The 144179-nt window shown below is 35.1% G+C and overlaps 7 protein-coding genes across 7 annotated transcripts; 3 read left to right on the forward strand and 4 right to left on the reverse strand.

Annotated features, from left to right (window-relative positions):
* Window positions 1-2255: 2255 nt before the first annotated feature.
* Window positions 2256-11337, reverse strand: LOC129256446 (tRNA-dihydrouridine(20a/20b) synthase [NAD(P)+]-like). The gene is made up of 9 exons (XM_054894647.2): window positions 10907-11337; window positions 10234-10260; window positions 9680-9774; window positions 8146-8221; window positions 7799-7840; window positions 6034-6174; window positions 5458-5666; window positions 3169-3254; window positions 2256-2702 (listed from the first exon to the last, which is right to left on the reverse strand). The coding sequence occupies exons 1-9, from the start codon at window positions 11002-11004 to the stop codon at window positions 2418-2420; spliced, it is 1059 nt and encodes a 352-aa protein (XP_054750622.1). The 5' UTR covers window positions 11005-11337; the 3' UTR covers window positions 2256-2417.
* Window positions 10812-21064, forward strand: LOC129257576 (pre-mRNA-splicing factor 18-like). The gene is made up of 10 exons (XM_054895938.2): window positions 10812-11236; window positions 13342-13416; window positions 14416-14523; window positions 14957-15070; window positions 15512-15727; window positions 15903-16043; window positions 16516-16587; window positions 17024-17141; window positions 18308-18345; window positions 19041-21064. Exons 1-10 carry the CDS (start codon window positions 11168-11170, stop codon window positions 19128-19130), a joined length of 1041 nt encoding a protein of 346 aa, XP_054751913.1. The 5' UTR covers window positions 10812-11167; the 3' UTR covers window positions 19131-21064.
* LOC129257575 (E3 ubiquitin-protein ligase RAD18-like) lies at window positions 20665-53563 on the reverse strand. The gene is made up of 13 exons (XM_054895936.2): window positions 53284-53563; window positions 44456-44537; window positions 39168-39300; window positions 38685-38949; window positions 36379-36715; window positions 35847-35946; window positions 35210-35318; window positions 34104-34250; window positions 33571-33631; window positions 31865-32527; window positions 31471-31595; window positions 30162-30229; window positions 20665-24058 (listed from the first exon to the last, which is right to left on the reverse strand). The coding sequence occupies exons 1-13, from the start codon at window positions 53341-53343 to the stop codon at window positions 23914-23916; spliced, it is 2295 nt and encodes a 764-aa protein (XP_054751911.2). The 5' UTR covers window positions 53344-53563; the 3' UTR covers window positions 20665-23913.
* A 6785-nt stretch (window positions 53564-60348) lies between these two features.
* LOC129256445 (uncharacterized) lies at window positions 60349-66811 on the reverse strand. Its single transcript, XM_064096678.1, has 5 exons — window positions 66571-66811; window positions 64608-65220; window positions 63915-64150; window positions 63571-63666; window positions 60349-63231 (listed from the first exon to the last, which is right to left on the reverse strand). Exons 2-5 carry the CDS (start codon window positions 65173-65175, stop codon window positions 62836-62838), a joined length of 1296 nt encoding a protein of 431 aa, XP_063952748.1. The 5' UTR covers window positions 65176-65220; window positions 66571-66811; the 3' UTR covers window positions 60349-62835.
* Window positions 66812-73041: 6230 nt separating this feature from the next.
* Window positions 73042-89581, forward strand: LOC129257574 (coatomer subunit gamma-2-like). Its single transcript, XM_054895935.2, has 21 exons — window positions 73042-73472; window positions 74597-74643; window positions 76460-76540; window positions 77121-77192; window positions 77896-78051; window positions 78657-78749; window positions 79113-79316; window positions 80000-80040; window positions 80358-80412; window positions 80981-81127; window positions 81661-81945; window positions 82269-82512; window positions 83089-83164; window positions 83803-83906; window positions 84293-84421; window positions 84948-85013; window positions 85334-85476; window positions 86086-86254; window positions 86685-86782; window positions 87069-87204; window positions 87945-89581. The coding sequence occupies exons 1-21, from the start codon at window positions 73436-73438 to the stop codon at window positions 88172-88174; spliced, it is 2613 nt and encodes an 870-aa protein (XP_054751910.2). The 5' UTR covers window positions 73042-73435; the 3' UTR covers window positions 88175-89581.
* Window positions 89582-89699: 118 nt separating this feature from the next.
* On the reverse strand, window positions 89700-100262 carry LOC129257572 (uncharacterized). The gene is made up of 13 exons (XM_054895933.2): window positions 100171-100262; window positions 99559-99676; window positions 98941-99033; window positions 98160-98240; window positions 97692-97760; window positions 96957-97082; window positions 96147-96206; window positions 94716-94791; window positions 93802-93871; window positions 93383-93473; window positions 92740-92834; window positions 91920-92155; window positions 89700-91199 (listed from the first exon to the last, which is right to left on the reverse strand). The coding sequence occupies exons 2-13, from the start codon at window positions 99640-99642 to the stop codon at window positions 91045-91047; spliced, it is 1236 nt and encodes a 411-aa protein (XP_054751908.1). The 5' UTR covers window positions 99643-99676; window positions 100171-100262; the 3' UTR covers window positions 89700-91044.
* A 15841-nt stretch (window positions 100263-116103) lies between these two features.
* Window positions 116104-141422, forward strand: LOC129257571 (ubiquitin carboxyl-terminal hydrolase 8-like). Its single transcript, XM_054895932.2, has 18 exons — window positions 116104-116342; window positions 116687-116831; window positions 117190-117275; window positions 118896-119053; window positions 122195-122354; window positions 122849-123002; window positions 123392-123533; window positions 125007-125647; window positions 125952-126615; window positions 127584-127785; window positions 128398-128467; window positions 133411-133541; window positions 134002-134218; window positions 135039-135275; window positions 135564-135706; window positions 136973-137130; window positions 139447-139535; window positions 140309-141422. Exons 1-18 carry the CDS (start codon window positions 116242-116244, stop codon window positions 140360-140362), a joined length of 3552 nt encoding a protein of 1183 aa, XP_054751907.2. The 5' UTR covers window positions 116104-116241; the 3' UTR covers window positions 140363-141422.
* The last annotated feature ends 2757 nt before the right edge of the window (window positions 141423-144179 follow it).

Genomic DNA, 144179 nt, shown 5'->3' on the forward strand with positions numbered 1-144179 from the left:
GAGTGAGGATGAGAGAAGAATGAACAGTTTAAAGAGGATAAGGAAGAGAAATCTCTATCCTGCCACATACAATGAATTGTGCTATGAAGTATTCACATTCCAATTTAGATTTCATTTTTGAAGGAGACCTGCACATAACTTATCTACATTCTGGTATCTGCAAACGAAATCAGTTTCTGGATTCATATCTTTTGCATGACAATAGAAAATATATGTCTGAATTTGATGATACCCCTTGTTATTTATGGCCTATGCCAAGACTTCACCAACCTGAAATAAGAGAGATATTTTTCATAAACAATTTTTTTACAGTCTGGAAACTTCTGGACCAAGTTTTAAAGTGCCGGTGATGGATGGCTTCTAAATCTCATAGAGGATGCTGTCTAGACATGCTTTAATCTTGAGATTTGGGTCAAAGTACATGGATAATCATATAAACTCCGTCATTGAGTGCATCATCTAGGAAATTGCTCGAAGAAAGAAGGGGAAGGATGCTTCATTTAATCATTTTTGGGTACCAGATTTTGTAGGGAAATGTCTGGAAACGTCAAGACGTCCATTTCATCATTAAATGTGGAACATCACGACATATACGTAGGAAATATATGCTTTAGCCTTTAAGTATGAGAAGGTTTAGAACCCATTTTGGTCACTTGTACTCCAGATTAGCCTAATATCCTCCAGAAGTCTGAAGACAGTAAAAGGAGGTTTCATAACAAGGCATTTCATTCATAATGGTTGACAAAGTCATGACAAAATACATTTGAACATCAAATTCTGAAAAAATATGTTTTCTACTGTTGTGCAATCAGATGAGTAAAAAAAAACAGCATTTTACTTGTGATACCTTAAGATATGCAAGTAACTCAAATTCCAATCTCGTTTAAATGAAAATTGCCCAAAACCTTATAACATTAAATACCTATAATAGCAGGGCCCGCTGGGAGAACAGTTTTCGGAACTGAAGTGGCTACCCTGGGTAAATATGCCATTATTATTATTACCTATAAGATCGACTGTATGTACAATCAAATCTTAAAATCAATCACGTTGTCTTTCCACTCTACCATTGCATTTTGATCGACAATAAGATTGATTTTACCTTTTGATTCAACATGTCCCAGAAATCATTCTGATTTCTACTTTCGTAAGAGGAAAAAGGGGTATTCAAGATTTCATTCACAGCTCAATGAAATTAGATTTTTTTTCTTTTCAATATTCATGGGCAGAGCAATGTCATTCTTCCTTTCTTGCTTCATAGTCTTGATCTCTTCCCTTCTCAGCCTTATCAATGATTCTCTCTCCATTTTCTCTTTATCTAAAATCTTTCTATAGTATTTGGTTACTGTTCCTGCAAGTTACATCCAAGTAAATTTGGAAAGTGAATCCAATTTTTTTTTAACCTCCCTCTCCCTCAAAAAGAGGGATAGTGATAGATTAGGGTCATTTTGTTTATTTTTTATCCCATTTCATTTACTCCAAGGGGCAGTATTCTGAAAACGTTCTTATCTCAAATATGTTATCTACATCACAGTAAAAACATTATCTTTTCTGGCTTTACAACCTATATGCTGAGCGCGTAAATTTATAACTTGCGCATAATAGCGCTAAAACCAATTATGCTTGAATGAGAGAAGTGCATAGTATTCTGAAAACTTCTTATCTTTTGTCTTTCACGATATTTATGATAACATTTATAATCACATCTCATGATGGCCGCGTTCTTTCTTGCTCAAAATCGACGGCCACTGGTAAACAAGGAGGTGTAGTAATGTGTATTCCGTCCACCCTTTCATTCACCCATTTTATCCGTCTCTTAACCCTTTTTTTTTATCTTTTTCTATTTTCTTCGTTTCTTTCCTTCCCTGTTCCTTTCTGTCTGTTTTTCTTTCATTTTTCTTTTATATCTTTTTAATTTTCTTTCTATCTCTTGTTCTTTAGACTTTTCTTTCCCTTTTCTCTTACTTTTTTTTTACCCTTTTCTTTCTTCTTTCACTTGATCTTTTTTAAATCTTCACTTTCTTTCATTTTTCTTTTATATCTTTTTATTTCTTCCCTATTTTATCTTTAGCTTTCTTCCCTTTTTATTTTCCCTTTTCGATCTTTTTTCTTTTTGTTTCTATCAATCTTCCTTACCTTAGACTTCCTTCCTTCTTTCAATCATTCTTTATTCTTGCCCTTTTGTTTATCTTTCTCTTTCTCTCTTCTTTCCTTCTTTTTCATTTTTAACACTTCAAAACAAATGTACCTCATACTACACATTGATATATGAAATATACTTTTATTGAGTGACATAAATAGCATAGTACAGCAGATTGATCAGTCACACCATTCTTTACTCTTCACCCTGATTCACTAAGCCACAGAAAGCTACCAAAGAACTTGTCCACCAATAGCAACTTTCATTACCCAATGGGTCACCTTCCCTCTGTACACCCATCAGTTAACTTTTCAAAGTCTGCTGTCCTTGATATTCCGTTAAGAGCATGATAACCTAGATTCCCTTTATTCCTGGTGTAAAAGTTTGTGTTTGGATTCCAAGCAATGCCAAAGTTAGTTTCCAGGTAATCTAGAATGGCCGTCGTGCTGGTTAGAGAGTTGAAATTCACCTTCTCCGCCCCAGGCAGGTACTGATCTAACATTTGCATGAGATGATGGTGAAAGTAAGTCAGGTTGGTCCCTAGACTAAGACCAATGTCCACCTGCAAAGTAAAAGAACAACATACAAAGATACAAAAAAAAGTTTCTATAGCTTTTCTAAATTCTGGGAGAAATTTTCCTTCAAAAGTCCAAATCAGTTTTTCTGTTACTACTGATTCTTCCAGATGCGAGTTATAAATCAAATATTTTCCTCCCCATCCTAGCCCCTGCTTTAGCACAACCCCCAAATGAAGCCTGATTAGGTTAAGCAACTTAAGTTTCATTCAGGAAAATCATCTTTCAACGGGCCTTAAATTCAAATAATTTTAGGACAAGGCCACTTTCCAAAAGGGCACATTTCTATATTACAGTTCGAACAGGAAAAATAAGGAAGGGCACAACAAATCTCCAAGGTCGATTATCAGGGCATCCATGGCCATAGCCTTCTTTGGCCTTGGATCAATTTAAGCCATTTTTAAACACTTCAAATTACACATAAAGAGAGAGAGGGGGATTCCAAAGCCTTACCCAGTCTTGAATACACTGATATGGTGTGTCATCATACCCTGCATACATAGCTGGGTTACGCAATATACCTCTTGCTGCCATAACACCTAAAGAAAAATAATAAGTTCATGTTAAAGAACTTTTGAACAATGTTTTCAGCAATGTTATTGCATTTTCTATTCACTAGAATGAAATAAATGTACCTGCTATCAATAACAAAATAAATAACTGGTAGTTGTCATGACAAAGAGTAATTTATTGAGGCATCAAAAACGTATGATTGCTTCAATTCAACCAAGAATTTATCAGTGAAATTTGAATCAATGACTTATTAGCAATCAAATCTCTTTTGCCTTGTATTAAAAAAGAAAATATGATTTCTATAAACTGAAAAAAGAAAGTCCACTTAGTCTAGAAAAGTTAAGCAAATAAATCAATCACTTAACAGTCAAGACAGAATTCTCTCAAGAAAGAATTGTCTTGAGGTAAATATAACTTTCTCCTCAGGTGAAAAATTATGGCTGTTTCTTGGCAGATTATTGCTTTTTTTAGTCAAAACATAGATAAAGCATTTATTGAATTGTCCATTGCTAAATTTGTGTCCTGACAAATATTTCTTCAATAAGAAAATGGTGTAAATTCTTGCAAATGCCATACCCTCCTTGCTAAAGACTGTCATTCAAATAGTGTTTGATTCTCTATGGAAATCCAGCAATGACATAATATATAATCGAGAATATGTATGTTTGAGTAACATGAAGCTTTCAAAACATGACAGATGCTTGTACAACTTCACTGATTTGACCAATCAGGGGCATTTCTTAAAGCTGTTTGTAACTTAACACGAATGACTTTACACACAACTGATCACAAAGGTTGTATAACTTCACTGATTTGACCAATCAGGGGCATTTCTTAAAGCTGTTTGTAACTTAACACGAATGACTTTACACACAACTGATCACAAAGGTTGTGTAACTTCACTGATTTGACCAATCAGGGGCATTTCTTAAAGCTGTTTGTAACTTAACACGAATGACTTTACACACAACTGATCACAAAGGTTGTGCAACTTCACTGATTTGACCAATCAGGGGCATTTCTTAAAGCTGTTTGTAACTTAACACGAATGACTTTACACACAACTGATCACAAAGGTTGTGTAACTTCACTGATTTGACCAATCAGGGCATTTCTTAAAGCTTAACACAAATGACTTTACACACAACTGTTCACAAATTAAAGGTTTTGCAACTTCGCTGATTTGACCAATCAGGGTTGTTTCTTAAAGCTGTTTGTAACTTAACACGAATGACTTTACACACAACTGATCACAAAGGTTGTGTAACTTCACTGATTTGACCAATCAGGGTAGTTTCTTAAAGCTGTTTGTAACTTAACACGAATGACTTTACACACAGCTGATCACAAAGGTTGTGCAACTTCACTGATTTGACCAATCAGGGTCGTTTCTTAAAGCTGTTTGTAACTTAACACGAATGACTTTACACACAACTGATCACAAAGGTTGTGCAACTTCACTGATTTGACCAATCAGGGTCATTTCGAAATGACCCTGATTGGTCAAATCAGTGAAGTTGCACAACGACCAATCAGGGTCGTTTCTTAAAGCTGTTTGTAACTTAACACGAATGACTTTACACACAACTGATCACAAAGGTTGTGTAACTTCACTGATTTGACCAATCAAGGTCATTTCTTAAAGCTGTTTGTAACTTAACACGAATGACTTTACACACAACTGATCACAAAGGTTGTGCAACTTCACTGATTTGACCAATCAGGGTCATTTCTTAAAGCTGTTTGTAACTTAACACGAATGACTTTGCACACAACTGATCACAAAGGTTGTGCAACTTCACTGATTTGACCAATCAGGGTCGTTTCTTAAAGCTGTTTGTAACTTAACACGAATGACTTTACACACAACTGATCACAAAGGTTGTGTAACTTCACTGATTTGACCAATCAGGGTCGTTTCTTAAAGCTGTTTGTAACTTAACACGAATGACTTTACACAACTGATAACAAAGGTTGTGCAACTTCAGTGATTCGACCAATCAGGGTCATTTCTTAAAGCTGTTTGTAACTTAACATGAATGACTTTACACACAACTGGTCACAAAGGGTCACTTTGCAAACAGCTTTATGAAACCAGGGAATTGTTAGTGGAAACACAATCCAGCATTCTTTTGTTCACAAAGAGACAGAGTGTATGAGCTACATTCATATTAATGTGCCACTGGCTTAGCGGCCTTCCATCATTGAGAATTACATGAATAGTCTCACCGTGTACACCGGTTTGCTCCGACACCCTCCTCACATCCTCCATGGACTTGATGTCTCCATTAGCAACCACCGGTACCCTAACACCCTCTTTGATGATGCGGATGGCTTCGTGATTGGCCGGTTCACCACGCTGGTCTTTGGTGCGACCATGGACTGTTATCCACGACACGCCTGCATGCTCAGCTCTTCTGCATAGTTCTACAGTCTCCCTGTGAGGAAAGAAGACAGCTATGATAACACAGCCACAGACAATTCTCTCGTGCTAGTTGTTCCTTCCACCTAACTTTTTACCAATAAACAAATGGTACCATTGAATGACTTATCTGCCAAAAGGAAATGGCATGACTAAATAAAAGCCATATGAAATGGGACTTTCCATCTGAGATTTAACACCGCACAAAACCTTATATTCAATCATTCAATACAAAAAAAAAAACTGATTTCAAAGATTATGATCATTAATCGTTTGTGCTTGTAATTTCTTTGTTTTCTTAGTCACCCCTGTATTAAACCTATGGAAATTTGAAGATTCATTTGTTAATGGGTTAAGGAATATTTATTGCACTACACACTCACTTGATGTCTTCATGAAGCCTTATCTTGATGGATGTTGTGAAGTCTGAACGGTCCACCCTGTTTCTAGTTTGTCTCACCATGTCTTGGATCAGTTCTGGATGCTTAATGAGACAAGCACCATACCCTTCAGCCATTGCCCATCTGTAAAATTAAAGTGTGTGATGGGAAAAAACAAAAATATAAATCATAACAGAGGTTATCGTCATTTGACCCTAAAAGGTAACTAGAACTATCACTGAAGGTGGGGAATATAACATGTTGTTACCGTGGCAACTTGATTTCCGACACACACAAAATATTTGTCTCAGACATCTTTACCTCGAAACCAAGGAGTGAGCCAAATTTCATGAGAATAGGTTGAAAACTGATGAAGTAGTACTAACCGCAAGATTTTTGTCTCGCCTGCATAGCAGAGCGAGACTATAGGCGCCGCTTTTCCGACGGCGGCGGCGGCGTCAACATCAAATCTTAACCTAAGGTTAAGTTTTTGAAATGACATCATAACTTAGAAAGTATATGGACCTAGTTCATGAAACTTGGACATAAGGTTAATCAAGTATTACTGAACATCCTGCCTGAGTTTCAGGTCACATGACTAAGGTCAAAGGTCATTTAGGGTCAATGAACTTAGACCATGTTGGGAGAATTATTTTCAAAATCTTAACCAAAGGTTAAGTTTTTGAAATGACATCATAACTTAGAAAGTATATGGACCTAGTTCATGAAACTTGGGCATAAGGTTAATCAAGTATTAGTGAACATCCTGCTCTAGTTTCAGGTCACATGACCAAGGTCAAAGGTCATTCAGGGTCAATGAAATTTGGTCAAGTTGGGGGTATTTGTTGAATTACTATCATAACTTTGAAAATTTATGGATCTAGTTCATGAAACTTGGACATAAGGTTAATCAAGTATTAGTGGACATCCTTCCTGAGTTTCAGGTCACATGACCAAGGTCAAAGGTCATTTAGAGTCAATGAACTTTGGCCAAGTTGGGGGTATTTGTTGAATTACCTTCATAACTTTGAAAATTTATGGATCTAGTTCATGAAACTTGGACATTAGGTTAATCAAGTACCACTGAATATCCTGTGCGAGTTTCAGGTCACATGACCATGGTCAATGGTCATTTAAGGTCAATGAACTTTGGCCGTGTTGGGGGTCTTTGTTAAATTACCATCCTAACTCTGAAGGTTTATGGATCTACATGTAGTTCATAAAACTTGGATATAAGAGTAATCAAGTATCACTGAACATCCCCTGTGAGTTTCAGGTCACAAAACCAAGGTCAAAGGTCAGTTAAGGTCAATAAACTTAGGCCATGTTGGGGTAATTGTTGAATTGCCATCATAACTTTGAAAGTTTATGGATAGAGTGAATGAAATGTGGAGATGGGTGTAGTTGACAAGTCTTAAGTCACCGTTCAAATGTCATCTATGGTCAATGAACGTGGTATTATGTCATTATACATGTATGAATGGTGTTTTTGTGAATGATTATTTTATAGTAGTTTTCAAAGTTAGCACTGCTGCTATATTAAATTGCGTAATGCAGGCGAGACTGCCAGAGGCGTTCCACTTGTTACCTAATTTGTGGCATATTATATGTTGTTACTATGGCAACTTGATTTCCAACATACACAAAATATCAGTCTCAGACACCTTTACCTCAAAACTAATGAGTGAGTCGAATTTTGCACCAGAATTATTGATTTCTCTAAAATTTCGATAAAATCTGTAGGCTTAATATCATCAGTCCTTCTTACCGTTGAGGGCACCCACAGTTCAGATCCACACCATCTGAGTATCTGGAAAAAAAAACACAATACAAAATATGAAAAATATTCCATCTGGTCACAATTCTAATTCTTTCTGTAATTAAAAATTCAAGTCACTCTAATATTATAGCTGAAAAATATTTTCTTCAAGATCTTATCATTTGGTATCTTCTTTTTTCACCCCTCGCTCACTCATTTTTCATTCTTGTCAAGATGTTTTCTCAATCATAGTCAATTTCAATAGAAATTTGCATCATGGGAACGGTCCAAATTTATATTTGATTCAGCAAAGAATCTCCTGAAACAATTTTTGAAAGATAAATAATGTGACTTACGGGGCAACTAATTGAGCAGCATCAGCAAGGTCCTTGGCATTACTAGCAGCAAACTGAACGATCAAAGGTCTGTCTCCTAAAAAGAAAAGAAAATAATAATAGAGCTAAAAGACACTTATTCCTCCTGAGACCAATTGATTTCTATTGTGTTATAAGTTGTAAGTTTTTAAGACATGTATCCACAGGAAGCCAACATTCAACATCACCATTCAAAAGACATAACCCAGGGCTAGAGCCCCGAAGGCTTGAATCTATGAATCAATCTTCCCCCAGGTATATCTGATTGCAAGTGCATCTCAAAATGCCTAGATTTCCATGCCAATAACGGTGCGACTGGTTTTACCTCATTTGCTATTTTGTACTGAATCGATTCACCAAGTAGAGTAGAATTAAGTGTAGTCATACTTCTTTTTAACTATATTTTATTCTAATGTTTTGTGAAAGAAGTTTTTTTTAATGTATGATTTTGTATTTGAATTTGTTCAAAATTACAACAGAAAGATTCAGTGACCATATTCTTTTGTTCAATACACTGATCATATGATATGAGTTGTCAGATATTGGGGACTTCAATTAGTCCAGCTGACCCATTAAATAGCCTATTTATTGGATGCAATTGAAACCAATGGGGACAACTGGTTTAAATTGGAACAATTGACCCTTGAAATACCAATTGGCCCCCTATTGAAAGCAATTTGTTTTTAATTGGTCAATTAAATGGACACCCTTAATTCAGATCAATAGCACATTGGTATTCAATAGACATCTAAGTTCCAAAAGGGATTCATTTTTTTTCTGAAGCTTGTCCTTGAATAAATAGCAGCAGTTTCATTATCAATATAAATCTACAAGATTTAAAATTGATTTTGTAACATTCTGTATTACCTACGCTCATACATTTGTGATAAGAACAAGGAGCAATTCTAAAAAAACACAAGAACTTGCTTGGAAGTAAACACAGACATGCACATATTATCTTATTAAAGAGTTTTTAATAAAAAGAATGAAAATCTATTCCAACATATGTGAAGTGAGAAATGTGTAGGCCTACATGTATGGTAGTGGATCGTATTACCGAACACTTATCATGAATTCAATCATATCAAACACATTATTCTCATAAAATTCACCAAACTTTGAACATAAATACACAATTACCTACAAAATATGAATATGTAAAAATTTTGCCGAAATCGTTTTTCCTTTTTACGATATTAGCTTCTAATCGGACCCCTCTTCGCACGTGAAATATTTTGGTCACTTGAAAAAGGTATCGTATTACCGAACGTGTGTTTTCTATGGGAAAAGTTGAGGAAACAACAAAAACACTTATGAGCTATTTTGACCATATTTTATTATTGATAGAATATTAAGACTTTGAAAATGTATTTTTGATCATTTTTCATCAATTTCTATTCAAGTTCTCTTTGGAAGGATGTTGCAAAATTTTGAGCATATGAATTTATTTTCTGATGCGTATGATGCGTGCGTTCGGTAATACAAGGCCGGTCGGTAATACAATCACTCACTATACCTTTATTTGTTGTAAATTCACTGTCTCTTGCTTTAGCAGATTTGACAAAGGAGTCAGATACAATCATTGGTGTGAACACCAAATCACAATCATAACTGTAATGGAGAAAATATAGAGCAATTACCAACACTTTCCACTTCAATTCATTCCCATGCAATTGAATTAAAATGAAATATATTTCAGATCAGAAAGCTTTAGGTTGTAGGTATGTCACCTGGCTTAACTTTTGATCCAATGCTAAGTTGGAGATGTGGTTTTATACTAATGTCTAAATAATATATATTTTTCATATCTTTATCTGGGGATCCAATTTTTTTTAATAAACATTTTCAATTTTATCTGTAGAGGGTTTTAATACCAAGTTGCAGACTATATCTTCATCTTTTCTAAAATGTAAATGAACTCTTATTGACATTATATTCAAATTATGAAATGGCTAATCTTTATACATTTAGCAAAACTAACCTTGTTCATTGAATGAGTGACATAGGTTTTGAATATGTCTCTTATTTATATTAATAACTTAAGTTAGCATTCTTTCAGTTATGGCTTACCTTCGAACGAGAGTCCTGAATGCCAGCCTATATAACAATATGCATACAGTGAAAATGAAAGGAAAAAGAAAAGAAAAAAGATAATCAGCTACTATTAGCTTCCCACAATGTACAAGTAGTACAAGTATGAATTGGCTGCAATATCCGGGGCCCACTCCCTCCCCCTTTTGATTTTCAAATTTCGTATACAACAGCCTTAATAATTGGGAGATCTGAGGTTCATCTCGTCCAGCATCCCCCACCTGCCCCCCCCCATAAAAAAAAATCTGAAAAAAAGGGAGACCCATGTAAAAAATGAATGTATTTATTATAAATTGTAAAACATGATAAACATGATAAAATCATCGCAGAGTTCGATCAAGTCAGTTTCAAAACTACATTCAATTTTTGCAAATTTTGTTCTAACGTAACACTATTACAGGCACAAGATTTGACAAAATCTTTAGGCCTAAAATGTAAAATTCTAGGCCTACAAATAAATAACATGTCATTAATATTATAATAAAATAATTTAAGATAGGCCTAACTTACTTAATTCTGACTTTGCGAGATGATAAGCTAAATAGCCCAATAAAATTATATTTACATTTTTTAGAAAGAGAATATTTTCACATAAAATCTCAGCTCGATTGATCGGCTCAGTGATTCTTAGTATAGTTGCACTACAACTTACTTTGAATATCTAACCATTGGAGCACATATCTTCACTGGTTCCTTGGAGTGGAAGAGCTCAAGTGGCCGTGTGAAAACGGGTATCGTCCCCTCTTCCATGGCCTGGCGTACCGCCGTCAGTTAGCTCAGCTCAGCTCAGATACTATAACGCAACTTGCTTAGCTTACATAGATCTCTATATATGGGACTGACGCTTAAAGTTCAATTGTGAAACCAGCACGCCACCACTGCACTTTCTTCTGCCAACTTATGGGATAAAATCATGGATTTTTTGAAAGCCGAAATTGCAAGAAAGAAAAAGCAACTGGAGAAAACGAATCTCGTCGACAGCGTAAGTGGAAAATTCATAAAAACCTGTCGTCTAAAATAAATTGATGTGCATTGCAGTCACCATTCGTCAGGCGCTTGCGAGGATGAGCCGAACTTGTTAGTGCATTCCCACCTATTGATTATTTTGCACTGCTGTTAGTATTAATAATAACCCAGCCATGTTGATTGCCAGAACCAGAACAGAAGAGAAGAGTGTGAAAAATTGACTGTATGTGCACTTTAACTTTAGATTGCATCATTAGAGTGATGATCAAACACAAATTCTATTTAACAAGCATTCCACACACTGACACAGTCTTCATGAATTTGTCCATATCCAGACAAGATATTATTATTTGTCCATATTCAGACTAATTTTTAAACATATATATATTAATAAAATTAATGTTAGATCTAGATCGATAGATCTAGAGTCTATTTTTGCCAAATTTAAAAGTATTAAAACAGCCTTTTTACTAACCCAGGGAACTCCCGCCCGCTGCGCGGGCGGGAGCCCAGGAGCTTACCGTGTATTTTACCATACTCACGGGACTAGGGTGATTTATGGTCTAAATATTTCTCCAAATGAATTGTGAAAATAGAAATTATGCACTTACCACGATTATATTATGGATGAAGGTCTAATGAGTGGCAGTTTCCTGACATCTGGGCACAAACTGGAACCTCAAAAAAAAAAAAAAAAAGGTAACCCAGGGAGCTCCGGCCCGCACAGCGGGCCGGAGCCCAGGGGCTTACCGTGTATTTTACCATACTCACGGGACTAGGGTGAATTATGGTCTAAATATTTCTCCAAATGAATTGTGAAAACAGAAATTATGCACTTACCACGATTATATGGATGAAGGTATAACGAGTGGCAGTTTCCTGACATCTGGGCACAGACTGGAACCTCAAAAAACGAAAAGTTCTCTCCTTCTACCCCAGTCTCGATCGGCCATTTTGTTACAATTCATAACAAAAATGGCCGATCGAGACGGGGGTAGAAGGAGAGAACTTTTCGTTTTTTGAGGTTCCAGTCTGTGCCCAGATGTCAGGAAACTGCCACTCGTTATACCTTCATCCATATAATCGTGGTAAGTGCATAATTTCTGTTTTCACAATTCATTTGGAGAAATATTTAGACCATAATTCACCCTAGTCCCGTGAGTATGGTAAAATACACGGTAAGCCCCTGGGCTCCGGCCCGCTGCGCGGGCCGGAGCTCCCTGGGTTACCTTTTTACATTATCTAGAGATAGATTTCAACTGTAGCCGGTAAAAAGGATCCACTATAAATTATACCATCACCCGGGAATCGATCTATTCTATTCATGCAATAAGTTAGATCTACACTAATTAAGTTTATGACTTTTGTCGTGATCATCATGCGTTAATAACAGATAGATCTAGTTCTAGTAGCAAAAGTTCATTACCATCCTGCCTGTGGGGAATCTACAGATAGGACTATGCCACTCATTCAATGGTCTATGCCAATGCTGTACACAGCACACAATTTAAAAAATCATTAAAAATTTTTAAATATCACTTTTGTAACCAAAAATACTAATTTCCATACAGTTGCAATTTATTTTTCATTAGTAACTTGGGAGTAATTTTTGTATTCACCAGAGCGTTCAAAAACTTGAATTTAGGGCATATTTTTGTGTACGCCCTCTATCGATGGAAAGTAATATGGCAAGACAATTGTCATTTTTTATTAAGAAAAAATAATTTAAAGAATGAAATTTGCTTAAGAGCCAATATGATGAATAGCTGTAATGGAAACTGACAGTGTAAAAAAATCAAGCATTTGTCCTTAAGAAAAAGAGAAAATAAGTCAAACATTGCTAACCTTATTTCACCACACAGGGAGTAGTAACAGAGAACAAGGTTATATCATAACCTTGTTCATAGAATGAGTGGTTCTGGTAGAGGATGTTTGTGTGATCATCACCTAGATCTAATTTTGTAACATTGCATGTGAGCCAAACAGCTGTTTTATTCTTTTTGGAAGAATATGTTTTCAAACTGACATCAAACTCCTAGCTACACTGTAGCATTATATATGAATATGACTTTATTTGAAGTAAATTCTTACTGAGCTCTCTTTGCTTTTTAACCTTTCCAGGGGAGTGGAAAAAAGACATTCAAGAGAGCTGACTTGAAAGCAAAGCAGGAGGAAGAATATTGGAAGAAACATAAAGTGAGTAAAAATAAATTATATAAAACTGTAAGGTCCGTATTCTGAACTCTGGTTTAAATTAAACCCTGGTTTAAAATTGTGGTTTAACTATGGAGAGCCAATTTGAGTACAAATCCTAACAGTACACATTCCATTTATTAACTCGTATGACACCCAGATTGTTCATAACTGTCTGGGAATGATGGGAATGGTAACTTAAGAATTTTTCTTCATTATGAAAGCAAAAGGAAACAAAATACTAAACATAAGAAATATACAATACAAACAGAATTTTTAAATCTTGGCTCCCCATAATTTTAGCACAGAGTTTAGACCGAGGTCTAAGATAAACCTAACTTCAGAATACGGGCCTTAGAATTTTGATGGTGATTAATACTAGGCCTACATATCGCACTTTTGAGCATGAGACTTAATCAATTTCAAAGAAAAAAAAATGTGTGAGCAATGAAGTTGAAAATCAATTAATCAATAAAAAGAAGAATGAATAAATGATATATTGTAGGCACAAACATTTAATTTAGTATTACATGTTTTTATATTCTTGTACAGTCTAAATTCTGGATATACATGTAGCCTTCAGAGATGTACATGTACGTGTATGCAATCTAAACTGTAATCTAAAGTGTGTGGACTTTGAAGCACAAGGTCCAGGGTTCAAATCCCACCACAGCACTCGCGTCCTTTGGCAATCAATATATCTACATGTGATGTGCCACTCTCCACCCAGGTGTAGTAAATTGGTACCCGGTAGGAAGAAATTCCTTGAATGCTTGAGCGCCCGATCAGGGTAGCCATGCTAAAGCCGGGTTAATAGTATGCAGCGCTTAAAAACATTTATATTAAGCGCTATAAAAGTTGCATATTATTATTAAAATTCACATTTAATTCTTCATATACTGTATGTACGTTGCATGTTTTCACTAGTCCTTGTTCATCTCTTTTTTAAATCAACAATATGGAAGATTTTCTTATACTATCTCTCATTTTCTTCATGTACAGCCTGAGAATGATGAAGGAGAGAGTAGCAAAAAGAAAGCAAGAAGTGAAAGGCTTGCCAGTGATTCTCTTTCAGACGATCCCAATCTTGTAACTCTCTCCAGACAAGAGGTAAGGGGAGAAAAGGATAGATGATTATCTGTAATTTTATTTTTTTCATTATTACATCATCCTTTAAGGTTATAATTTATCAATTATGCAAATGTTCTTAAGCTACTTTTTATTTTACAAAAAAGACAAGAAGATACATGTTAACAACAATTTAATGAGCACTTGCCTATTAGGTTTTACAAATTAAATTTTGAATCGTGAACACGATGATTTTAGTATGTTTCCATACATAATACAGAAGCTAATTTAAAAAACCCTTCTTTAATGCTAGAGTTAATATTGGAACAACCAATGCATTGCTATTATGGGAAATGTCAAATGATCAGCGATATATAAAGAGAAGGAAAATACTGTACAGTGTACAATGAGCATAATCATTTACTGCAATGGGTTCATTTCAAGTTTTAGGAATGCTTTTTTTGTGTGTCTGCAGGTTGTCAGAAGATTGCGAGAAAGAACAGAGCCTATCAGGTTATTTGCAGAGACAGACACAGAAGCTTTCTTCAGACTCAGGAAAATAGAGATGCTTGCCCCAGAAATTAACAAGGTAAGATAGGCGCATTAGCATTTAGATAAAGTATATTTTTTATTTTCAACTGAATCTATTAATTCATTTTTAAATGAAACTATCATTGACTTTTTTATTTTTAGCTTTTGAATGCCGGTGCATTCATCACTGAAGTATACAATATTCTCTGGAATCTTTCTCTCTGGCTCTCACTCTCTCACACATACATGCTATTAAGTACTGTTGCTAGTGTTATCCCCTTCCCCAATCTGATTCCCTGTATTCATTACTCTGTACTGTCACATAGTACTTAGCTTCCCTTCTCCCCTGTATCTTTCCACTTTTTGCTTTTTCAGGTGCTTCATGTTTTCTTTCATTTTGTTTATATAAATGATGAAGAAGTTTTGAAGCTGCTAGATATGAAATATAAAATCTAGATCTTTTTACAATTTCTGTTTTAAACTTCATTGATTCCTTCAGGGTCTTCGGAACGATTTCAAAGAAGCTATGGACAAGGTTGACCAGCAGTACTTGGAGGAACTGGTCAAGGCTCAAGGAGAGGATGTCCCAACCAGCGCATATGACATGAAGTTTGAAGACGACGGCCATACCATTGATTCCATTCTAGAGATGGCTAAAGAAATGGGCAAGGGCGATGAGGAAGTAGATAATAAAGTCATCCTCATCTACATCAAGGTATGTTGTTTACTGCATCCTTCAGCCCAATAACAATAGATTTTCATGTTCATGTAAATAATTTATGTACTGTTGATTTCAACAACATTTCAATTTATTGTTTTAATGTAGACATATCTGTTTTTTTTATATACTTATAATAAAATAATTGTTCTGTTCAATATTGATTTTCCAGTTTTTGCTGAAAGGTTGGGCTCAGGATCTTAATCGTAGACCAGAAGATCTGAAGAGAAGTATGAAAGGAAGATTACAGAGCGCTACATATAGTCAAACAGAAGGATACCTAAAACCACTATTCAATAAACTGAAGAAAAAGGTAGGAAATATGATTGCTTAATAGGCATCTGCTTATTTTGCTATCATTCAATTGAGTAGGCACAACGAAATTAATAAAGCACTGGTCTAATTTCACTAATACAAATGGGCCCTGGTCCTGTGGTGGCAAGATGAACAAGGTTGAAATGTACAATATTTTTACTATTTAATTTGTATATAACAAATCAAAATATCAAATAGTGCTTGAGTAACTTACATCTCTTCTTAGTTAAAATGAGAACATTCAGCAATATGGCAAATTGGGGATGCTACATTTTGATGAAATTTGTGTTACCTGTATGTTTCAATTTAATAATATCATCATAAAGCCTGAGAATTCTTGAGTTTGCTTGCAGTTATGACATTTATTTTCATTTGTGTTATATCTTCATATCAATTAAAGATCTCATGCTATCTTTCTTGTTTCATTATTTGATATTAATTCAATATTATTTACCTATTCATTCTTCTAGTCCCTTTCTCCAGATATTTTGGATAGCTTAGTGGAGATCATAAAGTTCATGTTTGAGAGAGAATATGTGAAAGTAAGTCAGCTGTTATATCTGTTCAACATCATATATTAGAATTTGTTATTACATAGTGCAATGATTGTACTTGGGATAATTATTAGAATACTCAGATGTTTTAATGGAATAAATTGATTCAGATAAGATTGCATTTTCGACTTTCATAATTTTTGTGACCATTCTTGCAGGTAAATTAGAAAATTTACATAGTTTGAACTTTGTCTTACCTGTAAGACCATTGACCCTATAATCACATGAAGGATCTGCTATTTAGTCTGATTACAAATTTGAAAATGATTACCCATTCCAGAAAAAAGAAATCAATGTAAACATTACTGAAATTTACCCTTGACAACAACAACAACTGAGATTTGATATCTGTAATTATACACAATTCTATGTAATGATACGTGATCCTGTAATTATACATGATTCTCACTCTTGTTTCATATAGGCCAATGATTCCTATCTTCAGATGGCTATAGGGAATGCTCCATGGCCCATTGGGGTCACTATGGTTGGTATTCACGTCCGTACAGGGAGAGAGAAGATCTTCTCCAAGAACGTTGCTCGTATCCTTTTTATATTGTGTACCTGAATGGGTTATTAATAGCCACTTTGTTCAATAAATGTTGGTGTAATTCCCAAGATGGTCTAACATCACTATCGGTATCAGGTCTACCATCAATAAGCCAGTTCGTAGTTCCTTTCTGCGCATGATCAAAAGATTCTACGCATGATCAGAGGAAGGTCATTTGTACTAAAGTGACATGGTGGTTAAAATCTAATGAGATAAGCACCAACTTTGATGTCTTGATTATTCATATATCCTTTTCAATAGTGGTTTTCATTTACATCCACAAAAAACAACAATGCGTCCACAACGACTGGTATTTTACAGATTGCCAAGTACATTGTGCAACATGCTATGATATGCATTCAAAGTAGGAATGTAACAAATACCTTCATAAAGTGTTCATTGGTGTGCTATTCTAATCACCTGGTCTATTCAATTTCTTCATCCTGCTATTTAAGGCAAGCTTACGTAATATCTTGCTTTGAAATCTGCCTATCATAATGAAAGAAATGAAAGGTCATTTGACCAAAATTGTCCATGAAGTAACTACGAACTGGTCTATTAAGTCTAATTGCAAGTAGGTATTAACCATCACTTGTAGTCACTTGGTATATTGATTGTCAGGTTTGCTTGTAACTGAATGGTCTAATTTCTGCCTCTTCATCAATTTAGTTTTCCCATTTTGTATGGCCTTTTGGTAATGACCTCTCAATATAATCAAATTATACCATTTAGAATTATTACTTAATCAAGAATCCAAATTTACTGTGAAGATCAAAAAAGAAAAGAAATGATGGACTTCCATTTGAATCTATCTTGCAATTAGGTCAAGTCGCTGAACCATGTCAGGGATTTATTGTCTACACATGCACCTAATGAAAGGGGATCACATGACAACTGAAAGACTTCACAAGTTCCCACCACAGATATCTCAAAAACTTAACACCTCCTAATTCAACTGGCTGATGATCGATGCATTTGATAAAAATGTTGCAGATTTTATCTTCACAGACTTGGACCAAAAGAAGAATGATCTTCGTGACATAAGTGAATGAAGAAAAATAAGAGCAATTTATACAGAAAAAGATGGTTGCTTTCATTGTGGTAATATGTAGTATTCTATATGGGTATGTTTTATTCCTTAATTATCATTTCCACTAGATGTGCTGAATGATGAGACCCAAAGGAAATATATCCAGGTATGAAGGCCTATGCATTTTTGTTAGTTTCTAGATGAATTGAGACATAGGGTTCCACAAGGTCACTAGCAATTATTGATTCAATAGGGATTATGGTACTAACAGTGAAGTAATTATGTAGTGTGCTGTATAATTGTAATTGATATATCATACTGCCAATCTCTTGAATTAAGAAAATGAAAATAGGAAAATTCACATTTTATGATTGTAGGTGATTTTCTTACACACAAAGGAATGTTACTACAGTACACTTTAAAGAAATAGGACCAAATCTTAATAAATTTTGATGTCAGGACTGTAAAGAAAATCATATTGCTGACCTTGCTTACAATCCATCCTTGCTTACTCCAGTTAGGGAATTTTGTCTTGGTCATAGCTTTTCCATCAGTCCCAACAGATTCAACTTCTACATCTTGTCAGTACAACGAAACCTGGGAATGGAAACAACTTCAAAAACATTATCTTGTAGGGGGAAATATTGTTTAAGAAAAATAGTAAAATTATTGTTATCAGGCAGATGTGGAAAAAAATCTTAAAGATTTCTTCATGCTGAGGTCCACCATCTTATGAGTTGGAAGTCTGGCAATAACAATGCTTTCAATATCAGTTTACTGGCTTCATCAATTGAAAATACTGACTTAATGATTAATATGGGCGATAAATTTAGTATTCCTTTCGTTTTTGTTTCAAATCAGGCACTGAAGAGATTGATGACACTCTGTCAGAGACACTATCCTACAGACCCATCAAAGAGTGTGGAGTACCAAGGAGTTCATCTATTCTGAGAGGTAGATGGACAAATAATTGAGAAAAAAAAGACTGAAAAAATAGCTGGCTATAAAGGATGGATGCAGATTAAGAATATACAGGCCCCAAGATGAACCATCCTTCATTTATGGCCTTGTATGTAGAGGACACATTTTTTCAAGTTGTAGTATATGAACAGCCAAGTGTCTAAAATGCAAGGCGATGGAGATCTGCAGTCCATTACATGCCACACAGCCATGAAGATATGATTGTGCCTGGTGTTGTGAGGCCTCTTTTGCTTTGTACTTTGTTTTGTAAAGAATGAGGTCTGCAATTTCAGACTACAGGAGAACTGCATTACTGTCAGAGTGAGGCTCAGTGTTTTGAACATATTGAAATTTTGTTAAGTGTCCAAAAGGGGCCTGTCTGTGCCTGCATAAGTACAGCTCCTCAGACATATACTGTTAATATGGACCACCATGTGTACAAAAAAAACCTCACAGACTTCACAATTGCCAGCAAAGGTTAAACAAGAACAGCACCTGGACAACTAGCAGACATCCATGGAAACATCTTTCATGTATGTAAATGCTCTAGGATAACAGAAATCTGCCTGTCTTTGGAGGAATTAGAAATGATAGAGGTAAATAATATAATCTGGTCTGAAAGGTTGTTCCACTTTGGTGATTATTCAACATATTAAAGATCTGTTTATGTGCACTAGTAAGTTGAGGTACGTTCCTATTTAATGAGAGCATTGTCAAGTACATTAGAACTGTGTGGAAAAGATAATGTAAGATTAAAATATTAAATTTTTGTTGTTTCATAAAAGTAGAGTGTAGCTATATGTCATCTTGTGCCATACAGATAAACATTCAGGTCAGGAACTCCCAATTAGGGTATTTTTTCACACCATATTCATACACTGTAAGTATTAAGTGAGTTTTACTTTGTCCATCATATCGGAGTGAGGCTTAATTTTCTACATTTGCTATCATGTGTCTTTGAATATAGACTAAATGTTATCGAACCACCTGGGAATTAGAAGTTATGGTAACTTGGCTAAGCTGCAGTTCGACCAATTGAATATTTGACAAACTGGTCCATTTTTATAGACAATGTCTGATTAGATCAAGCAGTCATTAACCCATCATACTGAATTCTCAGAAATTATTGCTCATTTTGTGTTCATCTTGTTTTGAAAGACATGTGTTTGTTATTATACTTCAAGAGATGATGTTGATGCCTGGTATTATATACAAACTTTGTAACCAGAATCTGACAGCTGTTTGATTATAATCAGACATTTGATAAAAACCGGAATCTGTTAGCTTTGCAGAAAGTGCTATCCAAAATGTTTTACCAACAGATTCAGATACCTGAGAAAAGAGTACCCTGGTCAGGAGTCTACTACTGTATGTATTTATTTTATTACCAATGGAGAACCAATTTCTGCCATTAAGGCCTTTTTTAAACAGTTCTTTGAATATCCTAATTACTTTAGTTTCATTACTTGGATTGGGTTGTACGAGTACATAATTAATGAGACATTACAAATTACAATATATTTTTTTATAAAGTGATGTATTTATTTATGAATATAACATTTTCTTAAATGAACAAGCTATTCCTGACTTAAAATAACAATTACAATGTAAATGTACTTTTGGTATCAAAACAATTTCTGAAGACTAATAACAATGTCATCATTGTACAGTTTATATTAAATTGATGTGTTACTGATTTTTTTTTATAATACTTGGTATGAAATAACTAAGAAGTGTCCACCAAGTGTTATCTATTCTACATTTTCATTCATAAGACCTGACAACTCTACTTTTTGTTGGTTATCGCAAAATATCTACATCCATCTGTGCTAAATGTAAAGAGTGAAAGATTGTACAGTGAAAACATTGTATAAATGTAAATATAAATAACAGATAAGGCGAGATTAAACTATCATCAAAAGAAATATGTATGTACGCTGTGATCTAGTTCTGACAAGTGTACTTACAGCATTCAAAGTATTGTATTTGAAATACAATTGTCTTGTAATACCCAAATGGACTGATGGAAGTATCATGATGGAATGATGAAAGTTAAGAGACAGAAAAGGAAAGAAAAGGTTATCAGTCTGGCTTGGGTGAGTAAGTGGAGTTTTTAATTTAACAATCAGAAGATAAATGAGCTAAAGACAAAACAGTTCTGGTCTACTTGACTGGATTTGAGATTTTTATAGGAAGAGAGTGAAAGTGAGTCCTTCCCTTGGTTATTTTGGAAGGATGGTTAAAGAATAGGAAAGAGAGGGTAGAAGATGGATGCAGATGATTGGAGGGAGAAAAAGGGCAAATTTCTAAACAATTTTGAAAGAAACATTATTTTTATGGTATACATTATATTTCATGCAGACTAGTCAAAATAAAAGAAATTAAGTTGTATTGTTGCAAATTATTTACAGCAGTACAAATGAACACTGAACTTTACAGTCAATCACATGCAGGTGAATTTCAAAATGTGCACCTGTGTATCAATAACAAGACACTTGTTGATAATTGGTTCATGATTATAGCACCTTTCATTTGTTCATATACACATTTACAATAGTATATGTAGATGTACATATATTGATTTTGATGACAACACTCGTTCAATTTGTACAAAACTGTTTGGTTTTTTTTCTCCAAATTATAACTTATAAATTTGACTCTTCAGATGTGTAGTAAATTGGTAATATACAGTTGCTGTTACATTGCAATATGTCAAAGAATAGATAACAGAGATTGATAAATACAAGCTTAAAGTTTCAATCAGTGCAGGAAAATATAAGTGAGTGATTCACTGAATTAGACCACAAAATATTAAGTAATTATATTTTCAGGAAATTCATGAAATATTGGTAATATACATTCTAAAAATGTAATACCCCCGACTATTACCCATGACCTCAATGCAATATGACAATTTTTTTCACTTTTCAGTCGACCTTTTTCATACACATGAAAAACGCATGAAAGTACACAATTGTTTAAAATTTAATATGATATTCATTGTGATCCACACCCCCATGAAGTTTTGGCCCCTGTTTGAAATATTTCAGAATTAAAACCAAATTAAGGCGAGTATGATGTAACACACAATTATGTACATCCAAGCCTGCATATATGTGGACTCAATCTCCAACTATATTTCAGGGTGGACTTTAAAGAACTTAAAGGTAGAACCTTCAAATTTTGAAGGTTATTACCCTGTATTCTGTTAGCTGCAAACCACTTCTGTGTTGTAAGAGATATATGACATATTATTGAGCTCTTGTCCATGGAAATCCCTCTATATAATGAACTTTACTTCAAAAATATGAAGGACTTGGTTCAGCAAAGAATCAATCACAAAATGATGTAAATACAATACCTCTTCAAATGATAATGTGCCGAAACAAATGAAAATGAGGCATGATGCCATGAGGTACAGTCAAATATAAAAAAATTGCAAACTCAACACACATAATGCCTTGGGCACTCTTTGGATGGAGGCAGAATAAAATATTTTACCAAGGATTGTCATACATAATGATATTAGAAAAGACACATGATATGTTATACATTTAGTGTAGATTTGAAGAAATTTATAGATATACAAATGAATTTTATAACAAGTCCAATTTCACACCATGCATGATAAAGATTAATCATCATTACAGCAAATAATACTGACAGAAATTTCCTCCAGACAAAATTTTTAACCTTAAATCCTAAAATGGTACAATGCCTTCCTTCAGAATGATGTATTTTCTGTGGGTTGTTAAAACCTTGTATCTCAAAGTTCGAAATTTGAGGATATCTCAGAAAAAGCTGTAAATTACGGCAATGGTGGCATCCCGCATTGTCTGAAAATAGTCTCCTGATTTTTGTAGAGAACACTTTCTAGGCAAAAGAAAGGTTGCCATTTATGTCTTAACTCTATAATACAGCATTTTCAGAGCTCTCTGCAAAATTGTTGGATTTTGAGATATGAAGTCAAGTTATAACAGCCCGACATGATATTTATCTATTAAGACTATCAAGATAACAAAATGGTAGCAGAGGATGAGAGATTAAAGAAATGTCATGCTCAAACCGATCCAATCCACACATGTATTTTTTTTTTCATGGCATCATATCTCATTACAAGGTTTAGTGACTTACTGTTTTGAAATTTCCTGATTTTCCACAACAGAATACTAAATTTTCCTGACTTGGCAATCACATTAGACAATGATTTACATTATGAAATTAAGCTTAGTGCAATTCACTTGCATGTAACCAAAACATAAATTTGTTCACTGTAAGAAAAACTATACTGAATGAATAATATTCTATAGCTTGCAGGAATACTTTACTTTTGGAAAAGATGTGAGATTCCCTGACTTTCCAGAAATTCCTTATCCATAACACTGTCCATATCTATTCCATTGGAACATAGTCGAATGGTGGTATTTTAATGATGAAGGTGTTTGCGGTTCACTGTTCTTCTTTCGGTAACAAGGGCATTTTCTCCTCCGCTAATTTATTTGAAGATGTAGTGTGAAGGATAGGGTTGTGACGGTGGTTTTGGTTAAGAATCATTTGAGGATTCAGGATAATGTCACATTTGAAGTTTATGTTTGGCTTAATAATGCGTGGATTTTCAGTAGGAGCCATTTTTAAAGGAACAAATGTCATTGTCAGGTGACCATTGTTGTTCTACTTATCTACTTACAAATATTTACTATTCGATGTGTGTTTTGCTTTTATCAAATACAAATCAGTAAATCATTCATCGAACATAATCATAGATACTAGATTATCAGTAAGCCGATGTTTTCCCCCTCTTTCGTGACCTCGTTAGTCTTGTTTCCTTCCCTGTCTCTAAAACATCATCAGGATTGACTTCTGGTTTACGCTTCCTCCGAATTGTTCGCTTGTTTTTCTTTTCTTGAACTAGATCAGGGCTGGAAAAAAAATCAAGTAAAAGTGGAAGGATCAATGCATTAAATTAAATTATTTCATTCATACATTATACAATTTTTATCATGTAATTGCAGAAACAGGTCTCCTCTTATTTACTGCATGGAATATAATTTTGATATAAGTCTTTATCAAACAAGAGAATATTGTCCCCAAAAAATCCTTTAGCGATAGCATAAAATAAAACCAAAAGATTTTCAAAGGAGGAAACAATAAATGAATGTATTACAAAACTCACAAACATTTGATGTATATTTACAGTAACTATATGCATGGAGTGAAATTATTTCATTTTAATTGATTTCTTTCTGTTACAATAACTCTTTGACATTTGACCATGAGACTCCACAATCTAATCAGATCATTGTCCCTCCAATATGTTGGATCAATATGGCTTCTGAAAGCTCTTCAGTTGTTACCAGGGGAATGGAAAAGGATAGGGCATCTCTACTCAGCTCAGTCATTAAGGACATACTAGAAGACAAACGATTTCTAGCATTGATAGAGTCTCATGTTGAAAGCAGATTAAGTGACATGAGAAAATCAATTGAAAAGCAAGAAGGTCGTTTATTTGACCTTGAGATAGCTGATGACAAGAACCAACATGAAATGAAACATCTAAAGGACACAGTGGAGCAACAGGCAAACCAAATACAAGATTTATCATGGAAACTGGATCAACAAGAGCAATATTCGCGAAGAAATTGTCTGTTGTTCTTCGGTCATGATGAATCAACAGATGAAAACACGGATGACATCATACTCAAACTAGCAAAGGATAAACTTCAAGTTGATCTTACAAAGAACGACATTGAACGAAGCCATCGAACCGGATCCAAAGCAAAGCACAAAAACACGAACACGCCTCGTCCAATCATCGCTAAATTCAACACATACAGAAAACGACAAGAAGTGATCAGTGCTCGCCGTAAATTAGTTGGTACAAGAAAATCAATCCAAGAGGACCTTACGAAAAGAAATCAAGAACTACTGAAATATGTCCAAGTGTCAACAAAAGTAAAGTCATCATGGACACGGGATGGTCGCGTACTGATACGGGACAGACAAAATAGGAAACATCTAATAAAAAACAAACATGACCTTGATACTTTTAAAGTGTGAAAGAATATATCTCCTGGTTGCAACTTCGGCTCTGAATGAAATTTATTTTGAACTGAATCTGAACTTGAAATAATGTTCTATTTGTATTCATTTTTTTTAATGTAGTTTTGTTGTTAAAGTTTCTATTTATTATAAATGTATTGTAGTATATGTCCTCCTTTAGTGAAGACCCAATCGAATATATGTAAACAATATCATGTTGAATACTGTGTAACTTGCAATGCCTCAACAGATCTATGTATATCGACGGATTTACCACTATGTCAGACGTGTTTCTTATGCAAATACTATAAATTTCCTTTTCAAGACTTAACAGATGATGAATTCATTAAGATCAGTACCAATAAAACAAAAAAAGATGTAGTGCATGAATTACAAAACCTGAATGAAATATTTTTTGAAAGAAATAATGACACTTGTGAGAAATTTGAAAAGAATTATCAAGACTTCTCAAATGATATGTTTAGTAATTTATTTGAATGCAAGTATTATACTGAAAATGAATTCAAATCTGTGACCCAAGCAATTGAAAATAGTTTTAGTATATTACACTTCAATTCTCGCAGTCTCAATAAAAATTTTAGCTCTATATCGGATTATATACATTCCCTCTCTCTAAGTTTTACAGTCTATGGCTTTTCGGAGACATGGATTAATGGTGACAATCAAAATTCATTTTCTATTAATGGTTATTCATTTCTGCACTCAGAAAGAAGAAAAGGTAGAGGAGGTGGTGTTGGGCTTTTAATTTTGAATACAGTTAATTTTGATATAAGATATAACATATTACCTGCTTCCGATGACTACGAGTCACTTTTTATAGAGATACATGTACCAAGGGGTAAACATATCATTGTCGGCATTGTTTATAGAAAACCCCAGTCAAGTATTAAGGATTTTATTGAAACATTTGATAATTGTCTGAAAACTTTAAGCTATGAAAATAAGCTTGTGTACATAATGGGAGACTACAATGTGAATTTATTATTGGATAGTCAACAATATGTTAATGATTTTTTGAATATATTATATGCCTCGTCATTCTTGCCATTAATAGATAAACCTACTAGAATAACAGAAAACAGTGCTACGCTTATAGATAACATTTTTACAAATAATTTTTCTTCGAAAATTTCATCTGGTAGATTTTTTACTGATATTACTGACCATTTACCAATATTTCAGATAACAGCATATCAAAATATAAATCATGTGAATAATAGAAACATTCATGAATATATCATTAATGATCAAAAGATTGACTGTTTTATACAAGATCTTAATAATACAGTCTGGGTGGATGTGTATAGCTGCTCTAATGCTGATATTGCCTATCAATGCTTCCTTGAAAAATTTGTTTCGTATTATGATAAAAACTTTTTAGTAAAATATAATTCGCATAAAAAACATGGAATTCTTAAGAAGCCTTGGATGACAACAAAAGTCTTTAAAATAGTTAATAAAAAGAACAGAATGTATAAATTATATTGTAAACATCCTTCAAATAAAAATAAAATGAACTATAATAGATGTCGAAATAGTGTAAAAAAATACATAAAAGAAGTCAAAAGATCTTATTATTTCAATGAATTCAATAAACATAAAGGTAACATGAGAAAAACTTGGAATGTTATTCAAAATATTCTTGGTAAATTTAAAAACAAAACACCCGCTAGTTTCAGTGTAAATGGGCATGATATATGTGATAATAAAGATATTTCTAATTCTTTTAATAACTTTTTCATAAATATCGGCCCATCTATGTCTAATACTGCTCCAGCTGAAGGTAGTGAACTTTATCAGTCGTTTTTACCAACTCCATGTGTAAATACATTGTACTTTAAGCCTGTTACCGAAAATGAATTGATTAATATTGTGAGTAAAATTAAGAAGAGTAAAAGCACTGGTGTTGATAATATAAGCTCTATTGTTGTAAAGAAAGTCATATTTTACATTGTAAAACCCTTACTTTATATTTTCAATCTTTCTCTTTCAACTGGGGTAGTTCCTACAAAACTTAAAATAGCAAAAGTAATTCCAGTGTATAAGAAAGGAGACAATCGAAATATATTGAATTACAGACCTATTTCTATTCTACCAATATTCTCAAAGATATTAGAAAATATTGTATTTACACGTGTTAATGATTTTCTTGATAAAAATGCAATTTTAAGTTCATGTCAATATGGATTTAGGAAAAATAGATCAACTGAAATGGCATTAATTGATTTGCATAATTATTTGATTTCCTGTATTGCAGAAAAAAATCACACAATAGGAGTATTTTTAGATTTAAGCAAGGCTTTCGACACAATTGATCATAGTATAATGCTTTATAAACTGAAAAATTATGGATTTCGTGGTCTTATTTTAAACTGGTTTGAGAATTATTTAACAAACAGAAGTCAAATGGTATTTTTTAATGATGTTAATTCAAGATCAATGAAAATTCTATGTGGAGTACCACAAGGTTCAATTCTAGGTCCGCTTCTTTTTCTACTTTATATAAATGATAAAGTAAAAAAGGGGCCTAAGCTTTCGATCCTAGCAGAATCTTCGTCGGAGGCAAAATGACAAACATATAAAGTGGAACAACCATAATATAGACCACAAACAAGCTACAGCAACACTAGAAACAAGGAGACAAAAGGGGCATTAGTGAGTAGAGAAGACCAATCAGGTTAGTGAAGGGGATGAAAGAAAATGATCTCTCCAACTGTTCATCTCTTCTCAAATTTGTACTTTTTGCCGATGATACAAATATTTTGATTAGTCACCATAATATTATAAATTTACAGCTTATGCTTCGAAGTGAAATGATAAATGTATCTAAATGGTTTAATTCAAATAAGCTAACTATAAATGTAGAAAAATCTGTATACATGTATTTCAACAACTCTAAAAATAATAGTCATGTGGATAAACTGCTAGTTCAGATCAATGGACTTGATATAAACCATGTTACTTCTACCAAGTTTTTAGGCGTGATCATTGATCAAAATTTGACTTGGGATAGCCAAATTCTTGCCGTAACTAAAAGGACTTCAAAAAATATTGGTATCATCGGCAAACTACGTTTTCTCTTACCTAGGAATATTCTTATTTTGCTGTATAATACACTTGTCTTGCCTTATTTAAGTTATGGAAACATTGTCTGGGGAAATACATATCCATCAAAGTTAGACAAACTTCTAAAACTACAAAAGAGAGTAGTCAGATACTGTACTTTATCTGATTTTCATGCCCACTCTAAACCTTTGTTTCTCAAATTGAATGTACTTGATATATATAAGCTTAATAAATTTCTAATAGGATTAATCCTCTTCAGACATGTAAACACATCTTTACCTGAAAATATTCAATTATTATTATCATTCAATAATGAGATCCATAATTACAATACTCGTCATAAAGAGAAATTTCATATATTCAGATGTACAAAAACATTTGTTTCATTTACTTTTAAACATACTGCACCCCTTATTTGGAACGCACTTCCTCAAGAGATACGTCAAACTAGTAATTTCAATGGTTATAAAAGAAGATTAAAGTCATATCTGTTAAAGTTAACACATACCTAATCCCTATTTATATTTTCATACGATAATAATTCAACTTTTCACTCCCTCTTCACTTCACTTTATGTTTATTTGTAAAATTCCTTATTTTTGTATTGTTTTTTTATAATTATTTACCTTAAACTATCCATTGCAACAATGTTTAATTCCAGTTTGGGACACAGCCTTGACAAGTTCAAGTCCCTTTTTGAACTTTTGCAGTGACCCATTTCCATTTGATTTTTTTCTGTATATGTGAAATCAATACCATTTCTGTGTTTGTATAAATTGTATTGTATCCAAATGTAAATCTTGTAAATTTGTATGTAAATCTTGTAAATTTGTAAATTTGTATGTATGAATTGTATCTTTTTATCGAATGGAATGAATAAATCTTGAATCTTGAAAAAAAAATATGCATACATGAACCAGGTTTGAAGTCCATCCCTCAAACGGTTCTGTTATCACAAGAACAAGATATTTAAATGCTTAACCCTAACTAGGCCGGGCTTTTTTGGCTGTTCTGTGGCCGGGGGGGGGGGGGGGGGGGGGGGGGTGATTCAACCCCCCCCTGAGATATTGGCCGCCGATCGCGCGAGCGCCGCAAAAATTTGATTTGATTTTATATGAATTAATTATGCTAATTTATGCATAAATCATACTTTTTGCTCTAATTCACTAAATAAAGCTCCTAGAATGCTAATTTTTGGCAAAAATATTCTTTGCAGCATTCTTAACAATCGCAATTGGAAAAAACTTTGGTTTGGAAATCAATTTCTTATGTATTTTATTGTTTTATGAATTTCTTATGTATTTCTTTGTTTTTCAACCTTTTGTTTTTTTCACCAGATTTATTGCACAACCTTTTTGAAGCATAATTATGCTAAAATCAATTGATTTCAGCTGTTTAAAGCAAAAATAATCATATCTTTATGAATAAGATGAGAAAACTCAATTTGCATTGACTTTGTACACAAAATCACGGTTTGGAACAATTTTTGGTCTGACATGCACTTACGAAATGTTGCGTAATTTCGGAACCACGTACCCGGGCGTCGCAAATTTGGTCTTAAAAGATGCGCGAGACTTGAAAGTATAAACTCTGTGAGTGGCGCGGTAAACAAATTTCGCACGGCGAAATGATCGCAGAAAATGTTGAGGGGGGGTTGATTCAACCCCCCCCCCGGTCAGTTTAGGGTTAATGACCTCTTTAACCCAAACTCTTATCAGATCATTGTCACTCCCATATCCATACTTGGACAAAGTTTTAAGTTGATTCGTGAAACTGTACCTTTTAATACTTATCACAAAAATGCAAACAGGACAGATGGACGGACAACCCTAAACACATTAATGTCTCCGGCAACCACATATCGTGGGCGAAGGCAGGAAAAAATAATTGTCTTACCTCTCGGGTATACAGTTAAAGTCCCCAGGCGAAGGCACATCACCATGACTACCATATTCACTGAAAGACTGAATAAAATAGGGAAGAATGGAGAAATTCAATTAATTTTATGAAAAAATCTTTGATCAAGAGCAACTGGAAACTGGCATTTCAATCATATAGTAACTTTTTTAATTTCAACCAAACAGACTGTAAAAATACATTCATATATGGTATATAAGAGGAAGTGCAAGTTATGACAATCAAAAAGTAACTCCCACTTTTTTAAAGTAATGTAACTTTAGTTTTTTGCAAAACATATTTTAGCAAAATACCTTACCTAACTTCTGCTTAAAAATGTAATTACCTTATGTCATGCATACTACACATTGATAGTCAAATACAAACTATTCCAAAGCTAAGGCCAAAAAACAGTAATAGCAGTTTTGCATAATTATTCAGTGTGCCCAATCAACCTGACATGGTTACAACCTCCCATATTCAAATTTAAATGTTAGTCCAGTCTGGCTTCTTTAAGAAGTAGAAAGCAACAATTTCCAAAGCCCAACACAGAGTGAAAAACACAAGACTACCCAAGCACCAAATTGGCTACCACAAAAAGTAAAGTAAAAAAAAAAACCCTTGACCCCCACCCCAACTTAACTATTCAAATTTTTATGAAAACCTGTATCCTAAATCACATTCATCAGTAACTAAATAACAGAGAGACAATCTAAAAACATTATCGTTGGTAGTCTCCTTGGTACAGCTTTTACTATTGTGCAGATGAACACAAACTTCAGTCGACATTTGATGCAATACTGTTTCATGTTCCCTCATCCAATATTCCAAACAGAGATAATGCACTAAATACCTTATTGAAATATTTACTTAACAACACTAACTTTTCTCCTCTCATTTCATTACTATATATTTTTCTAAATACACTTTTCATTGAGCATTAAATTAATTAGCAGATATTTCACAGAGGTGCCATTGCCTAAGGTGCCTGACTGGACTCTGGAAAGTCTGGGGTTCAAAACCTGGCCATAACACTTATTCCTGAGAGCAAGGCATTCTCAACATTGCTCTTTAACGTCTATTAGATGATGACAATAAAGGTTAGTCCCAGATGAAAATAATCCAATCTGATCGATCAATGACCTCTGTTAAAACCCAATATGCACAAAACACATAACCAGGAGATAATAAATGAGATGGTAACAGGCATTCCAGAAAAGTGGACTAAGCCAGTTCAGCTAGGTCACTGCTATGAGAATACAAACCAATATCTTTGGCTTCCTGAGGCATTAAAATTTAATTAACTTACCTCTAAAGTGACTAAGCTGCTTCCTTCTGAGATAGTATCAATATCATTCAGGAGTAAGGTGTTGGGAGGAGGTGGTACTGAACTTGGTAGAACATCTTCCTGCTGCTTTTCTAACATCTCAATACCTAGTACACATAATACACAAGAAACATGTGGAATATCAATGGACGCACATTTAACTACAGAGAATAGGTTTCCTGAAAATAGTATATTCATCAATAGCAGATCACTATATTTCAAAACATTTCTTATAAGATGCAAGAATGGACAAAACAAAATGGCTCTGACACCCATACGGTGAGCAGAGGCATCAAAACGCACCAAAATATTAAAACAGGCAATCAAGTACAAGCAGTTAAAGAGGGTTACAAGTTATCAACCAAAGCAGTCTTACTATCTTTATCTGATGTCTTTACAGATGAACTAGACTGAGCTTTGCCACTGCTGCTACCAATGGAACAGTGACCAAAGACAGGGCTGATCTCATCCTCTGTCACATCCATCTGTTCTTCAGAGTTCCCTGCCATTTTTGTCCCGTCCACAGTGCACCTCTTTATTGCACTCTCCTCTCTCCCCTCAACTAGACGTTCCACCTCTGGAGATGATATCCGACTGTCTGTGCCATCGATGTCTTTGGTGGACTCTGTGAAATATTTGCTCTTCTTTGATTTTAGACGGCTTAGTTTGGCCCCATCTTGTCGCTCAGTGACATCAATGTTTTCTGTTGATGCATGTGAGTCCATAGGTGGAACATCAGAGTTGTTTAAGCTGCTGAGTTGATCACTTGGTCCTGTTGATTTTACATCTATTCTACCAGTACTTAAGAGTTCCTCTGGGTTTGGAGGACTTCTGGCAGCACCATCACTGTTCTTTTCAACAACTTCATCTCCACTGTCGGTTGAAGATGTCCCTGGCATGGCGTCAGCCTTTGTCGCTGGAGGTATCTTGGTTACAGATGGAAGTTTGGGCCCTTCTTCAGCTTCCACTTTTCCTGACTTCTGAGTACGGTCTCTGATGTTCTTTATGAGATCATTAAACTGCGCACCATGAGATTTCACTGTAGAAAAGTAAGAAAGACAAAAAAATTAAACTTAAATTAATTGTAGCAAACTAGCAACTAGCAAATAATAAATCAGTCTATTTTCTCCTAGCTGAGGAAAACATTTAGTCGTCTGACTATTCAATCTAACTGTACAATCTGATGTGTTGATATCTCGAGATCCTAGGACAATGAATAAAAATGCAGCTTTTCTAATGATACATTGAAGAATTTAACCGCACGACAACCGATCTAACAATGCTAATTTGACACCAAAGTCTTTTGCTTCATAATTTCTCATTTGATATTGATAAAACTTAGATTCCAGAATAAAAATACACAAAATTATACAGTTAAATACATGGAAAATTTGAAAAACAACTAGTACATTACATAAAATATTACAAACAATAAATAGCTATATACAAATTTTGACAATTTCTTGTAAACTGTAATGTTGTTTCCACAAAGTTTTTTTTCAAAAGATCTGGCATCAAAATTTCATCTACGTCATTTGCAATATTTTCTATAATAGAATACAAAATAGTTTCATTTGCAAAAAAAAATTCAGGTCTTTTGTGGCTGAGATCAGCCTGAAGGGGACCAAATTGACTCCCCCCCCCCCCCATAAAACAGTCATGACATTCCCCTTTGAAAAAAAAATCTGAAAAATAATAATGAAGGGTCGCTAAGTCACCGCCGAAGTCTGAGGGTTACAAGCTCTTGCATAGTACAGAAATCTCAAAAGTGATTTTTCAAGGTGAGTCTGCATCATGATAGTTTTATCATTTGGCTTTAAAAAGCAGTAAAAACAGCCTGAGAATGTTCTTGGGTAAGGATTTCACATTAAAAAAAAAATCTGAAAAAAACATCGGAATTCCAATTTTAATCGGGAGAAAATTATGCCTGTAAAAGGAAAATTTAAAGGTTGTTTTAGGGTTTTTAAAATATCATTAGACACATGCATCATATAATTACAATCTGAAATAAGATTAATATTTATTCATAATAATTATCAACAAAACATTAAAGCACTATATACAAGATGTTCATGTACTTACAATATTGTTTTTGTGCTTTTGCTATCTCATCTTCAGGAAGAGATCTCTTTACTTTTAGTCTCTGTAATAAAGAATGAAGTATAATCATTATTGATAAGAATGTATCTAGAACAGAAAATTATGTTGAGGAAGAAAACAAGAATCTTCTTTACTTACTTTATATTTCATCACGGTGCTGTTATAACCTTGTATCTCATTTTCTCAAAACTTTTGAGGACAGCTTACAGAAAGTTTGATTTTAAAGGTAAGACATTCAGTACATTGTAGCAACCTTCTTTTGCCTAGATTCTCTACAGGAATTAGCAGGCTGTTTTCATACAATATCAGGTTATAACCATTGCCACATTTTCAAAATGCAGCTTTTCAGCTTTTTGAGGTGCTCCTATATTTTCTTTATTATGAGATACAAGATTTTATTTTTATCTTTTACTCATTTCATGAGAGATTGATAAATGTGATTGATACAAAATTGATGAATGCAAGCATTAAAAACATAAATAAACAGATAAAAATATTATCATAGGGCGGTTTACCTGTTCAGCATGATTGGGATTAGGCTGTCCCTTGAGTTTATCAATCTTGTTGAATTCTTTGACAATGGTTTCTACTGACAAAGGATTTGCAGCATCACAATGTGCATTATACATCAGGGTGTACTCAAGCAATCGCTTGTTGAGAATCTGATGATTTGAAAGAGTGGACATACATATCATGATGACATGAATATACATGAAAATCAGAAGAGTATCTACAAACTTGAAATTAACCATACCTATCTTCCCCCTGCATTCTATCTGACTAGATTTTTTAATTCATACATTTTGAGTTTGGTTTCCCATCTCTGTTATGTTCATTGGCTCAGTTACATTACGTTCTCAAAATAATGTAGGCCATGCAGACATTGCTTTAAAGGGATGGTCCGGGCTGAAAATATTTGTATCTAATTAAATAGAGTAAAATTCACAGAGCAATATGCTGAAAATTTCATCAAATTCGGATAACAAATAATGAAGTTATTGAATTTTAAAGTTTGTAAATATTTTGGGAAAACAGTATATGCACATCATGAATATTCATTAGGTGGGCTGATGATGTCACATCCCCACTTTTTTTTATGTTATTACATGAAATCATAAATGTTTCATTTTTTCATACATGTGTGTATATGATGTGTCTCCATTATGATGAAATAAGTTGCGGCAATAACTAACTAATGCACTGGGCACTAATGCACTCAGATGTCAATCCAGTTGTTTTATTTCTTGGTAGAAAATTTTGAATAAACCTAATTTCATATAATAAATACAAAAGAACAAGTGGGGATATGACAACATCAGCAAACCTTACGAATATTCATGACGACATGCCTAGAACTGTTTACCGGAATAATGCAAATCATTCGAATTCAATAACTTTGTTATTTGTTATCCGATTTTGATCAAATTTTCAGCATTTTGCTCTGTGAATTTTATTCAATTTACTGAGATAGATATATCTCCAGCCTGGACCATCCCTTTAAAAGTTGACTGAGTTCTCTCCTGATGAGTTTATTTTGCATTTGATTTACTTCAGTTGGCTGTTCATCTTAAAACTTCTTCATTTCATACCCTACATTTACAAGAAAACTATCAACACTTACCTGTCTGTTCCCCTGAGAGCTTAGTCCATATTCTCTTAGTTTCTTCCTCATCTCTTTATCTGACAGCAAGCTGGAGACAATTTTAGGCAAAGGTTTCCTTTTTGGCATTCTAATAATGATAAACCACCAGTTTTGAAAGGGGTCAAATCCATTGAAATTCAAATGCTAAAGGCATGTTAAGTGATTTGTATAAGTTGTAGTACATTTTACCACTCACAGGAATGTTATTCATTTTTATCATAAATAATAATCAAATGTTATGATAAAAGGAAAAGCAAGTTTTGTCAAAGCCATTGAACCACAAATGTTCAAGGCATGTAAAGTGATAAGTATATCAAAGTTGTAGGCACATTCTACCACTCACATGAATTTCATTCATATATTATAAAGGAATCACCTAGGCATGATAGAAAATGCTTGAGAAATTGATTTTAATTGGCAACTTCAAATGTGGATATCAAAATTAATATTTGTTCCAAGCCAAAAATTTTAATATCATAAAAAATAAAATGTATAGAAGTAGAATGGATTAAAAAAAAGAGGGGGATGATGAAAGACATGAAGACAAAGGTAAAGGAGAAAGAGAAATTACAAAAATCTTTATGTAGGCCTACATAATTTGAGTTCTATTTCTTACCTTCTTTTGGCTTCTTTTTCTTCACTCTTAGTAAGACACGAGTCAAGGTGAACGTTGATGTGCTTGGAGGAAATAGGCACTCCACATACAGGACATTCAACTTAAAAGCGTGATTAATAAGAGAAAAATAAAGAGAACAAAGTTACAGCTTCAAACAGATTTGTGAGAATGTCAAGACTTAGAGTTCCAGGTTCACATGGAAAAGGTCCTGAAAATTTGTAAAACTTCGCAAGAGATAGACAATGGCCATTTGGATGGGGAAGTGAGTTGTGACATGCTAATCCATCCTGCATCTCATTTCAATGAATGTGATTGGGAAATCAATCTTGTTCAAAATATGAATAAAGAAATCTAGTAGGTGAGAAAAATAAATCTAGTATTTTTTTTCTTACAATGTTTATTATTGCCATTGGAGTCTGGAAAGATACATTTCTGTCTCGATTAAGCCCTAATAATTTTATAAATAGTTTAACTTTAGTACACCTTTGTGAAAAATTACATAGTAATACAAATATTTCTAAAAGAAACATACCTTTTTCACTTCGGGTGATTGGTGTTTCATTCTTCTCTGCTGCTGATCCTACACTTGTCAGTCCTCGGCTAGTGGAGGGCTTGGAAGGTGTCACTACAGCAAATACATCTTCATCGCTGAGATCCCCTTCATTTGGTACCTGGTATGTGGGATCAATATTCTCTTCATTGGATTTATTGAGAGTGGAGGAAGAGGTTTCTGTTGATCCACCCGGCTCCATTAACAGATCTGCTTCACTTGAGGAAGCGGTTTTTGTTGGAGATCCAGCTGATGAAGATCCAAGGTCAGATGCATGGCAGGATATTTTGTCTCTGGTGTTCTGGTAGTTTGATCGTCTCTGTGGAAAGTGTTAAAATGCATGTTAAAAAAAATCATATAAGCAAACATGTTCTATATCTCCTACCACTTATCCAAACTGATCTAAGCTTGTCATATCCCTGGTGTTTAAGGAAAGCGAGAGCGATTGCTCACTACTGCTCGCCTTAATCCACCTCTGGTAAAGCATTTATCTCTCGCCTCAGCGATTTGTATTTTTTTTGTGACATGAAATGATAAATGCAGAATGCAGAAAAAATAGAAATCAGGCAACATCATGCACATTTATTTCAATGTATAATCTCTTTTCTGATGTCATATAACCAGAATGTAGTTAATGATCGAACTGTTGTTAGAGCCAACCTTGAAAACCTCATTCTCAGTCAAATAAGAATACTCAATTACATTGTAAGCAATAATACACATTGCAAGAATGACATTAAAAATTTCATTGTCAAGATAAATGTTGCATATACATGTATATCTGATTGTTTGTCTCCTTAGTTGTGGTTTGTAACTTGGTGTACATTCCTCCATCCATTTTGTCATCAGACAAAAGAGCTCCCCTTGAATGTCAAAGGAGAGGTTTATGTAGTGCTCCCCTAGCGCTCCCCTTAAAACCTTTAGGATAGCTTTTTATTGCTCCCCTCATAATTATCAAACTGAGTCCCTGGGGTCTCAGAAATCTTTTATAAGGCATCTAATTACCCCCCCCCCCTCCTCTCTCCTGCAATTATTATCCTGCTATGGTTTTGGGAGCCTTGCTTTTGAAAAGCCATAGGGCTATTCTAGCTTTATTAGGATCCCATCTGGATCCTAATAAAGTATTTCTTTAATTGTACCTCTACATGTGTGAGACTTGATGAATCAGATTCCAGGTTATAAATCAAGCATTTGATGTTGAATTTGTGATCCACTCGCAATCATTGGAATAATGCAAAGTTGTCGACAATAGAAATCATATTTGCATATTCTTTAAATTAATGTAATCATCTTCACCAAGTTTCTGAGTGGTGTTCATATTTGGTGAAAACTTGAGGGAATTTAAAAGAGAATGAAACCCTTGAAACCAGCTGAATTCATATCAACAGGGATGCCACTAGGTGTCCTCCAAAAATACTGAAACTTATCGCAGGCCGGGACAGTGTCCAAGAAAAAAAAATTTAGGGGGGTCCACCTTAAATTTTGGGATGGACACATGTCACAGGTAAAAAATTGGACAAGGGGGAAAAAAAGGAGGACTTTCCGTTTTTTTTAATACACAGAAAACAGAAAAAGTCGGAAATACGGAAATAAGACAGATAGCAGGAAAAAAGCCGGAATTCCGTATAAATACGGAAAAGTGGCATCCCTGTATCAAAGAGAAAAATCAAAGAAACATATTGTTGAAGTTTGAGGAAGATTAAATGAATAATAAGAAAGTTATGAGCATTTGAATATTGAGATCACTAATGCCATGTAGACCCTCCCATTGGCAATGCGACCAAGATCTGTGATGTCACACATGTACAACTCCCTCATTACTTTAGTACTTATTTCACTTAAATTCTTACTTTTATAGAGTCTATCACAAGGTGAGGTGTTCTCTTTATGAGAGGACAAGTACAGAGGTTTCACAACATTATATATCATTGATGAATTGTTTGTCATATGATTAGAATTAGCAAAAAGAGATATTTTGGGGTATATTTTCAGTGTCCAAAAGGGGAGAGTTGTTCATCTGTGACATCGTAGATCTTGGTCGCATTGCCAATGGGAGGATCTCCATAGCATGAGTGATCTTGACATTCAAATGCTCATAACTCTTCTATTGCTAGTCCTATTTTACTCAAACTTTTGTTGATCTTATTCTTTGATTTTTCTGCTTTCACAAAAGCTAACTTGCTCCAAGAGTTTCATTCTCCTTTAATCAATATTTCGTCGATAGATGTGTTCTTGACATGTGGGTTTTTATCAGGTAATAACAATAAAACACAGAATCATCAAATCACCTGTTTACTCCTTCTTGGCGTTTCAACACTAGACATTTCCTTGGATTCTACTGCAGTGAAGTCGCTATCACTATCATTACTGGATTCCTTGAAGAAAGGACTGCTCTTCTTAGTTTTCTTTCCACCATTCTGCTCTCTGGGAGGACTCAGTAAGGTCCCCGGAGTGGGTTTTTTCTTTCCTCCAGCTGATTCACTTTGAGGACTAAGTAAGATGTTCTTGCCAGTCTTCTTAGCCTCCTCTTTGCAGAGTTTTAGAATCAGAGGTCTGCGAAAATGGAAACAGGATTTATTCTATGTTAATATAGTATCAATGGCAAAAAGAAGCTGCTGAAAACTGCTTATCAGAAGCTGGAATGACTCCAAATTATTTCCCGTCAACATTGCTAACATAGCATTATATTGATGCAAAAAAATAAAAATAACTTTCCCTCCAAGCTGACAGGAAATACTTATTTGATGACTGCCTGATAAGTTTTTGTTTACCTGGCAACTTTGAAATTTGCGACAAGTTGATCTAGGCTTCTGTTGGCACACAGCTGTGATGCTTCTGCAGGTGTGTTGCAAGTCGGACACTGGCTCTTGTAGTTCATGTAGCGACGGATGCATATGGAGCAATCTAATTAAAAGAATACAACCAATTATTGTATTGAGAAGAATTCATTACCTTTAAAATGACATAAGTGGGTCTTGCTGAAAAAAATGATGTATATTGGAGATACATTGCATTGCTCAAGGCACAGCCCATTTGTAATATGAATCTAAGAGAGCAATAAAGAAAAAGTTTTCTCAGAAAGGCATTTCCATATGAAACATCCTTGTTTTCAAAATATCTCAAGAAATATTTTGAGAACAGTAGTTGTTTTCAGTGGTTCCCTTCCTTGGCCCATCTTTACTCACATTATGATGTTGATTAAACTTTGTAAGTCTCCAGATGTTATATTATGATTACATAGGGCCTATATGATTATTAATTACTGTATATAAAAAATCAGCCTTTTTGTTATAAAGAGATAATTAGTTTTTAAATAGAGCAATATTAACCCTTTGCGTGCGGGCCCGTGAAACCGGATACCTCTCCCTGCGGCGGAGCCGTTTTTGTACATTGCTGGTATTTGGATCTGTGGCGGTGTTTTCCTAATCTATTGCTAATTGCGCCAGACTGAAGTCTTTTCAGGATTTTTAGTAAATGTAAAGATGAACGATCAGACATTTTTCTAACTAGAATTAAAGGTCTCACTTCTCAAATCAACAGAATAGTTAAGAAATTCAAGAGGAAAAAGTTGTGTTATTTTGTCAAATCTTCGCTTTTTCCCAAGTCAATAGGCACTGTGTACAAAAATGCGTAAGGGCAATCAGCACGCGCGGACAAGTCGGGTTCGATCGATACCGCTTTGTTTGCTCTGCTCTCTGCTCTCGTGCTTTTTTTATTGCCTATTGTCACGCTACTCATGAATGGTCTCTTTACCCCCTTGTATACAGATAATTTGCAAAGTGTATAATTACGACGATAGTCTGTTTTGGGTGAAATCACAGCATACCAAGTACCTTATTTCCAGAATGAATAAAAAAGGGTGAATATTCCCTTGCAAGTACGATGATGATGCTGCGCAACGAAAGTCCGAAACTATTTTGTGATTTTTGGCTTCTGGGCTTCAAGACGGTGGCCTCAATGTTTCACTAAAAATCGCCTTTATTTTCTTATTTTCATGAATTATAGCTTGTAATAAAATATAATTTTGTTTCTGAAGATTGCATACCAGTCTTCGATTTGTTATCCTGTTGCAATTTTAAAGAGCGAAGGGGGTAAATGTGACTCAAACAGTTGATCTGTAATACCTCCCAACGCTCTCCAAAGTTGTCTCGTTATCTCCCTTTTCCCTCCAAAATAACCATGCTACCGATTACTGTTCGTCACAATGAGAGAAAGTAAATTATTTTCATCTATATAATTTGTAGCATCTTAAATTCATTTAGATGCTTTTAATTAAAAGGTGTTTTATTTTGTTCTTTCATTTATTCATTTTTTAACCGTTCTAGATTTTTTAACAACCGAAAACAAAAGCAATAAATAAACCATGAAAGATTTGTATCCCATTTTGTCTCTATCTTTTTAATCGTTCAATTAAATACAGATGCGTTGGAGTCGGTAGGAGGCGTCAGTCCACCCCCCCCCCCCCATTCAGCAAACGTATACAAAAACGCGAAGTCCATAAATTTGTGATTTTAGGGGCCGGATCACTCCCTCCTACATTCAGCTCAACCCCTCCATTATAAAAAACCGCTCAGCGGCCCCTGTTATTATACATCTTTTGCAAATATTTGGGTGTTAATGCTAACCAGGGCAAGCGCCTCAATACTAGTAGTAGGTTTGCTGTAAAAAATATAAGGTCAACCTGTCTTTTTTCTAGGATCCTTTTCTGCTACGCTATTCGCCAGAAAAACAAAAGACAAAAAAAGAAAAGAAACTGACGAAAAATTGCTAACATTTTTAGGGGGGGTAGGGGCAAGATTGGGAGGGGTTTGTTGGGACACGTCAAACAAACGTGGTATTTTTAGGTGGATGCCTCAACGTAAATTCTCATTCTATTTCCTCAATTTCCGGTGAGGAAACTTTTAGTTCATTGTTAGTTTTAGCGTTTGAACTGATTATGCTTTTGTCGAATTTTCAGTGCAAGAAAATTCACATGGGAGAGAATGAGATGAAGAGCTTCCAAAACCTAGCATGAAAAATTCATTCTATAAAATAGCGTGAATTACTAATTGAGGTGGGGGACTAGTATTCTAAAATTCTTATAAGTAAATATTTATGCAATAGCAAAATCGCACATTATGGTTTACATTATATCTTTTTGGTCTATTTCCTCTTTTTTCCCTTCCATCCTTTCTGTCGTATTATCATTCTCCTATACATGTATCTCGATTTGCATTTTCTATTCTTTTTTAATCTCACTTGCTACTTCCTCCATCCCTATGTGTATCATCACCTAGGGGAAATTGTATTTTTTGTGAAGAAAGCACTGTCATGCTCAAGGAGAAAATGTTCATGCCATGTCTTAACCTTAGGCAGGTTTGTCAATATAAAATGAGTAATCATTTACTTTTTTAATGTTACTGTCCTAATATGAAAAACAGTATTCCTAAGAGCTTTTTGTATTGCTAAATACGAGAAGCATTCAGTAGGTCATCCTGACGAAATACACTAATCTTCCTTTTATTCAGGGCGTTGGCTATTTGTCCCCTGCTCTATTTATAAGGAATTTTTTTAGCGTCGCCATGACTTTCTTTTGTTTGGGGAGTGCCGAGACCAAGAACTGCATGGACGTTTTCATTTTCAAAAGAGCATAGGATAAACGGTGTTCTAAATTCCTTTATTTTCTGTTTGTTTCCTTTGAAATAGAAGACAAAAATAAGAGCAATATCGGATGAGAGAACGAGAGAAAGCGGAAGGGGGGGGGTCAAACATTTACCAGGGGCCCGTTTTATATAAAATTTTCAATAACACTAGATAGCTACGGAAATCCTTCTATTTGACTGACGGATGGTAAATGTTTAAATTATTGCGCATTTGTCAATATAAAATGTACATGTATAATGTATTTATAAAACGGTACCAATTAGGGATTTCCTCGTTTTCCCTTTCTCTGTTTTTTTATTTAAAAAATCAGATATTTTATTTTTCATGCTAACCAGGGTAAGCGCCCCAAATGATTGTTTGCAGTCACGGAAACAATTTTTTCCTCTATTAATCTTTTCTTCCACGCTATTCGCCGGTAAAAAAAAGAAATTGGCGAAAAAGTAGGAAAATCCATAAAATTTGGATCGGTATCATTTTCTTTTTGGGGGGAGGGATGTAGGCCACACATGAATAAAAGTTTGTAGGATTGAGAGGGTTCTATCGCGTGACAAGCCAGACAAACGTGTTTTCTTTATAGGGGGTGCCTATATCATTCTATTTCCTCCATTTCTCGCGAGGAAACTTTTAGTTCATTATTGGTTTTATCATTTGAAGTGATTATGTTTCCGTCAACTTTTCAACGCAAAATTTTTCATCTGGGAGAGAAAAGGAAATAAGATGAAGAGCTTCTAAAACCTAACCTATTATAAATTCATTCAGTAAAATGACATGAATTAACAAATTGTGATTTTTTTTTTAGCCGCTTCACCCCCGCCCCACAGCTCAACCCCTGCACCATAATATATTGCTGTCCCTGCATGTATAACATATTTTTTTCCAAATATTTGCTAACCATGGTAAGCGCCCCAAATGCGATTTTTTTTTGGGGGGGGGTCGTAACGGGGAAATGAAGTGGCCAGGACTGTCTTTATTCTCATATTTTCTACTGCGTTACTCGCAATTAAAAACAGAAAATCGGAGAGAGGAGACAAACAAGCAATATTAGAGTGTAGGTCAGAACATTTCCATCGGGGGGGGGGGGGGGGGGCAAGGTCAAACAAGAATAATGATAAAAAGTCTTCAGTTTGGCAAGGGTCTGAGGACCGAGTTGCGACAAACAAACGTTGTGGGATTTTTAAAAAGTAATCTAACCAAAAAATAAAGTCATGTTATTATTCGTTTAAGTAGATATTCAAGGAATTTCAGCAAAAGCGCACTTGTCTATTTCCATTTTTATCTCTGTCTATCATTCTCTCTCGTTCTCCGTGACATCTGAACATATTTTTTTTTAATATAATTTCCCTAAATGATTCTTCGTTCATCCTTATATGCATCATCACCCAAGGGGAAGCGCTTTTATGCAAAATGAATCACTGACGGATGTCATAAGCCCCTGTGTTATCGGTAAATGGGACATTTTTTTTTATAGGTATGTTGGTCGAAAAAAAGTATTCATAAAAGCTTTTTGTATTGCTAAGTACGAAAAGCATTCATCGGGTCATCCTGCCGATAAACACTAATCTTCCTTTTGTTCGGGGCGTTGACCATCTGTATCCTGCTCTTTTCGGAAGGAATTTGAGTGGCCGCCCAGACATTCTTTTGTTTGGATAGTGCCGATATCATGAACTACATGGACGTTTCCCTTTTGAAAAGAGCAGAAGATGAATGGTTTGCTAACAGCTTTCTTTTCTCTTTTTTTTTAATAGTAGACAAAAATAATGAGAAGAGGGATGATGGGGAGGCGAAAAGTGCACCAAGATCAGCTCAAAGTACTAAGACATTACAAGCGTTTTGTTTTTCTGAAAATACAATCGATCGATGAAACCAAGGAGATATCATTCTTTCTAGAGTGATATATTCTTGATTAAACAAATAAGACAAAAATGGTAAATAAACGCGTAGCTTATTACGTGACGATCTTGCAGAAAAGATGTTATACCGGTAGCTTATATCTATCAGAACAACGATATGGATCAAATCACGTGATCAGAACAGATCACGTGATCAGGCCTTGTACGCGCGCGTACGTGCTCGTCACAAAATTTATCCTCCCCGTCAGACTCCAACGAAAAAATCGGGTAAAGTTGAAATGATTTCCTATTTTCGGGATTTTTCCCCACGTAGCGGTATATTTTTTTCAATCTGTTATCGAAATTGGTTTATAAAGAAAATAGTGGCAGAGGTTTTAGTACATAACAATTACGAAAAAGCGGGAAAACTTCATTGAATTAAACCAAACATATCTCGGCTTCTGTAGAAGCCCGTCGTAGCTAAGTGAAAGACTCGCTGGGCTTCTGTGGAAGCCCGTCGCACGCAAAGAGTTAACAATAGTAACAATATTACCACACAATAAAGAATAATATCTATATCTACTTACAGTTATGAGAGCACTTTGGAAGGATCATAGCTATGTCAAAGAACTCGTAGCAGATACCACATCTCAGTAGAGTATCTATGGTCTGAAATAAGAAAAAAAAATAAGCCCATTAATATTATAAAGATATCATTAATGTGCATGATCAAAATTTTATTCAAGGGTCAATAGATATCTAATGCTGAGGAGATTAAACATGGTGACTCCTTTCATGATTCATGAGCTAGATTTCTAGAAAGAGGTATAGTTCTTAAATGATCTCCAAGTTTAGATTGGAAGAGCTGGTATTACTTCTTCCATGTTCAACTTCAAGATTATTACTTCAAATTGAAGATCTACTAGATCTAGGCCCACATTCAAAGTTGAAATGATAAACAGATCTATTTGATTATTCCTTTCTTAAAAATAAAGATATTCAGAAAAGAGGAATACCCAGGTATCCCCACCCCAGGGGCCAGGGGTGGGGGATCTGATCTTGAGTCACTCAGGGGGGGCACTCACATATATTGGTGGTACAGGGACGTGCCACTTTTTTCAGACCTAATTTTCAGTTCACTAGATACTCAGAATGACAAAAGTTCTGTTCAGAAGCCACCTTGCCCCGTTCACAAGACCCCCGTTAATACAAAACATCTCAGTTCCCGAGCACTGCCAAAATTGTCAAGCCCGAGCACTAGTACCCTGATAGCAGACACGGTCGTAATGACGTCATTAACTGATCGTAAAGTGGTAATACTCGTCATGTCGTCGTATTTATGACGTTCTTACGACGTCATTTTGACGACTTAGAATGGCAACTTTCATTTGCATTTTTATTTGACCAGATTATGACGTGATTTTGACGTCATTTACTGACCAATTTACGACAAGTAAATTTGCTCGCTTATATGACCAGATTATGACGTGATTACGACGTCATTTACTGACCAATTTACGACAAGTAAATTTGCTTTCTTATATGACCAGATTATTACGTGATTACGACGTCATTTATCGACCAATCTGCAACAAATGAATTTGCATTTTTATATGACCACATTATGACGTGATTATGACATCATTTATTTACCAAACAACGACAAAGAAATTTGCGTTTTCATATGACCACATTACGACGTGATTATGACATCAAATTTTACCAATCAACGACGAGGAAATTTACAAGTTTAATTTCAAAGCCACATACTATTTTGCCATTTTTTCAACCTTGCCATGTTAGCAAGGCTATTTCTACTAATAAAAGGAAAAGTAAAACTAAAAAAAAATAGTACATAATTTTTTTTATTTTAGGTAAAGTATAAAATTCTTCAAAGATAAAAAGTTTCAAAAGCAGTGGCAAAAATAATCATTTCTTAACTGGTTGCCAACCAAACCAAACAAGAGGAAGCTTTATATGTCAAAGAAGTTTGTATCTATTTTAAAACTTTTTTTCGCAAGTGGTGTCATGCCCCGGTGTCATGCAAACCTCCTATCTAGTTAGCTCACCCCCCCCCCCATGCACGCCCCCCGGGCTCACCCCCTATAAAAAATTCATGATCCGCAGAATTAATTCGCCGCCGGGCGTCGAGCCTGCGCATGCGCGCTGCACTGCATGCATGCAACTTAACTGGCATGGCGCAGTCGCAACCATTTAATTTGAAAAAGGAATGCGCCCGTTTTTCGCCGTAAATGTTGACGTTGCAGCCTAATTTTGGATCGAGAATTAAGTGCGACGAAGATGGCCGTTAATAATAGTTCTACTACTTTAAGAACACGGTTCAGATTTGGATAACGACTTCGAAGGCATTCGCAGGAGACCAAACAGTAAGTTAGATAACCATCTTCTAAGATTTTCTTTTCGGAGCGCGGCTTGCCTTTGGCTTTAGATTTCGTGCACTGACACTACCCGGCCGGGGTGGCTGCCCCGAGCGCCGGCATGCTGAATAGGACAGGCTGCGCTGGTGGGCTCAGGGCCCAAGTCTGCACAGACACAGTGCACACTTTAAGGTAAATGCCAGTTGTGGTAACGATATCAAAATGAGTTCGTACAGAATCCAATGAAATGACCACCAAAGTGTCTGTCTATATTTATAAATAATATACCGTATGTGCCAAAGGATTCTGGAAGAAATTGTGTAATTGCTGCGAAATAAGCAAAAAAAGCACAGGATTTGGGTCAACTCGAGCCAAGGCCAAGGCAAGCGTCGGGCCGACATTAATCAGAGCAATAATAACTGTCCCACGTGCTCTTATCTGTGTTGGTGATCTTCAGTTTGAACATTTTTCAGCGTAGATTTCAAGATTTCACAAAGTTCAGTTTATGTAACTGTACCAGATCTACATGTACCGGTATACCTAGTTGTTGTGTGTCCGGACAGGTTGTTGGAAAAATTTACAAGCGAAGTTTCATCAATTTTTAGTTCAAAATGTTAGGAAATATTAGAGAGAACAAAATCGAAGATGATTATAAAATATAACTATTGAATTCATATTTTTAGTGTAATCCAAAGACAAAAAAGAAGGCTTCAAAAATATAAAGTGTCCGGACACCCGATCCCCCATCCTACTATGTAGATCCTCGATGATATACCGTACTGACAATTTTTTTAATCCTAAATCTACCGGGGTATTTTGATTCTTGTCATTCCCGGGGGGGGGGGGGGGTATTATTGCCCCCCCCCCCTTATAAGATCTCGGCCGTGGATTGCACGATCACAACGAAAATTTGCATGATGGTAGAGAATGACGTAATCTACGTAGTTGCATTGGTAAATTTCACTGAATTCATATTTTTTTATTTTATATGAATTAATTATGCTAATTTATTCATGAAATCATACTTTTTGCTCTGATTCACTAAATAAAGCTCCTAGAATGCTATTTTTTGGGTGAAAATATTCTTTATAGCATTCCTAACAATTGTGAATGAAAAAAAATCTGGTACCAAGACCGATTTCTTATGTATTTTATTATTTTTTTAATCATGTATTTCTTTGTTTTTTTACATTTTGTTTTTTTATTGTATTTTCGATGGAAATCGTTCTAGACTTAATTCTAATCATAAACAAGGCAAAATTAATTAAGTTTAATCAGTAAAAGTAGAAATAATGATAAATTTATGAATTTTGGCTAAATACACAATTTGCATTGGATTTGTACATGAAATCATGTTTATGAGCAATTTTGGGTCTGACATGCACTTACATAATGTTGCGTAATGTCGTAACCGCGTACCCGGGCGTCACAAATTTGGTCTCAAAATTTGCGCAAGACTTGAAAGTAAAAAGTCAGTGAGCGGCGCGATCAAATTTTTTTGCGCGACAGCGTAGTGATGAAATTTGTTGAGGGGGGGGGTCAAATTGACCCCCCCCCCAGTTTAATAAGGGTTAAGGGCGTCACATGAAATGTCCTATATTCATTATTTTTCTACCAAAAGCACCATTTTGAGTAAGATTTTTAATGAATAGATCTGTTTGACATTTCAGGAGAAAGAGAGGGAGACACAAAACCACCTGTCTCGGTGTCACACATGAGGAGTTGAGGAGGAGATGAAGTCAGTGAATATGACCTGGCCTGGGGGAGTTTCCAGAAGAAGGCCCAGAATCGCTGGATGCCAGGAGTGGAGATCCTTCGTTGCTGCCCTACATGATAGGAGGCATCGGGCAGTAGGTAAGTTAGAAGGCTATTTCAGATGTAAAGCCTTTTTGGGGGGGGGGATCATTGGGAACCTCTATTATCAGAATCACGCAGATATGGGTGTGCACAAACTCGGGGCACCTTATAATCTGTTAATGGTCCTGACTGTACTTCGAGGACTCTGTGATATTTTTTCATTGTATTTTCATTCACGGAGCCTAGACAAGTCTCTGTTGCCTGTAGAACTTTGTACACTAGGATGGATTTCCCTAGAAAATCCACCCTTCCCACAATAATTTTGGGGCAAACATTTAATTTGTCCAATTTGTAAGCTTTTGTACTCTAAATGCATACAAAGGCTTAAAAAATGTTAATTGTTGGAAGGTAAAAATTTTGAAGGATCACTTTCTTACAATTCCCACGCTATATAACGCAATGACATGAACCATAACTCGAGTGACGTACGTATGCAAGAAATACAGAATTGGTGCACATGCATAGGTGATTGATTCATTGTGCTAGTACTGGTACTAGATCGGTTAATTTGGACGTTCTAATTTCAATTTTTCAATTTTCAATTTTGCATTGGTCGATCTCGCGATGCCAGAAAACTAATTCCACCTCTAAATTTGTCAGATTTTTTTTTCAAAATATATATTTAATTGATCCTTGACCTGAATTTAAGCCAAATCAGGCATAGGGAATGGCTGTATTTCAGCCTCGAAGTTCGAATTCTCGGTCCTGACAGTCCTGGTTACCCCATAACCATTTAAAACACATAAAAAAGGCATGAATTAAAATTGTAATTATAAAAAAATAATATGTTTTATGTGTCAAATAAATTGATTCTAAAATTCCCTTCCTTATACAGAGATGGTTAAAGGTCTTGAGGGCATCATGCCCCCCCCCCCCCGACTTGACTTAACATGTTAATATTTGAAGTATAAAATATGTAACAAACCCCACATCGTTTTTTAATCATTTAAAATAAATTGGAAATTAATATTGAAACCATCTAATTTTTAATGAAGATTAATAAATAGTTTATGTAGAAAAAGTTTTTATGTTTCTCCTCTTCTGTTATTTTTGCAGATGCTGTAATTTGAAACGGAAGGTGTCCTGCCAATAAATTTTCATCCCACCTGAACTGCCTTGCCTGCCTGCACCCAGTCATCTGTTCCTGAGCATTTTCATTTTCCTCTATTTTTCATCATCGTTTGTTTCGGCCTGTATGAAGTGAATTTCACATTGATTGGTGGAGCTGCTAAGTTGGCATTACAGGGCCACGCCGGGGTATGATCCTTTGGGTTGAACATCATGACTGCTAGTTGGTCGGCAAAGGTGATGGGATCGATCAATGTCACATGGAGTAAGATCGATACCAATCTGCTTTGCTACATTTCGAACAATCTCATACGGATACGGATATTATTGCGACAGGAGTACTGCTCGATGTGGTCAAGCCTATTTGACAAAGCATTATGGTGTTAGTCATGTTATCAGAAACCGATTTTTCAAAATCACGGAGTTGCTTCAATTTAGTATCGATAGATATTTCAAGAACGTGTAGACTAGTGAGCTTTTCATCAAGAATTTCACGCAATTTATTTTCGCGCTTATCCATGTCATCATTGAGTTTTTGTCTCTCGCGTTCCATTGCCACGGCCACCGCTCTTTGAACGACTGTATCAATATGATCTAGGTATGCTGGGCTTTGTTTAGATCCAGTTAATGATGAAGCAGAGGATTGTGTACATGCGTTAGCCGAGTGCAAACGGCCTCTTGATCTGGTGGATATCTTAGACATGTTAGAGATTACGTAATGATATAATTGAAAAGTGGGATGGGCTGTGCATCTGCCAACTCACCAGTCAACCAATTAGAGACGGCCTTCCAAAGTGACACAGCACGAAAATATCAATATGGGACTGGTCTAGTCAACACATAGATCCTGACAAAACCATGGAGACCGCAGACGCAAAATGACTTCCATACATAAAGATATGATGCACAATTTCCAGTGGGTTCAAAACACTGAACACATGCTATGCTGATACACAGACTATCATATTAAAGAACTTTATCAAGCAAAGGAAATCTGGTATGAAATCTCTCAGCTCACATAAAAAGCCTACGTAGCTACATGTAGGGAAGAAAATGTGTAATTGCTGAGAAATGAGCAAAATAAGCATGTAATTCTATCAAATGTCGGATATTTTTCAAATCAATCATAATACACTGTCCTGTCCCACATATGCTTTTCTGTGTTAGTGATCATCAGAATTATTGATTTTAAGATCAAAATTCATGATTTTACAAAGATACAAGTTTACATTAATTTACCAGGGCCCCGTCTTACAAAGAGTTATGATTGATCCGATCAATCGCAACTATGGACGGTCAGCAACGTTAACATCTATTAAGCATGTTTGTTCAAAATATTTTCTAGCTATGATGTATGTTCATGCATTCATTGTTTTCTCAAAAATTCGCTGCGCTTCTCTTTGCATACAAAGGACATTGTGCAAATTTTTCGTAGAAAAAATTATGACACTGATGGATTTCCATAGAGTTATGATTGATCGGATCAATCGTAACTCTTTGTAAGACAGGGCCCAGATCTAGATTATGTACAATATTTTGACAATTAACCTTAATTTAAGAGACTTTCCGAAGAAATAATTGTTTGCTGCAACTACTGTCTTTTACCCCTGGCCCTAAGTGATAGTGTAATACAACCCAAACATTTCATAAGAATTAATGTACATGTATGATTCTTTCACCCAAATGCGAGCTTCCATAAATCCTGAAACTATTCTAACTCGGGTATTTTTTTTAAAAAAAGTATATTTTTACCTACATTACATAGTTGTCTAAAGTTGAAGGTATATTTAATTACAATTTCAACGAAAAAGCTTTATTCTTGGAGATCATTATGCCTCTGTTATGTATTAATGTGTATTTATACATGTACAATTGTATGTATTGGTATAACAAACATTGTTATTTCATTCCTTTGACCCTAATACTGCATTTTCATAGAAAAGTGTTTTTTTTTTCAATCTATTTAGAGTTTTCAACATTTTGTATTCCTTTTTTTTTTGCTGGTAATATGTTATGCAACTTTTATTTATTAATAGAATATTTGCCACGATTTCGTAATTGAAATGCGTACATGTATTTGATTTCGTTTTCCATTTTTGTATATATTCTTTTTCGGGGGGGGGGGGGGTCATGTTCTTGAGACCGAGACAAGTTATGCAAGGCCCTGGCATGGAGGATCATTATATTGTTACTGGGAATGCTGGACATTGTCAGACCACCTCAGTATTCACCAAATATAGATAATCCTCAATGACAAGGTCTTTGAAGTGATGTGTGTATGTACATTGCATGTAGAATTTAATGTTTAGGTCATTATCACGTCAGAATACGTTAAGATATCATAGTTGACTCCAAAAGACGTCATATTCATTTCAATATGCGACGTCAATATGACGTCTATTACTAGTCAGCAATATTTTGCAAAGTCGTCATTCAGACGTCGTAGTTGACTTATAAACACGTCATAATTACATCAATATGACGTCTAAAACTGGTCAGGAATACGTCGCAAAGTTGTCATTAAGACGTCGTAGATGACTTTTAAAGACGTCATAATTACATCAATATGACGTCTAAATCCGGTCAGGAACACGTTACACGGATGTCATTAAGACGTCGTTGTTGACTCTCGAAGACGTCATAATCACGTCAATACACGACGTCATTCTGACCCTTGATACTGGTCAGGAAAACGTTGTAAAAACGTTGCTAAGACGTCATTAAGACGTCGTAGTCACTCTTGGAGACGTCATAATGACGTCAATATACGACGTCATAATGACGTTATTCGCGGGTGCAAGATCCCGTCAATAAGACGTCATGATACGACGTCAAAATGACGTGACACTCGTCGTTAAACTGACGTAATTATGACGTCATTTTTACCAGTTTCTGCTATCAGGGTAGGTGCTAGCAATGCACCACCGTACTACACCTCCATCCTGTCCCGTAGACCGTTTTCACACCGCCCGGTATATAGATTTAGTTCCCAAGCCAAGTATTTTACCCTTGTACTGTTGTAGTCAGTTCCTTAGTCTTATACCCTTTTTACACACGCTAAAATTTCCTTAACCCCGTACTATAGGTGGGGCTAAATGGCAATTTAGCCCCACCTATAGTACGGGGTTAAGCTTAGCCCACTTTCTTTTTACACAGCATTTTTGCAAAGTGGGCTAACCCCACCTTTAGTACGGGATTATTTGGCCCTGCAAAAAAGCAGGGTTATCCCAGCAATTGCGGTGCTAAGAGCGATAGTACGGGGTTAAGATCGCTAGTGTAAAACGAAAGTGGGCTAAGCTTAACCCCGTACTATAGGTGGGGCTAAATGGCAATTTGGCCCCACCTATAGTACGGGGTTAAGGAAATTGTAGCGTGTGTAAAATGGTACGAGTGAAGTACTTGTACTACGAATGATCGACAAAAACCACTAGTCCGGGGTTAGCGAGTTTCGTGTGTAAAAAGCAAGCATTCCTTATCCGGGGTTAGCAATAACAATTTGGCATGTGTAAAAAGGAAAAAAAATAGTACGGGGTTAAGGATAGTACGGGGTTAGCGATAGTCCGGGGTTAAGAAAATCCTGTGTAAAAAGGGTATTAGACCCATATTTTAGGGTTTCGTGAGGCACGCCCCCATCAAAGTATAATTTAAGTGCCCCCCCCCCCCCCCCCCGAGTCGCTATTCTACTAGTTCTACATGAACGCCACTCATTCTATGAACAAGGTTATGATATAACCTTGAACGCAAGTGATGGACAAAATAAGAAATCAATCACACAAACATTTTTGTTTTTTTCAACAAAGTCAAATGTTTTGAAAAACATTTTTAAATAAATGAATGTTTTAAAAAACATTTATAAATATAAGTAAACAAGTTGGACCAGAGGCAGAGCCCATGGAAAACTCATCTGCATTAATTACACAATAATATAAATTCTTAACAGTGAAATAATTAATCAACACCATTTGTGAAATCAATACCATTTGTTTCTTGTGATTGTGAAATCCATTTTTTGATTATCAATATCATTAGACATTATGCAAGTTTGATTTTGATAACTCAGACATAACTTAATCAATGTCATTCAGTTTAGTATAATAATAAGATCTAGAGACCTTTAACTCCGGCATGCTTGATGGCCAGTCTGATGGATCAGTAATGGTAAAGAATTCCATTAATTCAGAATTCCTTTCGAAGATAGATGGGCAGGTCGGCAAAGTCTTCTGTATCCAACACGGTTTTCAGCATATGGGACTGCACATGACATTTCCCGTGCTTCTCATAGCATCGATCGTGCAAAGTCAGCTGTTGGCTGTTCGTGGCGGGAAGTTTGTGATTGAACTCCGCGCGTAAAATTACATCACACTGCGGTTTCGTTTACATAAAGTACATACCGATACACACATACGGTATGGGGTATTTGTTTATGTTTATCTCCCTCTCATACATGTATATGAAAAATTTGGTTACAAAAAGGGTTAGGTCCACATTTCACCATTCCGAGAAAAATCAGGGTTTTTTTAAATTCCCACTTATTGCATTATTCTTATGAGAAACTAAATTGTCGTGATGTATCATGTGAACATAAAATTGGGTATAAAAGAAATCTTCCTGTCTTCAATTTCATTTTCTATATATTTTTTCAAAAATTATCATTGAGGACCTTACCCCTTTTGCAAGCAAACTGAAATGAATCCAATCTCTTTTGAATAATAAAGGTGATTTTTCTTTGCCACTTTTATCCACGTGTTAATGTGAATTTCAAATTTTCTTTTGTATCACCAGAGCGACTAAAAATCTTTAGGTTTTGAGATAGAAAACAATAAAATTTATGAAAAATGGACCTTACCCATTTTGACAAGTGAGCTCTTCAGAAGAGTTTGGTTGCAAAAGGGGTTAGGTCCACTCCAAGAAAATCATATATTTTTAATTCTGCCATTTGCAATATTCTTATACGAAATTTTTCACGATTCCCTGCCATATGAACATAAAATTGGGTGTAAAAGAAATCTACCGGTCTTCATATTTTTGGATATTCTTTTCCAAAAAAAAAATCTTTGTGGACCTAACCCCTTTTGCAACCAAACTGAAATGAACGTAACCCCTTTCGAAAAAAAGTGATTTTTCTTTGCCATTTTTGTTCACTTTTTAATGGGAATTTAAACTTTTCTTTGGTATCATCTTATAGAGCTACTAAAAATATATTAATTGAGACAAAAAAAATGATAAAATATAGACCTAACCCATTTTGCAACTGAACTCTATTATAGTTTGTGCAATTTTTACTATGCTTATTTTATTATTTTTTGTTGTTGCTTTGCTCTGCTTTATTGGGTTTAGTTTAATTTTGGCCATTGATTAAGTTTTTAAATTTAGTTTAGTTTTAATTTTAGATTAGGATTATAGAATACAGCCTACTTATGTTAGTAACGTTAGAAATCTAAACGTATTATTGTATTTCTGTGGCCCTGGTAGAGGCGAGTATATTGTTGGACAGTTTAATAGTTACTTCAGTACAATTGGATCCAAACTTATAACTAGTTACCATCGAGCGACTTGCATTTTTCATTTTTATGAAAAGAAAAATAGATCATTCCATGATCTAAGATAAATGTCTAGTTTTCAAGTTAAAATATCAAAAAAATTCTGCTCGCACTTCGCGCTCGCGTCAATTGATTAGTTCGAAACCAATTTGTTCACGGTTACAAAAAGGGTGACCCGACAATTGCTCCGCCGACATCTGCTCCGCCGACAATTGCTACGCAAAATAAGACAGTTGCTCCGCCGACAATTGCTCCGGACAATTGCTCCGCCGACAGTTGCTCCGTCGACACTTGCTCCGCCGATATGTGCTCCGTCGACACTTGCTCCGCCGATATTTGCTCCGCCGATATTTGCTCTGCCGACATGTGCTCCGCCGACATCTGCTCCGCCGAAAATTGCTCCGCCGACAATTGCTCCGCCGATAATTGCTCCGCCGACATCTGCTCCGATTATACGACAATTGCTCCGCGACAATTGCTCCGCCGATATTTGCTCCGCCGACATCTGCTCCGATTATACGACAATTGCATGAACATCTTATTTCTCCAAGTTGGTCTATGTTAAATGATAAGAAATTCATCCTGATACAAATTGTTTTGTCGTTGTCTTGTTTTTGTTATTCGTTAATGTTTTATTTATTTTATTCTCCCCCTATCATCACAGCTTTCTGCTTAAAAAACAAAACAAATTGTTCTCCCTGCCGCTGCCACTTGACAAATTGTAACGGAGAAGGGGAATGACACACTCCCCATTGAAATTGTGAATCAGGATTTTTGTTCATATATTATTATCATTGGTTTCACTCCGGTCTTGAGCGGGGAGAGAATTTGGGGGGGGGGGGTGCTGGACACAATATCTCTTCTGCTTTCCAGCAACTTATACACCATACATTCGCGCGGGCTCTCTCTCTCTCTCTTTCTCGTTTTGTTCTTTCACGTTGTTTATTTTTATTGGTGACCGCTTGATTTATTGTATATTTATCAGTATTATAATTATTAATATTTGTATCAATAATTTTTATTTACGTCTTCGGCCTTATCTACCCTTGCACTTTTTTTTCCTTCAATTTGTTTCAAACGAAAGTATGATCATCACTGGCGTACAGATGGGGGAGGGGCGTGCTAGGGGTCACGGATCCCCCCATTCTCCCTACCAATGAAAAAAAAAAGAATAAAGGAAAGGAAAATAAATGTCATTCTTGTCTCGCCCCCTCCATTTTTTGTTGTTGGCTCATTACGCTACTGGTGAGTTACTATAAAACTAGACTTCGGTTGTATTTTTGTTCTATTCTGTGCAATAGCGACAATATAAATATATTATAATAAATGAATATATGTATGTATCTCTCTCATTACGTCTAAACAAATAATGTTATTTTTAAAAGACAATAATATATATACCAGCAATAATATAGTTACAAATTCATGAAACCCAATACGCATCTCACTGAATTTATAATGCGAGCACAAAGCACGAGCTGTTATTGACATGGAAAGGGGACATTTATACGCCTATTTAAAATTGTAAACATGAAGCATATCTCGGGGGGGGGGGGATATCTCGTAAAAGAAATGAGAGCACGATGCGATAATTTAATATTTTGGATATATTTACCAGAGTTACAATTCTATATATTTCTTTTTCTTTGTGTTATTTCTTTCGACAAACTGTAATTGAAGTATTGAAGAGTATATAGGATGTTATGCCTGCTGATCATGATAGAATGTGGATTATTTTGCTGATTCATTAGATCTTAACATGTGTTCTTTAAATTTGGTAATTTGGGTACATGTTAGAAACACAGGCATTGTGCATTCAGATGCACATTGTGGAAATGAGATTCAGTATTCCTTGCAGCTAAGAAAGGTTTTAAAAATGACACTACTCTCAATTACATGTATACTATGTCCATAGTTGCGACTTGCGAGTGTGTGAAAATGAAGGTGTTTGCAGTCATTAAAGTGTAGTTTTGGTTGGAAAACGTTAATAAAACTGTCGAGAACGTACAGTCTTCATGATTTCATTTATCTCATGTTATGATCAGTAAATCAAATAAAAAATTATAATGACAAGAACTTGTTAAGTTTATCCTTCTATTTCAATCCCATGAATAAACAGAAATCGCGATATTCAGAAATAATAAGTCATACACCTCCTATTTTCCTCAAGCTCTCACTCACTCCCCCTCTTTCTCTCTCTCTCTCTCTCTCTTTCCCTCCATAACCCTTTTCACAATCATTTTTGTTTGATTTCCGCATAATCAAAACGATCGACGACGACAATGATAATGATGGTGATGATGAAGATGCTGATAATGATGCTGATGATGATAATGGTGGTACAATGATAATGATAATAAGTACATGAACACACGTTTTCTTCTCATATAGTTCATTCTTGGAAAATACATAGGCGGCCATATACACATGAAGGTATATCATTTATAGAAGAAAATCTTGTTTGATTGATTTTTTTATTTTTTGAAACTACGTGTAAAATTATATCCCCCATCAACAACAAATTGTTACTTACATTATAACATCATAATGAATATAATTCGACTATTGGCGGACCATATTTAGATTTAGATTAAGATTTATTCATTTTCCGTTCACAAAGCACAACAAAATCAAAGTAACAATACATAGTCAAATTTAAAGTACAATATCAATCGGTATAATGCATAAGAATTAGAACGTATAAACAATGAGAACTAATGCGAACTAAAGTAACCTTGACTAATAACTATATAAAACAGAACATATGGATTTTATTTTTGGATTATTAAAAAAAAAAAATTATCCTTTTGCTATCAGTGAAGAAAACAATCATGATCAACATAAAACAAAAAAGCAACTCACTATTATTTACAGTATTATCATAATCTAAAAACCTACGGTGTGTATGACATGATGTGGATGTTGAGACCATGCAGACTGAGAGCACTGTGTGTACGATAGGATATGGAAACCAGAGTGGAGGGGTGTGCCGAGAAGGTGACACGACATGTAGCCTTTCACAAGTTGGTATTTTCTTGAATATAAATTTTTACTTACTGAATGTCTTGGTCATGTTTGTATGGCACAAAATTTGCCGACAGTAAACATTTTGCGTGACTACAGTACAGGTTTTCGACAAAATAAGGTGGGGTATACCGTTGAATTTCACCTGGAGCAAATGTCTCCACTTCGGAGCATATTTCGCCAGTCTGAGCGATTTTGACGCTAAGAATGGGGTATGTCTAATTTGTTTCTACTGTTATAACATGGAGCTATATGGTTATAATAATTACATGAAAACGCGTTTTTTTTTTTTTTATCGCCAGGCACGTAATAAAACTTACACAAATGCTCCCCCCCCCCCCCCATCATGAATAAGCATTAAGAATATCTATCCCTCCTTTGTGCTTACCCCTTTTTTTCTATTTCTTTCTATATGCATGTATCAGGGGCCGCGGAGCCGGGGGGCTTTAGCCCCCCAATTTTCCAAAGCCGTGTACAAAAAACGTAAGAATGACCATATGATTGTGATTTTTAGCATGGACAGCCCTCACTTTGAAAACCGTTCCGCGGCCCCTGTGTATGACATTTAATATATCATGCAAGCATAGTTTAAGTTTACTTTGTAAATTCATGGAGCTATATGCTCCATGGTAAATTGACGCCTTCAGCCTGTGCTAAAATTGTTATGCGTATGAAAGTACGAATAAAAAAATAAATAAATAATTGTCGCATTATCGGAGCAATTTACGGCGGAGCAGATGTCGGCGGAGCAATTATCGGCGGAGCAATTGTCGTATAATCGGAGCAGATGTCGGCGGAGCAAATATCGGCGGAGCAATTGTCGGCGGAGCAATTTTCGGCGGAGCAGATGTCGGCGGAGCAAATATCGGCGGAGCAAATATCGGCGGAGCAAGTGTCGACGGAGCACATATCGGCGGAGCAAGTGTCGACGGAGCAACTGTCGGCGGAGCAACTGTCATGGAACCACAAAAAGTGCTTATAATATCCAGTTCTTAGGCCGGATTATTAACAATTTCAGCTCGCGTTTCGTGCTCACATAACTGTTTAGGTATATTCATCCTGTTAATAGTTAAATGAAGTGCTTAGAATGTCCGGTTTTTAGGTCGGAATATAAAAAATCAAAAATATCAAAAATATATCATTAGAAACAAATTTGTTCACGGTTACACAAATTGCTTAGATCGAATATCAAGTTCTTTGGTCGGAATATCAAAAATTTCAGCTCGAGCTTCGCACTGGCATAAAATTCCACCCTGTTCATAATTAAATGAAGTGCTTAGAATGTAAAGTTTTCAGGTCGAAATATCAAAGATTTTCTTATCGCGCTTCGCGCTCACACCAATTAATTGTTTTTGACTACCATCTTGTTCATAGTAAAAAAAAAAAGAAAAAGGTGCTTAGAATGTCCAATTTTCAGGGGGGAATATCTAAAATTTTCAGCTCGCTCTTTGCGCTCGCACCAATTAAATATTCAGTTAGAAACCATTTTGTTCATGGTTACTAAAAGTTTTAGCTCGCGCTTCGCGCTCGCACGACTGTTTAGATACCCATCATGTAAAACTGTTTAGAATGTCTAGTGTCCAGATAGGAATATCAAAATGTTTAGCTCGCGCTTCGCGCTCGCATAATTTGTTAAAGAACCCATCCTATTTATAATTAAGTGCACAAAATGTATCACTTCGAAAATTTTCTCCGGCCCCAAAGTTTCAACGTAAAAAAAATTAAGGGTTTTGAATGCCATTGACATCAAAATCCCCATTCCGTGCCATATTCTTTACATTATGGGCTTGATACATTCAATGGTTGCTCTTGAAAGTTTTCGTTCTTTTAACACAAGATAACTCACTCGCCTTTATGGATAAACGAAACGCAGAAACCACTTTCCTGATTACCGTTGTCTGTACAGCCCACTTTATCGATCGTGAAGTGGAATCACATGTCCTCGGGTTCATCCATAAAATCCATTGGGGCATGATGGGTGTTATATGCATAGAATAGATGAAAATAATGATTATGAAAATCATTCTCAAGCATTATGAAAGTGTTGTTGCTGCTTGGTTAGTTTAAGGCTACCCACGATATGCCATTTTCATTGTATTGAATAGACTAACATTTTAAATTCCCCTCCTCTCCCCTGTTCGTCCATGCACACGTCACCATTATTGATCTCTCATCTCTCTCTTAAATTCCTCTTCATTTTCTTTTCTTTACATGACGAGCTAACATGAAAACTTGGACTAAATCCATGTTTTATCATTTGGCATTTTCGGGCATGTTTAAATAGACATTCACCATGTGCATCAAACTGACTTAGGTCCAACTATCAAAACTTTCCCGAAAAGATGTCTTTTATTTTATATGAATTTAGGGATTTAGTGTCTTTTGCATGAAAATTGCCTAGGGTTAACAGTTCTCTCTAATTCCCTTAACCTTCATTATTGTCAGTCTAGGTTTACTGTTCTGTTTGCTTGTGTTTACTAGTTACATGTATAACCTTTTCCTGATATAGCAACAACTTGAAATTTATTTCTATGAAAAAGGGACTAAATTCCCAAAATGATAATTTATATGAAAAATCATGTAAAATAAAACACACACCTACATGATGTTTTTAATTGTCATTTTTGTTACCTGTATTGATGACTCTTAAACATAGTGGAATAATTAACTTCCTGAATGGAAACAGATTTGGGTGAAACAAAAACGAAGATTTATGAAGAATGAGCAAAAGTGGATTCGCGTTTCCTACTTTAACTAACACCACAGCAAATACAATTTCATTCATATAGGGTTTTATACCTACTGTGTCTATTTCAGTATATGCCCGGGATCCGCATTCAACAATTATTCCCTTCAAGTGGATTCCTCCTATTTCCTATGAACTATATATAAAAAAAGGATGAGTGAATATGATTTTTCTTGAGCCATAATTTTAAAATGCTTTATCAATATTATTTTCATCGTTGATATTTTTTATTTTATTTTATTTTTTATTTTATTTCATTTCCAGGTACACATACTCATAACAATAGTCAAATTCATTACAATGAAAATAATCATCATACAACATCCAATATACAATATCAATAAAAAAAAAGAAAAAAAGAAAAAAAAAAGAAAGAAAGAACACCAGCTAATGCCTGGGGATTATCAAAAGAAATCAAGTTTCTGTTAAAAGACTCTCCTCATTAGCTGGTGCTAAAAAAAGAACACTAACATTAAAATACAGTTAAACCAAATAACAAATAAAAATGACATTTGAAGACATAATTTGCTAATGCAGGTTTAGAAGGAAAGAAAGAAAGAAAGGAAGAAAGAAAGAAAGAAAGAAAGAAAGAAAGAAAGAAGAAAGAAAGAAAGAAAGAAAAGGAGAGGAAGAAAAGGAGTAAACAAGAAGGAAAGAAAGAAAACAAAAGCTGGATAAAAGTGAAAAAGGAGAAATGGTGAAAGCAAAGTAAGAAGAGAGGGTGGGAGCTTGAATGGAAATAGAGAGAGGTAGAATTAGTGTAGAGGGGGGTGAGGTGGCAAAATTACTGATATGCATTTTTTTTTCTTAAACGATTGATGGCTAGAATGAAGAAACTGCAATGTTTGAATTACACAAAAAAAAATATTGATGATATCTACATGTAAGTTTTTAATTGAATTTTGTTTAGATTTATATATTCATTTGTATATTTTGATGGTTTTATTTGAGCATCTCAATTTCACAATCATCACAATAAGGTATTTATCCCTCTCGATATAGCATTCTGAATGCATGCGGCATAACAGGGTAAATTGCAAATTCGTCTACTGCCAACTCGTCCACTCACCACACACATGGTCTACCTTCATTCAGTCTAATGCCATTCGATCCGTCCATCAACGTTTCGTCTAAGAAACATTTGGTCCAATAACCATTTCTTGATCCAATCATCACTTCGTCTAATCACCAGTTTGTCTATGACCATTTCGTCTCATAACCGGTTGGTCTAATATTCGTTCATTTTCATTCATTTTGCCTAATTAACACTTAGTCAAATTATACCAAAATAATGGCCTTTGGACTAAATGGCTATTGGACCAACTTATTTAGACGATATGGTGAGTGGACGAAATGGCAATTGGACCATGTGGAAATTGGACGAACTTATGATAGACCAAATGATAGTAGAAGAGTGGGAAATCGGGCAAATTGGCATTAGACCAAATGAAAATAAACCCATTGCCATAAGAGTGGCCCCGAAAGGGCAACTAATTTCTCAACAGTGGAAGTTGGGTCCAAGTGGAGTTACGACCATTTTTCGTTTAGTACCCCTCTGTTCCTCTCTGTCCATGTAGCAGGGGAAATCCACTCAAATAAAGTTGATTTTGATAGAAAGAGAAAAATGGAACGAGTAAAACGTTGAAAATGTAATTACTGTCGGATCTAAAATAAGAAAGCTATTAGATTTCTCCTATTTTTCACAAAACAGTCTTATGCACAACGCAGGTGAAATGCAATTATTGAGAGGCGACGATATCACTCACTCAGGGGCGGATCAAGGATTTTCCAAAAGGGGGGGGCAAATTTTTCGGAGGAAAATTTTGACAAGCCAAAAAAAAGGTTTTCAACCACAATTAAAGGATATTTCGTACCCGAACAAATTTGACAATCAAAATAAAAAAAGGGTCTTCAATTTAATTTCAAAAGAGGAGGCACACCTCTGTTTTAATGGCATATTTACATTACAAATTTCAATTTTGCTTCTCAAAGGGGAGGGGGCACCCCTGTGCCCCCCCCCCCTGGATCCGTGCCTGCACTCACTATTCCTTTTTATATTTTACTGTTTGAATTTCATTTTTTGTTGCAGATTGACAAAAGGGAGACTCCTCATCAATTTATAGCAATGGCAATTCAGGAGAAATGAACTTTGTTTCATATCATAATGGCGAGAAAATGAAAATATTTCATATTTCGTATTATGAAATACAAAATCAACACTAAATTCAACGAAAGGGAGTGATAATTTTAACCTAAAACAGGGACATGCTCAGCACTGAATCACATTAAAAAAATAATTGCATAGTACTGAATATAAAAGTAAGATAATATGGCTATATGATAAATGTATCTTGTCAATATTCTTCCTTTGGATGTTTCTTTTCCTCCTCCTTTGCCTCTCGGTTGCCGAAATAGTTATAGAATACTACTGCCGGTACCATGATGACGAGACCGCCGAGAACGAACGCCGTGGCGAGATTGAAAACAGGCTTCCAATGGAACGACGGGTCGGGATTGAAGAGCGTCCAGAATATGGCACCGAGTGGGGTGACGAGAGCCTGGACGATGACAAGATACACGGCACCTTCGGCGAAGCGGACGAGGAGGAAGATGAATAGATTGGCGAGACAGTAGCTTATGATGAAGAGGATGGCGTAGAGAACGGCATCGCTGCAGGTTGGGTACTTCTGACCGTACATGCAGTTAAAGCCATGCTTCAGGTTATCCCAGAATTCCGATGGATTGCTGGCCTGGAAAATCAATAACGATTACCATTATAAACACGAAACTTTTTTTTTCTTACATTATCATTGATAAAGTGATAGAATTCATGGTTATTTCGAAGAAAATAACCCGGGGGAATCCAGTCAACAGTGTTCTCTCTCTCTCTCTCATTATTTTTTTCTCTCTCATTCTCTCTATATGCGTTGCTCTATTTTATAGGTCCTTATTGTCACGATTGTATTCATTGATCGAACGATATTTTCCTTTGTTGCATCATAATAGCAAAATGATCGAAACAATTTCAGGTCTTCATAATGTAAAGTGGATTTCTAATATTAAGATAATGACAGAAAACTTATACTTACCGCTCCAAAACCAGGAATAAAATCTGTCCAGAAGAGAAGGCAAATGATTATTGTGCTGTAGAATTGAACCCAAGTCTGGAAAACTAGAGATTGTGTCTGCGTGTAAAAATAAAAATAAGGGGATAATAATCATTAAGAGAGAAAGGATAGATATTGGTAATGTATAGTGACGAAGTTGAACGCACCCCTTTTCCTACTTTTTGCCATCGTACCAATTAATGACCAGATTTCTGTAAAGATTGACAATCAATATTAATGTCGCTATAAAGTTAGATGTACAAAATGAAACTGAACTGAACTTAAGTGGAATAATGGCGCTGAAAATAAACCATGGAGCATCCAACCTGATCTCGTTTGAGTTCCCTCTCGATGAGTGTGTTGAGGATACCCAATGGCAGGAAACCAAGGGCGAACACGAAAGGCCAAAGAACCTGAGCAACACTAGTCCCATGTCCACCACCACCGCCGCCACCTCCGCTACCACTGTCAGGTTGATCAATGCTGAATATAACTGGCTCAAGAGAGATGAAGAGACCAATCAGGACAATTCCTGTGCATACCAATCGAGCTCGACTTACACCTATAAATGCATAGACAATAAACGATGATTAAGTACATTACTGAATTGACAAGTGACATGTTTTAGCTAGCTCGATCGCTTCACTCGCTCTTTGCATAATCCAACCCGTCATAATTATGTTTAGAACAGTTTTCCTATTTTTGATGAATTTTGATATGACACAAAAAGTTTTTAAATTAAGTCATTAACTTATTTTCGAAAAGGTAGCAGATTAATTCTGGTGCCCATCGATCTCCTCACTTAGAAAATAAATTAAAAGACAATGGTATATGCCACTAATTCTGCATCGGTGTAAGCTCACTGGCTTATTTTGTCACACCCTGTCCTGGTAAAAATTATCGATTAAGAGTGACTTCTACATCATGCTGTCAAGATGATGCCTTATTTCAGGATTGTCTTGTGAGATATACTTGATCTGTGTAACGGACACTATACTGTTTCCCTATTGTCTATTCACCTTTTCTTAAAATGATGTATCGGGATATTACGGTAAATGGGATAACCGAAGTACCCAGGATGGCCTGTAGCTGAGGACTCGTTCTCTCGGGATCACTGGCATACACCACCAGAAGACCATTCAGTGAATTCATCCCTCCCACCATAGCCATGACCCGGTGACTGACCGTCGACTTCAGACTCATCTCGGGATCGATGAGCTTGTTGATGGCCACGAGACCGAGAAAGAAGATGGGGAACCAGAGAGCAGTGAAGAAAAGAACCGGATACTCGTCCGTCGAGCTCTCCGTCACCATCGACGCCGAAAAGAGCGGAAGTGTGATCGCCATCATTAAGCTGCTCAACACCGTCATGATCGTGAGAAAGATGTTGAGGACAGTCAATCGTAGTCGACATGAAGATTGACCACGGAACCTGAAGTCGTAGTACTTTGCTGGATTGGCTGCGGGGGCATCTTGGTATGGTGGTGGTTGGATGTTGATACTGGTCTCATTGGGGCCTGGTTTTTCTCTGAAGAGAACACTCACATCTGTGTCATTTGCCAACAACGGCGCGCTGTCGTGATCCATGATTGTATCAGTACTATATTACTCGTTTTAATATTTCACGATTATCTGCATGTTCGGTATAAGGTTGTGAATATGAACGTTAAGGACAAAAATCAGTAGGCCTACATGCAAAAATATAATGTAATAAAAACAGTGGCATTTTGGCATAGGCTATAGCTGGTTTCATCAGTCCTCGGGGGGGGGGGGGGTCCGTATCCACTTTCATTCCAAATATATTGAGACAGTGCAATTGTTTGTTTAACCACAACTTTAGATCAAGGGACAATACATTTTCATAGGTACATCATTGTATAAAATTACCCAAGCAGTTGTTTTAATGATTGATTCAGCTCCAGTTATAAAATTGTGAAGTATTATTATTATTATTTTGCTTCTCTTCTGAGAAAGGGTCTATGTCGTATAGGCAAAAACCTTCCTTATTCAAGGATGCCCAAATGGGCACAATATTATTTTTGTCATATTTCCCCCCCCCCTATTTTTTGCTGCAACTTAATATGATGTTGTGAATATCCAATGATTTTAGCCTAACTTTTAGATGTCTATCTTTCTCCAAAGGATGGGAGCATATAAAAGAAAACCCAACCATCAGACATTAATGATTCGCAATTATTGGATCATAACTGCGGAAAGTATATAGGTCTAAACGAGAATAAAGGAGCAAGCAACATGAACAAGAAGATTGATAATTAATTGCAAGTTAAAACGCTAATATCCTTTTCAAACTAAATCAGGGATGGTAAAAATGTAAACTCTTCGAAACTTTCCATTTAACTCACCAAGTTGTACTTGGAAACCTGGGGGATTCACCCCCCCCCTTGTATTCCTGCATGTATATGCCCCTGACAAAAAAGCACCATGGGACAAAAACAAATCTATGTCGTCGAAAACGTAATCTCTCTCAAATGACTCCGGAAGATATCATTATTTGGGTATTAACGAAACTAACATTCTAGATTGGTTTATATTCAACATTTTCTTAAGTGTATTATCAATCATTACAACAAAAATTAGCATGAGTTAGATATTACATTATTAGTCAAATGATAACATGGTATATAGACCCGATAGGATAGTCCTCTGTGTGTCTCATATTTTGTATACAAATCCTAATTTGAATAAAGAGCATGTGATCTTATTAGAGACGTCATTCTGATAATATCTTGCCCAATGCAGTGTCCCAATATTTTAAAGCCGCAATTTCTATCTACTCATGTTTCATTATGTGACTGGAATAATTTGGAGACTGGTTTGAATAATAATTGTTTAAATTAATTCAAGTAACTTACAGCTAGGCCGTCTATATGCACGTTTATTGCCAACTATACTACAATGTTGACTCCGGGAAACCAGTAAACAAAATAATGAACAAAAATAGAAATCAAAATAAATACTCACCCAATTGCTTAGTTCGTTTTGATGAATGTATCATAAGGTTTCATGTTAGGCGTATATCATGTGTACTATACACTTTATACAGAAAATAATTTTCATTACTTTCTATATAAAGAAACCCTTTCTGTAGTTATAGGTCATTAAGTGATCACGAGGAATCAGTATCGTTATATTGCTGCTGCTTTTTTATTACTTTTCGTTGACTCTGAACGCAGTAATGCAATTGTCCAGTGACTAATGCCCCCCAAGTCAAACAAACAAATCAGTACTTTGAACCTAACTGTACGTACAGTCAGGTGACTATTATAGTTGCAAGCGAATTTATCCACCCCTCGCATTTTGGTCATCCTTGCGAATCGGGTGATGACATTACTAAAGTAGATAACATATGATTGAATCCCGGGGATTGAATCATAAATCAAGGTTTATAAGTCAAGCGTTGCAAAGTCATGTCCGTCGGTTGAAACATTTTGCATACTGTATAAAGTTTTCCTATTAAAAGTTTTAGGCTAGCAGTAAAATAGGCCCAAATGAACCCGTTTTTTGTATACAGATCGAGGTCCGTTCTCCATTAACGAAATGGAATAGTGTCATAAAATGATATGAAATTGGAATATACAACGTGATCATACCCACTTCATTTTATCACCCGGTACCCCAACGCATATAGTAACTGGCCTGGATGAGGTGAGCAAGGATTGATGGATTGATTTGCGAAAAGCAGGAAGAATTAAGTATAGCACATATATTAAGTATAGAAAGTCGAGATGGCTATATATAGTACAAGGGACAATTCGCGAAACTGAATGACAAATTGACAATGTTTCAATATCATAAATCATACATAAATTCCATAATGGAAAAAAAATCATTCTCACGTCAATGTTATGTTTCGGTATGCATTTTACATGGATGGATGGTAAACAAGCCTACGGGGTGATCTAGCTGCCTTAAAACCACTGTTATACCAGTCGAGGGCACATTCACGTTCGATATAGAGATATTACATGGGTGGATGATAATTAATAATAGGTGCAGTATAAGAACCACAGAATAGCAGCATGATAAAATAAAACAATAGCGAGTCCCCTGGGAGCGAGTCATTCTTGTTTAACATGAATTTTACACGATACATGAGAAGATTGCGTATAAGCAGCGGAGAGAGTCGCCTTATTTGCTGCAAATCATACTCGTGTGATTTCCAAAACTTTATTATTTGTTATATCAGGGTGGGTTTTGTTTTGTCCGATGATTATCTAAGTCAGTGTTAGATAATGAACTTTACATAATAAGTGTATATTGACATGTTGCTTTTAAATAAAATATTATTAAGAAGCTTCATAAAACTACAGCACAACAGTTATTTTTTCCCTCTATATAGAAAACTAAATGGCGTAAAATTTTCGCAGAACTGATTTTTAAGTAAATAAATACAGGTGAGGGTCGTTAAGGGTTAGTTCACCCAAAATAATGAAAAGGTGGTATCAAACAAACTATAATGCTGTCAATTTCATTAAAAATGGGTGTGAAATAAGAAAGTTATACATTTTAAAATTCTACTTAATTACAAAAATGGAGTTCGGACATAAACTGGTCGGGCATGGCCCTTGGAAGCGGGGGTGTTTAAGCACCCCCAAGATTTTCTCCTTGGGATGCTGCTTGTGTTATTTTTTATAGGCAGCACCCCCTGGAAATCTAGAAATCCAAAACGACTTACATTTTTTGATGGAAACCTTTTTTTTTTACTTGTCGAATTCTTTTTGGAACAAAACCACCTTCTTTTTGTCGCGATTTTTATTTTTATTTATTTTTTTTTTATTGGGGGGGGGGGGGGGGGGGTTGTCAAATTTGAACCAGCACCCCTATAACAAAAACAAAGAAAAAAATCGTTCCCGTACAGGGCCCTGTGGTCGGTATGCAAACGGGGGAATCAATGACGTCACTCGAATGTTATCAATTTCCAAAGTAAAGTCGAGTCAGTCATATTTATACCGTTCATTCAGATATACATTCAAATATGATAATGATTAGTACACATAACATGGAGTTCACCGACAACATTTATGCAATTATGCAATGTTATCAATTTCCAAAGTAAAGTCGAGTAAGTCATATTTATACCGTTCATTCAGATATACATTCAAATATGATAATGATTAGTACACATAACATGGAGTTCACCGACAACATTTATGCAATTATAAAAAGATGGGTAACGTCCTATTTTTCCTTTTTTTCTCTCTCTTATATTTGGGCCGCTAATAGGGGGACGCGCCCGCTTCTGCCCCTTAAATCGGACTAGATGCAATTCTTTCTCATTGCGGCAAGTGTACACATAGAGACATGAGGACGCCAGGATTTTTTATGGGAGTGCGTTAAAATATTGATAAATAGCCCCGCCATGCAGCATCTGGGCACTTACGGGATTGGTACATTTTGCAGGAATGGCGAAAACTATATGCCATAGACTACGGCACAGTTTCAACTTTCACCCAATCGGATGACAGGATTAGAGCAGAAGTGTTAAAAGTTGTGAGGGGGATAGGCATGGCTTATATGGGACAACTTTGTTTTTAAAAAATATATGTAATAGTAATAGTTATAACGGTATATTTACCCAGGGTAGCCACTTCAGTTACGAAAATTGTTCTCCCAGCGGGCCCTGCTATTGTTAAAAAAAATAGAGTCTTAACATTAAAAAAATAAATTCATATTTCGTCCAATTTTTTTTATGTTGGTGGGGGGTCCATGCCCCCCCCCCCCATCTGTACACCAGTGGATTAGGGAAAGAATCTTAAAGTGATTAACATAAAGCAGGGATTCTCAAAAGATAGGACTCCCATGAAACCTAAGAGGGCCAGAGTGAACTGAAGACCAGTGGCGTAATGTGCCCAAAAGTCTTAGGGGGCAGATATGGCGAATGTCTCAAAATTTCTATTTTTAAGATGCGAGTTTTGACCCTTTAAATAAAAAAAAATCTACATTTTGGAAGGACTTTGACATATTAGTCAGAAAACAATGTAACTATTTCATCAATTCCCCTCGGGTCCTTCATTCTTTCACTATCTTTCTTGGTTGTGAAACTTACTATTGACTCTGGCTGCATTATGCAGCCAGAGTCAATAGTAATCATGAAAGAAATTTATATTAACTTATTAATCATATCATTTTAACAAATATTTGAAAGAGAGGAGGCAGATAATGTACGTTGTTCTAGTAGTAACTTTTGCCGTCAAAGTGGAGCTGTATATCAGGCATTAAGTTTCTCTTATAGTGTATCACTTTCAGCGGGAAAGTGACACTGCCTATGGGCAACAAATTGCATAAATCTTGGTACAAAATGAGTCATTGTCAGCTAGACGAAGGTATACTGGCTGGCCGGTGCAAAAATCAAGGTTACCATGAGTTCTTTAAAATATTCATTGTGGAAAATGTACCTGTATATAAGTGTGGGATGCCATCTGTGCAATTAAAAATTGATCAATTCTACCATCAATAATGGACCAAAGTTTTCAAAGATAACTAAGCTTATGCATAATGATTCTATTATTGAAGATAAAGTTCAGATGGCAAATATTTTCAACAATTACTTTTCACAAGTTGTGATTTAAGCTCTCTAGAAGTATACCAACAAACTCCCATTCATTTCATCAATATCTGGGGGATAGAAATCAAAGTTCTATGTTTTTCTCTCCTACGAACGCACAGGAGATAATTAAAATTATATCTAGCCTAAAATCAAATAAAAGTGCAGGATTTGATAACATTGATAACAACCTTTTACTAAAAACTATGAATTATATAATTGACCCTCTTATTTATATATTCAATTTGTCATTATCATCGGGAAATATTCCAAAATCAATGAAAATTTCTAAGATAATACCAGTCTTCAAAAAAGGTGATAGTTCTTTAGCAAGTAATTACAGACCGATTTCATTGCTTACAAACTTATCTAAAATTCTTGAAAAATTGGTTCACATACGAACCATATGTTTTTTTAAAAAGCACAACATCCTATCCGATACTCAATTTGGTTTCCGGGAAAAGAGTAGCACTTCCCACGCAATACTTTCTTTGGTTCAAACAGTTGCCAAAGCTTATGACAAGTCTTCGAATACGATTGGTTTGTTTTTAGATTTTTCAAAAGCATTCGATACAGTTGATCATAACATTCTCCTTTATAAACTTTCTCATTATGGAATAAGAGGGGAACCACTAAAGTGGTTCAAGAATTATCTAACCGGGCGTTCACAGTTCGTTTCACTTGATTGTAATATTTCTGAACGTAAACCTGTCCTTTGTGGAGTTCCACAGGGCAGCATTCTTGGCCCACTTTTGTTCATTACTTATATAAATGATATTGATATGTCATCTAGATTGCTCCAATTTATACTTTTCGCTGATGACTCTAATATATTTCTGTCGCACCCCGACCCAGAGCAATTGACGCAAATATTCAATGACGAACTAAAAAATGTGTCTAATTGGATAACAGCTAACAAACTCTCTCTTAACCTAGAAAAAACTAGCTACATGCTATTTAGCAACAAGATTACGAGTGTACCAAAAGATGTAATTTTAAATGATATTGTCATTCAAAGAGTGCGATCTACTAAATTTTTGGGACTGATCATTGACGACAAACTTTCTTGGAAAGCACATATTGATAATATTTGTAAAATCATTGCACGCAACATCGGTGTCATTAGAAAATTAAGTTACTTCTTACCCCATTATATTTTGTTATCATTGTATTCAACGTTAATTTTACCTTACTTGAATTACGGAGTTGTTGCGTGGGGTAATGCAGCGAATTATCAAATTAATAGACTTTTTATTTAACAAAAAAGAGTGATTCGTATTATTAGTCATGCAGAATTCAGGGCACATACAAATATTCTGTTTTTGAGAAATAAAGTCTTGAAGATTAAAGATTTATATTCTTTTCAACTCGGACAGTTAATGTTCAAGTTTATCAATAAACAATTACCGTTACCTTTTAATAATATGTTTATAAAAAATGATACAATTCATAAACACTTCACTCGCCAGGCGAGTTCCTTTCATTTACCTCTGAATAGAACATCGTTTGCACAGAAGACATTTGTTTTTACTGGTCCAAAATTATGGAATTCTTTTTCAAAGGATATTATACAATGTAATTCAATACACAATTTCAAAGGAAAACTTAAAAAATATCTTCTGAATTCATATTAGATTATCGTTTTTTCCCAAAGTAATGTAATTCAGAACTTAATATGTAAATGTGTTTATTAATTTCTCTTTGTATATATGTTTAATCGTTTTATGATCTCTGTATACAGTGTATACTGAATCATTTATTTTTATTATTATTTAATTTTATTTTTATTTTTTTTATTCATTATATATATATATATTGTTTATTTCTTTATTTTATCTTATTTTTAATTCATAAAATTTACTTATAAAAGGGGGCCTTCACCCTACAAGCTCTGCTTTTTAGTTGGTCTCCTTCCCTTTCGATTTCATGGTATTATTGTATTATAAAAAAATGATTTAAATGTTATATTTTGTAAATATGTATATTGAACTATCATTGTAAATGTAAAAAGATTGAAAGAGAAAATAAATGAATTGAATTGAAAATTGAATTGAAGTCGGCATCTTTCATAATATCAGTGCATGCAGACATAACGACTCAAAAGTCACATATTACATTTTTTTAACTTTCATATTTTGATCCTGCTACACGAAGGCGCAATGTCCTGCAATTAATGCGTCTGCAGACACAGACCCTCATCGAAACTTTTATAAACATGTTAGTCTTGGTTTTGAGCAGGGGCCGCGGAAAAAACCCCACAGTTTGATTTTTTTTTATTACCACGTTTATGAAAGTTTGGTGGGGTACGTTCCGCGTCCCCCTGTAGAAAGAGACCGAGCACAAATCCCTGTCAGTGATCACTTCCACTGAAGTAGAAAAATACCCCGGTGCGTTTTTCTAGGTATTATTTAGATTTTTTTTCTTTTTGTTTTGAAGTTGTTTTTATTGAATTCTTTCAACACAAGACCCCATGTTTAACCATAGCTCTATGGTTTAACCATAGAGCTATTAAAGGAGAATGAAACTCTTGGAGCAAGTTAGCTTTTGTGAAAGCAGAAAAATCAAAGAATAAGATCAACAAAAGTTTGAGTAAAATAGGACTAGCAATAGAAGAGTTATGAGCATTTGAATGTCGAGATCACTAATGCTATGGAGATCCTCCAATTGGCAATGCGACCAAGATCTATGATGTCACAGATGAACAACTCTCCCCTTTGGGACACTGAAAATATACCCCAAAACATTTCTTTTTGCTCATTCTAATCATATGACAAACGATTCATCAATGATATAATGTTGTGAAACCTCTGTACTTGTCCTCTCATAAAGAGAACACCTCACCTTGTGATAGACTCTATAAAAGTGAGAATATAAGTGATATAAGTACTAAAGTAATGAGGGAGTTGTACGTGTGTGACATCACAGATCTTGGTCGCATTGCCAATGGTAGGAACTACATGGCATTAGTGATCTCAATATTAAAATACTCATAACTTTCTTATTATTCATTCAATCTTCCTCAAACTTTCAACAATATGTTTCTTTGATTTTTCTCTTTGATATGGATTCAGCTGGTCTCAAGGGTTTCATTCTCCTTTAATAGCTCCATGGTTTAACATAGGCCGGCCAGGCATGCAGCGCAGAGCAGTACGTATGTGTCTGTGTTCTGCGCAGAAAGCTGCGCAGTGACAATTAATGTGACGTGGAATCTCGACGTGCCTAGAAATTTCACTGCTGGAACAGAGAATATTTGTACAATATTTTGATAATTCCCAGTCTAACATGATGCTCCGACGTGATAAGAAAGATGAGGAAGATGGTGAGATTTATATTTACATCTTAAAGTCAATTCCGATTTTCTGTAACTATTTTGTAAATTATTTATAGTTTACGTGTGAAGGGTGAGGGAATCGACTTTGATAATGTTAATCCCCATCTACTGTAAATGGTGTGAGTTGTTTGTTCATGCTCTCACTCTCTGACTCTTTCGGAGGCAGAGCTCTGCAGCTCTGTGTGTCATGAAGCGCTAATCTTAATGTAAACAGCCCAAATGCTCACTTATGCCCATGTGAGCAAACCAATTTTTTACTAGATAATTCTGTAGAGTATCCTGCCCAAGGCCAAGTCCAAGATTGGACATGTTCACCCTGACGAAAACTTTGTTAAAAATAGCAGAAAAATAATTTAAAATATTATATTGCATTGGTGAACATTTGAAGGTTTGACTTTGAGGAAAATCCAACAGGTTAAGAAATTTAATAGAATGTCAATTTTTTTTATATTTATGACATCATAAACGTTGGACTTTTATATGACAAGTTAGCATTTTCAGATGATATCATATCACACTTAACTTAGACTTAGAGGAATTCAAAACCTGGAACAACTGTCAGTTTTCCACAAAAAAATAAAAATGAATATCAGGGATTTTCAATTCCCATTGATGAATGGGAAACCATGAACTGTTAATCAGATACAATAGGCTTTTCATATTTTCCTAATTTGATTTCTCAGTAAAATTTTGTTCAGGTTTGTAAAAGAAAAAGAACTTAAGAGAGACAAAGACCAGAATTTACTCTGTAGATACATGATATATTACATGATACCAAAAATTCAATTAAAACAATTAGATATATATACTCTCAGACTTGCCACTCATTCAATGAACAAGGTTATGACATAACTTGAGAGACTTGCAATGAAACAGACAAAAAGTTGACCCTTTTGGTTTCATCATTTAGCAATAAATGGCAGACTAATCCCACTGTATTGTGGTCTGGCTAATAATATTCCACCATTGTTATCTTACCTCTGTCTCAGACCCTACATTTAATAGCAATATTTGATTTTAACTTAATCTTAATTATGTATGAATGCATGCATTTTCTATAATTGTCTAATTATCTAATATCAATTATCCCTTTTTTTTTGCTTTCCAAACAGGAAGCAATCCATTCCAAAATCTGGACAGAAGCGCAGTCCTCCAAGAGGTAATTTTCAAATCAGTTAGAAAGCACTAGAATACTTTAAAATAATTTAAACAAGTGTTCACCCTATTCACTATTAGCTTGTATTAGTGGTGACTAGTGACTAGTGGTGACCTCCTCGGGTGGTTCCTGATATGGGACGTTGAGGAGTATAGTCAAGAAGAAGAAGACCTCAAATATTCACAGGTATTTTAAAACATTGAGAGGTCAATTTGTGTGCACTTAAAGGGGGAGTGAACTGTGTGTGGTCTCTCATTGACTCTGCGTTATAGATAGTCTTCAAATATACGTCTTCAAATATACGTTTTAAGATATCTACTAATACTACAGAGAATAAATTGACCTATAATTGTATTTGTATAGAAAAACTCAAATATTTTGAGAGGAAAAGTAATTGTTATGCTACTTGGTAACATACTCATTGTGGTATAAATGTATTGAGTACTGGTAATTAATTAGCATGTTATCATTCAAGTGGGTCTATATTACTAGACTACACTAGCATTATGGGTCAGGAAACTGGCCAGGTATGAGTAGTTGAGGACTCGAGATGGCGCTATTGGTTCATATCTGCTTTAAAAATGGCTCTCCCAATGTTAAAGGAGAATGAAACCCTTGAAACTAGCTGAATCCATATTAAAGAGAAAAATCAAAGAAACATATTGTTGAAAGTTTGAGGAAGATTGAATGAATAATAAGAAAGTTATGAGCATTTGAATATTGAGATCACTAGTGCCATGTAGATCCTCCCATCGGCAATGCGACCAAGATCTGTGATATCACACACGTACAACTCCCTCATTACTTTAGTACTTATTTCACTTATATTCTCACTTTTATAGAGTCTATCACAAGGTTAGGTGTTTTCTTTATGAGATGACAAGTACAGAGGTTTCACAACATTATATCATTGATGAATCGTTTGTCATATGATTAGAATGAGCAAAAAGAGATGTTTTGGGGTATATTTTCAGTGTCCGAATGGGAGAGTTGTACGTGTGTGACATCACAGATCTTGGTCGCATTGCCAATGGGAGGATCTCCATAGCATTAGTGATCTCGACATTCAAATGCTCATAACTCTTTTATTGCTAGTCCTATTTTACTCAAAGTTTTGTTGATCTTATTCTTTGATTTTTCTGCTTTCACAAAAGCTAACTTGCTCCAAGAGTTTCATTCTCCTTTAAATAGATGTCATTTTAAGTTATGTAAGGACACTTTTCTATATATCATTTTTATAGCACTAATGGGAAAATAAAAAAAGTGCACAGGAAATATCCAAGGCCAAAAGAGAGGGGCAGTGAGGCAAATTAACAGGGCATTCAATGCCATGGCCTTTGATTGATAGCATTGAGTAATCACTGCTTTTTACAACATGTAAATTCATAACTTATTGTTTATCCAAGTTTGTTCAATCTTTCACCTACATTTATATGCATAATTTCATTTTTGCCATAATTATCAACTTTTATGTTGTAGGCAACAACAGGAAGACAAGACATATGCTTCTCTGATCCATCTTTTTTTTTTTTAATCAAAGCTCTTTCACCTTGTCTGTATTCCCCTTTAATGAACCACAATGCTTGTTGCTATTTCACACAATCCTCACACTTTTTGTGTCAGTGAAATATTACACTTTTGTCAGCAATTTTGTCAGCAATGACCTTTATCTGCACATACACCGATTGTATCTGCATTTATTGTAATAGCTTTAAAAATGAAAATGAAATGATAAGTTAGGCAAAAAGAAAATTCGTTTCAGTATTTGATTTTCATGAGCTGATTATTCATGCTATGTATTTTTTGTGATTTGTTATAGGCCCGTGTGTTCAATGCTACACCTATAAATCCAAGGAGATGCTGCCATATTTTGACAAAGGTCATGTACATCATCAACCAGGTAAGACTTTTTATTGGTGTTCCATAGTGAGTTGGATGAATGAATTCACCCTCATAGATCAGAAGCAACAATGATGGCAGCTTCCAATTTAACGTATAAGTCTTTAAATTTTTTATTGCAATTTTGAATAAATATGGTCCTATTCTTTCAATTTCAGACATTAGTGATATCCACTATCACTGATAGGGCCTAATCACTGATGATGTGTTAGAAATTGCTTGTCACAAAAGTTATGGTAAAATATCATTTCAGGTCAGTGAACTTAGACTATGTTATGGCATCTACATGGAATAAAAAAAACAAACTAATATAGATCTTGCATTTCAAAATAAGTTTTGAAGTATAAAAGTTTGTCATACTAAAGATAACTTTTCATAAATCGTTATCAAATATCTCCATTCATTTGAGTAAAATTTGGCGTCACAGTGTCAAGGTCAGAGATAATTTTAGGTAAATTAATTTCGAAAAAAAGAGATTTTACTATGAAGAAAAAAATATCTGATCAACATTGTAGGGCTATAAAGTTGTATTATGTACTAATGTCACCTACCATTAAACAATTTTGTGTTGACTTTTATAGGGAGAAGCCATTGGGACTACAGAGGCTACAGAGACTTTCTTTGCCATGACGAAGCTCTTCCAATCAAACGATGTAAGTATGAAATCTAGTTCTGTAAACTTGAAATTATTTTGTTTGTACCTATTTCCCTTGTGAGAAAAACTGAATGACAGAATTGAGATATTGGAGTTGTTTTTTCTCATAATGCAGATTTAAATTACTTTGATTTTGAAACATTGATGCTTGATTCTGATGGATATTTACCATTTTCATTTCCCTATTGTGAGGGAGTATAGTATTCTAGTATTAAGTTCCCAATTTGCAAATTGTCATTGAATCTTTACCACAGTATAGTCAGATAGCAATGGAGATTTTTGATAGGTGATCAACATGCTGCTATTTCCATCGTTTTTTTTGGTAATATATAGTGCAAATAAATGCAAATATACTGCATGTATATGTGTCAACAGTAAAAAACACCCCAACTGTTGTAGGGGTTAATCCACAATTATTGAGTGATATTTACACACTGTGGGAAGTGTGTGTGGTTAGCGAGTGAATCTTCACACTCCCAGGTCCTCGTTTTGATGGAATAAATTCAACTTTAATAGTTACATGTAAGTTACTTTAGATTACTTTAGGGCTTCTCTAAAGTTGCTATTAGATGTAATGCAAAATATTATTTGTTTTGAACAGAAGTAAAAATATGCCTCGTCTACAAAATATTATCTTACCTCCGTGGCGGTCAGATTGGATGGTTCTACTTCTAATCTCAACCAATGTTTTATTTCTGTAGGTCATGCTCCGTCGTATGGTATACCTGATGATTAAAGAGATGGCTAACCTTGCAGAGGATGTGATCATAGTGACTAGTAGTTTGACCAAGGATATGACAGGCAAGGAAGATCTTTATAGGGCTGCTGCCATACGTTCCCTCTGCAAGATTACCGATGTGAGTTATTTCAAACATTTGATGTCATATCTCTTTTAGTCTGGTACTATTAAAGATATTGCCGCAATCGATTATTTACTTTCCAGTCATTTTGAAATGTTATCTACAAGTCATTATCTGTAATGTGACTTCCTTCTACGACCAAAGCAAGCCCCTTGTGATACTTATTCATTTATTTGCTTTAATAATGGAAATGGTTTCAGATTGTTCTATTGCTGATGTATTTTAAACATTCCAATATCAGACAGTATAAAAAAACATATTAAGAAACTATTGAATTACCTCAATCAATCAATATGATGATTGAAGAGAGCTCTTTGATAATAGTTTTACACCCAAAAGAAGGTAATATCCTTGAAGAAAAAATGTAATGCCAAATTCTAAATGCACTTGCTCGAAAGAAGACTTTATTTTGATCAGTTTATAGATCTATTTTTATTCTTGACACCACAATGACAGTGTGTAAACATTTGTATATTAAAAATATATCTTGAGAATGACAATTCTGTTATAAAGAATGAAATTAATGTGTACCTTTATCTTATGGCTTTGTTCTTCATCTCTTATCTCATACTATTTCCTCTTAAACTTGTGTGTGATACCAGAGCTCAATGTTGCAAGGAATAGAGCGTTACATGAAGCAGGCTATTGTGGATAAGGTTTCTAGTGTATCTTCTGCAGCTCTCTGCTCATCTCTGGTAAGTTCTCTCATAAAATCTTTCAGAGTTTAAAATGTTCTGCGAGTGTCAACAAAGAATATATTATAGATTTTAATTCCACAGAAAGCAAAGAAAGAAAAAAACCATCTAAGTAACTTAAATACATAACTGGGGGGGGGGGGGAGGTTCTCATAACATTCGACAAGAATCTGTTAAATGACAGAGTGCTGTGATGCTGTCCATCCAAATGAACATCAACAGGGTGGTGGTGATTACTGGAATAATGGATTCACAAATGAAGCATGCTGAGCTCCTCTGTATTTTGTTTTGCTCTTTTACAGTAAGCTTTATATTAAAACAATATTGTGTTCCATTTTTCATTTGTTATTTTTGGTGAACTAGCACCTTTTGAAGCAAAGCCCTGACGTGGTGAAGAGATGGGTTAATGAAGTCCAGGAAGCCGCCTCGAATGACAATATCATGGTTCAGTACCATGCCCTGGGCTTACTCTATCATATCCGCAAGCATGATCGTCTGGCTTCTTCTAAGATGGTTAGCAAGTACACCAGGGGTGGACTCAAGTCTCCCTATGCCACCTGTTTGCTGGTATGTATACATGTACTGTAGTTTGTATGATACTTTATATTAATGGATTTCTGATTAGTGATGGGTCTTTGTGTTATCATGTGGCCACTCAGGGGAAGGTGCTGTAGTGTGACCAAAGTTATGGTATTGTGCACTGTAATCAACATTTTGTGAATTGTGGACTATACTCAAAACTTTGTGAATTGTGCACTATACTAATAATTTTGTGAATTGGGCTGGTTACTCAGCACCAGCACATTGTAGTCAGCTAATGTATCCTCTTTCAAAAGCATGTTGCATGTACAAAGCAACTTTCATTTCTTTACATCAACATTATGTAAGATTTTTACTTATATATATATATATATATATATATATATATATATATATGTATGTTCCAGATAGTTGGATTACTTAATTGTAAGAAGATTGTCTACAAGATTTTTTACCGGGAATCCATGACTAACTCAATTTCTCAAAGAAGCCAAAAGATGAATGGTGAAATTATACAGGTTATTTGTATGCTTGATTTCACATAATGATCAATGTTATTATTGCACAAAAATGAGCCCTACAATCAAACACTAGGCCTTTTGTTACGTGGTCCAGAACTGATCATGATCAGTTTTGTGATAACCAGGCTTACGTAAAAGGGGGTTTTACATCGTGGAAGTTAAAAATTATTTTCTTTAATTTCTTGATAGATTCGCATTGCTGCAAAGCTGATTGCAGATGAGGATGCTGGGTGAGTATTTAGAATGAGTGATCAGTGGGACCTATTCCATTAAGCCCTACAGATTGAAGCTTGTAATCTTTATTTTGTAATCTAGTTAAATAGTGATAGCTGCTGCAGTTGAAAACAAATACCTTATTTCAAGTTCAACCTAGTGAAACAAAACCCTTGATAAAAATACCTTATGTGTAATGGTAGTATTTTGAAGAAGAAAAAATGAAATATTTTTTATATCGGACTTTATGATTACATTTGGTATTCTAGTGAAAAAAGGTAAATTTGGCAAAACTTACGTTTATTTATGAAACATTCTCTTCATTTTTTTGCAGTCATGACAGCCCCCTGTTTGACTTCATTGAGAACTGCTTGAGACACAAGAGTGAGGTGAGTGAATAATGTAGTCATTAATCGATTTTAATTACAAAAATGTACAGATGAGGCAAAAAATAAAGCTTTGTTATTATCATATAATATGATACCCTTTAAAAAATAATTATAAATTAAATTAAGAAATTTCTGGCCGAATCTAATTTTTAGATTTTTTGTCATCATTTTGTTTTTGTTCGTATATTTCATGATTTGATCTATAAAAATTTATTGATTTTTTTTACTGTATTGATTGATCTTTTTATTGTATGCATTATTGCAGCTTTTTAATGGATGTAAATAAAGTGAATTTTGATTTGAAGAACTTAAATACGTGTGCAATGTATTGATATGAGGTAGTTTATATTTCATTCTCTTTATCAACACTCCTGTCCAGAACAAGTTCTTGCAGAACAGTGTATTTTTTTTTTTTTTTTTTTTCCACTGATAAGGTGAAAATCAAATAAGTATTAGGATACTCTTTTACCAAATGTTTGTGCCACTTTGTTTGTCATGTGATTAATTTCTGATTCATCAGTAATATAAAAACTCTCTATCTATTTCTTTGTGTTAATTGATTAATTAGATGGTGATCTATGAAGCTGCCAGTGCCATTGTTAACATGAAGAATACCACATCTCGTGAGCTGAATCCAGCTGTGTCTGTTCTTCAGTTATTCTTAAGCTCTCCCAAACCAACCCTTCGTTTTGCTGCCACCAAGACTCTTAACAAGGTAAGAACCAGACAAACATTCTTCTATATGAATTATGATGTTATGATGTTAAAAAAAAGAAAATGATTAAATAGGCCTGAGTCTGTATAATAAAATGGATATCGGTAATGATTTTCTAAGGAAAATAGTGACAGCCACACATCTCAATGCTAATAATGTTAAACATTTTCCTAAAAAGTTGCAACAAAAATAATTTTTAGACATCACTTGGGAGCAGTTGTGTTAGGTTATGATACATGATAATTATGTAATAAATAGCCATCAAGTGCCATTTTCTCAGAGAAACAAAAAATATTGTACCTTTCATTAAAATATATATTTGATTTCATATATGCTTCTATGAATAATGATCTATTACAAAAATAAAGTCTGTTCTAATGTCATTAACCTTCTATCAGTCAAATTTCTCCTTAGAAGCCACTATTCCTAAAGTCTCTCTTTATAGCTTATAGCCAGAGGTGACCATATTTTGATAAATAATACTTGAGCGTGTGGCCTCAAATATTTTATAAATTCATTTGCCCTCCATTCAGGTTGCGATGACTCACCCTGCTGCTGTCACTGCCTGCAACCTTGACCTTGAGAACCTCATCACTGATGTGAACCGCAGCATCGCGACCCTGGCCATCACCACCCTACTGAAGACTGGCAGCGAGAGCAGTGTGGACAGGCTGATGAAGCAGATTGGGACCTTTATGAGTGAGATCTCTGATGAATTCAAGGTGGTGGTGGTGTCTGCAGTCAGGTCACTCTGTTCCAAGTTTCCTCGCAAGCATGCAGTCATGATGAGCTTCCTCTCCACTATGCTCAGGGACGAGGTGAGCATACTTATCTCAATTTCTTGTGTAGATAATCATGTTGTAAATTTGTTGAAATATTATCCTCACTTGATCAATTATACATAAATATGTTTTTTGGTGTTGGAGTGGTTTATTCAAACAAATGTTGATTTTCACCGACAAATGTTACAAACTACTAAAACAATCCCTGCATGTGATTGGATGAGGCTTAGTGAGAGCAAATCAGTTGATGAAAAATCACAGACAAACCTCTTCACAAAGAGATTACCATTACCATCATTGACTTTATGCAACTTTGCAATAAATTTCCCATTTTGTTCCCCCATTCATTCATTCTTCAGGGTGGATTTGAGTACAAGCGAGCCATTGTTGACAGTCTGATTGCTATCATTGAGGAGAATCCAGAGAGCAAGGAGACTGGACTGTCACACCTATGTGAGTTCATAGAGGACTGTGAACACACCTCTCTAGCTACCCGTATCCTTCATCTGATTGGACGGGAGGGACCACGTTCACCCAATCCAGCAAAGTATATCCGCTTCATCTACAACCGTGTCATCCTGGAGAATGCTGCCATCAGGGCTGGTAAGATCCGGCCTTTTATTTAGACAGCTGGAGATTTATATACATTTGAACATGCCTAAGTCACCACTTGTTTGTTAAGGCGGTTTTGCCTTTATATGATTCTTGTTAGACTATTTTATATAGGCAGACTTCCAAAGAGAACACTTTGCTGTTACGACCATTTTCTTGATTTTTTTTTTTAGATTCTAGAAGTCAGATAACTTTGTCATTTTGTATGTGTATGGATCCTTTCAATTGTATATTTCTACCTTGCTGACTACTGAATACTCACAGAGAAGGTTCAACATGGGAGCCTTTAATGAAAAGTTTTGTCATTGATTTTATCTGCCTAATTTATTCCCAGCCAATCAGATAAGCTTATAACAAGTGAAAGTCACTTTGACACAACTCTTCTTGAAATGCTCCTGTATTCCCTGTAGCTCGCCGGTGTACAATCAAGCATTTTTATTTAAGATTTGAACGAAAACGCAGTAGAATATAATCAAGTGACATTTTTGTGTGGGATTAATGATAGTTTGATATGGGAACATGAATGTGACTAAGAGTGACCACCATTGTCTCTTTATTTCTTTACAGCTGCTGTTAGTTCCCTGGCCAAATTTGGAGCCCACTGTGAGGAGTTGCTACCCAGCATTGTGGTTCTGCTTGAAAGGTAAATAAATTGTCTCTTAGCCTGTCCAAGCATTGTGATTTTGGTGCATTTATTATATCTTAATGATGCAATCCCAAGCAAAAAATAGAAATTGACATGCCATACACCAATTTTATGTTTTGTTTTCCTGAATCCTGTATGGTCCCATCCCCATGGCTTAATCTTATTTTATATATAATTAGTTTGTTTTATTTAAATTCCAGTAAGGTTTTGTCAATATCTGTCTAATATCTTCTTGATCTAATTAGTCTATCCGCTGGTAGAACAGTTTCCTAACTGAAGTAGCTACCCTTGGTAAATAAAACATTATTATTATTTGATAAGCTTATAATAGACCTAAGAGTTGTGACACAAACAAATAAAGATGAAAAATGAAATTTTGATATCACAATGGAATATTATGTCCTGAATTGGTCTGTGCTACTTAGGATTCTTCATTAAGATTGAAGCACATTTATTTATCGAAGCTTGTTTATTAACATAATTCGAGTAATTTGTTTCACCACATATAAGCAGTATCTAATCCAAGCTCAAGTTGCTATAAACCTAAACATTTTGTTGAATTGTGTTTGGATTAGACAAAGTTTTATTTCATCCATTTGATATTGACCTTCATCTTATTGTTTGTTTCCTATCAGATCTTTGCTTGACTCTGATGATGAGGTTCGTGATAGAGCTACCTTCTATTTGAGTATCTTGAAGCACAGCCAGAAGCCACTTAACTCAGCTTATATCCTGAATGGTAACATCCACTTGATTATCTACTTTCCTCTTTATGCTTCTACCCTAGAGGATTCTTGGGCCATTATGTTATAGGGTTGTCTCCTCATAGCAACCATTGAATGCAATACCTTGAAGAAGCTGTGTCTAAACAAAAAAAAATCTGTGTATGTAATATGAAATGACTACATCTTCAGAAATATTGGTGTCTAGTTTTCAGATTCTGGAATTTGGAGGAATTTCATCATTGGAATTATAATTTTTGTGGAAATGCAAAATGAAATATCCTTCTAATTTGGGATGTAATTCCAAATTTGAACTCTATTTGTATTTGAACATTGATTATTTTGGATCCATGCCATTTGAATCTGTGAATGAATTTGTTTTTCTTCTACTATTTGATCTTAGGTTTGAGTGTATCCATTGCTGGACTAGAGAGGGCGCTTCACCACTACACCCTATCTCCATCGGAGACTCCATTCGACATAAAGACTGTACCCATTGAGACACAGCCGTTGACAGAGCAGAAACCAATCTGTGAGTTCGAATCCAATATTGTTATGATCTTTGGAGTATTTTTTTTAATATTTAGACAAAATCAAGATGGTAAAATTCACTGTGATGTTTGCACACTGTGTACTTTAAGCTACTCAAGAGATGTATATATTCTGATTTGATCGGTGACCCAAAGGCCTGTATTCTGAACTCTGGTTGTGGTTTAACAATAGACAGCAAATCGTGACACAAATCTCTAACAGTACCGATTCAATTCATCAGCTCATTTGACCCTTAAATCAATTGTTTGAGAATGATAATTGAATTACTTTTCTTGATTATTAAAGCAAAGCAAAACAAAATATTGAACATGAGAAATATGCAATATAAACAATTTCTTTTATTTTATGGCTTCCGAAAATCAAGTACACCTTGTGACTATGGTTTAAGTTAAACTGGACTCAGAATATGGGCCATATCGTTAATCCATTTCTTATTGCTTGTATATTTTTTTAAATGCCTCATAATTAGTATAATTTTGTGTTTTTCTTCCATCTGATCAATTCAGCTGACATTGCTCCTGCTATGTCTAAACAAGAGAAAATGGCTCCTCCTACTCAAGATATTTATGCTGGTAAGTTGCAGTAAATATTTTCAAACACAATCACAATATTCATTTTAAGAATACTATCTCAGACTGTATGAGAATGATATCAGATATTTTGTTGACTTGCATATTTGAACACTGTATTGGTCAGAATTGTGATTACTGCTTTGTATTTGCCATTCATCTTTAGTATTGAAGGTTTTAATATTGTTTTTACGATAAACAAGCAAATAGTAAAGGAATTGTTTGTTGTTTTAATAAAGGGGGATGAGGAAGCAAGAAACAATTTTCAGGCTCTTGTTTTCATTTTCTTGGTTCAATTTCCATTTCCATATATCTACTTTTAGATCAACTGAAAGCTATTCCCGAAATTGCTGAATTGGGACCACTGTTCAAGTCGTCAGTAAAGCCTGTTGAGCTCACTGAGTCAGAGACTGAATACATGGTTGGATGCATCAAACATACATTCCCAGAGCACATTGTGTTCCAGGTAATTTCTTTTCATTGGTTGTTTGTATTTCATGCCACACAGAATTCATAATCTGTACATATGGATTAAGATATGTACTAGATCTGCAAGCTTTTTCTGTGTGAGAACAAAATGATTTTTTTTTCCCCCGAGCGTTGAAGGGGGGAGGGTCTCTTGCATTCCATCATGAAGTTTACATTAATAGCTCATGGTGGACTGCAAGTGTCCCAATTGGTTACAATTTCGTGATCTGAAAGGCAAGTATCCATAATTATTTACAAATACAGTAAGTCTGCATTAAGTCACACTTATTGGAGTTGAAGGAATTCTTCAGATTCTTCAGACCTGAATATGCAAAGCATGTGTTCATTTACATCTTCCAAGTTGAATTTCTCCCGAGTCGAACAGATGTCTCTCGTCCCAAGAGATTTGGCCTGGGTAGATCCACCTGTAACTCAAAAGAAGTAGCTACATACTTCCAAAGCTCTCTGGAAAAAGACAGGGGTCGTTGAACATGATAATAGGATAATAAGATATCATTTAAGATAATGGTGTTGTATCATTGTAGTGTCATGCCCATAACACATAGAACCTAGTTTAATTATAACAAAACTCTGCATCTCTATTCAGTTTGACTGCACCAACACATTGAACGACCAGCAGCTTGAGAATGTCACTGTACAGATGGAGTCTGCTGAAGGTTTTGAGGTACAACAGTACATTCCTGCACCCGTCCTCAAGTACAACCAACCAGGTACAACCTACACCGTGGTGCAGATGCCTGATGATACCTCCGATGGTAAGATCTCAACACACTTACATAAACAATGGGCTCAAGTATATTGTACCCATAGTATTAACAGTTGATATAATAAGAGTGCATGCATTAGTGGACTCTTTCGTAATTTTAGTGTAATTGATACATGAAATATGCATAATCTATGGTTTCAAACCACACATTCAAAACCACCTTTGTGAATGACTTGGGGCAGAAGGCTAGATCATAGATGAGTTAATGAGAAGTCCTGGCGGCGATGAGTAGATGAAATGAGTATTGACATCATGGGCAGCTTGACTCTCCTTCATCAGAAGTGACGGACAGTGATGTATCTTGTCCATAATAACATCCTTTTTTTTAATCAATTTTATGGAAGTAACATGTAATCTGTAATTTTCCGGTTTGAATTATAATTTCAATGACTTGTTTATCATTTATTCTATGTCCATAGTATCGAGTGCATTTAGCAACACACTGAAGTTCACTGTGAAAGACTGTGATCCTAACACAGGAGAGCCTGATGATGAGGGTTACGAAGATGAATATGTGGTGAGTATGTATCATTAAACTCTTTACTGGATCCTGCTTTGTAAGGTGTTATCAAGAGTAAAATGATAGAAGTCTGTGACAAATTTGCTTTGGACATATAAAATCACTTTTCAACTGTAAATAGCTAGTAGCATTATAAAGATATGTCATGAAACACTTCCAAGAAGAGTGCCTGAATAAAAATGCATTCTGCAAGTCCTTAATGCATGCTTCAGTTTGGCTTAAAAAATGTATTCATTTGTTGAAATGATATTATAATGCAGTGTATTTATGAATCTGTTTTCAGTTGGAGGACATTGAGATCACCTTGTCAGATCACATGCAACGAGTACTGAAACCAAACTTCATGGCATCCTGGGAAGAAGTAGGCGATGAAAATGAAATGGAGGAGACCTATGGTCTGGCATCCAAGAGTCTTGAAGGTAAGATAATGGATGGAACAAGAGCCCTGTAAAATGAAGCTAAGTGATTGACTGTGGGCCTGATTTTTATGATTGATTACATTGATTATTGTGTATGATCAATCATGAAAATAAAATCCATTATCAATTGCTAATCTTTAAGCTAAGGGACAGGGTTCCGTTTCATAAATACATGTTATAGTAACAAATGCACAATTTCTATGACAAGTTCACTATCAGCCAATCAAATTGAATAATTTCAGTTGCTATGTACTGTTATTGCCATTTGTTATTTGAACACATCTTATGAAAGGAGTCCCAGATGTCTGCTCAGGACCACAGGTTTAGCATTTCTTGTGAACATTAGATTGTATCTGTTCTCTGGAGTCCTGTACAGCAATCTTTGAGAATGTTTTTTTTTTTTTTTTGGGGGGGTACACTATTTTAAGAATGAAAGAATATCTGTATGAAGTCAATTTAGCTCCCCTCCCCTTTACTATAAATACTCCAAAGGTCATTACGGTTTGGGTTATTTGCAGACTGAATAATGACTCTGATCATATGTTGACTCACTGATGAAATATCCAATCAGTCTTTAATCCAATTTTAAAACTATTTCATGTTATTGAATTTAATATAGGGTGCAGTTGGCAGATGTGCTCACATCGTTGTATAACAGGTTATTTTTGTCATAAATAGCTAAAAGGAATTGTTACATTTCATTTCCCATCCTTAATCTTCAATCTTGTTCCAATCCACAGAGGCCGTCAAAGACATCGTCTCCTTCCTGGGTATGCAGCCTTGTGAACGATCAGACAAGGTGAGTGAAGGCAGGAGCTCTCATACCCTCTACCTTGCCGGTGTGTTCCGTGGTGGCCATGACACCCTGGTCAGAGCACGTCTTGCCCTACAAGACACCATCACCATGCACATAACAGTCAGGAGCGGTGACCCGGTGGTCAGTGAACTTATCGCATCGTCTGTTGGTTAATCAATGTCATGGTGATGGAAGATGCCGCATACAGGATAACATGTTATGAATTAAGGTTTAAATTAATATTCGAACTAGAGATATATGAAAGAAATATAGTAAACTTGAAATTTAGTGCTGACCGTTTAAAACGATTATATTAGATAGAGGGGGTTTGAAATATTCTGGGAGTACCTGGTAAGTTTGAGTACTTTGGAGATGCAAAGACTTGGGGTGATTATGTTCTCCAATTTAGTATTAGGTACTTACAAATACGTGCTTTTATCTGCATGGCCAACTCATTTTACAATATTGGTAAATTTTTAACCTAACTAAAATACCCAAATATCATAAGAAATACAGGTTACAAATTACAAATGTTATTTTTCAAATGGTTGTCATATGATTTTCCAAAGCATAGTTCCCTTGCTTAGAATTCTTGAAAGAATTTGGCATGTAGATTTGCCCCCCAAATTCTTCTCTCAAGCTTAAATGTAACGGCCATTTATGTGTTAAGAAGTAATTTATTGTTCCTTGGGCCATGGGTCAAGAATGAATTCTAGCATTCAAGTTGTTTGTTTTGCAATTTACAAATTTGCAGATATCAATGAAATAAGTTTGATATTCTTCCTCCAAAACCAGTTGTATTCTGAAAAGAAGTTCACATGAAAATTTTAAGTTATGATTCAGATTGACTACTTGGCATTTATATTTTGCATAGATCCAGTCAATTATAAATGGATTTAGAAGGGGAAAAATTCTGGTATCATTGATTTATTTTGATGTGTGAAAACTAAGCTTTTAAAGGTACACAACTGCTGCATTTTAGCAACGATTTCAGGCCTGATATTGTGGTTTTTGGATACGTTTAGTTGTAAAAATGTTTGCTTTCATGCAAGTGATCAAGAATTCCATCTTGAAAGTGCATTAAGAGATGAATTTTAAAATGTGTTTCTGCTGTGATGGACAAATAGGATAACAATGTGAAGGATCCTCTTGAATGCATTAAGAGGCTTCTATTATCCATTTGAAAAAAAAGCCATACTGCTCAGCACACTGTGGAAAAGCAGAGATGGAATAGCAGAAGAAAAAAAATTGATCAAACACTTGCAGTGATTACATTACAAAACTTAAGCACAAATCATTGATTTCGAGTATATCTAGGCTCTGAAACTTGCTTGAATGCAGCTTATAATTAGAAATATAAGGTTCAGCATTTTTAATTGATATTTCACTCTGCCCTTCCCTTCTCTATTAATGACAGTCCCTTTTTACTGGTTGAATTCAAAGTATTGTGATATGATCTAGTGTAATGAATTATTGTTGTTACTGCTTACTGTAAGCACAATTTTGTGTACTATCACACTTCCTGTCACATATACGTAATATACATGTAATCATGCTTCAATAAAGTATAGTCTAAAGAAATGGTTGCGAAGTAAATTTTGTTTATTATTGCTTGTTGTATAATATAAACGCATATATACTGACAACATGAGTGTATGGGTGACTTCAAATACAAGACATGCCTCTCATACTCTGTAAAACTTCTAATTCAAAATCATCAGCATATGACTCCTCTCTTAAAAATATGGGTTTTTCATTGTATTGTACATAGATAACAATATTATTCATGTAAAAAAATGTTTTTACTGTGTGAAAGACAGAGAATACGACACCACATGAGGCTATAAGCTTAAGAAATGACAAAAATATGAAGTAAATAGGTCATAAATCAAAACAATCAACAATTATAGGCCTTATCAGTCACAAAACCAAATGAATAACTAATTCCTCTGCATTTTGTTCAAAGCAAATAGGGTATTCTTTTTGTTTAATAGTGTAAAAGAATAAAATACCACTTTGATATGTTAGCCATGTATTATGCAGGAATAATGCTTTATTAAATTCCTTCTTGTGAGCATACAGTAAAATACAGTGCATTCTGCTTCGCTAATGCTGTAAAATATTGTAACAGATTTTAAAATGAAGTTGTATTTTAATTTACCACAAGTCAGGTTAAGATAAAAAGGGACTTTATCTGATGTATGAAGTAAATTTATATTGCACTATGTGAATGATAAATATTAGCACTAACTCTATATTAGCTAAAGTTAATACATGGCTAACATGTCAAAGTGGTATTCTTTTACACTATTATTCAACAAATTAATACAGGTACCCTGTTTGCTTTGAACAAATTGCAGAAGAATTTATTGTTCATTTAGTTCTGTGACTGATAAGGCAACTTAAAAATAATCTGGGCAGTGTGAATGAAATTCTCCAAAGCAATACACCTAACTTTGCAAAACAACCCCGTAAGTTCATTAATGTGCAAAGAATAATTGATCTTGATAGGCAAAAATTGTAAAATGTCTTGTCCAATCTACAAACCATCATATATGCACTTTTGCACTCTGCCTATTGAAATACCCTCACTTGCCACATGTATTGTACCATTTACACAATGTGTGACGTGTACAGAATTGAGTTTTTATAGACTTTATGGTACATGATTTGTGAAAGTGTGCCGTATAAACCTCCATTTTATATCAAAATATCAGCCACAAATGATTCAGAACAACGAAAGTTCAATTACCAGAAATCAATGATTCGTGTAAATGGGACAATATATATGGTGAGTGAGGGTACATTTAAAAATAAATAATAGCAAATAGAATCGTTCATATCCTGGCATTTCACAAAGAAATGTGCAATGAATTTTGCCAGTTTCACTGGGAACATGATTTATGAACATATGAGAAAAGGACTAGGATGTAATCGTGACAGATTTCAATCAAGTACAAAACGGTTCACTACTTTTAAAACATGGAATATTTCAGTAATAATGCAGACAACAAATCCTGTGCTTATGGATAACTAACAAAGTGTCATCTCCGCGACTGGATCATGTGACCTTTATATGTTGCCATGGCACCAAGCACTGAGAGAAGAATCATGAGATAGATCATACTTTGCCATCCAAATAGCTCAGCCACTATGCCAATAACAGGGCCTTCTATGATTGTGCCTGTTGTTCCAATACCTGGAATATCATTGTGAGATAGAGAAGAGAAGAGGAAAATTCACTTGAATTATGATTTTACAAACAATTCAACGTGCTTGTAAAAGTAGGAGTTCCATTATCAATGGATAATTTCAAGAATGATGTTTAATGAGCCCCAAACCCAACCCCACCCTGAAATTCTATTATTCTTTTTAACTTCAAATGAACTATTGAGAGCAAAATTTGTCATCTATTGCAACTTCTATGAAAACCTTGATTTTGACTGACTATTTGGCACTGTTACTATGCATAAAACATTGGTTACAGAAATTACCATCGGTAGTAAGTTGCCCCTGTTAAATATCATGCAATAGAGTCTTTATTTACATTTTTGAAAAAATAAACTACCATTGAACAAGCTAAGTAGAGCTTAATTCATCATCAAATATGGATGATTAGCAGAAGACTTGCATTGTCAAATGACCCAATCAAAATAAAAATCTGAGACATTTTTTGCAATTATGATGCATGTTTGACAGAGAGTGAAATAGAGAGGGAGATATATAGTGAGAAAGGTTTTGAAATATGTGAAATACACAGGTGAAAAGGGATCCCATGCATATGTCTTTGCAATTCTCCCAATTAAGACTTCAAAAATTTGATTTCTATCTAATGAAATTAATTAGGGTGCTAGGTATCCGAACAGTGCACAGATAAACAAGGCTTTATGCTGTTCATGAAGAAGACCATCTTTCTTACCATTGACAAAGCCAGCTACTGACGCCTGGATATCCATACCGCCTTGCTCCCCCAACGCAGAGGGGATGGACCCAGTGAGGATGGGGTCTACTCCACAGTTGAAGGCTCCTGCCAATAACATAAAGGACTGGTTCAGTAACACACTGTGTCTGGTTGTGGAATAGAATCCAATGAAACTCAATGCGCTGAGGAGGATACAGAGGCTGGTCCCTTTGAATGCCCTATCTTGCAGGAATCTGGTGGATAATGAATTATAAACTGAAGACTTTAGTTAAGATGAGGATATAGAGAATATACAATCCACAGAGGTAACTGGCAGCATTGTAGCTTTCTGGTGGATGAACTCTCCCCCCAAGAGTCCCAAGCATTTATTGGCCTATAAAGAGTGAGACCAAAGAAGAAAGAGGGATAAGATAGCCTTAATAATATATGTATTTGTGTTTTTAAAGAAAAATGAAAAAAAAAATGGAAAAAGGGACTTAAAAATCACCCCACTATGTTTAATTGGATAATTGTCTCTCCAGTATGCATACATGAGCCAAGTTTCAAGTAGACCCCTCAAAGCAATTCTTCATTTATGGTGACATGGATGTTTTAATATACTGTATATAATAAAATAAGACCTTACATTTTTAAAATTACAATGATGTTTCAAAATCTTAACCTTAAGATGTTGGTCACTAACACTTGGAAAAGCAACACTGATCTCTTTTACTCCTGCTATGCAGATGAGACACCTCCCAACACAGACTGAAGAGTTGTTATGACAATATTTTCAAGTTACAACACTCAATGCCAACCACCTCCTACTATTCATTACCTGGTTATAAGGTACCCCACTGATGCACTTCCTATGACTCCTCCAATCTCAAATATAGTTGAATATAATCCAGCTTCTGTTTGGCTGTATTGAAGCTGGATAAAGAAGAGGTATTATAAAGCACGCATTTTGCATGATTTGTTCTAACCCAATTTCTTTGACTTGGGCAAATATTTGACTTATGGTAGGTCAACTTACATGTATGCGAGTTAACCTGTAATTCCCATCAGAAAGATGACTTTAAATCCTACACATTTTCAGAGAAAGGTTGTCATCCTATGCATTTCTGTTATCCTTCCATATACTACGGATTAATACAGACCTCAATAGAAATTGATAAATTAGAAATGACCATTAACAAAACAGATTGGGAGGAGTGATATTGGAAGAAAATTACTTTTGATGCATTATATTCGCAAGCACAACAAGGATTTTCTTCTTCATATTTCCTCTTTGCTATCATCACTCGACCATTTTGTTCAAACTTTTGAATGGTATTTGGTTATCAAACCAATACTACACTGTAATGTTCCATTGGCCTTTTCTAGATTATGTTAGAATGATTCCTACTTCTTTCCATTCAGATAATGAAGAAAATTAATACCTTAACATTTGACTATTTGATACATGCTGTGTTACAAACCTCTTGGTGAAGATACAATGGGAGCCACATAAACATACAATATCTGACAATCTTAATACAGAATGTTGCTATGGCTGCTTCTTTCACCATTCTGCAAGAGAGATGGAGAGAGAGAGAGAGAGAGGCAGATGCACACAGAGAGAAAGAGACACAGAAAGAGATAGAATGAGTGGAGAAAGAGAAAAAGTGTTATTAAACCAATCATAGATGATGCTATATCTTTCATGTGTTGATGTTCAATTAGTGGGGGTTATAGGATTCCTTGTTATAATTCAATGGATAAGAATCAGGATTGCATGATATGCTATGAATGAAATCAAAAAAATATATAGGCCTATACATGTAATTCTGACTTGTCAAGGTATTGCCGATGAATATTCACATAAAATAAAAAGACAATGAGAAAATCAACAACTTACGGTAGTGACCACAATTTCATCCATGGTAGAGTACTTGATGATTGCTTGGGATTAAGACCTGGTAGTGCTTCTAAGAGAGAAATATCAAGTTAATTTTATAATAATAATGGTGATGTCTTATTGAGTGCACACACCGTCCAGAGACGCTCATGGCGATAGCACGCAGCAACAGTTCCAGAAAAATAAACAGAAAATGCAACCAATGAACAACATTTATTTTTCTATCACATTTTCATTTCTTTGGGAAGTAAAAGACAATGGTATAAACTATTGGTCATTAAAAAAGTGAGGTGACTGCCTGGGCAAGTCTCACTGTGGCATTTGTGAATCTCTCTAGACATGTCTAACAATGTCTCAGTCAAATCTGATGGCAGGGCATAATGTATATGAATGAAAATGACTAATGAACAGCTCTAGGAATATCATGTTTTGGTTTTAGTTTCAGAATCTAAAAATCTTGCTTTTCAGATGCTAAATTGGGCTTCACATTGGGCTGTAATTCTCAGTTATTACAACATGGCATCGATGAAAAAAATTATTTTGCATGTTTTTCTTAATACACAAAAATATTATCTCAACTTTCCAATTGAATAACAATAATTACTCAGAAGGTTGCTGAATACAGTGTTTTATAAGAAATTCTTATAGAAACAATTAAAACACAGTACTGAACACAGATGCTGATTCAAGTTGCTGGCACATGCAAGGCTGCATCAAGTAAATTACTTCTATTCAAGGCAATACAACAACAAATAAACAGGTTTGAATCATGTCAACCATGTAAAAAGGGAACTTGTTTTCATAAATATATATATAATTGCAACCTGCTATAAGGTCATCGTTTATAAGAAATTTTAAGAAAATCATGATGTTATAATAATTGAATTTGTTCTTTTGTAATGTAATCTCCTCACCTTGCGCAGTTTCAGTTAGTGGTATTCCCATTGGAGGTTCTATCAGCATCACAACAACTAAGACACCTACAAAACACTGTTGATGTGATAGCGAGGAGAGAGATAAAAAAAATATGTGAGATCGAAGAACTGTAGGTAGAAAGGGTGGGGTCAGACAGAGAGGGAGAGATCTTGGAGAGAGAAACGAAAAGAAAAACAAGTGGAATGCCTCTGGCCGTCTCACCTGCATCACACGATTCAATATAGCAGCAGTGCTGATTTTGAAAACTACTATAACTCGCACAAGATGTTCAGTGATACTTGGTTACTCTTATTTCCACGTTTTATGAACTAGACCAATACACTTATAGAGATATGATGGCAATTCAACAAATACCCCCAACGTGGCCAAAGTTCTTTGACCTTACATGACCTTTGACCTTGATCATGTGACCTGAAACTCGCACAGGATGTTCAGTGATACTTGATTACTATTATGTCCAAGTTTTATGAACTAGACCAACACACTTTCAAATTTATGGCTGTAATTCAACAAATACCCCAATTTGGCCAAAGTTCATTGACCCTAAATGACCTTTGACCTTGATCATGTGACCTGAAACTTGCACAGGATGTTCAGTAATACTTGATTACTATTATGTCCAAGTTTCATGAATCAGATCCATAAACTTTCAAAGTTATGATGGTAATTCAACAGATACCCCCAATTCGGCCAAAGTTCATTGACCCTAAATGACCTTTGACCTTGGTCATGTGACGTGAAACTCATGCAGGATGTTCAGTGATACTTGATTAACCTTATGTATAAGTTTCATGAACTAGGTCCATATATTTTCTAAGTTATGATGACATTTCAAAAACTTAACCTTAGGTTAAGATTTTGATGTTGATTCCCCCAACATGGTCTAAGTTCATTGACCCTAAATGACCTTTGACCTTGGTCATGTGACATGAAACTCAGGCAGGATGTTCAGTAATACTTGATTAACCTTATGGCCAAGTTTCATGAACTAGGTCCATATACTTTCTAAGTTATGCTGTCATTTCAAAAACTTAACCTCAGGTTAAGATTTGGTGTTGACGCCGCCGCCGCCGTCGCCGCCGCCGTCGCCGTCGCCGCCGCCGTTGCCGTCGGAAAAGCGGCGCCTATAGTCTCACTCTGCTATGCAGGTGAGACAAAAACTGTTGGAAAATGTGAGAACGGGGATAACGGAATAATGAAAATCAACATATGTACATTACAGATGCATCAGAGGGTTGATGCAATAGTAAATAATAAAAAAATATTAGTACATCAATTACAAATGCAATATGGTTTTAAAAGGTGCATGACATTTGAGGGTCAAATATTCAAGCATTTCTATTAAAATGACTTCATAATATCAGGTACATATTGATAAATCAGACTATACTAGGAGAGGTATTTCTTACCACAAATATTGATGGAATGAAGAAAGTCGTTTGCCAGTTGTATGTTGCCCTCAGGTAGACCTGCATCAATGGTAACAAACACAGATCTTTTTAATCACTGATCACAAAAAGTAGATATCTTTGTTTGTTGAAAATCATAATTCACTATCAAAATTCATCACATACAGATTCTATAATCCAGAAGTTGTTCAGTAATATATGTTAATGTATATATTTTTATCTTTATTCCTATATGCCTGTATGATGTTATTGGTTTTTACTGTTTGTATAATGGAGGCATCAATTCATAAGACATTGTTCTTCTAAGCAGTCTCTGTATTCTATTTCATTGTATATTTCTTTCTTTGTATTTTTTTTATTTTTAAAGAAAATAAACTGAAAATATTAAGAGATGAGGATGGGATTTGACAACATATTCATGCACACTCAAAGATGCTCTTGCTTAACATACCTTCAACTCATCACATCACATCATATTCCCACTTACAGGTAACTTTGCCTAAGTTGAATCTATTGGGACCACATGAATCTTTTTTACTTATATTTGAAATTTTTGAGAAAAATTTGAAATGAAAGAGATAAAAAACATGTGTTTAAGTCTGATAAATTTTGCTCCAACTTGGGCTAATATTCAACTTATGGAAGGTTTACTAAATGCAAGTTTACCTGTGCATTATAAGTAACTCTTAGCCATCTCACGCCAAGTTACAGCTACTTGCCCAAAAAATTGTCATCCTTTGAATTTGGCATTTCTATAAAATCAATATAATAAACTAACAACTTGATGTGAAGATGAACTGAGAGACTTACAGCTACTGCAGTTCCAAAGATTCCCCCTGCAAAGGTACATGTTCCCCAAATCCCAAAGAGACTATTCCTCTGCTGAGTGTTGAAACACTGCCCCAAGATCTTAGTACAGCTAGGCCAGGCCTGCGACTGTAATAAAATGATATTAAACAAAGGACCTCAATGATCAAGTCAACAGGGGGTCAAGTTTTCTGTCAATATTGCAAGTTTTTTTTTCGGGGGGGGGGGGGGGGTCTGAGACAAGTGTGCAAAGTCTGTGAACAAAGTCAATGGGAGGTAATTCTCTCCTGTAGCCATGTGATTTAAATAGGTGATTTTTAATAATTATTCATATAACACAATGATGATTCTATTACATCAATGATAGGATTTAACTTATTACAAATATAAATCCCCAATAATAAATAAGTAACTAAAATTCAGTCACAGCATAGTGTCAGTGTCCTTTATATTTATCTGATAAAATATGGAAGCAGATGCAACCCAACTCTTCCACCTCCCCCGAAGTTTAGAATAATCTTTAACCTTTTGTGTATAACTCAGATGCATTAACTATGACACTGGATAAAAATATTATAAATTGGATAAGAATAATTATGATTTCTCATTACAGAGATTTCATTATTAACATATTTAGGGTTATGCCCAAGACAAGTCAAGCTAGGGTGTAATGTGCATTATACTGAAATAAAATTGTGTTCAGTTCGAAGAAATACCAGATTTTTTTTATCAACTTACCTGAGCTGCACCATTGATGAAGAGATGAAGACAAAGAATGTAAAAGTTTGGCCAAAAGCCAAAGCTGACCTGTCAAAAAATTAAAAGAAAAAAAAAGTATGATAAAACAAAAATCTTCAGTCTTTTTCACATTTCAATCTGATAAAATATATCTTCGTAATATAAACCATGTGTTATACTTTGCAGTGTACTGTCCTCTGAATAATGCAAGAAAGTTACAATTTTGGGGGGTATAAAAATGTATAAAAATGTTTTTATGAAGAAAAAGTAACGTTATGTAGATCATGGGACTATTCTCTTTCCATAGTAATTAAAGAAATGTATCAGTGGCTTTGTAGAACAGATATGATATTCCAAAAAGAATTGTTAAATCACCTATTCTTTACTATGACAATTTTTGATCACCAAAAACCAGATTTATGTGAGAATTAGACAATGAAATAATACAAAATCAACCAAAATTCTTACCATGGAAAATGCTGATAATATGAGACAGAAGCCCAAAGTTTTCCTGGCACCAGCTCTGTCTCCAAGAGATCCCAAAACAATCTATGAAATATAAACATCACTAGATGTAATACAATCCAATTCCAAATAATGTCACTTTGGTTTGAAAATTATCAAACTGATTAATTTAAAAGTTGCAGAATCAATGCAAGAGTGTTCCCATTTGACCATGTTAATGGGGTAGCACTGTTACTCAGACTATTTGGAGATAATGGTACCAATAATTGGAATGTCTACCTCCCTTTCAAATAATATATTTCAACTAAATAAATGACAAATGTAAAATGAATGAAATAATAGTAGGTGAATAGATAGATAGATAGAAAGATAGATATACCGGTACACATAGATAGATAGTTAGATAGATAGTATATACACATAGATCAATAGATAGTTAGTTAGTTAGATAGATAGATAGATTTACACAGATAGATAGATGATATATATATAGATAGATAGATATACACATAGATAGATAGATATACACATAGATAGATAGATATATAGATTTACACATAGACAGACAGATAGATGGATGGATGGATGGATGGATAGATAGACAAATTATGCATGAATGAATGAATACATACACACATAAACAAAGAAACAAATTTAATTAACATAAATAAATATATTATAGAATATGGAACACATAATAGAGTTTTGCTGACTTCACTGACAAACCTAAGTTTTGTTTCAATAACTAAATACTTTTTGAAAGGCAATAACCTAAAATCAATACCTGAACTGTGGCATATGGAAGAAGCAGTGCAGCATCTAACCATCCAAGTTGAGCCTTGCTCATAGACAGTTCAGTGGCAAGATCTGCTTTCACCTTCAAGTATACAGAGTAATATGGACTTAACGAAAAATAGATATTGACATTCAACATCTGCATTATTTGAATGCCCAATCAATCAAAAAGTATATACAAACTAATTATTGCACCATAGAATACATAATCTGAAAATATAAAACTTAGATGTTAAAAATAAAGCAGATCATCTGTTACAAGGTAATAAACTGTTATGTCAAACAGGAATTGGGGTAGAATAATGCATAATTTATGCACTTCTGATATCACTGGTAAATGATATAGAAATAATGGATTTATCATTCAGTATTCATGTTGATTAGTAATAATACTACCACAAAGCATAATATAATTCCATACATCTGGAGAAACATAAAAACTGTGCATTTGAACACAATTCCTTTAAAAAAAATGCAAATCTTACATGGACACTTTTGACTGAAGGTAAAATTCTATTTCATTTTTCTGTTATCATTTTAGTTTGCACTCAAGCACAATGCACAATTTGTGCAACATCTATCTCAACAAACAACATCTATAACTTACGACTCCAAGAGGTTTCCGTAGAAGATAAGTTGAAGCATAGGCAACCCAAGTTATGATAAATGTCTCTGCCTGGTGTCGAATCATGATGGAATGATTAGATGCATTACCATAGACAGGGCTGCGGGAGTAGGAGAATACAGAATAAGAGTATGAACTCAAGACAGTTGAAGAGGTAAAGACTAATAGTAATACTTAGTCGATCTGATTTGTTTGATTTTAAAACTCTATCAACATGATGATGATCAACAGTCAAGTTAACTTTATTTATAGCAGCAATTAATGCAGCATCAATTAGAGCAATCAGTTAAAACAAAACTATAACCACAAACCAGTCAAGAGATATAAGAGGCAGCCTTTTCTGTCAAACTTTGATTAATACCACTCATCAATCACCATGCAGTTTTCTCAAAGTCGACAATACATTTCCTTCTAACGTTACGGTACTAATTACAGCAAAAACACATTAATGGGACTGTACATAATTGGAGTTAAAAACAATTTGATATTAAATTCTAAATAACAGGTAAACTATTAAAATAGGAATTGATAAAATCTCTTGCATTATCTCTCACATGCAATCACACTTCCAAACTATTTTAAAATGACATTTACCTTGCAATTTTGTATAATATTGTGTTTGTTCACAACATATAAATCATTTGCCGACGATACCCGACGAGATCGAGACTGCTAACATTGTTATAATTTTTTGGTCTCCGCCTCGCTCTACCGATCCGAATCGGATAGTTGACCGGATATTATAGAACGACAAATCGGCTGTAACTTCATCATGAGCTTCGATCGAAACGGGGACGCAAGGAGGGGGCAAGGGGAAAATAAGAAAGTTGAAGAGTGAGAGTAGGAGTATGAGAAAGCGGCGAAGTGGTCTTGCACCCCTTCCCCCAAAAAAAATATAGACAAAAAATCTTCCCACAGAAATGATTTTGTTAGAGGACTAAAAGTCACATGTTGTCTGAAAAAGTCACTTTTTTATCGCTTGAACATGACATATAGGGCTTTTTTTTTTGGGGGGGGGGGGGACAGAGCTAGGGGCCATATTTTTTTCATCCCCGATGGTACTGTAAGTAAGGTTATAGGGGATGAGAGGCCAAATGCCTATTGCATAGTGTTTGTTAAAATGAACCTCGATCCCTCCCGTTCTCTGTTGGGGCCTCCCTCCGGGGCGCAAAGGGGAACATAAATTAAAGATTGTTACCTAACAAAATAATAGAATATCATCTTCAGAAACTAAAATATACAGAAAAATAAAGGTTAATTGTTATCTCACTAAAGGGCACATTTCGTTTAGGAAAGGATTTTTCCCCCAATATAATTGTATTTATTTAGGGGTGGGGCAAATTAATTCCCCCGCCGTCTTAATTTTTGCAGAAACAAATGGGCTAATTGCAATTTCCATACTTTATGACAGACTGAAAATTTTGAACAAACTAGAAAAGAATAGGGGCTTAATCAAATGTGGAACTTGATCAGAACAGAAACAAAAACCGTTAGGCATAGGCGGATCCAGGGGGCGAGCCCCCCCCCCCCCCCCGCCCCTATTGGCGGAGAAAAAAGGAAAAAGAAAATGGGGAAAGACAGGATGAAATAAAAAGAGGAATGAGGGCAAGACTTGGAAAATAACAAATTTTTCACATCACTATACAAAATATTTGCTCGCGCTTCGCGCTCGCACTGTTTGATGATATACATATTTGCTCAATAGGTTGTTATGGAGCTTAAATTATCAAGTTTTGAAATCAATTTCAGCTCCGCCATCATCAATCTTTCATTATTTTGTTTGATTTACAAATTGATTTTTTTTAAGTGCTTTGTCAAATTTCCGTGTTATCGCCGGTCGTGCGATCGCCGCTTATTTTATTGTCTTCTTGTATTCCATAAAGCTGTCAAACTATTCTTTTTCATGCAGGTCTGATTGTCAAAGCGTATCAGCTATAACGCTGTACGCTCGCACTTATGTATAACACTATATTAATTCTATAACAAACTACTTAAAATCCCCTTTTCATGACAGTTTATCAAAAATATAAGCTCGCGATTTGCGCTCGCATTAATTGTAAAAAAAATATGTCAACCTATATGCATCCTATTCATAATAACAAAAGTGCTTAAAATGTCAAGTTTTCAGGCCTTAAAGGACAAGTCCACCCCCAAAAAGTTGATATGAATAAAAAAAGAAAGATCCAACAAACATAACACTCAAAATTTCATCAAAATCGGATGTAAAATAAAAATGTTATGACATTTTAAAGTTTTGCTTAAAATTTCACAAAACAGTTATATGCACATCCTGGAGGATATGCAAATGAGGAGACTGATGACGTCATCCACTCACTATTTCTTTTGTATTACTAGTATATGAAATAGGTAATATTCTACATTTCTCCTCATTGTCAAGTGAAACAACGATTAATTCCTCCCTGAACATGTGGAATGAGTATTGTTTAATACTATATGATTCAGTTAAGTTGGTCCTTATTGTCAAATCTATAAAAAATGAAATATTGTATTATTCAAACAATAAAAAACAAAAGAAATAGTGAGTGAGGGACATCATCGACTGTCTCATTTGAATTGTGCATATCACTGTTTTGTGAAAAATAAGGAAAACTTTAAAATGTCATAACTTTCTTACATCCGATTTTGATGAAATCTTCAGCGTTTTGCTAGTTTGATTTTTCTCTATTTATTCAAATCAACATTTTTTCTGGGGTGGACTTGACCTTCAATATAAACAAATGTAGCGCTCTCATTAGGCGTATTACTATAGATTAGAAGATAATAACATTTACAAGGGCGCTCTATTAGGCCTACACAGGTGAAAGGGGCACTGGAAGGGGCACAAAATAAATGGGGCACTGAACGCGTAAGGGATATCTGGGTATAAAAAGGGAATTCTTTAAAAAATGGGGGCAAGTTATTGGCCCTTTGCCCCCACCCTATAGTCTGCAGGCACAGACCCTGATTGAAAGTTTGATCTACTCAAGCTTGTCATTAATATACTTTTGAATCATTTTAAGTGAAATTGAATAGTGCATACTTTTGGCCGAATTTTGTGAAAATTTTCAAAGTTTTAAAAATTTCGGGGAACTGCCCCTGCCCCCCCCCCCCTCCGCTGGGTACGGCAATGATCGGGGCCTACTAATTAGTTTTTATTTATAACATTTTATAGATGTTTGTTATAGAACCATCTACCATTATTATGTTTTCATAGGCTATATCATCCGATTGACACGTAGGCCTACCGTGTATATAGGCCCTACTTAAAAAATGAGTTTATTTAAGACCTAGAGATCTATATCCCCGGTCTATATCTAGTGCCTACGAATTCTATGCATTAATGAATTGAAAGCTGATGTGAGATGAATCATATAAAACACTTAATTTTGTACCATTTTTTTATTAATTAATATCGTGATGTTATTTGTGTTATATTCGTCCAACGCAATTTCGGTCCAGAGCGAGCGCTGTGAAGCGCGTACCGGATACCCTACCGGATATTTCTGCAGCTCTCGTTTTGATGATGATATCAACAAGCAAATGTTTCCGGATGGCGTAGTCGATCCAGCTAACGTGAATATCTTTTACAAATTCGCTTGGGTAAGTTTCATAGTTGCCAGTTGATTGATATAGTATCCATCGTTGATATTATTTGTTGTTTGTTATCACCTTGACACCACTGTAGGGTCTTCTGTTAGTGCTGAAGCCAGGCCAAAATCCCAAATCATGAAAGTTTGGGAATATTCCATACACAGCTCAGCAAGGCAATTTATGATGCAATCGTGTGCGATTATTTGTATACACGAGTGAATGAGTGGTATCACGATTCTTTGTGCTATCTAATTCGAATAGCGCATGAGCAAAATCACCGGTTACATGTGTGTGTAAAATTCTCATCAAAATTTGACTGCTTAGGCCTTAGCCAGTCTTTTTGAAAATAAATTCCTTTTTTACTAGAATAAATAATGTCCAAATTTTCCTGTAGATCTAGAGTAAGTTGCCCAGAATTCGACAAAGCTTTTTTGCAATATTTTTTGTTCTAAAAATAAATGTCTTTTCTTTCAAAAAGTGAAATGAAATGGCATCATCATTGTTTGTTGAATTGTTTAGTCCTAACATTTTTAATTAGAATGTTTATTTTCTCCTAGAGGTCTATCTCAATATTTAGTAAAATTTTGAAATGTATCGCCATGTTTTGCGCCTGGGCCCACTCACACTAGTACGACTACGACTTACGAGTGTGGTATTTTTTGGTATATTAATATATATCACCTGTGAGGGAAAGAGGGGGAAAGTGGGATTAGCAGAAGGAAGGTTCACAGCTATACTCACCAGACAAAAGTTGGTGCAAGGCACGTTGAAATTAATGATAAACACAAAAAGCAGGCTCAAAGAATGATGTTGATGTGATGTATATTTGCTGTAGATACTTGATATTGGTGTGACGTATTCTTGGTGTAGATGTAGTCGAAACTCAAAGGGCGAACGGGCGAAGCAAAAGGTAGATAAGTGTAGAAACACAGACGTCCTCGTCTCGCACCGGTCGACTCTCAAGTGATGATCAGATCCCTTGGCTGGCCTGACTATGCAGCTATGCTGAGACCTGAGTTGTGCACCCAAGCATGGATGAATGCACAGGGCTTGGGGGTTTGGGTCTATTGTTGTGTGCACACAGCCTCTAGCCCATAGTACATGTGTATTCTATGCTCCAACCAAGGAGGTAGTTGCTCCAACCCATCCCACAGTAGTACATGCATGTAGGGAGCAGTCGCGCGTGCCCCAGACTGTGGTACATTTTACCACACTCCCCCCGACTTTAGGACATCGTTACTTCCTCTATTTTTGGACTGTCGCCGTCCGGCCATATGTCATATGTACACATGTGGATCTAAGCAGTCCTCAGTGAAAGGAGGGAACGATAAATGTTAATCCACTGCCGCTCTCAGAGGTTTGTAAGAAACTGTCTGGAGTCGCAAGGGTCAGAGGATGAACATGCCATTTAGTCGGTATATTTATATGCCCAAATTTATTTTAAATAAAACAACTATCCAACTTCTCAGGTAAAAAGGTCAAGGGGAGACTTATCAATGTGACTTTTGGATACAAGTATTTTAATCAAAGAAACGCTGCCACATGATAAACTTGATGCTAATACCGAGACTACAATGGCATTTCTAATCTAAAGTTTCGCAAAAATATTAATATCAAAATGGACTGCCAGAAGAGCGAAGGTCAAGCCTTACGCCCGCAAGGGATATAAAGAATACATGAATGCATATTTTCTAAAATGCTTAGGAAGACTTACTTAATGCTTCCATGCAATTGCGTCAAATACAGATGTTGCTGCCGAAGTATTGCGACAGGTCAGAAACTGACCAAATTAAAAAAACACAATGTAGTACGAGATTTGAAGTCTAGCACAAGTCATAGCTGTGTCTTGACTCTAGTTCTGTACTAGATTGTCTGCAACTGATTGCACTGCTAGACTTGACTTCCCTGCAAGTTCTAGACCACGAGTTTCTCTGCAAGTTCTAGACCTGACTTTCCCTGCAAGTTCTAGACCACGAGTTTCTCTGCAGGTTCTAGACTCAACTTTCACTGCAAGTTCTAGCCAAACGACTGGATATGCTACAACAATTGTTGCAAGTCTTAATCCCATCATTATTGGAACTCGACTTCCAAGAGGAAATCCCAGGAGATATCTCATATTCATAAGATGAAAACGTGGTCAATTGTAAAAAAGTTGACCAATGTAAATAAGAAATCTAGGGAGAATGACTTTGTTGGCATGTTATCACCCCACACAAGTCAAGATCTAGAAATCTTTACTCCTGTAAGGGAAAGACACCCTAACAATTGTTTACAAAAGCCGATGTGTACATTTCATTTTAAACCAGAAAAATAATTCTTATGAAAAAGTTTAAGCTTTTTGAGCAGACAGTTAATGGGGTAGCTTATCAATGTGAATTTATGAAAGGATCCTTTGATTGTTAAACACTTCACTTGACAAGCTTAACCTCATCCCAGGAATACTGGAATGTCTAAAATTTGTAATGTACATATGAACGCATGCTTGCAGCAGCCAGCAAAATAGTTGACCCAAAGGTCTGACAAAATTTCTATAAAATTTGTTTTACTCTTAATCCCTTCCATAAAGATAAATTCTTAGACTTGTAAGGATTTGGGCCTTGATTAATAGTACTGAATAAATACAAATCCCAATTTCTTGGGCTTGTCCTGGGCCAGGATTGGGTCTGGATTCCTTCGATGGATCTCCGCCCTCATTGCCAAGAGACGAACAATCAGATTCAGGAGAATCTGTTGATATTTGTCATCTATCCAGTAAAAAGAGAACCTCATTGAACTCTATCAATTTGCTTAGTTTTAACGATTCTTATATCATCCTTGCAGAAATCCATAAGTTAACAGATTCCCAAGGAGGTTATAACCAGAATAAAGAAAAAGACATTCTGGTTGTGAAGTTTAAAAATGAATAACCCTGCAAAATGATGAAGTCTGAAGTCATAAAATTCAAGACCTTATACACACTAACCTACATTAAATAATCCCAGGAATATTGCGCCCAAATGTAGCATAATATTTTTCACCCGATTTGTAAATTACTCAAACATTTTGGAAGCAATGGATTGGAAACTCATTTGCTCAAGGTATAAGTTCTATTCATTAACTAATTCAATAAAAGACCACAAATAAAACCCCCATCTATCAAAAAGAGATTATTGGCAAGTATTTACATTCATGTAATTCCTGTCTCCAATTACAAAAAATGTTAAAACAGTGTCAGCTTTTCAAGTTAATGATTTATAGCATAATGATAAAAAATGTGTCCCATCATAAAGTGACTTATAATGTCAATGTCAAAGAAGAATGTATTCAATGATGTCAATGACATTCTGAGTGATAGTAAAATGTCAGATTTTAGAAAATGAATGTCAATCTTGCAGCTACTTTAACAAAGACATTGTTAGTTGTCAGCACAAAAATATTCCGAGGTAACTACATGTATTTTGACCATGGACAAGCACATGGGAAATAACAAGTACTCTCAAAATAAATATGTACTGAATAAACCAACTGAATTGGAACTCCCTGGTAACACCCCTGATTAACAATTAAGATTAATTCGGATAGACTTGGCTTCCTATGAACTATTGTATCTACTGTAGCCCTGGCAGATTCTTAAAGAGAAAGAATGCAAATTACATAACTCATTGCCCTGGAAGAGGAATTGCTCCAAAGGTAAACCATTTACAATGCTTTCACCTTTAGTCTGAAAAGTTGGGGTCACACTTAAACAATTAGATTGCCCTACCTTTCAATAAACAATATCAATTCCAACCTATTATGTATGTTCTGCAATTAAATGGAATACATACCAGGGTTGAAGACAATAAATTTTGATGTTTCTCAAGTCTGCTCTCAAATATTCAGAGGGTCTGCTTAAGAAACTTTGAACAAAAGAAATACATTTGTATTATTTGATGGAAATTGATCAATAGCTTATTTTCGGATGCTTTCTGCAGATCTTCCAATTGATTGAAGAACCTTTTGATCAATGGAAATAACTTTCTATAGAAAGCACTGAATGAAATTATCTAAAGCATCTGCTTAATTAAAAGGGGAGTAGTTTTGTATGATAGCTTTGAACACAATTACCTGAGGAATCTGCTTACAAACATTATCAATGGAAATAACTTTGAATCACTTTGAATTCAAAAGCATTTTGCCCCTTTTGATAATGTATGTTATATGCGCATGTTAAGCTTGGATGGAAGAAACTTAACTTTAAAAGCATTCCTCAATATAATCATTTACACTTTAAAGGGATAAAGTAACAATGTTCACAGACACGGTTTACTTTAAATTAATAAAATCACTGAATAATATTTAATGAAATTTTCATTATCCCCTACCCCCTCCTTTTTATTTTTGAGGATTCAGGGGTAATACTCCCAGAAAAATATGCTTTGAATAATAAAATATCAGAGCAATGGTTGTCACTCACTTGTTTTAGTGCATCATAAAAAGAATGAATGGTCATTCTAGATGCGAAAAATGAAAATAATACACTTCAGGATATTTTCCCCTTGAAATCTTTTTATAAAGTTAAAATCAAATCATGATTAGGGTTAGAGTCATTGAGCAAAAGAAATACTTTTCTCTGCTTCTCAGCTCTTGATTCCTAATCACAACTGGAAGTCAATCTTCAGGTTTGGATATTTAGAACACCATGCTTTTAAATTTAAATCAATTTTGGTAAAAAATATGAATATCAAGCAATGGTGTAAATTCCTTTAATAGTCAAAAATTGATCAATGATTACAAGACAATTTGTCTCTAAGTAATAACTGTAAAAGGAATGTTACGAGAATTCTCTCCAGCATTCAAATCCCTAATCGAACTTGGGAAAATCATATTATAGCAACATAAAATGATCAATGCCAAAATACATTTTCTTGAATGTATGCGAGCAAAATAAAGCATAGATCTACGCAATACCACGGTGGTACCAAGGTGGTACCGTACAACCTAAATGGATAGCAACGGTGATCTCGCGCAAAACCAAGATGCACTGGCTGGTCATTCCGCCTGAGATTGAGATGCTGAGTAACTGCAACACCATTGGTGTGGATTGTACGGTTATGCATGTTGGGATTCAATCCCGTTAACAGATTCAACTCAGTCTTACAAGTATCTACATCAAACAAATTAGACTTGGATTGAAAGACAATTTCTGAACTATCAGAAATGTTAGAATTGACAGTCATTTTATTTACGTCAGCTGACAATTCTGTTTTGGCTGGAGTGGCTTCTCTTTCTACCACTTTAGGACTTAGAAATAAAGGATCAGAAATAATATCTTTGCACTGCTCCTTTGCAGATTCAGAAATAATAGGAGTATTAACAAATAAGGATGGACCCTCACTAGAAAATAAGGAAACACCTTCATCTAATTTGTTGCTCAAATCAAGCTTCACCCTTACGGTTGAAGTCAGTCCCTGGTCAGGTATGGATTGGGAGCCCTCAGTTTCAAGAGATATGGTCAAAGCCACATCTGATTCAACTTTAGGGTCAAAGCCCTTAGTTTCAAGAGATGTGGTCAAAGCCACATCTGATTCGACTTTCGGGTCAAAACCCTCCCCACTGGATTGGGAGCCCTCAGTTTCAAGAGATGTGGTCAAAGCCACACCTATTTCAACCGTTGGGTCAAAGCCCTCCCCGTTGCCAGAGATCAGACTACCAGATTTGGGTGGATCTAATTTCTTTTTGCTTAATATGGAACACTGGCCTTCTGTTATTAAGGTTGAAGGTTTGGGTGGTTATTAGATTTGGAAAGTTCAGAAAGCGTACTAATGAGATTGTCTAACTTGTTATTAATAGAGGCCATCTCAGTTTTCCATTGAGACTTTCCAACTCCATCAGAGTCCCTTGAATAGCTACATGACTTTGGGGTAGAATCCTGCAAAATATTAGGGGTAACCTGAACTGGAGATTGTGTTCTTGGGCTGGGAAAATAAGTAAACGGGCTTACAAAAGAACTATGCCATCTTTGATGGGTTTGAACATTTTGAGGGAATGTATTAGGTGGATCATGTCCAAACCTATTTCCCAATTCAAAAACTAAATCAAAGAAATCAATTTTGGGGTTGCTTTCAAATATAGCTGCACAAAATTCAGCTGCTTGCCCCTGCAAACACAAATATAAATTATTGATTCTCTGCCTGGCGGTCCAACCTGCCTTATCGGCATACCGAGAAAATTGTTGAAGAAAAACTTCCCAACTTCCATTAATGCCATCATAACTTGGTTTGTCTAAAACAGAAACTTTATCTTTAGTACACCAAGTGGAAGAGGTCTGCCATCGACTTCTATAAAACATGTGGTATCCTCCACAGTTTGATCAAAAGTATTTCAAAAACATGAAACCCAATTTCACCTAACAGAAAATCTTTGCAAATTTGCTTTAATAGTTCTAAGACTTAACCAAACACAGTGAAGGAATATACTATAGAATATAAAATTCTTCCTACTAAATTGCATTCAGCACAGAACAATTTGAGATTCGATAACATGGATTTCCAAGCAGAAAATAAATTTACTACTCCTGCCTTGAGATGTTATGAAATACTGTAGGATAATTATATTCCCAAGTACAACAAATAACCTAATTCCAAATCCTAAAAAGGTATCTACCTGGTAATTTATTCAAAAGGACCAAAGAATTTTTTGGGAAAATGTAGAAATAAAGTATTCACCTATATGGTAAATCCATAATACGGGAAGATTATTTTAATGTGGTGACCAAAATGAAATGTAATATTCACTATTGAAGGCATAAACAACATTCAGTATCAAACAGATCCTCAGCTCAACTTGTGAAAGAAGACAAGCACAATTCAGCTTGTTTCATTCACTATTAAACTGAGCCACGCCCAAGCCAAAAATTTACAAACACAACACAGCAAAGAGCATGAAAATTCAGCACTCTGAATCACTCAAAAATTACACAAACAAAACATGGGAAAGAGACTAGAAAATCTATTCTGAAAATCGCAATTTCGCACAATTTGGGAAATATTACAAAATTGATATGGGATAAATTGGAAACAAATTTGATATAATTATCCCACTAAAGTTGGACAGTAAAATCAATTCAAGTTTTGAATAAAAAACACAAAAAAATTGCGTAAAAAAGACAAGGATTGACTTGGGACGTGTTGTACAAATGCTGTAAAAGGAAGATGGACTGACCATCTAACTCAACACAAGACACCACGTTCAAAGCCAATGTAAAAATAATGCTTTGCAAAATGTCAAAGATACAAATTTTTTTGTGGAGTCTCACTCCCATGCAACACAACAAGCATTCAGAAATATAATCAGAATATCACTATCATATCACAAGCAATACAAAATCAAAAGCACAATGTATTTTTGATCTTGTATTGCAACGCCTGATCCTGCTCGCAACGCCACTGTGGTATTTTTTGGTATATTAATATATATCACCTGTGAGGGAAAGAGGGGGAAAGTGGGATTAGCAGAAGGAAGGTTCACAGCTATACTCACCAGACAAAAGTTGGTGCAAGGCACGTTGAAATTAATGATAAACACAAAAAGCAGGCTCAAAGAATGATGTTGATGTGATGTATATTTGCTGTAGATACTTGATATTGGTGTGACGTATTCTTGGTGTAGATGTAGTCGAAACTCAAAGGGCGAACGGGCGAAGCAAAAGGTAGATAAGTGTAGAAACACAGACGTCCTCGTCTCGCACCGGTCGATTCTCAAGTGATGATCAGATCCCTTGGCTGGCCTGACCATGCAGCTATGCTGAGACCTGAGTTGTGCACCCAAGCATGGATGAATGCACAGGGCTTGGGGGTTTGGGTCTATTGTTGTGTGCACACAGCCTCTAGCCCATAGTACATGTGTATTCTATGCTCCAACCAAGGAGGTAGTTGCTCCAACCCATCCCACAGTAGTACATGCATGTAGGGAGCAGTCGCGCGTGCCCCAGACTGTGGTACATTTTACCACACGAGGTTACAATACTGGTTAGTATTGTATACTAACCTCGTACACCGGACCGCGTTTGACCCTGGATTTCGAAGTAGTAGGCAAACATCGCTTCATTGCTGAAGTAATATTTGCCGAAACTCCTTCTCGCTACCCACCGGGGCTCTTTCCGGTAAGTAGCAATACACTAAAAAGATTTTAGTCATTATTTGGAAATAATAATAGTACAAAAAGAGCAAATTCGCTTACCTCGGCCTGGAAAGTGACTTCGCTTGTCTCTTCTACGGAAATACAAGGAAGCCCATTGGTGGCGCTAATAAATTTCACAACCTTGATTCAGCTCCTCGGTAATTTTATAACTGTGTCTAAATTCTTTGAAAGCGCAATTCTTATGATTATTTGGCTAATTATGGGCACCAATAATTGAAATACCTTCAAAAACATAATTCAAGATTATTATTGGCGATGATAACACTTATTTGCAAATTATTTAAAACGATGACAAATAAAAAAAAATTGAAAAAAATACACATGCCTGGAACGAAACCAGCAGTACAAGCTTTAACGAACGCCAATAATACGGTATACCAATACAATGAAAAGATTGGACACTGCACGGACTTCGCGTAATGCCTTGCGTCGATTTGCGTGTAAAATAGATTAGGTGCCAAGTCTTTCCCTTGTCGTGTCTTTGATATGAATATAAATCGCGCGCCCTCTTTAGGCGAAAATTGATATCCACGCTGACCAATTTTTATCTCCGTGAAATCTTCACTAAAGATCAAGAAAATATACATATTTTTTTAAAGAAACTTCAAGGAGAAGTCACGGAAGGATCTAAATGATTCGGTAAGTGTCATAGCAGAATGTGAAATACCAGATTATGCGTGATATTTTATGTGGGCAAAAGCCCAGTATATTTTGGATGGGTCGTGTGTGTCGCGTGCATATAACTGATATTCCTTCGCACGCGAGATGATATGAACCCATGGGTGGCCTGGGCCTGGGCCCTGGCATTCGACTAGACTTGAGGACTTTGTGATGATATTTTTTAATATTTTGACATAGTTGACATTTTGACATACCGGTACTTCTTCATCTCGAAGCCTTGAAACCATTTCCATACATGCATAAGCGACACCTATACACCCGGATGGATTTCCCTAGGAAATCCATATTTAGAGGGTGAAATCGGTTAGTGTCTATTTTATTTATCTATGAACCTTCATATGCCTACTGCGTATGAAGGTGTAAAAAGTGTGTTAGTTTTAATAGTAAATTAGAGGTTTCTTTCCAGACCGATCTTGTGTACATGTAGATCCCTCAATCCATTTGTAAACAATGCAAATACAATAGGCTTGACCCTTGAACCGCATCGTTATGACATAACCTTCGATAAGCGATGTTACAAAATGCCGTTTTGAAGAACAATTTATAGATAGAAATTATTATTTAACGAATAATAAAATTTAAAACTTGATTATAAATAAATAAATTATCAAGTTTCAAATTTTATTATTTGTTTTTGCAGGGTAATAGGCCACTTGGCCTTTTTTCCCCTTTAATAGTTGCCAGCCGGGCAACCTATAATATACTAGTAGTGTACAGTGTATTATAGGTTGCCCAGCCAGCAACCAAAGTTAAGTGAGAGCCCTTGATGTACAAAAATTCATTGACCAGTGCAATTTTATAAAGATACATGTAGGGGTATAGGAACATTTTTTTTTTACTTTTTGATATTTTTGAATGACCATTGATAAATGGTGAAAAATGTCCGATCTATTTCTTTTTAGCCTGAGGAAATTGTCTACTTTTCAAAATTTATATCTTCAATTAAAATGTACTCATTGTAATCAAAATGAAGAGTAGATCATCTTCAATATGAAGGAATGATGGGGGATAACCCTACACCAAGGGTTGAAAGTTTCAAGTGTCACTTGGTCAAATCACTATTATGATAGCTCCATCTCATTTTAACTCAAGGTTACAAAGTAGTTAAAAGCATCATTGGAATGTTTAGCATTGTTTAATATGGTTCATTCAAGTTGATCTGTATTATCAAATCTGTGAAAAATGAAATATTGTATAATTCAAACCATAATGAACATGAGAAATAGTGAGGGAGGGACATCATCATCTGTCTCATTTGCATCTCACCGAGTTGTGCATATATCACTGTTTTGTGAATAATAAGCGAAGCTTTCAAATGTCATAACTGACTTGTTTTACATCCGATTTTGATGAAATTTTCAGTGTTACATGCTAGTTTGATTTTTCTCTATTTATTCAAATCAACCTTTTTCTGGGGTGGACTTGACCTTTAAAAATGATTGAAAAGTTATTTTTAAGGTCTGAAATTAAAGACCACTCCTATGAGTTGGATGTCACATGTTCAGGGAGGAATTAATTGTTGTTTCACTTGACAATGAGTAGAAAATAAGAATATTTCATATTTCAGATAATAAATTACAAAAGAAATAGTGAGTGGATGACGTCATCAGTCTCCTCATTCGCATACCGATCAAGATATGCATACATGTATAACTGTTTTGTGAAATTAAGCGAAACTTTAGAATATAATAAATTTCTTACCAGTATTTTACATCTGATTTTGATGAAATTTTTTCATTTTATTCCAATCAACTTTTTGTTGGGGTGGACTTGTCCTTTAATGAAAAATCATGCGTTACCCAATGTTTTTCATCAATATGGGTAATTAGTATTTATATTTAATTAGTACTTTTCATTACATTTGTAGTGGGTTAATTAACTTTAGTATTGGTAATAACTAATGAACATATTTAATTTCAAAGAAATTGATGCATCTTTTAGAAAGTTCTTAGACAATTACAGTTCGAAAAACAGTTGCACTCCTTGATTATAGGCCTATGTATGACCCCCTGGAATAATTTTTGTGGGCAGCAACCTGGGTCTACTGTGTGTGCAGTGCAATAGAAGACATGTTCATTTATCTCTTAGTGGACTATTTTTCTCATGAATTCTGTAATCTGATTGGTCGATTTGTTTGTTATTATTGTTGGTCACAAAGATCAAAAAGGTAATATGAGCCCATATCACCCGTGTTTAGCTGTTGTTGTTTTAATTTTGTTATGCGCATACCCAGTGATGATTTCAACCACGTAGTATGAGACCGTATTATGTGTGTATTCAAGCATTGCGCTACGCACTACTATTTGCGCATCAATTTCAATTGCAAAATACCCATTCTCTTTACTGTGATCATTGTGATGTCATAAATGACTTCCTTTCATATCACTCTCAAAATGCAGGGTTTTTTTAGTACTATTGTACCTTATTCTGCAATAATATAAGGATACCCTTAAAGAGATAAAACTGTTACACCCTGCTATGGCCTGCTTGTTCTTACGAAATACGGGAACAAGCAGGGTGTAACTAATAGTATCACATGCTGTAGAGAGGGAATTGAAATCATTTTTGTTTGATATTTAGAACTGTCCAATATTTGGGCTCTTTACCCTGCATGTGTAATTCTAATGGCCTCAAAATGCAGCCATTCTCATAAAAATTCTTAAATTAATGTCTAATGTGAATGGGTGAGCAGACATGTGTGGCACCATTTCCCCCCCCCCCCCCCCCCATCTGTAAATTTGGAAGTACATATTTGCTCAATTTTTTATGAGATTTTGGCTTTATAAGAAACGATGTCAACTAAAAATTTTCTGAAATTTCAAAGAAATTCATAATTATTCTTAGGTTCAATTTTTAGATGCACAGAAATGCCCCCCCCCCCTCATACCAGCAGGACTCTCACTAGTGCATACTACCAGCAGGGCTTACCCCACCTGTTATGGATTAGATGCTTTTTCGCCCCTGTCATTCTTGATTTTAAGAACATAAACCAACTGGTTCTTAGTCCCAAATCAAGCATCCAAAGTAACGAAATCATTATTTTCTGAAAGAAAATTAAGGAAATGTGACTACAAAGAGACAATCCCTGTAATGAATAAAATTACTATTCATGTGCTACATGTACATTCTAGACTAGCTACAGATGTTAATTTTGTTGAATAAACACCAGATGACATAGTGAGCATGGGAAACACATGCGCTAAAGTTCTTCCATAATTGAAAAATGTTAAGGAATGGTGGCTCGATGCAGATCTATATATACTGCGTGAGTTCTGCTGTCTCTTTGGAGCAGAGATATAGTTGCATCTCTATTAAGTCATACATGTACACATGCTATGAGAGGCTTTGCCTTATGTAAACAATGTCTTGAAAATCACCTTCCCGCCGGCCAATTCTACTACTACCTTTTAAAACTAAGTACGACATGACAATTCAAAATATTTTGACAAAACGATTACATCAAAATTTTACTTTCTTTCCCAAAATGCTAGTCCTATTTTGTTTTTTGAAAAAAATGAGGGGATATTTGCAGCGAGTAGTTCGCCGCCATCCTGGCTTTTATCATGGAAAGCAGTTCCAATATCAACGGCTTGATCGTGTAGCGGAACTATCATGGTTTTGATTCTCTCGCCGAGCAATCAGTCTATCAACTGCGCAATTGTTTTCCATTGCACAGGCTAAGATGGAAGCGTAACCACTCAACGAACATACCATAAATAATCAGTAATAAATGATTGTGACAAAAACATACAATTTATCCCCTAGATCAAGAGATTTTACAAAATATACTTATAAAAAGCACAGATAATTGCAAAGGTTTTTGCTTTTAAATATTTTCTGACAGTCTCCCGAACTATTTATTGAATACAATGTATTGCTTGTAAACTTCTGTAAATTGCTGTCTTGTCAAGGCAAACTACCTGTATGGACAATCATAGTTTGGCAATAAATTGAATTTAGTGAACAGCATCTTTGTGAATCTGCAGTCATGATGTTTGAATTATAAATGAAGTCTTTTATGACAGGATTTAAAAGGTATTTCTCCATTTTCTGATGCAAAAAGATATCAAAGTTTCTATCTTTTTTCAATTCACAGATGTTAATAGAGTCTAGATGCTACTTTGAAGATGTAGTCTGACTGATTCAAGATTCTATGACCAGATAGCTAGTCCCAATTACTTAAATTGCATTCTTTTGTGAGGCTTGTTACTTTGAGGAAGGCAGCCGGTAATCATGCCCGGAGCATTGAAGAAACCTCTCTACATCAGCTCCTCCATTGAGGAACTCAACAAGAAGGTGGACCAGAACATAACCAAGGGACAAACTTCAAAAATGTGAGTAATAAGTTCACATTTGGGGCTAATCGATAATCTTCACATATATCACTTTGGGCATTTTAGCCCTGAGAAATATATTTACAATAAGATAACATGGATGTACCCAAACAATGATCAAGCTCATTGTTCATGAAAATAGGGTTTTTAGGGCTTGTTCACTTTGTCAACTCACAACTTCCCAGAAATCATGCTTTTTAACCCAAACGACAGTCTCATTAAATGCCACTGCAGAAAATGTTATTATATGAAAAGTATAGTATATGTCACATGTATAATTTTCATGAATCATTTGGGTTTTGCTACAAAAATATGCAGTATATTATGTTTCACTCTGACACCAGATTGGCCAGATCAGCTAACAAGGTATTCGTTGAGGCAGAAAAAGCTGATAAAAACCTTGATGAGGAACGTGCCTATGTTCTGTTCATGAAGTACCTCACACTATGGAAAGCTGTTCAGAAGGCAAAAGATTATAAGTCAAACAAGGTAAGTTTAAGTTGACTCTGTTATTATAGGTGAAAGTATCCAATTCTGTAGCAAGTAGTTTTGTTTGTTTTTTTAATAGAGGAGTGAGAGTCTCTTAAATAAACAAAATATTTGAGCAAAGGAGATAAGACATTAAATCTGACAAAGCACCATTGATTAAGTGAGTAAGCATTTACCATCTCAACAACTACTCATGCCTTTCCTTGTATTCTACATTATAAAATTCACTAACATGTGGCATAGAAAAATATGCATTTGAAATATTAACAAACTCTATACATGTATGTACCATTTTTTTCAAAGACTGGATAATATCTACTGAAATCATTTTTAAGGTTTCTTTTATTTATTTTTCTAGGATTATATTGATACTCTCATTGGTAAGGCAGGATGCAGAAAGGCTATAGATAAGGCAGAGGAACTCTCAGCATCATTGACCTTGAGGTGAGAATTCAATGTGATTCCTTAATCATTGGGAGTGTTTGGAGTATTTTTCTTTCTGGAACGAAATATTTCTAGTTCTTCACATTACATGTCAGCTTACTAGTTTTAGCCCAAAATATGTATGTTTACTGTATGCATATTTTTTTTTATAACTCACCTTTTATTCATAAAAAAGGGAATCACAATAATGGGCCCAGGTTACCAGTTCTAAACGAACGTAATACAGGGGGCAACATAAATTGAATACAGTAAAGATAGACATAAACAAACATAAAACAAGATATAATAATTATTTACATATCAAACGCGTCAATTCAATTCATAGCAAAATTTATACTTAAAGTGGTGAGAAGGTGGAAGGAGGGGATGTGCTATCCCGTGGTTTAACTTAGGTTGTTCTTATTTTGAAATGAGGTCATCGTACTAACATATGGAATTACAAAAATATATAAATTATGCAATTATGAATATATGAACAGATAAAGTGTAAATTCACATAGGTAGGCCTTAATCTTGAGTTTATATTTTGTATATGTAACAGGTGTGATATATTAAATTATATGATATATTACTGTCTGGCATATATAAATGAAACAAGAATGGTTGGAATGGGGAAGAATGAGGAAGCAAGGGCTGATGGAAAGGAAATGGTTTGGAATAGGTTGGAAAGAAGAGAAGAAATAGGAAAAGGGGAGAAGAGAATATAGATAAAGAGGTAGAGAGGGGGTGAAGTATAAGGGGAAAGGAATCAGCCCTTACGCCATAATAATCTGAACAGCATAATATTGACGGAAAAATGAGCAAATAATTATCTTTAGATGTACAACAATCATATTGGAGAAATTCAAAATGAGAGTCAGTGAAGAAGTGTCATGTCGGTCCACTGTGGTTCACTCTTTGCATTGTAGATCACGTATGAACCAATTAGTGCTAGTTTACTCATTGTAAGGATAACATCTTTGTATTTCGAGGAAAATACAACTTTCAATCTTATACCTGAATTCTCATAGATTATGTAAGAATTATATATTTTTTTAATTCCCTGAAATTTTCTCCAAATTATGTGTGCAAAAAGCATCTTGAGCTATCACTGTCATATCTTTATTTTCATTATGCAATGCAAGTAGAAAGTTTGTATATGTATAACCTGTTCTTATGTGAGGGATTTTCACAAATTTGAAATTGAAAAAAACAAAAACATAAATTTATCACCATACAAAATATCCTTGCAGCACACTTGTCACAATTTTGTCAAATTTTAATTACTATATCAATGGTGTACAGTACAGTGTAGCTATACTGCCCATATATATCTGGACACTGCATGCATCATGCACCCCATTGATTTGTCGGTGTACCAAGGGTAGCTCGTATTGGTGGGAACATGTATCACAGACATGCCAATATGCAGCAGAAGCCTTCCGACGATAAAGATCTATTTGCAAAAAATATGAGTCATACAGTAATGACCAATAATTATAAAAGGTAATCATTTTCAAATTCCTTGAATTTTCATCTTAAACAAATCATATGTACAGTGAGCTCCTGCAGTGATGGATAATGATTATGATAAATAAGTTATCATTTCCAAATTCCCTAATTTTTAATCGTATTACACAGGTACAATGAGCTAGAGGAAGCAAAGGAAGCAAGTAAGAAACTAGAAGAGGAGAAGGAGAAAGTGAAAACAAATGGTTTGAAGGATGGCAAGTCCAAAGATGGAGAGGAAGGTTCAGTGGAGAATGGAGTTCCAGAGGAGGAAAAGAAAAGAGAATTTGGTAAGATAAAGATGAAATTAATACAGCCCTTACAATTAGCAAAAGAGCCCACTTAAAACTCTTTGTGAGTTTAATATAAACATCAAAGGTACTATTAAAACAATATAGTCCTATGAGTAATAAACTACTTTAAAACCAAATATTTGTGAAGATACTTAAAGAAACTTGTCTGCAATTGGAGAAGGGTTCATCTTAAAATCTTTAATCAACCCATTCAGATGGGCAATATAAAGATATCACAAGTGTAACCTTTTATTTTCAGGCAATGGCACATATTATGTAAGCCTAACCTTGATTCTTGACCATTGTGTTTGCTGTCGTTTCTTAGCTTTTCTTCTTCAAGGTAGTTGATGTACTTTTGGTCTGACTCAGAAGTGATAATTTGTTCTATAACTTTCACCAATAGTAATGACTTAAATTACGTTATGATAGTCATACAGTAGGCTCTGCACAAGTGTACCTTCCATAAGTTGAAAATTGCTTAACTCAAAGCATTATTTCAGACCAGAATATACAAAACATGTCTCATTCACATCTTCTAAGTGGAATTTCACATTAACAGATTTGTTTGGTCCGAAGAGTTTTGACTTGGGCAGAATCACCTGTAGCACTGACTTTCTCATGAAATCATTAGTTTAGTTATAACATGGTCCTGGGACCCGTTGCATGAAAGTTACTATTATGCAAGGCTCCACATTAACTTTTTTTGGTGGTGGCCCGTTCGGGCCACCAAAACCATCAAATAATTTTTTTTGGTGGCCCGATATTAAAGTTTGGTGGCCCAAAAAATATAAAGAAACACATTAAAAATTTATAAAACAAACTTCTGAAATATTAATTCTGCAGCCACTACCACTACTTTCACTTTATCATCTTGTATGTAAACCTTGTTTGCTGTTATTTTACTTTGCTAATTGGCTTGTGGTAAAATATGAATTGTTTCTATCGTAAAAATGAAATGATAGAAAGAGAATAAATGAATTTTATTGTTCGCAGGTTGTGTGGACTTTTTTTAAAATCTCCGTATAGACACACACTCATAATGGTAAAGTAAATAATTAGTGCATAGCAAACTCAGATAGATGTACAAAACAATGGTTTTTCATTTCTTCCTCTTTGAATCCTAAAACCTAGATTATGCAGGCCCCAAATCCAGTTTATTTCTGTTTTCTCTTTTGCAGCATATTATAGCTGGAGAAAATCACAGAAAAATATGCTGCAAAATTAGAACAATGCATAAAAAAGGGAAACAAGTGAAAATAATTTTCAAAAAGTATATTACAAAAAGAAAACAAAAATGATAAAAGAAATAAGTGAAATATAACAAAAGAAAGAAAATGAAGAAAGAAAAAACAAAGAACAGGGAAAAAAAGAAAAGAAAAAATTTAGAGAGAAAAAAAGAAAAGAAAGTGAAAGAAAAATGAATAAAACAAAATTAATATAAACATGGGGAAAAGGGGAAAATTAAGAAGCCATTACGAATATTTTTAACAGCTGTGGCAACAGTCTATTCTGACTGGAATATATTTAAAAGCCAAGCAAATAATTTTCACTTACCTTCTGGGAATGGCACATTTCTATTTCTATATCCTTTAGTTTGTATCATTTTATTTTCAGTAGAAACATATTTTTTAATCAGGCATATTCAATGGGAAGGGGTATAAATGGTTTAACCACTGTAAAAAAAAATAAAAGAAAATAAATAAGAAAACGGCAAAAGTTATATCTGGAAAAAAAGTTTGAGAAAAGTCCTTCCCTATATTTGCCAAAATGTTGGCAAAATTCACATTTCATATCAATGAAATGCCTTCCCAAAGTATTTACTTTCTCAAGAGTGGTTTAAGAAGTCATTTATAAACAAGAAAGAAAGAAACTGTCTGTTTATTTTTGGCTAGAAAAGACACAGCTTCGAAAGAAACCAAGTATCAACATACATACAAATGCACACGTGGGACTGTGATGTACTTGCCTATAGATGTGTTTTTATGTGTATTAATTCATTTGGAAATCGGTCTTTTGTAGTCAAAAGAGAGGTCATAATTCCTCTTCTTAATGCTTGCAAATAATCAAGGTACACCAAATTTTCGTAATATAGACTGTAGAATGTCTGAGTCAAAGTCACATTTTACACCAATTGGTGTAAAATGTGACTTTGACTCAGATTTTCAAAGTTCTGTGGAAGATTTCTTAGCAGCAACATTTTTTATCGCAGCTCCCGGAGTCTGAATAAGCTGAGCTAGATCTAGAGCACAGCTGTATGCAGTGGCTTCATGTAAAGCTCACGCTAGCCGGCCGGCGCGGCTGGCTGGATAATAGCTACTGTATGCTATAGCTGTAGGCCTAATATGCAAACTTTGTGTGTGTGTATTTGTGTGTAGATCAACAAAAAGGGCGCATGACGCACTGGGTTGCAATTTGAACTTCAGAAAGTTGATAAATGCATGCAAAATCGGGAGAAAAATGGTGCTACTTTGAAAATTATTGGTTGCCCGATTCGGGCCACCAAAACTTAACATTTTATCAATAATGGTTGCCCGAGGTGAATTTCAGGTGGCCCTGGGCCACCGGGCCACCGCTAATGTCGAGCCTTGTATTATGGTAACTTTGCTATTCATGGGAAACTACCATGGTAACGCTGATAAACAGCCAATCAGAATCAAGGATTCCATGCAAGTTACCATTCGATGGCAAAGTTACCATAATGGTAACTTCTATGCAACGAGGCCCTGTTTGGTTGTAAGTTATGCCTTTATGATAGTCATAGTAGGAAATCCAACAATCAGCTAGGAGAGGGATCCTGTGATGGTACATTTATGTAAATAAAGTGCATGTTCAAATACTATAAAGATCATTGTTTGACTTTGGCCATGTTGTCAGCAGCTTCCTATGTCAAAATCCTCATTCCATACCCACAATATTGTCATCAGGGCCACTTTTATAAAGCATAACAACTGTTGTAACTTTTAACCACTTTTGCAACTACCATTGTAACAGGGCTCAGGGCCCAATCACAATCAAGTTTTCCTTGGAAGTTACAATAATATCAAATTAACTATAGTTGCAGGGTCTTGATTAAATGGGCCCCAAGCTTGCAGGTAGCAGATGATTTGAACTTTTATTCTTTATTTACATGTATATCAGGAAAAGATGGTGTGGTGACTGCCATTGAGCTCTATCATGAACTGGTGAGCAACACAAATTCAGTCCTGATCATGGACGTCCGTCGATCTGACCATTTCAAAGACTCTCACATGACCATCGGAGAGTGTATGAGCATTCCAGCCGAGATTCTGAAACCTGGGTAAGGAATCCTCCTAAACTGTATGTACAACCGACTTACAAATGTATTAAATATGATATATTTGACTTCTTGAAATGAAAATATGAACACCTCTCCTTGGTGTGTGTAATCCATTGCACCTTTCACCCACTTCCAAATAAACAAAAGCAAAATATTATGCCCTCCCTTAAGTGTGTGTAATCCTTTGCATCTCTAACCTTTTCCTCTTTCCATTTCCAACCTTTTTCTAAAGAAATCTGGCAAGTCACTCGTAGAAGCTTAATGTTTTAACAAATTGTGTCAAACTATTTTTTATTAAATATTTTACTAATATTTGTTATTTGAGAATGTGTTCTTCAAGTGACATTTAAAAATCCTATTGCGCAATTCAGTTGGACATTTAAAAGCATTTTCAATTTTAGAAATTAATAAAAATTATAATTGCATGAGTTGGTGTTATTTGATTTGTATCATCATATTGTGTACAAGATGGTCTTTAATATTTTCATGCCTAGAACGACTGCTGCTACACTGGAGAAGGGTTTAGGAGAGGAAGCCAAGGCTATGTGGAGAAAGAGAACTGACATGGAGTCCATTGTACTCGTAGACTGGGACCAATGCCAGAATACAGACTCCACTCTTGCCATCGTTCAAACTGCCATGGTTAAGGTACATGTAGGCTTGAGCTAAAGTACATTTATATATTCTAATATCGTACATGTAGATCGCAACAAAACCTATTCCATTCTATGTCACTGTATTGTTAGCCTTATATTCAATGGAATTTCTAAAATACCTTAGAACTGCAAACCACATTTAATACATTTCCATTGGAAATCTTCGAGATGAAACAGCATTCTTTCTTTTCTAAATTTTGCATGCTCACTGTTTTTATTCTACCCTGTGTGATGGAAATCCTATATTTTAAATTGAGCTGATTAGTGTGTATGTTCCTTTGAAAAATCATCCCCATGTTATTAATGTTATGTGGCCCTGTTCAGAATATTATGTTCTGTAATTGAAAAGGATATCTTTCTTCATTGGATATGTGTATATAGTGGGACTGGAGTACTACATACAAGAATCCATCGCTGGTACTAAAGGGTGGATATGAGGATTGGCTCTTCAAATATCCTATGTATACAAACAATCCTCATGCAAAGAAACCTATAGAGAAAGGAGAAGAGACCAAGGATTTGTGTAAGTATTCTGAGCCCTGTTGCATTTAGTCTTTAGGTAGTGGGAATCAGTGGGGGCAACATGGTCTAGTGATTACCTGAGGGACGTGGGTTCGATTCCAAGCCATTGCTTCTTCTCCTTCAGCAAGAAATGTACCGATATTGTGCTGCGCTTAACCCAAGTGAGGTGAATGGTACCTGGTAGGAATTTATTCCTTGAAACGCAGTGCGCATACCAGCTGCTCTGCTAAGTGCTCAATGCTCTGCTCAGGTTGATTATGCTGCATTACCATAGAGCGCTTTACCCTATCTAGGCCGGGGTATTTTTGGAGTTCATATGGCCAGGGGGGGGGGGACATAATCTACAAAACTGTAAAGTAATCTATTTCATGCAAATTGCTATTAAGCAATTATGCTAATTTATGCGTAATTAGATATCATATTTTTCCCTCTAACTCCCTAAATAAAGCTCCAAATGGTCCAATGTTTGGTATAAAAACTCTTTTTGGTGTTCCTAGCAAGTGTACATGAAAAAATTGCGATATCAGATAAATTTCTTATGTATTTTATTGTTTTTTGCAATTTCTTACAAATTTCTTTGTTTGTTGGAACTTATGTTTTTCATTGTTTTTTCAATGAAATTTGTTGGGGACTGAGATCATAAACAGCATAAAATAAATAATTTAGACTAGCAAAATTAAAAATAATCATACATTTATGATTTTTGGTTGAAAACACAATTGCATTGACTTTGTACATGAAATGCAGATTTTGAGCAATTTTTGGTCTGACATGCACTTACATAATGTTGCGTAATTTCGGAACCGCGTACCCGAGTGACGCAAAACTGGTCTCAAAAGTTGCGCAAGACTTGAAAGTAAAAAGTCAGCGAGCGGCGCGGTCAAAAAATATTGTGCGAATCCCCCCCCCCCCCCCCCGGCCTGGATAGGGTTAAATAAACTTCTGATAAAGTAAGTGTTAAGCGCTATATAATCATGCATAATTACTGTTATGGGTATGGTTTCGACTTATTTGCTGATGATCAAGTGAGCATTCCATGATGCTTTTTGATAGGGATTTTCATAGATGTGTCTATTTTTAGCCAAATAGTTACAAGGATTTAAGTAGTTTGTCATACCATTTGTCATTGAAAATCACTTACTAGATGTTTTATAATATACTTCCCAGACATACACTTCATTGTTGAATTTGATCAATAGCTCAGTCCTAGACATATTACTTCAGGCATTCCTTGTAAAAAAGCGAAATGGGGTTTTATCAAGAAAGAAAGACCAAATGTTTTTTCAAATGGTAGGTCACCATTTTAAATGATGGTATTATTGAATCTTAGTGTCTAATGATGGTATACATGTTAATCTTTTCATGCATATATGTGTAAAGGTGCAAAATCACCAAAATGAACATAATACAAATTTTATTAAGTTAAATTTTTCACATTTAGTCCTATTGATTTCTATGCTTCTTTCTTTCCCAGTGGATTTTGATTACCCTGTATTTGAAGATGAAAAGCCACTGCCAATGGCCCTCCCTCCTCAGCAACTGAACAATGCACCAACAAGTCAGGCACCATCAGTGCAGAATGGCAATGACAACGGTATCCACCAGGACAGGATGTTCTTCATCTCTGGGAAACCTGGCCAGACTAGTCAGCCCGGCCAAAGGCCGGTAGTCGATCGATCCGTGAAGCCTGGTGCAACCAAACCTGATCCACCTGCTCCTAGTAGAGATCAGATAGACTTATCAAGAGACAAACCTATATCAACACCCACTCCTGTAGCTAATCAAATCAATAATAACCTAGAGAACAAGACGGTGCCACCGACATCAAATCTTGCCAACAGTGAACCTGCAGTGAGTACTGCGAAGCCAGCTCCTGCAATGCCGGCTGTCAATCGCAATCTGAAACCCAAGGTTGATAACAAAGTAGCGAACATCAATGTTAAAGAGTTAAGTGATTCCACTGCTCAAAGTTCAAATGCCTCTGTGAATATCAATATCAATAAGCCAAGGACTGAGCCAAGAGATGATAGTACTATGTCCATGAAGGATCCTTCAGTGGAGGCAAGCATGAAATCGGATGTACACTTAGAAGAGCTCAAAAAGAAAGAAGAGCAGGTAGGTACTTTATAAGTGATTACTCGGATCTTATGAGTGAAGAGTCTTATGTGAAGTAACCTAAAAAATTGAATGAATGAGTTTATTTTTATCTGACAAACTGGTAAATGATTATATGATGCAATTGTAGGCATGATTTATAGAAATCAAATAGATTTAGATTGTTGACAGGTAGCCTTTGAAAAATGCATAAATGGAACCACATATTTATCCTGCAAAATTGTTGAAGAATATTATAGAAATTAATGTACTTTGAACAAGTTCATAGATTAACCTCTTTGCTGCATTGTCACATGTGCTACAGGCTAGGAATGACTTGAACAAGATGCGTTATGACAAGACGAAAGCTGAAAATGAAAAACTCAAAGAAGAAAAGCTCGAAATGGAGAAGAACCTTCTGAAACTACAGCAAGAGCTTGCAGAAGCCAAAGCAAGACAAGAACAACGGAAGAGAACACCCCAGAAGACCTCCTCACCAAGCCATACTGCACAGTCTCCATCTCCTGTGGCTGGGAGTCAGGATGCTCCTGATTCTGCTAGCAGTTCCAGCAATGCTACCACAAAGACTGTTAACTCCACACCATCTCCAAGCAAGGAGACATCAGATAGTAAGTCTAAGGAGCCTGCCGCTGATAGGAATGCTGTGCAACCCAATCAAAATTCAAATGCTGCCACAGCAAAGAAATCGGCTTCAGGAGCTTCTTTAGGAGAGGCCAGCACCTCATCAAGTACTTCATCATCGGCTTCTTCACCGCCTGTAACAAAAGCAGCTGCAACTGCTCCAGCTTTGCCTAAGGGTTGGGAGAAACGATTTGATGAGAAGAGTAAACGCTATTTCTATATTGATCATAACACTAACACGACCCAATGGCACCCACCAGGGGAACCATCCCCTAAGCCTGTGGCAACCGAAGCCAAAGGATCTATCCATGGTCCCACTACAGCAGTGGCTACATCAAAGCCCAAAGGTGGGTAATGACAATACATTGTCTATATTGATGTATAATATATGACTTTTTACTGAATGGGTTGCAGGTTTAGAGCGAAATCTTTCTTCGTCCAAGTGATATATCAGATGAAGTGTGTTGCTTTCAGAGATGTTTGAAAGCATAATGAAATGATTTAATTTCTCATGTTGAAGTTAGATGCAGATTATCAAGATTATGTAAGATTATAGATCAGTATTCATAAATTAGGATGGAAAGATGTCACAATTCTTGGCATAGTTGTTAATAATTTTGATCAATCAGCTGAAAACCCATGATAAGTTGTCGGGTAAGGTTTTCTGTAGTAGGCCAAAATAGTCTCCAAACACAAGAGCTTAATAAACCAGCTTATCTGAAGGGTAACCTTTTGTCTACCTGCTGCCAAAATTTAAAGCCAAAAGACAAGTTTCTTGAGACCATTTTTTGGGGACAGTTGCAATGAATTTTAAGCAGCACACACAACTTCAAACCTTGATCTTCTTGTTCTGTGGAGATCTCCCCAAAATTCTTCTACATTGAATTGAGTAGCTATATAGTTTATGTATTATTCTAAGGCTGAGGATCTGCTTTTGCAAATTACTGTATATTTATACTTCAAAATTCACTTTTACCAACTTTATACAGGTCTTTTAAATATTAGCAAGTAGTTGCATGTTTCCAAATTTCAATCTATTAATGTATGGGATTGATAAAAATGTCTTATTTTTCAAATAACAAGTAAGTTGTGGTATTCAGAGTATACTGCTTAACTAACATGAAAGATATTCATAATAAAGGTTGTTCATGATGACCTGAAAGCAAATACGAAGGTTGTCTGACATAGCATTGAGTAGTATGTGCAAGAAAGATAGTAGATTGATAACAGGTAGCTGTTTACAAGTTTCCCTTGAAAAGAAACCTGAATTTAATGAATTGCTAAACAGACAAGTCTATTGGTTCCCTTCTTTCAGGTGAAAGCCCATCATCACGACCTTCTGGTCAGGTGACCCGCAAACCTCTCAAGTCCGACTCGGTCGAGCCTTCTGCCAAGTCAGGTGGTCTCAAGAGATCCTTCTCCTCACCCAACATCGCCCAGATGGTGATGAATGAAGGTGAAGCAAGTGTTTCTAAACCATTTCCATCAGTGGATAGGAATACTAAACCAGTGGAGAGGTAAGTTTAGGCCCTATTTCCTGAAATGAAGTATTAATAATATTATACAGACATTAAAGGCTTCTTTAATGTGTCAGTTTATTGGTGCAAATTGTCATAGAATTATAGCTTTTGTAAAACATTAAGATGGTGATGAAGTCAACTGACGCCAGCTTCATTGGAAAACACAATGATAGCTAATAATGTAATCAATCAAACATACATATTTGTACCTCATTTTAACGTTAACATCATCTGATATCAATACAAACTTTTTTATATTTAATCATCTATAGCTGGATATAGGACTTCCTTTAATTTTTGTATTCTCAAACAAATTTTCTCTCAGAAAATTGCAATTACAAATTTAGTTTTGAACTTTGTGCTCCCCTTTTCAAATTTTTTTGTCTTGAATGGTTGGAGATTCAGAAGAATGAGTGAATTAAAAGAAATTCCCACATGATGAATGTGGGAATTTCTCTTTAATGTGAAATTGCAATTTTCTGAGATAAAATATGTTTGAGAATTATACATGAGATATTTCATTAAGATACTCTATATGTAGTATGTGCACCCAATTATTTTTTTCCAGTTATTGGTTTATGATATTGCATTCAAATGTTTTCCTTTCAGGCCACCACAGGTAATATCCCAGACTACTCACAGTAGAGTCCGTCATCTCAATCCAGTGCATGGGAGCCAAGTGAGTAGAATTACTAATCTTTATTTTTTACTTTCTTTTTTTACTCATGTACAGTATTACTTTATCAAGTCAGTCATTCATTTTTTTCTGTCATTTCCCTGTCACCCACTCCTTTTTTGTTTCCTTCATTAATCCATTCATTGTTCCATTAGAAGATGGAATAATTAATAGATAATCCTTTACTTCTGTATTTATAAAATAATATTTCTGTTTGGGGAATGTTTGAGGACTCGTGACAAATTTTGACTGGAGTGTTGAATGAAATGTATTAAATCAATTATTTCTTTGAGGTACAATAGAAGGCAAATTTTTCCCTGCCAGCAATTAGTTCGTAATGAACAACCTTTTTTTCAGAAATAATAAGTAATTACAAGTTACTTCCCAGAGGTAGTTAGTGCAGGCATGAAAATTCTCCGCGTTTCCGCGGATTTCCGCGTTTTTTGTTTGCTAAATTTCCATTTTTTTTACTCCTAAAATCCGCGTTTTAATTTCCGATTTTTAGCGCTAAAATGTTTTAGCATATCTTACGTGTTATATGACGTTCGGCCTTTACAACGATTGCGCAGGAATCTCTTATCTAGCACATCTCAACTCTACACGTGTATTTCGCGGTGTGTTTTACGTTTCTGTGCATGCAGTGCAGCGGTGGTGTGCTTGCAATCGCTGGGGGCAACCCGGCGCGCCGGGCATGCAGCGACCGGGCGCGCATATCATATCGGACCGGTGGAAGACCGATAAAGAAGCTGAATGTGCTCGCAGAGATTTGTGACGTGACATGGAATTTTCATGACGCATTTATAATTCGCGAATATTAATTTGCTGGAAATCCAAGAATTTTGTTTTTTCTTGTTGTTGTAATAACGAATCAAGAAAAATGGCATTTTGTGGGGGACTAACTTGTGACCGCACAGATGTTGTGGATAGACTTTCAAAAGATGTTCATGAAATTGACCGTGGACTTGCTAATATGTGGCGATGGAGTTGGTTAGAGGTGGAGGTGAGAGGACAACCTGCTTGAAGTGATCAGGAAACTTGATAAACCAGGGAAGTGCTATTGCTATTTTTTAGTTTTTTTTTATTGAATTTTGGACAAAAAAATCCATATAAATACTTCATTACAATCATTCAACTCAAACAGGTTTTTGGAGTTGTAAAATTGATAAAACCCAGGAGCTTCCGGGGCCCCTGGACCCCACCCGTTAGCAGCAAGCGGCTTTGCCCACCGTCTTGTCAACGACATTTCCAAAACCCTTTCAGCTTTTTTTTTCATACCCAATTTTCATGCCTGTTAGTGGAAAGAGATAAATTATTTGAATGTTATCTTTAATTGTTATTCATCTCAAAAGAATGAAGCCCCTTTACTGTTTCATTCCTGTGTTTATACTGACCCCTATATGTGGGTATATTTGTCTCTGTTTTCCAGATCATATGTGAGGTTGTAATTATCATGGCTTCAGCAGATAAGTGATAGGAAATAAGAATTGAGAAAATGGGGTGTGTTTGTACATAAGGTTATTTTATGGGATTGCCTATACATTTACATTACACTTTTCAGATTTTCAAATGTAGATTTCTTGAATAAAAATGTGCATCAGTCACTATCATTGATCAAGTTCTGTTTACTTATCAGGAAATAATTTTGCTCTACAAATTTGAATAGCATTTTTGGTCATAAGTGAAAAGCTCTCAACTAAGTAATGTAAAGTCGTATGTAAAAATATGCTATACAAAAGACTTTATGTGTAGCAGTCTTTAAAAAAATGTGGAGCAAATTGCGATGCGATACCAGGAAAATGATTCCCTGCTTATCAAAGGGAGTGTTTCACATATGTCTTGTCCTAAAGAGCTCAAAGTTGTTTATAGTGTATAATCCATCATTGTAGCAGTCAAATCACGCTGAGGTCATTATTGGCCCTCAGGAGAAGAGAGAACCCTGTGAGAAGATTAAAATACATATTTTGATATGCTAGTACAGATTTATTGACTGGAAGTATGTGTCTCTTTTTATCATCACTTTGAGATATCATTATTTCTTCATTGAGAGTGTTTCACAAATGTTTAAATCTTTGACTTGAATTTGATTTAAAGGAGAATGAAACCTTTGGAACAAGATAGCATGTGTGAAAACGGAAAAATCAAAGAAACAGATCAACAAAAGTTTAAGAAAAATCAGACAAATAATGAGAAAGTTATGAGCATTTGAATATTGCAATCACTAATGCTATGGCGATCCTCCCATTGGCAATGCAACAAAGATGTGTGATGTCACTTGTGAACAACTCTCCCCATTACTTTAGTATATATTTCAATTAAACTGCCTCTTTTATCGCATCTATCAGTAGATCATGTGTTCTTTCTATAGGAGAGCATACAATACAGATATTCAAAGAATATGTCATGGATGAAGAGTTTGTATCACCATAAGCAAAAGCAAAAAGAGACATTTTGGGGGTTCTTTATAGCAGGGTTGGGCGGTAAATACCGATAGCGGTAATTACCGGTGGTAAATACGGTAAATACTGTCCGGTAAATAAGATGGGCGTCCGGTAAATATGTAAAAAACGGGAAATATGATTTATAATTCTTTTTTTTTCAATAATTTTAGTTGTTTTTAACCTCAAATGAAATTAGTGTTCTGAAATAATTAGAATTACAAAACTCAGAGTAGAAACACACAATCAGATAAAATCCATACTGCATACATGTACATACCCAAACACACATAGGATCTAAGTCCACACATACGTACACAAACTCAAATTATGTTCCTGGACATTGAATAATCATATTAAAACATAAACAAATATTTCTCTTGGGGTTTAACTTTTTACATGCCATTGTATCTCATTACAATATGATTTTTGTTTTTAAGTGTGAATAAAGCTCAGTATTCTACTGTATGTAAGGAGTTTTAGTGTGTACATGTATCAGTGTGTACTAGTGGTTGCTGGTTGTGAATTTTGATATTGCTTACAGAAAAAGATCTTTTTGTAGCCTAAATAATTACACAACTCGGATTATGCCGTTTTTAATGTTGCAATTCTTTCAATCTAACTTTTAAAAGAAGTTTAACAAACAAAGCAAACACAAAAATTAAAAAGCATAACTTATACAAATGTACACAAAAGTGGAAAGAGGTGTCAAAAGTTGTTTCCTTTAAGAAATATAAAATGAATACAATAACAACATAATTGACATACTTTAGCTACTGAATGTTTCATGGGAAATGTAAAATAAATAACTTGTACAGTTTGTCATATTCACATTGATTGAAAGCTATTGTAAACAAATCAATCTTGGAGCACGCTCCATTGTTTCCCTTTACAATAGCTCCTCTCTTTAATCAGTCATAGTGAGATCAACAAAATTTTCAAAAGAATGTCTGGTTCACATTAAGACAAGGATATCCTCAATATACATGTATGACGAAGAAGGATATAGCAGAGATAGTGACATCAATGAGGATGACAGAGAAATTGAAGAATTTGACAATGAAAATGGGGTCCCAAATGTTCATGATAATATTTATGTATTTCATTGTCATTTGGGGGAATTTACACCTTTTTCTAAAGGTGGGGCCCGAACAAATCCCATACTTAAAGTGGCTATTAAGTTGAATAACATTGAGTCTACACAATTTTTCACACATTGCAACTGTGACTCTATGACGAAAAGATAGAAAATGCCCCCCTCCCCCGAAAAATGTGCTTTACCAATTCCTCCCCCTAAAAATGAGATATACAGTGAATGTAGTTACCTGAGTACTATTTGAAATTGACAATAAATATATATGTTTTCTCCAAAAAATGTACACAAATGACAGATTTAACTGATCTGAATAGAGTCAATAACTAGGCAAAAAACTTTAATGAAGAACATCATATCTAAATTAGATGTATATTTGGGATCTTTTTAGTATTTTATTGTATTTTTTCCAGCATTTCATGATAACAGACATAGATAACACCCAAACACAAACATAAACACACACACACAAACAAACACACACACACACACACACACACCCTCTCACACAAATGGTACACATCAGAGCAACCATACTCACCACCTTTGTTTTTATGTTATTTGACAATCCCTATAGAAAAGTGAGTGGAATATTATATTTCCCGGTATTTCCCGGTGAAAAGTGGTTAATACCGGAAAAAAGCGGTAAATACCGCTTATTTCCCGGCGTCCGGGAAATAAGCCTCCAAAGCGGGAAATATGCCAACCCTGCTTTATAGTCGATCAAAGGGAAAGTTGTTCACATGAGACATCACACATCCTTGTCGCATTGCCAATGGGAGGTTCTCCATAGCTTTAGTGATTGCAATATTCAAATGCTCATAACTTTCTCATTATTTGTCTGACTTTTCTCAAACTTTCTTTGTTCTTATTCTTTTATTTCTCTGTTTCGACACAAGCCAACTTTTTTCAAAGGTTTAATTTCCCTTTAAGGTATCAAGCTTATGTGCTCAACACCATGCATTGGCACTAATGCATAACTTTCTGACCAACTTTGTGAAACAGCTCATCATGCTCATAATTAACTATTCACTACTGGTACTTTTATTATGCAGGGTCGACATTTTGGGGGTTCTTTATAGTCGATCAAAGGGAAAGTTGTTCACATGTGACATCACACATCCTTGTTGCATTGCCCATGGGAGGATCTCCATAGCTTTAGTGATTGCAATATTCAAATGCTCATAACTTTCTCATTATTTGTCTGACTTTTCTCAAACTTTCTTTGTTCTTATTCTTTTATTTCTCTGTTTCGACACCAGCCAACTTTTTTCAAAGGTTTCATTTCCCTTTAAGGTATCAAGCTTATGTGCTAAACACCATGCATTGGCACTAATGCATAACTTTCTGACCAACTTTGTGAAACAGCTCATCATGCTCATGATTAACTATTCACTACTGGTACTTTTATTATGCAGGGTCGTGCATTGACTGGTCTACGAAACCTTGGTAACACCTGCTTCATGAACTCTGTGATCCAGTGTCTAAGTAACACTACACCACTTGCCAAGTACTTCATCAAAGAAACCTACCTGCGTGATATCAATAGGTTGGTTTACGTTTGCTCCTCGTGATTTGGTTTTGTTTGTATGGCTAAATGAGAAAGGTCTGATGAGTGGTTATGAACTTGAATCATCACAAAGATGATTTAAATTGCAACCTTTGTTGAAATCAATAGTTTAACTATGGATGGCCAAAGTGGCTTATACACACTATGATCATTAAGTTAGTTTGATTCTGGTGAGTGGTGGAGGGAACAGTTATCCTTATTATTCACAGACTGTTTTTGATGTAGTGAAGAAACAATATAACTTTGAAATAATTCATTGACATAAAACATGCAAAAGTACATCTTTTATGGTAAATTGTGTTCAAATATCATTGTACATCGATGCTACAGAGTGAATAGATGATTCTAAAGACTGGTTTGCATGGTTTCCAAAGTCAAAGTAGTATTCGTCATTTAGGAATAAAATTGCTCTAAAACCTGAACTTTGATTTCTCCATAGAGCTAATCCCTTGGGGAGGGGTGGTGAAGTGGCCGAAGAGTTTGCAGTGGTGGTCACTGCACTGTGGTCAGGTCTGTATCGGTCAATCGCACCAAGAGATCTTAGAGACACTGTCACCAAGTATGTACCTGAATTCAGAAAGCATGTTGGTCACCATCATGATTCACAAGAGTTTCTTCTATTCCTCATGGATGGGCTCCATGAAGATTTGAATGAGGTAGAGTTATATACAGTATTACAGCTACTCAGTCTAAAACCTGTGGCCTGTTTCATAAAGACAAGTTTACAACTATTGAAACTTTGTCATTAATGTAACTTCCATGGAATCCTTGATTGTGATTGGCTGCTGAACCCTGTTAACTTGACATTCTGGCAACAGTTGTAACTCTTTATGAAACGGGTACGAGTTGGTATATTCCCAGATTGTTATCATTTTGTTAATATTTCTGTGGCTTAAGCCATTTGGTGTAATGTATGTTCAGTCTATTTGTCATTTGGTCTTGTACAGATTTTGGCTCAATTTCATTTTGTGTAATAATCACATGTAAAATGCCACTTCCTCATTTAATGATAAGTTGGTATATTAGGAGCTCTTCTTCTCATACAGACAAAGTGTGGATATTACACAAACCTAGAAGTGCTTATTAATTGAAATTAGACAAAATTGATATATTGGTCAAATAATATTGAGCCCAATCATGACTTGGCTAATAAATCAGTTTTGTCAAATTTCCAATTATTAATAAGCTATGCCAATTCTGTCTGCGGACAAGATGGGAAAAGATCTCTCGAGATTAACATAAAGGTTAAAGTAGCAGATTGCAAAATGGATTAGACCAATTTGCTAGCCATGGCATATATTCCTGTTTGCACTATGCTCCCAATCTTGTCAGTATCATCTTCTAATTTACATTGTCTCCTTTGTTTATAAAAAAATGTATCTCAGCAAACCTCATTCATTTTAATATGACTCACTGGCTGATCAGGATAAGCATGAAAACAAATTTTTGAATAGACATTTTTTTATCATGTCACAGGTCAAGAAACGAGAGTACATCAAGGAAGAAGACTTCAGCAAGTATGCAGATGATCAGGCTGCCACTCTCTCCTGGCGGAACCATGACAAGCTCAACAGGTCTATCATCGTGAGTCTATTCCAGGGTCAGTTCAAGTCCACAGTCCAGTGTCTATCGTGTAACAACATATCGGTGAAGTTTGAGGCATTCATGTATCTATCTCTGCCCATACCATCAAACAGCAGGTGTACCCTCAATGTAAGTACACATGCCTAAGCTACCTTATGCATGACTTTACACAATTGATAACCTCTTCTTAATGCTAAATTGTACTCGTAATCACCAGCTAAACTTGAAATATGATCTTTGTAGATGCAAAAAAATTTAATCAAATCTTGAAAGATGTGAATAGATTTAATGATATACTAATGGTTTACTACTGATTTGCTCAATACTGTAGTGTGGTGTATCGTATTAATCATAATTTCGAAAAGACCTTGGGTATTTGATATCGCTACATTTAAGAATCTATTTCCTGTGTTTCAGGATTGCCTGCAGAGATTCTCACAGCCAGAGAAACTTGCCGGAGACAACGCCACACACTGCACACGCTGTAAAGGAAAACGAAACTCAAAGAAAACCATTCTTATCTGGAAACTGCCTAACATACTCCTTATACATCTCAAGCGGTAAGAGATCACAAAGTTCCACTTTCAATTCAGACAGTTGTCTGCCTCTCAAGGGACTCGATGCCATGAATCCTTTTAAAAATTAAGATTTTTGGTCAGTTGTACATTTTGAACAGTAGACCAGGGCCTCATATATTATTAAACGTCAAGTTCACCCCAGAAAAATGTTGATTTGAATAAATAGAGAAAAATCAAACTAACAAAACGCTGAAAATTTAATCAAAATCGGATGAAAAATTAAAAAGTTATGACATTTTTAAGTTCCACTTATTTTTCACAAAACAGTGATATGTACAACTCAGTTGCATGCAAATGAGACAGTTGATGATGTCCCTCACTCACTATTTCTTTTGTTTTTTATTGTTTGAATTATACAACATTTCATTTTTTACAGATTCGACAATAAGGACCAACTTGACTGAGCCATGTAGTATTAAACAATGTTAATTCCACATGTTCAGGGCGGAATTAATTGTTGTTTCACTTGACAATGAGGAGAAAATTAGAATATTTCATACTGAACATTATAAAATACAAAAGAAATAGTGAGTGGATGACGTCATCAGTCTCCTCATTTGCATACCGACCATGATGTGCATGTAACTGTTTTGTGAAATAAAGCAAAACTTTAAAATATCATAACTTTCTTATTTTACATCCGATTTTGATGAAATTTTCAGTGTTATGTTTGTTGGATTTTTCTCTTTTTATTCAAATAAACTTTTCGTTGGGGTGGACTTGTCCTTTAAGGTTGATTAAGGAATTGCGTTAATGAAAGAAGCATTCTGATTGGATCCTGGGAAGTGTTTTCCACATTGTTTGCATGCAACAGTGTTATTGATTGGTCATCAGCATTTAGTGATTGATTGTAAACCTTTAAATTACAGAGCCCTGAATGGTTGGTAATTGGTATATTGTAAAATTTGCACTTGAAACAATGATCTTTATTGGCTGTTTTTATTTTTTATTTTGTCAGCTAACATCCATTTATCACACTAGGATTTTCACTGAAAGAGTAAACATGTTATAAATGAATGTCATTCTTCTTTGATGAGTATCAGTTTAAGGGTTGAAATTCTTGAAATCTCCATTCTCTTTATCGTAGTTATTTCATTCATTTATCCATTCATCCACCCATTTAGGTTTGTCGGTGTCCTTATTTAATTGTATATGCCTTATTTCAATAATGTTCATTGTTCAACTGTTGTAAGATTTATAAAGTTCTATTCATTCATTCATTTTACCTTTTCTGACGTTTATCATCAGTTTCTATTATGAAGGCATGTGGCGACAGAAGCTGCAGACCAATGTTGATTTTCCCAATGAGCTCACGGTGGATCGCTACGTGATTGGTCCTAAACGCAAAGATACATATCAGCTCTATGGTGTCTCAAATCACTCTGGAACTCTCGATGGTGGACATTGTAAGTATCGTGAAAGAATCCAATATTTCCTAATCTTTATAAAAGAAAAGGTTGAATTCTTAGAGTAGAGAAAATTGAATGTTAGTGTTGCCTTATAATTTTTTTAGTAGTTCATAAAAAATGTCATAGTTAAAAAATATTTGTTCAAAATATGCTATATTTTACAAGGAGTACTTGACCAAGGCCTGATTAAAATGGAATGATTTACTCAATATATATTAGGCCCGTTTTAAAAGTCCATTTTTTATGCACGTGTTCACGGCCTGTTTTTCGGTCGTGTACATGTAAACACTGAGAGCCAGTTATGTTACATATGATAACTTGCGTTAGGCCCAAACCATATCGATTATTTTGTAAACAGCTTTAATTCGATCGAACATCGATGCATCAAAATTTGAAGGCGGGAAAATCAAGTCAATTTTTTTTTTGCTCCGTCATGACCGCGCTGAAATGCGCTGAGGGCCGGGGTAAGCGTTGCACAAGCGGCCGTATGCAGAGCATGCAATAAAGATCGTCTGTATTTTCCATGATCACGAAACAACAACTAAAAAAAAAAGGTATCCAAGAAGAATTCTTCCCAAAATATCTAAAACAATGATATCTGCAGATGACAACATATAGGCCTTACGTTTGAAATGAAATAATATGGAAGACAGAAACGAGTCGATCCGAACAATTCTCTGTCAACTCACAGTCACAGTCCAGACTCGCACACACACTACAGCCCCTTACTACACTCACTCTACCGAAATGACAGGCGTGTTTGCCCCCCAACAAGTGCTATACTAACGGAGACCAACTTGCCGAGATGTAGTTGGATCCAAAATGAGCTCCAAATTGATGGGAATCAATATCATACATAATTTTTTCCAGTCATTTGAATTGGTATGCTATGCTGATATAACGATTGTGAGAAAAATTTGTGGAATATGAGTTATGACGATGTTCGAGAATTAATCCTGATAATGATATGTTTGATAATCCATGTTTAGACTCAGGATAATTGCAGAGCACTGACTCGACCGAAACAAATACGAAATGTATGATTGTTGGATGTAAATAAGTGTTAAATTATTATGATTTAATAATATTATATGGCCATACTAAAAATATTGGTAATGTCAGCAAAGTTATTTTATGTTGGAATATGGAAGTACTCCGGACGTCTCCGAGATAAAGAAGCACATTGCGCATGCGCGATTGATGACATAATTTTCCATTTATGAATTCTGATGCGGAGTTGGGCAAAAACAAACTTCAAATTGAAGGGAATAAATATCAAACGTAATTTCCTCTGCTTTGTCATGTAAAATTATATTCTACGGTGATATTACAATCATGAGAAGAGTTTCTGCAACGACGATGTTTGAAAATCAATCGTCACATGATACAATTTTTTTAGACAAGTTCATGCACTCGTTATGGAATTTGTGATGTCCGTCATTAAAAATGGAACGAAATACCAATGTTTCACTTCAAGCTCTAAATTCATATGAATGATTATCATTTGCAAATTACTGTTAAAATATTACGATTAAATAATGTTTTATGGTCATAATAAGAAATATTGTTAATGAAAGCAAGATTTATTTTACGTTTATCGCGTCATGGTTTTCCTTTCAGATCAATTTCGATCTGGTTGATTAAAGCACAATATGCGCATGCGCGATTGATGGCGATAAATTCCATTCATGAATTCAGCGTGCATAAATTATCTCAGCACGAACAGACGAGTGAGACTCAAATTAGGATCAAAATAAACTTGAAATAAATGGCAAATAGACATCATAATTACGCAATAGGTTTCATTTTGGGGAAATAGAAAACAAGTAAAAAGTAGTTAAGTACTACGAAGGCACGGCAAAAAGCTCTTAGCTTGTTTTATCAGGCATAACGTCACTGCATCGTATGTAAACTATGTGCATGCTGCCCGCGCCCCAGGCCGGCCCAAGACAGATTTCATTCATAAAAAAATGTGAGTGAGCGCCGTGGCTTCTTGCGCAAATACAGAACTTCAAGGGTGGGTATGAAGGTGGAATTTTAGTGATTAAAACTTGTGCAGCGTCTAAGAACTTAGATTTAATGTGAGGCTGTGAGCATGGTAATAGAATTGTGTTCAATTAAATAATTGTTCACTTGTTTACAACCCAAAGCAAGTTTTATACAGATGCTACCGTGTACACGGTCATGGAATTCAGTACACGTGCACTGACTTGACCGGGCGTGTACCCGAAACGGGCCTAATATATATGTCTGATGTTTTTCAAATTAAAAGGCAATTGTCCAATTTGTTAATTGATACCTTGTCTCTCTCAGACACTGCATGTTGTAGAAATGCTGCTAATAAAAGATGGTACAAATATGATGATCATGAAGTCTATGATGCCTCACAGAGTAGTATAAAGGTGAGTTGTACCTCTATTTAGTATTACATTATTACTTGATTTCAACTGTGCTTTGCAACCATGAAATAAAATCAATCACAGAGTCTGTGGCAAGTAATATAATAACAAGTTACTCTTGAATTAATTTATCTGTGCTGCATGGTCCCAGGCCATGTAACATGAGGAAATAAAAATCAATTGTACAGTTGATTTTAATAGTCTTTAGCAAACTATGTGCGAAGATTTACAATCATTTAAAATATCTTTATCTTGTAGTGCCTTGAGGACCTATGCAGAAAGAGTTCCCTTTCAAAGCAAGTTTAAAAATTATCATGCACAAGTCCTGAATAGGTGCTTCTGATTGGCTAAAAATCAGGTTGCCTTTGATTTCTAAAGTTTGATTGCGACTCTTTGCAATGAGACCCTGGTCTGACAAATTTGGTCAGTTTTCTTTGTTACATATCTTACATGTAAAGCTGTATGAAAATCTATACCTATTTTATTGATGTTACACCTTGCTTTAGTTTTAGTTTATTTTGTATAGAGGATAGAGAAAGTATCATATTGTCAGTATTATCTGCTAATACTGGTGTTGTAAATAGATAACCTTACCCTGAATCTTCACATCTCATCTCATACGCTTGTGCAGTGTAACATGCATAACAACCTTTTTGTCAATGTTTTTTTTTCTTAGGCAGTTATGTTATCAAAAACTTTAGCTATACGCAACAGTTCCTATTTCTCCATATGAAATTATTCTTTAATACCATGTCATTCTTTTATACTTTTCATAGAGTTCCGCAGCTTACATTCTCTTTTATTCATCTATACCCCTGTCTCCTCCATGAGTGGAATCAGCCAAGGATACATGTCACTCATCTGTTTAGAGCCATCTATTGTTGGTGCAGGATATCTTGCTGGCCTGCCAAAGATTGGCAAATGTTACATGGAGAGCAATGAACAAGCTCTCAAGATGTAGCACTGTCTATGAACGAATAGACGTTGGGATCTTATTGAATACTTGATTGTGCTCCTTTCAATGATATTCTACTTTTCTGTAATATTAATCCTTTCTTACCATATCTCCCTGGCTCTTTTGCTTATATACATTATGAGCTTTCACATTCTCTTCATGTCATTTAAAACTTTAGAATTACATGGCAAAAAAGGTCCATTGTAGTAATTGCTCTAATGCATTTGTATTGGAAATGAAAATACATGAGACTATTGGAGCTGAACATTCCTTCCTGCCTTGTTTGTGGTGACTGTGGGTCTATGTACTTGTGCAGGGCAACTAGATGTTGGAGGAAGTGAAAATATTTTTAATCGATTCAACAATCCCTGTATTTCACACAAAGCATGTGTGTTTACATCCAAGTTATCTTATTATTGCTTTGAAGTACTCTTTTTTACTTGAGAATCACATAATGAAACTTAACTATCCCTTTTATTATAGGTTCTTCCAAATTCTCTCTCCATTAACTCACCCCCTTCCTCTCTCTCTCTTTCTATCATTCTCCCTTGCCACCATACTCATTTCCTTTTTTTTTGTATGAAGTGAATTGCCAATCAGGGTTAGATTTTTTTATTTCATAGGGCAAATAATTCTTGTGTCGATGATATATAGGTTTTTTTTTACATGTAGGATGTCATTTAATCTAATTACCCTAATATGCTTAAAACAACTATATTAAGATTTTTCTAGTTCCCAAGGTCCTTGGTTTCAGCTGAATGATTTTTTTTCTTCTGAATTTTAATCTGTAGACTAGAAATTCCTCCTTTCCATATTTTCTAGAACTTTGTTTTGACCTAAAAATAAGTTTTATTTAGATTTTTTTTATGTGACAAACAATTGAAAATAAATGCAATATTTGTAATATCAAAAATCAAACACATTATCTGTATATCTTGAGATTCAAGTGTTTCTTATGTAAAATGCATATAATATTATATAACTATAAATATAAATATTATATAAATGTGTGTAAATTTCTCTACCTGATATAAACTGTTTGTATTATCCAATTCTTATCAATACAGCTGTACGTTTGTGATTCACATTCTAGTATAAGAATGTAAATGTCGTACTTCATACGAGATTGAATGGGTAGCCAAGAAGAATTGGTGAAAATTCTTTTATCATCTTTGGAGTCGTATGAATATTTTGTTGTGCAATTGAGAATGTCTTTATCATTCTTATCCTTCATATTACTCTCATTTTTTTCATTTCACCCAGGCTAATATTGTAAACTCTTGTTTCAGTATTATATCCAAGAGTGTATACTTTTCGTTGTTTCAAGAAATGGCCCATAATTTTTAAGATCACGAAGTTTGTCTGAGATCTGATATTTTCAATACTTAAATAAACTTGATATGAAAATTAAAACGTGAAAGTATTTTGTTCATAGTTCTTGATAGTGTTATGAGTACTCAAGTTAAATTTTGAAGCAAAATAAGTTCTTAATCATTGTGATGTTGTGATCGGCCATGTATGATGACTTATTTATGATATTTATGTATTATAATTTATTTTCAACTCAAATATCAAAAGCAAAATGTGATTTTTAAAAAGTATGGCCTCATTCATTTCATGTTGTGAGAATCGGGCTTTAAGAGCATGAGGTCATGATTAAAGAGGTACTTTAGGCTGAGAATAATATGATTTAAACAGATAAAGTAAAATCAGATAAACAACACATGAACATTTCATCAAAATCGGACAATGAATAACAAAGTAATTACATTTTTACAGTTGTGCAATATTTCTATGCATGTCTTCATGAATATGCAACAGGCAAGTTATTTTGTACTATATAATATGAAATATTTTGGGCGGTTAAATTTTGCCCTCCAGGAATGTAAAAATAGGATTGAATGCTAATTGAGTATAAGGGAGACATATCAAACATACATGAAATGATTGTGATTTTGTATAGTATCAAAGGAAAAGAAAGTGTAGGGACAAGATATCATCAACCCACCCTAACCCTAGCCCACCTACTGCATATTCATGATGGCATGCATATTACCGGTTTCACAAAATATTGCTAAATTTCAAATTTCAATAAATTTCTTATTTTTACCATATTTGAATGAAATTTAATCTAATGAGATGATATTATTTTCAGTTACTCCTTTAAGTCTGTACGAAATGAGCTTTATTTAAAATGCCTTTTTTTCAATTGAACGAAATGTGCACTATTACTCTTTCTCTGTTTTTATTTATGTTAATGTTTTGTTTTCTCCATGATCAACTGAATTGAATGTGTTATCTATTTTGTGATAAGTGTATGAAGATTTTATTTCCCTTTCTGATGTGAAAACTATTGTTTTTATCAGATTTCATACATCATTTGTTTTTATTCAAATAGGAAGTTCATTGTTTGAGCCTTCATAGTTCCCAAACATAATTGAGAGTGCAGAGTATTAAGTTGAATTTATTGTACCTTAACATTACAATGGGCATTTTAAAGTACACTTTTCTTTGTCAAGCAGATGGAACTATCATATTCTATTTTTTTTAATATTAAAATATATTCCGTAGCTATAGTTTGGGTTGATGTGTATATATTCTACTTGATTCAACCATATCTTTTGATTGAAAAGTAAGAGTATATAGAGTGTAGGCATATTATAAAGTTGTATAAAGTTGTCTCAATGTCATAGTGGATATGATCTAATAATCACTTAAACCTGAATTGTAACCCTTTCAAGGAAATAAAAAAAAAGTTTAAATCTCAATGCAAAACTCTAGAAAGAAGAGGATTTAGGATGATAGTGCTATGGTTGAATATTGGATGAGAAAAAGGAACTTCCATGTGCATTTGCCTTTTGTCTATTAGTTTTGTCTAAAAATATTTGTTTTGTGTCATTTGTTCATCAGAATTACTGTGTTATAGTTAAAACACACATTTTCCAAGCAGTTTTCTTATTTGCACTTTTATCTTTATTATATTTATGAAAGTAAATTTGCAGACAAGGGTGGAAAAATGCATTTCTCATTATCGGAGCACAAATCACAATTATGGATCATCTTGAATTTAGATGAACTGACAGGAAATGTATAAAGGTATCTGTTATTGGCATTGCTAAGAAATGCAATCGACTCTGTTTTCCACCAAGTCACTTTGATCTTACCTGAACATCTTTGCACTCTTCTTCAAACAGTGGTGTATTATATTTATGACCATGTTTTATCTTTTGTAAAAGTGATCCAGACATGTATTATACCAGGTGGGTGTTTCATAAAGCTTTTTGTTAGTTACAATCGACATGAATTACATGAATGATGACCCACTCTTGCACTTTATGATATATCCCTAATGTGGTTTTGTACTATGGATGTATTTTCAAATTCACATTGTTAACGCTAGAATTTTCTTATTTTTATGTCTACATTGTTTTTTTGTGTGTGTGTTTGTTACCTTTTGAAGGATTGACACAGTCTTTGTCATGTTACACTCCAAGTATTCTATCATTTAGAAGTCTAACTTAAATTAATCACCCCCCCCCCCTTTCAAGTGAGGTTAACTTCATAAACTATCGTGAAAAAAATGCTCTTTCTACATCAGAATAGAACTTCATGAAGCATCAGTAATGATCATCAAATATTTGCTTTGAGCCAGTCAGTTCCAGGAGTTTAAATGTTAGTCAGTGCAATCGCAG

The sequence above is a fragment of the Lytechinus pictus genome, chromosome 3 (genome assembly GCF_037042905.1).
Source record: "Lytechinus pictus isolate F3 Inbred chromosome 3, Lp3.0, whole genome shotgun sequence".
Taxonomy (NCBI): Eukaryota; Metazoa; Echinodermata; class Echinoidea; order Temnopleuroida; family Toxopneustidae; genus Lytechinus; species Lytechinus pictus.

Coding starts and splice junctions, on each gene's coding strand:
- LOC129257574 (XM_054895935.2), top strand. CDS start 73,436: ATGATGCTCCGACGTGATAAGAAAGATGAGGAAGATG. Junction 81,128..81,660: donor CCACCAAGACTCTTAACAAG/GTAAGAACCAGA, acceptor CCCTCCATTCAG/GTTGCGATGACTCACCCTGC. Junction 85,477..86,085: donor CAGAGCACATTGTGTTCCAG/GTAATTTCTTTT, acceptor ATCTCTATTCAG/TTTGACTGCACCAACACATT.
- LOC129257572 (XM_054895933.2), bottom strand. CDS start 99,642: ATGATTCGACACCAGGCAGAGACATTTATCATAACTTGGGTTGCCTAT. Junction 94,792..96,146: donor TCATTCCATCAATATTTGTG/GTAAGAAATACC, acceptor TCACATCAACAG/TGTTTTGTAGGTGTCTTAGT. Junction 92,156..92,739: donor GTGGGGTACCTTATAACCAG/GTAATGAATAGT, acceptor ATTATCCACCAG/ATTCCTGCAAGATAGGGCAT.
- LOC129256445 (XM_064096678.1), bottom strand. CDS start 65,175: ATGGATCACGACAGCGCGCCGTTGTTGGCAAATGACACAGATGTGAGT. Junction 64,151..64,607: donor ATACATCATTTTAAGAAAAG/GTGAATAGACAA, acceptor ATGCATTTATAG/GTGTAAGTCGAGCTCGATTG. Junction 63,667..63,914: donor GGGAACTCAAACGAGATCAG/GTTGGATGCTCC, acceptor TTTTACACGCAG/ACACAATCTCTAGTTTTCCA.
- LOC129257576 (XM_054895938.2), top strand. CDS start 11,168: ATGGATTTTTTGAAAGCCGAAATTGCAAGAAAGAAAAAGCAACTGGAG. Junction 14,524..14,956: donor TAACTCTCTCCAGACAAGAG/GTAAGGGGAGAA, acceptor GTGTGTCTGCAG/GTTGTCAGAAGATTGCGAGA. Junction 17,142..18,307: donor CTTCTCCAAGAACGTTGCTC/GTATCCTTTTTA, acceptor CATTTCCACTAG/ATGTGCTGAATGATGAGACC.
- LOC129256446 (XM_054894647.2), bottom strand. CDS start 11,004: ATGGAAGAGGGGACGATACCCGTTTTCACACGGCCACTTGAGCTCTTC. Junction 7,841..8,145: donor GCTGCTCAATTAGTTGCCCC/GTAAGTCACATT, acceptor TTTTTTTTCCAG/ATACTCAGATGGTGTGGATC. Junction 3,255..5,457: donor GGAGCAAACCGGTGTACACG/GTGAGACTATTC, acceptor ATTTTTCTTTAG/GTGTTATGGCAGCAAGAGGT.
- LOC129257575 (XM_054895936.2), bottom strand. CDS start 53,343: ATGGAATTCTTTACCATTACTGATCCATCAGACTGGCCATCAAGCATG. Junction 35,319..35,846: donor GAAAAAGAAGCCAAAAGAAG/GTAAGAAATAGA, acceptor TATCATTATTAG/AATGCCAAAAAGGAAACCTT. Junction 32,528..33,570: donor AAAAGCACAAAAACAATATT/GTAAGTACATGA, acceptor ACTTTTCTACAG/TGAAATCTCATGGTGCGCAG.
- LOC129257571 (XM_054895932.2), top strand. CDS start 116,242: ATGCCCGGAGCATTGAAGAAACCTCTCTACATCAGCTCCTCCATTGAG. Junction 127,786..128,397: donor AATACTAAACCAGTGGAGAG/GTAAGTTTAGGC, acceptor TTTTCCTTTCAG/GCCACCACAGGTAATATCCC. Junction 133,542..134,001: donor TACCTGCGTGATATCAATAG/GTTGGTTTACGT, acceptor ATTTCTCCATAG/AGCTAATCCCTTGGGGAGGG.